At 34.0% G+C, this 144,179-nt stretch overlaps 3 protein-coding genes across 3 annotated transcripts; all 3 read left to right on the top strand.

The window, feature by feature from the left end:
* Positions 1 to 19,605: 19,605 nt before the first annotated feature.
* LOC132713494 (calmodulin-beta-like) lies at positions 19,606 to 36,648 on the top strand. The gene is made up of 6 exons (XM_060696122.1): positions 19,606 to 19,923; positions 21,570 to 21,609; positions 24,769 to 24,912; positions 25,196 to 25,290; positions 25,514 to 25,661; positions 36,179 to 36,648. Exons 1-6 carry the CDS (start codon positions 19,921 to 19,923, stop codon positions 36,205 to 36,207), a joined length of 459 nt encoding a protein of 152 aa, XP_060552105.1. The 5' UTR covers positions 19,606 to 19,920; the 3' UTR covers positions 36,208 to 36,648.
* A 6,481-nt stretch (positions 36,649 to 43,129) lies between these two features.
* LOC132713496 (calmodulin-beta-like) lies at positions 43,130 to 56,570 on the top strand. Its single transcript, XM_060696123.1, has 7 exons — positions 43,130 to 43,221; positions 44,671 to 44,718; positions 44,928 to 44,955; positions 54,717 to 54,860; positions 55,249 to 55,366; positions 55,739 to 55,866; positions 56,321 to 56,570. The coding sequence occupies exons 2-7, from the start codon at positions 44,716 to 44,718 to the stop codon at positions 56,347 to 56,349; spliced, it is 450 nt and encodes a 149-aa protein (XP_060552106.1). The 5' UTR covers positions 43,130 to 43,221; positions 44,671 to 44,715; the 3' UTR covers positions 56,350 to 56,570.
* Positions 56,571 to 62,031: 5,461 nt separating this feature from the next.
* LOC132713493 (uncharacterized) lies at positions 62,032 to 139,910 on the top strand (the record flags this gene model as incomplete). Its single annotated transcript, XM_060696121.1, is given in 5 exon segments — positions 62,032 to 62,991; positions 63,487 to 63,583; positions 85,780 to 85,832; positions 86,198 to 86,351; positions 139,683 to 139,910. Coding segments are annotated over 5 exon segments (1,435 nt in total), but the record flags the coding sequence as incomplete, so codon positions are not given.
* Positions 139,911 to 144,179: the final 4,269 nt, after the last annotated feature.

Here is a 144,179-nt window from a genome sequence, read left to right as displayed (position 1 = left end):
TAGATTTTCCCTATATGCATATAGTAAAAACTTAAAAAATCTTTTTTTAAAGAACCCAAAGAGCTAGAGCTAAGATATTTAGCATGAAACATCTTCTAATGAGTGTCTACCAAGTTTGTTCAAATAAAAGCCCTGGGGTCAAAATTGGCCCCGCCCGGGGGGGGGGTCATTGATTTTCTCTATATGCATATAGTAAAAACTTAAAAAATCTTCTTTTAAAGAACTCAATAAGCTAGAGCTAAGATATTTAGCATGAAACATGTTCTAATGGGTGTCTACCAAGTATGTTCAAATAAAAGCCCTGGGGTCAAAACTGGCCCTGCCCCAGGGGTGTCATTGTTTTTAACTATATGTGTATAGTAAAAACTTTAAAAATCTTCTTTTAAAAAACCCAATGAGCTAGAACTTAGATGTTTAGCATGAAACATCTTCTTATGGGTGTCTACCAAGTCTGTTCAAATAAACAAATAAAAGCCCTTGGGTAAAAATTGGCCAAGGGGTGGGGGGCTATATACAGGTGAGCGACCTCAGGGCCATCATGGCCCTCTTGTTTGTTTTTTTTTAATCCAGCCGAAAAAAAATATTCAAAATTCCGAACGGAAAAAAACAAGCATTGAAGAATAGTTATTCGGAAACACAGGTTAATTATATGCTGCGAGCCGGCTGCCCAAACCCCAACTCTTATTATTATTATTTTTAAAGAGAATTTACTGTTGAAGAGGGAGGAGGTAGGGAGAATCCAAATCTCTAGCCAACAGGCCCTGCTTTCCGAATATTCTTTTTATATTGTTAAGAATTGCTTAACAAATGGATGAAACTATAAAAATAATCAATTTTGACAAATCCTCAATCCACAATTATTGATCAGTCACCATTATAATATCCAGTCTTTGGAAATATTACCAATTCAACTAAACTTGAAAAAAGCATTTATAAAATATTCTGTTAATACATGTATATAACATGTATCAACCGTCTCCTCATGAACATACAATTTGAATCAGAGAAATTAGTTAGGCTCGAATGATTAAAAATCGCGCGTTAACTCAGGAAAAGCTCGTGCCCCGTGCATTATTCTTCCTTAATATAAACCAAACAACAAAATGATTATAAAGTAGAATAAAAAATACCAAAAGAAAAGCGTATCACCTTTTTATAAATTTTCAAACGTAGGTAAAATACTACGGAACGAACTTTTTGTAGCGCACTTCTTTCGGCATACCACATATTGCTTAATTTATATCCAACACTTCACTTTTCCTTATTGAATGATTTTGAATCATATGTATTCTTAATTTCTTAGTTGAAACACATATAATTATCATTATTTCATAAACAATGCATACCCCAGACGGAACAGCTATACATTTTCCCATAGCATTCAAAGGGGTTAGGAAAAAGTTATTTCAAAACATGAAACATGATCTGATATCATGAATTGTCCAACAACATTGACCTGGCACATCATTATCTTCCGTAAAGGTCATTTGAATAAACACTGATCAATACCTAACGCATATATCGATATATTTGCTAACTTAACTCGTCAGTGATGTGTGGTGTACGGACTACCGAACTGAAGGTCTCTGGTTCGATTCCTTACCACCACCATGCTATTTTTTTTAATTACTTGCAAGAATTAATTTGAAATCGTTTTACTTCACCTGGTTTTAGAATACACAATTGTATTTTTTATTTAAATACAACTTGTCTTTCAACGGTTCTCTTTGTGTAATTATGCAGTCGTATATGCTTTAGCGCATATAAAGGCAGTTATTTATTTAAAATACTACACAGATTTCACCCACGCACACACACACGCACAGACACATACACAACACAAAGGTTTGCAATAGTTTCAAGTGAATGGCAATTTTTAGATTAGAATAAGAAAGAAAAAAAAAAGAAATCCCTAAAAAAGGATTTGAACCTACCAGTTAACGTCTTCTTTCTGCAAGTGAAGCTCCTTTACCACTTACGCTAAGATACACCATTTTAACGAAATTGATATTTACATTCATATCGATTTACAAACATGTCACGTTTACGGAATATACCGACTTCAGGGCCATATGCAAGAGTGCCAGGTGAATGTTGTTGGACAATATATGACAATTGTTCTAGAACAACATATTATTATTCATAACAAAGATGTTTATACTAAATGAATTAGAACTTTATCAGCATTGTTTTAGCAAGATAGTTTATATGATACATTTTATTGTTTTTATACTAATGACGAATATGCCAATTATAGACCAATCCACTTTAAGCTACCTATCTCAATCTACAAATTTTGTAATGTCGTGTTAATGTTTGTTAAAATGTTCTTTGACATAATTTAAAAAGTGAAAAAGGAAGAAAAAAGAAGACCCAGATTTGTTTTCTTTATTCATCTATTAAAAAGGATACAAGAACAAGTTTAACTGAACATGAAAGGTTTGAGGCAAATAAAATAAAGCTTAAAATGAAATAATAACATAACATTTAATCGGATAAGACTGTACTTTTAAATGTAGACCATTGTAACAAAACTTTTACGTTCAATGCAAGGTTGAGGTCAAATTTTGATAAGGGTTCAATGATCCTTTCATGTATGAATTTACTCAGTAACAGTTTCTACTTTTATATAGACAGTGGACATACTAGCTAGACACGTCTATTACACAATCACAGAATGAGTTTTACAAATATTACTTTTGCTTATTAAAATACTGACACAAACCGGTACTGTAACATACAATGTATTCGGTAAATTTTTAAACACTAAATACATGTAATGATGACAACAAATGTATATGTAAACATGACATCATGAAAAATGGTTTCCTTTAAAAATGAATGCAAACTTAATTAAAGTTTACTATAGGAACAAAAACAGTTTATTTAAAAACTCTGTTTATCGTATTATCGTGACATAAAATAATATTTGAACTTCAGAGAAACAAAACAAACATGAGCCTGGTTTGAACCGGGTGATGTTCCCCGAATAGGTTAGTACACCTCTTGTTGTTACAGAGTAATGTCCCTGGAAAATGTTCAAAGTGCAATAATTCCAGAATAAGGCAAGTCAGAGTAACTGTTCTTTGCACTGGACTTCTAATAAATAAGATCTATCTACCTACAAAGTTTAAAATGTAAACAAGAGCACCGCCAGGCGGAGCATTATATGCCCGAAAGTGTTTTTTTTTAAATTAAGGTTGAAACATTTGTAAAACATGAGATTTAAATAAAGTATTACCTCCTTCAAAAAGCAATCGTCCTATGAAGTTTGAATATTGTGGGCCAAATGGAACTTAAGCTCCAGAAACTGTTTTCAGTTTTAAGGTAATAGTGACCTTGAACTTTGACCTTGTGATCCCAAAATTAATAGAGGTGTTGTACCCAATATGGACAATCACCCTATGAAGTTTAAACACTGTGGGCCAAATGGAACTTCAGTTGTGTTCCAGAAACTGTTTTCAGTTTTAAGGTTATTGTGACCTTGACCTTTGACCTTGTGAACCCAAAATCAATAGGGGTCTTCTCCCCAATATTGACAACCATCCTATAAAGTTTGAATATTGTGGCCCTAATGGAACTTAATTTATGCTCCGGAAACTGTTTTCAGTTTTAAAGTAATAATGACCTTGATCTTTGACCTTATGACCCCAAAATCAATAGGGGTCTTCTACCCAATATGGTCACTCATCCTATGAAGTTTGAGCACTGTGGGCCAAATGGAACTGAAGTTATGCTCCGGAAACTGTTTTAAGTTGTAAAGTAATAATGACCTTGACCTTATGACCCCAAAATCAATAGGGGTCTTCTACTCCATATGGACAATCATCCTATGAAGTTTGAGCACTGTGGGCCAAATGGAACTTAAGTTATGCTCCGGAAACAGTTTTCAGTTTTAAAATAATATTGACCTTGACCTTTGACCTTATGACCCCAAAATCAATAGGGGTCTTCTTTTCCAATATGGACAATCATCCTATGAAATGTGAGCACTGTGGGCCAAATGGAACTGAAGTTATGCTCCAGAAACTGTTTTCAGTTTTAAGGTAATAGTGACCTTGACCTTTGACCTTGTGACCCCAAACTCAATAGGGGTCTTTTACCCAATATGGACAATCCTCCTATGAAATTTGAACAATGTGGGCCAAATGGAACTTAAGTTATGCTCCGGAAACTGTTTTCAGTTTTAAGGTAATGGTGACCTTGACCTTTGACTTTGTGACCCAAAAATCAATTAGGGTCTTCTACCCAATATGGACAATCATCCTATGAAGTTTGAATATTGTGGGCCAAATGAAACTTAAGTTATGTTCCGGAAACCAAATTGCTAACGGACAGACGGACGGACGGACGACAAGGGGTGTAACATAATATGCCCGAAATTTTTTCGGGCATATAAAAAGACCAAAGGGCAATAACTCCAAAATAAGGCAAGGCAGAATAACGTTTCTTGTGCACTGCACATCTACCTACATTCATGTTGAAATATCTTATAATTATAGAGTTATGTCTCGGACAAGATTTTTCTAAAAGGGGAAATAATTTAATTTCAGAACCTATAACCAGAGTTATGTTTCTTTTGCAATGCACTTCTACCCAATAAGATCTATCGACCTGCAAAGTTTCATGTTGATATCTCTGATAATTTTAGAGTAATATCCCGAACAAAGTTCAAAGTGTAAAAAATAATTAAAGGGCAATAACTCAAAAATTTGTCAACGCAGAGTTACGGTTCTTATGCACTGTACATCTTCTTATTGAGAAATATCTACCTACAAAGTTTCATGATGATATCTCTTATAATGTAAGAGTTATGTTCCGGACAAAGTTCAAAGTGTAAAAATAAACAGAGGGCAATAACTCCAATCTAGGTATGGCAGAGTTACGGTTCTTGTGCACTGCTTACCCATTGAGATATATCTACCTACAACGTTTTATGTTGATATCTCTTACATATTTAGAGTTTTGTCCCGGACAAGATTTTTCTAAAAGCGGAGATAATTCTAAAACGGGGCAAAATAGAGTTATGGTTCTTTAACACTGCACTCCGCCTCGATGTCCTCTGTCTGAAGTTTAAACATAGGGTTTTCAAGTTATGCTCCGGACAAGACAACGGACGGACAGACAGAAGGACAGACGGACACGCCGGCGACTATATGCTCTCCCTTCGGGGAACATAAAAGAAACTAAAAACAAGAACCGGTTGAACCGGGTGATGCTCCCCGAGAAGGTTCTGGACACAGGAAGGTATAAAAAAATGAACAAAGGGCAAAAACTCCAAAATTAGGCAAGGCGGAGTTATGTTTTTTTGCACTGCACCTCTATTCAATGAGATCTATCTATCTATAAAGTTTCCTGATGATATCAGAGTTATGTCACGGGTAAAATTCAAAGTGCAAAAATGAACAAAGGGCAATAACTCCAAAATTAGACCAGGCTTTGTTTAGGTTCTTTAAGCATTTAAGCATTGACAAAAGTCAAAAAGTAAAAATAAACAAAAGGGCAATAACTTCAAAATAAGGCAAGGCAGAGTAATGATTCTTAAGCACTGCACTTCCACACAATGAGACTTATCTAACTACAAAGTTTCAAGTTGATATCTCTTATAATTTTAGAGTAATGTCCCAGACAAAGTTCAAAGTGTCAAAATGAACAAAGGGCAAAAACTCCAAAATTAGGCAAGGCGGAGTTATTTTTTTTTGCACTGCACCTCTATTCAATGAGATCTATCTATCTATAAAGTTTCCTGATGATATCAGAGTTATGTCACGGGTAAAATTCAAAGTGCAAAAATGAACAAAGGGCAATAACTCCAAAACTAGACCAGGCTTTGTTTAGGTTCTTTAAGCATTTAAGCATTGACAAAAGTCAAAAAGTAAAAAAAAACAAAAGGGCAATAACTTCAAAATAAGACAAGGCAGAGTAATGATTCTTAAGCACTGCACTTCCACCCAATGAGACCTATCTATCTACAAAGTTTCATGTTGATATCTCTTATAATTTTAGAGTAATGTCCCGGACAAAGTTCAAAGTGTCAAAATGAACAAAGGGCAATAACTCCAAAAGTAGGCAAGACAGTGTTACAGTTGTGCACTGCAAACCTACTTAATGAGATCTATCTACCTACAAAGTTTCATGTTGATACCTCTTATACTTTTAGAGTTATGTCCTGGACAAAGTTCAAAGTGTGAAAATAAACAAAGAGGGATAATTAAAAAATTAGGCAAGGCACAGTTACGGTTCTTGTGCACTGCACACCTACTCAATGAGATCTATTTACCTACAAAGTTTCATGTTGATACCTCTTGTTGTTTCAAAGTTATGTCCCGGACAAGAAAAGGGGACGGACGGACGGAAAGACGGACGGACGGACGGACAAGGCGGCGACTATATGCTCCCCCGAAATTTTTCGGGGAGCATAAAAACAACAACCAATTACATGTAAGTTATGTTAAAAATGTTAGTGATGAATTAAATTTAGTACATTTAACAGCTTTGATTCATTACATAATTATTTGCAAAAACAAGGTTACTCCAGATTTCGCTTCCATTTAATGGAGTGTAATAAAGCAATTTAATAATTAACTGAGATATACATTGCTTGACAAATACGGTCTCTATTTGTGTCATCAAGACCATGTTGATTTTAATTGACTGACCTCAAAATCAATAGAGGTCATCATCTGGCTACGGTCAATGTCCCTAACAAGTTACACAAACCTAGGCTTATTTCTTGTTTTGCCAGGCAAGATACTAGACTTTATGGTTTGCAAAACTGAAGAGCAACACAGAAATCAGTTTGCGAAACTTTTGTTTATTATCTACAGTATACAATATTAAAAAAATGGAGTCTCCAGTCTTCATTTTCTATTTCTATAAAAACACGACCAACATGCAGGCTTGTAGTCTATAAAAATGTGGAATTGAATCATCCAGCAAGACTAACAGTTAAGTGAACATTTCCGTTTACATGCCAAACACACACACTGGAAAAAATGCACGCCATAGTTTTTACTTTATATACATATAAGGAGAACCTATGACCCCCTGGCGGAGCCAATTTTGACCCCAGGGCTATAATTTGAACAATCTTGGTAGAGGTCTACCACACAAGTGAAGGTTTCATGCCAAATGTCTAATTTTTAGCCTTTGTATATTCAGAGGAGAAGACTTTAAAAGTTTTTACTATAAATACATACATGTATAAGGAAAACCTTTGACACCCTGGGGCCAATTCACTACAGGCAACATGAACTACTTTGGTAGAGGACCTACTGATGATATTATATACCAAATATCTAAGCTCTAACGTTCAGATAAGCTTTTTTAAAAAGGTTTTATTATATACATATAACGAAAACCTGTGTTTATGACCCCTGGGGCAAGGCTAATTTGACTCTAGGGCTGTAACTTGAACAATCTTGGTAGAGTTTCACTACACAATGTTTCATGACAAATATCTAACCTCTAGCCTTTGTTAATTCAGAGGAGAAAATTTCAAGTTCATACAACAGACCTATTAGGAAAACATATGACATCCAGGGCGGGGCCAATTTTGACCCCAGTGTGAAGGCCTACCAGATAATGCCTTATGCAAAATATATATGCTCTAGGTCTTATGGTATTCTTTGAACAACTTTGGAAGCCCTTCACCCATGGAACAATCCTGCCAAGTTTGTTGAAATTGGAAAAGATGTTTCTCACAAGAAAATGTTCACTATATAATATATAAAACACACACGTACACGGACGCACACACCCGCGGGCACGCACCCACACATAGGTAAAGCGCTATGTGCCACCGCAGCATCTACATGCATCAGACCGGTAGTCACTTTCACATTTTCAAGACAATAAAATAACAATTACATTGTTGATGTGTCCACATAATAAAAGCTTTTTAACATTTAAAATAAACTTTTATTTTGCATTAAGTGCAAGTTTTTTGAAAGAAAACAAAAAAGCACTCTTATTTAGACTTCATTATCTAATCAGAAATGACATAAAGCTGGGACAGAAAGATACCTTTATTTTCTGTCCCAGCATGAAGCAAAAGTATGGATTTTGCTGTGTTTTTTTTCCTGCAAGAACTTAAAGACTGGTACTGAGTTCGTTCATTGATAATGGTATTTTTCAGCTGTACGAATAAATTACGTTCCGGTTAGGTGTTTTTCTGCTTACATTTGTAAGTGCATGATTGAAGGGAAACCAGCTGCAATCGTGCCAATCGCAACTTTTCGACCTTTTTCGTCACTCTTCGGATTAATGATAATAGCCGATGTAGTTCCGATTGCAATTGTGACAATTCGGGCGATTCCGTCATACTGCAGAATCAATCGCAACTACTCGGCCCTTTCCGTCAGTCTTCGGATAATATTATAGATAATAGCCGAGGCAGTTCCGAATGCTGCGGAATCAGACGAAGTAATATTACGGAAATCTAAGCTATTTTAGTTACTTCGGTAATCCCAGTTTGTTTATATAAATAGGAATCGTATTTTTACTTGATTTATTGATTTAAACCGTAATAAATTATAAACGAAATTGTTCCGTTTCAATTCTTTTTCAAGACGCAAAAGTTAGTTTCTTTTATAATTGTTTTCTGTCTGTATTAGTTTTATACAATAGAGGATGTTGACTGTAGTAGTATTCCGTCTTCAAAGGGTGGTCCAAATCACACAGAATATTAGTGCATGATCGAGTTATATTTAGATCTACTGAACTTGGTGAGGTAATCTAAAAATAGTCCATGCATATCATTAACCTTACCACGTGATGATCTATAGATCACGCATCGTATCTGTGAACATGCTTATTAATTGGTACCACGTAACGAAGTGGAAATGAAATGTGCACACTTGTTTCCTTTCAGTATGATAGATAGATCTCCACGTTAGTATTTTTACGATTGATTATTTTCTTTATTAGATTTATACAATAGAGAATAGATTTCAAATCGTTTTGACAAAAATATTCGTTTTTACAAAAATAAAAACAACTAAATATGTTGGGATGAAGGCACAACTGTGCAAGCCTTTCCTTTTAAAAGGAAACTTTATTCCATTTCATCTGGAAAACTTGTTCCGGTTAGGTGGTTTCCTGCTTACATCTGTTGGTGCATGATTGAACGGGAAACCAGCTGCAATCGTGCCAATCGCAACTTTTCGGCCTTTTCCGTCAGTCTTCGGATTAATGATAATAGCTGATGTAGTTCCGATTGCAATCGTGACAATTCGGGCGATTCCGTCATACTGCGGAGTAATATAACGGAAATCTAAGCTATTTTAGTTACTTCGGTAATCCCAGTTTGTGTATATAAATAGGTTACCATATAAATAGGATTTCTATTTTTACTTGATTTATCGGTTTAAACCGTAATAAATTATAAAAGAAATTGTTCCGTTTCATTTGTTTTTCAAGACGCAAAAGTTAGTTTCTTTTATAATTGTTTTTTGTCTGTATTAGTTTTATACAATAGAGAATGGTGACTGTAGTATTATTCCGTCTTCAAAGGGTGCCGGTGGTCCTGCTTACCAAATCACGCATGATCGAGTTATATTTAGATCTACTGAACGCAATTCAACTTCTTGGTGAGGTAATCTAAAAATAGCCCATGCATATCATTAACCTTGCCCCGTGCTGATCTATGTATCATAGTTGATACATGCTTATTAATTGGTACCACCTGGAACATACGATTATAGTACATCCCAGGTACCACGTAACGAAGTATTTTAGTGCATTTACTTGTCTATAAAGCAAAGGAATGATTTCGCTGCGAAAAAGGGGAAATGAGATGTGCACACTTGTTTTCTTTCAGTATCACGTTAATATTTTTACGATTGATGATTTTCTTTATTAGTTTTATACAATAGAGAATAGATCTAAATCGTTTTGACAAAAAAATATTCGGTTTTCCAAAAAAAAACAAAAAACAACTAAATAAACCCTTTATGATAATTTTTTTATACAAATACCGTAATTCAAAAAAAAAAAAATGTGATAATAAATTGAACCCCCCCCCCCAAAAAAAAAAACAATTTTAAAGGGCTGGGATGAAGGCACAACTGTGCAAGCCTTTCCTTTTAAAAGGAAACTTTATTAATTGTATATATCGCCGTCCAGGAACGGCGATAACTAGGCGACACAAAATGAGGTGGGAGGGCGGGTTTATGTGTTCTTCACGGTTGCTAGCAAAGGAATGAACTGAGCGCCCGACAATAAAACGTGCATTCCTGAATTAAAATAACCACTTCGACCTCGCAAAGTAGTGTGATTATAACTCATAAGCGATATCAACAAGTATCTGTAATCCAATTTGTCAAATATAGAGTTATTTTCATCAAGCTAACGCTACGGGTAACTCATATATAAAAACAGCAAATTTAGATACAAAACAAATTACAGATGGACATTATTGACTAAGACAATGTCGAAGTGGACCTTTAAGCTTAAATATTAACCGGCGATGTCAGATACCAATTGAAGCATTCATTAACACATAGAAATTACAACACGCTCGCCAAAAATTAAACGTATTTATTTCAAAAGAGAAGATAAATCTACTTAATTTATTGGCGGCGGAAGTGACTAAATAATATAGTATTGCGATTTCAGACGCAAACAATTTTGGAAATTAAGGATTTCTTTGGTACCTTAGTAATTGAATTTCCTCCGCAGTGTATGATTACCATGCCTGGGAAGTAATCCACCCATGTCAATTGCCTTTCAATAGTAGGATAACTCCTCGTCCCATACCATGCCGCTCTTTGTCAACCATGTAATCAGACAGCCACGATTTTCCAAGCCAAAACTAGCCGAACTCCGAATAATTGCTCTCTGTTAAGCCCAAAACAGTATTAAAGAACCAACTATCCATATCACTGAAAATTAACAAGACCACAAAAACAAAATGTACTCTATACGTAATTTAACATCGAATATATTTTACATACGCATCCAAAGACCACCTTCCCTTTTCCTTGATAACGCAAATTGGCACTCCCATTGAATGCAAATACGTTGCTGCACCAATACGGAAGCTATGAGAAAGCAGCCTGCCCGAAGGCAAGCCTTAGTAGTGGAGCTTTTTTAAGAACAGAAAAACATTGGTATCTAGTTACAGGACATCCATAATAATGGCAAAATAAATCAGATGTGGGGTTGTTTTTTTATCTGTAAATAACCTTCCATTGCTTTAACTGGGCACAGCTGAATGTTTTTTAAAGATAACAACGATATCAACTGTGGTGGCCCGCATTTATTATTTTTGATGACCTCAATATAAAATTAACCACCGATGTTTCTTTACAATTTACTATTTTAACATCAGAACTTTGAAGGGGCATTCTCTTACAGTTATAAACATTCGAAGTATTTACGAGTTCACTGACGCAAAATAAACGAAAAATGCAACCAAGTATATTGCTCGAAAAAGGACAATTTCGTACCATGAAGAGCAACCTGAATTCAAAGCCAAATAAAGGTTGACAAGGATATCGATGGTGATTGGGAGGCGTGTATCAAAACGTGAACTCTGACGCCTAAATCCCTCCATAGTTTTACCTATATAAAAGGTTTTTGTTGGATCTGGCATGACAAAAATGACAGACCCGCAAGATAGTTATTGGCAGTTTTGAATGACATGTCCTTCCTATATAGAGAAAATAACCTGCTCGTCGATAGAAAAGTCTTGTCGAATGTTTAAGCGGAAACAAACACTGCAAAAGAGCGTAAGGCCGAATTTATGGAACGCCTGGACTGTCTTATGTGTAGAATGACTGATAAATGTCACCTGGTTAAATGTCATTCTGTTGAGTCCGCGATACAATCTGCTGGGCGGAAATCCGAATATGTTGGATGGAAATCCTAATGTGCTCAGTTATTGAAGTGTTTTGTTGTGTGCTGATAACATTTTATTCAGCCAAGTCAATGTTTTGTCGGGTGCATAAGTCGTTATGTTCAGTTCTTCAAACAAACAGGCGTATGGTATCACAATTATGTTGAGTTAAACAGATGTGTTGTAGGGTGTTATATTTATTATGTTCGGTTATAATAATATGCTGTTTGGTGCTCTTCTCATTATGTTTAACCATGAAAATATCATCGGGACCTTTAAAACGTTATTTCCATATATTAGAGTCACACATGGACACAGCAAACGAAATTTAAAATATGAAACGTAAAATATACAAGTAAGGCAAACCTACTCGAGTCACACTTGGCCACAGTATATAGAACTTTCTATATAAGTAAGGAAAACCCATTTGAGTCACGCATGACCACAGTAACTGGAACATTATATATAATGTGTGACTCAAATATATTTCCCTTACTTAAACGTTATGTTCGATATATTGTGGCCTTGTGTGACTCAATTACTTTTCGCTTACTTCTATAGAATGTTCTTTATACAATGGCCATGTGTTACTTTATAAGGCTACCCTTACTTTTATATAATGTTCCATATACTGTAGCAATGTATGACTCAAATAGGTATCCCTTTCTTAAATATTATGTTCCATTTATTGTGGGCATGTGTGACTCAAATGAGTTACCAAGACACATATTTTTAGTTGCATATACTGTGGCCATGTGTGACTTTAACAGGCAACCCTTACCCAGATTTTAAGTTTCATATACCTTGCCCATTGTGACTGTAACAGTATATAAATAACACATGGGTTTGTGGCTACGCCTCGGGTAACAGTATTTTCCTCGGGATGATATTTTTACTGTTACCCATAAACCCATGTGTTATTTATTTTATTACCCCGAACAAATACTGTGATGATCTGAATTTCTCAACTAAATCTAACTGTAACAAAAATAAACCAAGAGAAGCAATAACTAAACTGTCCTTACATTGCAAGTGTTAAGTGTACTGTAGGCCTACTTGAGAAGCTGTTTTTCTTTTATTCTTTAGGCAAGTGATGATATCTACCAGTCATAAACATAAAATAAGCTGTGTTTTGTTTAGAAAAAAAACCACAAACCCATTTATAAGGTTATGATCTGTGAAATCTGATCCGTCTTCATCCAGAATATTCTTCGCATGGTTTTTGACAAAGTGCATTTAGAAAATAACGATGATTGCTCCGCGCCCACAGGCGCGGAGCTATTTGTGTTTACTATTTTTTTTGTCCATGGGCCCGGATTTGAGCAATAAATCCTTTCGATTTACAGCTAAAAGTAAATCCGCATTTAAGAACTCCTTTCGATTTCTATATTGGTTTCCCCGTCGGTGATATTAATGAATGAGAACCGGAAAGCAGTTCTGCTGTTACATAACTTCGAAAGCTAAAAATAGCTATAAATGTTCTGATTTGTTATTTCCCTTTTTAGTAGTACATGAAATCATAATTTGTTACATTTTGAAATACATTTACACACAGCATATCAAGTATACTATTTGTGATTGAATTTGTCAATATAAAGAAGATTTCAGGCATAAGATTTTAACAATTTTGCTTTTGATAATTATTTTTAATTTATATTTATGAAATTAAATGTTTAATAATAACATGTTGATATATTGGTTGTTTTGAAATAATTAAACTTTAGTATATAAGGTTACATTTCATTAGCGACATTGGTACAGCATACCACTTTGTGAAAAAGAAAAAAGCTATTGGTATGACTAGTGATATGTTCGGGTGGAAAGCTGCTTTTTGTAGCCCTACGAGCGGATGGACCCTCATTAAGGTGATTTCGCTTTGTCAGCCATGTTTGCTTTCACAAAGGCTGTCCAAAGTGAAAGTAGGCCAAACTTCATATATATATTGCAGTTTGAACATAAGTGTAATGTTTTTTTATGAATGGTTTTAAAGCAATTCAACAAAAAATATATATTGATCTCCCAATAAATTAATTAATAATAGTTTTTTTTATATATTACCAATGTCAAATAACTTTCATATCTTTGTCTCGCACGAATATGATATTAGTGAATTTCCTCATACCTACCTAAAATTCAGGTAACAGTCTTCTATTATATTGATAAATACTGTATCACCATGTAACGCGTGTATAACAAACAAAAAAAATCCTGAATTTGGTCTTTTTGAAATTCATCCCATTTTTTCATTCCAGAGTGTGTTCTACTTTCAGTATTGAAAGAAACCATTTTTTTTTAATTTGACATAAAAAATATGCATGTAATATTACTATATTATAATATTAGTCCCTTTTGTTACTATTTGTATATTTGTTACAATTATAACAGACTTTGATATTTCTATCATCTATCTTCTGTTACTGACTACAGTAGTGACACAAACAGAACACAATACAGTCATGTCACATAACATTTACAAGTCTTGTAAGTCTTGTTTGTATTCAATGGAATTACTTTCCTTACCAGGTAGGCATCAGTGAAAGCATGTTTTATATTAAATATTTTTCCCCTCTTTTTAATTATGGACAGTGCATAAGATAAGTATAATTATGCAAAAAATGGTTTACAAAACATTCGGAAAAAATCTACAATAGTACTTAATCTGAATATGCGTAGGAATAATTTGGTAAAGTATCTGTAATGAGCACATTTTTTTGCGCGGAGCTTCTCAATTGCTGCATTGCAGCAACATTTGTACTTGTATCCTACAGCTGTCTTCTGTAACGTTTCACTGGTTAAAATTGTTAAATTATCATTTGTTGCATGCTTTAATCGTCTGCATGTTCCAGTTTGACACAAAATTATTCACATTACAATTACTTCCGTTGAAAACGGATGTTTCCTTTTGACAATTCAACAAAAAGATACTTTATACGCGAAAGGAACTCTAGGGTGCAGAGAACTAAATTTTATGAGAGTAATAGTTACTTCGGCGATGCCCTATCGTCGAAAATAAGAATGAATCGAGAAAAAAATGGCGGCCATTTTATTTCATTTTATTTAGAAAATAGACCACGTGACCAGATTTTATACTGTTAAAAATAATGTTACCTATGTAACAGTACAAAATTCTTAGTCACGTGGTACACTTGCATTAACAGTAAGGATAACTCCCAGAGGCCTATGTGAAATTAACATTACGAAAAAAGTGAGGGGTAATAAAATTGTATCTTCATGAATTAACTAAATAAAATACCCAAATGCCTTACGATCTGTCAAATTTATGGAAACGTTTTAAGCCCCCGATAACATTTAGAGGGAAGAAAATTGTTTTGGCAAAATAGTGGTCATTAGCCTCGACGGGACCTAAGGAAATTAGTCGCTCCCTCCGCGCCATCATTTTTGACACGAAGATATCCGAATGAACCCAACATAATTGTATGACCACTCAGCACATTGTCAAATGACCTCGGCACCGAACACGGTATCATCTGAACTGAACATAATGACGGTATCACGCAAGAGTTTGTGTTCACTACTGAACATAATGACCTCTTCACCGAACAGTTAATCATCTAAACTGAACATAATGACGGTATCACACAACAGTTTGTGTTCACTTCTGAACATATTGACCTCTGCACTGAACAGTATATCATCTGAACTGAACATAATGACGTATCACACAACAGTTTGTGTTCACTATTGAACATAATGACCTCTGCACCGAACAGTATATCATATGAACTGAACATAATGACGGTATCACACAACAGTTTGTGTTCACTTCTGAACATATTGACCTCTGCACTGAACAGTATATCATCTGAACTGATCATAATGACGTATCACACAACAGTTTGTGTTCACTACTGAACATAATGACCTCTGCACCGAACAGTATATCATATGAACTGAACATAATGACGGTATCATACAACAGTTTGTGTTCACTACTGAACATAATGACCTCTGCACCGAACAGTATATCATCTGAACTAAACATAATGACGTTATCACACAACAGTTTGTGTTCACTACTGAACATAATGACCTCTGCACCGAACAGTATATCATATGAACTGAACATAATGACGTTATCATACAACAGTTTGTGTTCACTACTGAACATAATGACCTCTGCACCGAACAGTATATCATCTGAACTGAACATAATGACGGTATTTTACTTTAAACAGCATCTCCACATTAACCACTTAGCCTTTTAATCCAAACTTCACAGAAATGTTTTGGTGGTCAACTTTATTGTTCAAAGAATTTAATTCCATGCAAAACTCTGGTTGTCATGGCAACTGAAAGAAAAAAAACTTTAAATATCTTCTTTAAAAAAAACAACACCAAAGAGCTATAGACCTTAGATATTTGGCATGGAACATCTTCTAGTGAGTGTCTACCAAGTTTGTTCAAATTAAAGCCCTTGGGTTAAAATTGGCCCTGCCTGGGGTCATCGATTTTCCTTATATGTATATAGTAAAAACTTAAAAAATCTTCTTTTAAAAAAACTAAAATAGCTAGAGCCTAGATATTAAGCGTGAAACATCTTCTTGTGAGTGTCTTCCAAGTTTGTTCAACTAAAAGCCCTGGGTCTCAACTAAAAGCCCTGGGGTCAAAATTTGCTCGCCCAGAGGGTCAAAATTTGCCCCGCCCAGAGGGTCATTGATTTTTCCTATATGTATATAGTAAAATTTAAAAACCCAAATAGCTAGAGCTAAGGCATAAAGCATGAAACATCAAGTGGGTATCTACCATTAGTTTGATCAAATAAAAGGATTGTGGTTAAAACTGCCCCCCTGAGGGTCATTAATTATCCTTATATGTATAAATCAATAACTTAAAAATCTTCTTTTAAAGAACCGAAAGAGCTAGAACTTAGCATTAAACATCTTCTAAAAGTGTTTTACCAAGATTTTTGCAAAATCGCTGCAGTACGTACTGCAGTACCAGTACCAGTAATGCAGCTCTGCTTCCATTGATGTCAGACATTTTGCAGTGTCTGACTTCCAAATTTTGGAACTAATAATGGAAGCCCTGAATCATGTGAGGACACATTAACAAACGTCCTTGCACTTCATTCTCTCTTGTCCCAACTTGGTACAGACTATAATGGCTTCCACTATATGACTAATACTCATGCAAAAAGAAATTAAGTCCAGTGACTTTGCTACAATCAATTATGGCACTGATTATCCATCTGTCTCAAATCCAGGTCTTCAAACAAATTAAAGTATTTTGTGGGTTTGATGCAATACTATTGATTTTTTTTTCAAAATTGCAGATGCATAATTATTGCACCAAACTCTTAATGTTTTCATGAATTTATAACAGTAAAACATAGATTTTAAGCAGGAGAAAATCATACAAAAACTTAACCTATTGCCTTTTTACAGAAAGGGCTCACTGGGTTTTTTCTCCATAACTTAAAAAGCTGGAAAATCTTAATATGACCTTTATTGTATCACCAAACAAAATATGAGCCGCGTCACGACAAAACCCAACATAGTGCGTTTGCCACCAGCATGGATCCGCGCAGTCTGATCAGGATCCATGCTGTTCGCTATAATGTAATAGAGTTGGTAAATCCTGACCAGACTGCGCGGAAGCGCAGGCTGTTCGGATCCATGCTGGTCGCAAATCCACTATGTTGGTTTTGTCGTGACACGGCTCATATATGTATGTTTACATGTTAATAGGAAGAATGAGACAAAGACATACAGTGTGTTACAGGACATATTTGAGAATGATCTCAATCAGCCTGATTTTCATGTGGACAAAATGGATGCAGTAACAGGTTAACATGCTACATTAAGTTTTAGTTAAAACTTCCATCTCCTCCAGAACCAAAAAATAATTTTGGCAGTTGAAATTGTAAAACAAAAGTAATAAAAAAATAATTAAAAAATGTACATTACAGGACTTCTGACATTTCCTATTTTTATTCATAAATTATTTAGTATACCAGTCAACTTTGATCTCTAGGAGATGGATTATTCTGAACTTATCTTGATAATTCAAACAATATGTATATAAGAGTGTTACAAAGCCTTATGTAAGTAAGTAATCTAACTGTTCAAGGCTTTTTGAAGATAAAAAGGGGGATAAAGAAATCGGCTCTATCCATTCATATGCCTGTCCGTCCGTCATACTTCCATGTCCGGTCCAATTAACAAAGTCATTCATCAAAGGAATTTGAAATTGCTTGGCACAAAAGTTTATTATGAAAAGAGGATGTGTCGTGTGCAACATCCTTACCCTTACCTCCAAGGTCAAGGTCACACATCCGGAGGTCAAATTTAACATGGTCTGTTTTAGGGTAAAATTTGTGTCGGGTCCATAACTTTTTCATCAATCAAGGGATTTTCAAATCACTTGGCACAAATGTTTACAATAGTAAGATGTGTCATGCTCACCAGCAGGACCGCTACCTCAAAGTTTATGGTTAAAATTGGAGGCCAAAGCTTAAATTTCTAAAAATTCATGTTATCTAGTTTAAAATATATTTCTCTTTATATATAAAATCATATAGGGACACATTAAAAAATGTCCCTGCACCTCATTCTCTCATGTCCCAACTTGGTACAGTAAAATGGCTTCCCCTATTATATGATTGACACTCATCATGATGCAACAGATATTAAGACACGTGACTTTGCTAAAATCAGATTGCACTGATAATACATAATTAGTCTGCCTCAATTACGGGTCTTCAAACATATTAAAGTTAGTATTTTGTGGGGTTGATGCCCTAATAATGAATTTTAAAAAAGTAGTTTCGTCATTGAAAAGTTCGAAGTCATATTTTGAGAATTTTCACTGTTAAATTATCAAATATATTTATCACGGATAAATCAGTAATCCACTGAAAAGCATAAAATAAATGCATTTATTTAAAAAAGGTATTTTTGTCTTATCAAATGAATTTAATTCAAACAACCATTTACGAGTCTATATTTCATAATTAAGTAACTGATGCAGACCAACAGTGGCTGTCTTGCAACTCTGTATTATTTTATGCATGTAAACAGATTAGCCAAAGAAAACAGTATATTAAAATGAAACTGTTTCACCAGGCTATGTATTCCTATTTATTATACGTTAATGTCAAATCAAAACATACTTGTAAAATAAATGCTTCTGATATTTACAGATTTCTCAGTCTGACATAATATTCAGTAACAAAAAATTACTCACTCAGGCACATATAAAAAAAGTAAACTTTAATCAAGAAAATAAAATGTGTGAAAGTGGTGTACTAAACCACCGAATTTATAATTCCGTGTTGTGATCCACACTATACGCTGAAAGTCTTTGGGATTATGATTTAAGCCACCAACAAGGCGGTAAGTCTTGTATCTTTTTAAGCAGTATGTCTATGTCTCCAAAACGTGTTTAAATATTTTTAAAAGAAAACAATATACGAGGAAATTTATGAATCAACACTACAATTACACAAATGGGCGTAGTTCAAAGGCTCATATGAAAAACTTATATAATCGTTATTAAAGTTGAAGTAGCGGAGTATTACACTGGACTTCGCTTAATACGATTTTACCCTTCTCTAAACTTTAATTCTGATATATAACGAATTATTCAAAATCTCCAAATAGAGATAGCGTTTAAACTTGCCTTGTTTAATAAGAAATATCGTATGCATAACATTAACAAATTTAAACCTGGTATACTGGTCAATATTTTTGGTGTATAATATATATAAGCTCTTTCAGTGGATAAAAAACTATTGAAACGACTGTTAAGTCAATAAATGTCATTTATTGTTATAAATAAGACATCGCTTTGAGAATCATCGAGTTTGCCGAAAGTTTTTCAAGTTGTATAGGCCACTTTATTGACATTTTGGACTTAATGTTATGTTGAATTTTCCCTGTTGCTAACCACGTTAATAACAATAAATGTGTATTGAAAAAGTTGAATAACTTTAGCTTGAATTTCAAAAAAACATTAACAGTTTGAAATTGTATAATGAAAATATTGAAAAAGTCTATGATTTAGACATTAAAGTGGCCCAATTTCAAGCGAGCTAAATAAGTGAAAGGTGATTTAAAGCAATGGTGAGTAAATTTTTCACATATTTTTAATCTTATTTAACTGAATGTGTTAATATTTTATGCGATTTATCTTTAACTTTCAAACTTGAGTAATGATGAAGAAAAGACATGTTCGTGTTGAAAGTGTATCATGTCATTTAGTTTTATATTGAATGCGACATTATAAGACTAATTCTTACATATATGACAAGCCCGCATAAATTTGGTTTTATCAGTAATATAAACCATGTATTTGTGTCACTTAATTAAAATAAAAAGAAGGAAAAGTACTTCATAAAAAGCTTAATAAACACGTTTTCATTATTTCATTATATTTATGTAGGGAAAAGCAATAAATGACATTCTTCCCGAGTTAAACACATTGAATAAAATAGTATTTCAACAATAAATAAGTTAAGATAAATCATAAAAAATTCTCTTCTGTTTAGTAAGTCTGTGTTGATTACATAATTGCTTGATATCTTAATTTCGGCCGGGTTGCACAGGTGCAAACCCGGGTTAGTATGGTGAATGTCGGTCGGGCGGCGGGCTTATGGCAGGCGGGCGGGGAAAACATTTCGTAACAGTTTTCTCAGTAACTACTTATCACAGCCTCTTGATGTTTGGCATACAGCATAGACATGTGGCCCCATACTGTGGGATTTGATTTCAGGTCTGTCGCTCACCACTTCCTGTTTACTGTTTTTTGTCATTAATGTTCATGGATAGCAAATTTTCGTAACAGTTTTCTCAGCAACTTCTTATCACAGCCTCTTGATATTTGGCATACAACATTGACATTTGGTCCCATACAGCGGGCTGTCGCTCATTTACTTCCTGTTGACTGACTTACTTAAATTTACCTCATTAATGGTCAGTGGTAAATTTTTTCGTAACATCACAGCATCATGATATTTGGTATAGAAATGCAACCCGACCTTTTCTGTGTTTGACCAATTTTTGTGTAGAATTTTAGTGATAAACATTTATTTATATACACAGATAAGACGCGGACTTAAAATACTTCCAATTTCATTTTTCTTTACTTGCTATTTTTATTTTTTTTTTATTTCATTATTTTTTTTAGCATTTCCTTACGGGTACTAAAAATGTTTGAAAAAAAGTTTACAATCAACAATGTACATTACTTCCGATCATATAAGAGGAAAAAGTTAAATGAGCCGCGTCACGACAAAACCAACATAGTGGGTTTGCGACCAGCATGGATCCAGACCAGCCTGCGCATCCGCGCAGTCTGATCAGGATCCATGCTGTTCGCTATCAGTTTATCTACTTGTTATAGGGTTTGTAAGCGAACAGCATGGATCCTGATCAGACTGCGCGGATGCGCAGGCTGGTCTGGATCCATGCTGGTCGCAAACCAATTATGTTGGTTTTGTCGTGACGCGGCTCAAATGTTATCCTCGCCAGTGTCAAAAAAACATTATCTGAAAAAAGAGAAAAAGACTGTATTCTAGTCACTGTATGATAAGTTTTTCTTTTTTAAATAAAAGATTTAAGTACGTCTTTTGTATTTAATATCTAATACAAATATGTAAGTGCTTAATTAATTCCTGGTATGTTTGAAAATACGGAATCATCATGCGTTACGACCATTATAGAAATTCATGTTGTCTTACATTAATCAATGGTGATGATATTTCTTGCAGACGGAACAGCAACGTGAGATTAGCGAAGACGAAATAGCAGGTAAATGAAACATTTCTCAAATTTTCAAAAAAAAGAAATGATAAACAGATGCAAAATACAAGAAACATCTGATTCTTAGATAATCGTCGAAGGACTGACAATGTCTGGCATACTTGGGCATTTACTGACAGACAAGAAGCGAAGGAGGTGAGGACTTAGGGTGGGGGTTGCTCTTAGTTGTCTAGCTTGTGGTCAAGTTGCCAAGAAAAACACCCGAATAATAACTCTTCTTGCAATGAAGGTGTAAAATCTTAACATTACCTTTTACAGTGTCGTGACTATTTAATAACCAGCTTCCCTAAAAAGCATTACAAAACGCAATATAACTATTTTAATTGTGAATGTGACTGTCAGCAGACTTGTAAATAGCTATAAATAGCTCGCTGCTATGGTAGATGTCGTTACTTATTTGAAATTATTACACTTTTCTCAAATTTACCCTGTTGCATTTAGTACATAATTTTTTATCTAGATTTTTGCAACTGCTTATCGTAAGATCAAGGGTTTTTAGATATCAAATTGCATAGAGTTTTTCAGCCGACAGTAAAGAAACTAAGGGGTTGAAGATAAGTCTTACTTTTACTCTTCTCTGTATGAAACGCACATAATACATGTGTATTGTTAGTACATGATGTATAGCAGCATAGTATAAACGACTGTAAGCTGTGTTACGTCGCATACTGTATACATGTATAATTCTCAATGAATAAAGCTCTTTGAAGAGTTTTTTTTTATTCATCGACACCTTGATACAACTGCACCAAATAAAGTTCCCAACTAAAAGCAAGTGTGTATGGTCAATTTCTACTCCAAACCGGAGTTAAATAGTTGATAAACACGCTGATACTGATATTATTTCCCTTATCGTCCAATATACATAAATCGACGAGACTATTGTTGGGTATAAAGAGTATATCAATAAAACTAACTATATTTGATACTATTAAACGTTCTTAAAATTGAATTTTACTGGTATTACTAGACTAAGTATTAAATTTATACTAGTATATACTTCTTTTCTCAACATTGTATGTAAAACAACCATCATATTTCAATATTTAGCTGGATGTGTAATACTTTTTTGATTTAAGCGTTGGTACTGTTTGTTTGCAGTCGTCGGTGAAAATAAAGCCTGTACAAATTTGTAGAAGCTTAGATTTAATCTTTTAATTTGAAAATGTCCAGCGCGTTGTTTACTATTGTAGATATAAATCAGCAAAGTAAACACAAACTGACCGTTATATTAAATGACAGGATATACCGGTAGTATTGTCCTAGGATGATAATTTGGTCTAAACATTACTTGGGAAAGTCCAGTAAAGGAAAAGTCTGCATATTATCCCAGATTGGAAGTGTCGCTAACTATATGTAAACCATCGTTGTGGCAAATCAACGCAACTGTACCTTTTAATGATTTGCACTCATAGGTTCGAACCCTACGCTATGCCATGTTATAATGATGATGTTGTTATTGTGTTTACTTTGTCTACTACTACTACTTTTTACATTGATAATGTTTTTCCTGAATTTTGACGTTTTGCAAAACTTGTAGGCTTGTGGTAATTATGATAACATAGCAATCCTCGACAAACATTTTTTTTAGATTTCTTAAATTATTTCTTTAAATTATATGCAGAGCATTAGTAGATGACTCATTTCTTTAATTTTTTTGTATCTTTTCCTAAAAAAAACTTTTATATATAGATGAAAGGATCTTAGTTGGAGATACAATACTATAAAAATTTAACATAAAATTTCATTCAATATGGATTTGTCGTAAAAATCAACTAAGCTATGTCAATCGCTTCATATTCGAATTACAAAGTCATAAACTTCGCAACTGTATTTATAGCGACATAAAAGGGTCTAAAGGTAATTGGATTTTTACTAATAAATTGTAAAAAAAAATATTCCAATCTTTTAAACCACTTAAATTTATTTATAGTAGTTTTTATTGACGAGTGCAGTGATTTGAGTAAAATATGACCTAAAGATTGATTAAAAGGCATTACATAGATTCCGTCAAAATAAAGATTCACGAAAAATATGTAATCTGTATTTTTTTCAATAACATTTATGGAAATGTAAAAGAATGGTTGTATTCTCAAAGCTTTTTTGACACATGTTACTTTATGATACGCTACTTGCATGCAAAATAGTGGTTTTAGATAAATCAGAACCCAACGAATAAATTTTCAACGATAAAATCATTTTCAAAAGTAAGTAACAAATCCCAATTGCCTTTTACCATTTACATGTCAGTCTAACACTATAGTATTGCAAATTTTCTAAGAGCTCCAATATAATTACATACATGTACATATTTGCAGAAAATGTTTATATACATTTGTATATATAAAATGCCTGCGTTCGTGGGTATGTCCGTCGCGGAATCATAAGTGTTGCTCCATAAATAATTTAATTAGGGTGAAATTTTACATGAACGTTGGCCAGCATATGTTATTGTGCACCTGGGGTTTCGCTTGTCGCTTTGGGGAGACATGCCAGAGTTATTACCCTTGACTTAGTCAACTCGAAAATTGTCAACTTGTATCACGTGTAATTTCAACAGTATTAGGGGCATGGTCATGAAACTTAAATATAGTTGTTCACCTGAGATTTAGCTTTCCTATTCCCGCAGTAATGCCAGAGTTAGTGTCCTTCACTTAGTACAAATTTGCAATTTTTACTACACTTGTGTCACATGTTGCCCAAACAAAGTATTTGAGCTAGGGTCATGAAACTTTATGTGAATATTAACCATATGAAGTTATATACATTGGTTTTCGCTTGTCCAACATTTTTGCCTCTCTCAATGGGCGATCGCGTAATTGCCCTTTAATTAGTCAAAGTTCGCAATTTTCACCTTGTCATGCATGTTGTTGACAATAAACGGTATTGTACAAAACGGATTTTATTTAAGTAAAAAAAAACAACATGTGACGTATACGTAGGAAGTCGGAAGGTGTACAGTATCATTTTGGCAACATATGGCAAGTTTAAGCTTAAACACTAAATATATGGAATTCCCGGAAACAGCCAGAACAACATCTGTCAGAAAAAGGCTATGCGCTAATTATGTAAAGCTCTTCTCAAACTGATGGTAGCAAGTAACAGGAACAAATGTAGAAATGTAATGTCTATGTATTATTTTTGTAGAATACAAAGAGGCATTTTGTCTGTTTGACAAAGATGGTGACGGGACAATATCCACGGATGAGCTTGGTACCGTGATGAGATCTATGGGTCAGAATCCAACAGAGGGTGAATTAAAAGAAATGATTGAGGAGGTGGACGCCGATGGTTAATTACATATTTTTCTGGACTTTTTCCAACAGAAAATAATTTGCATCATCTAATTCGATGTCATAAGCAGTCATACGTTTTCATTGTTAATAAAACATTCGCTTCTTTTACATATTTCAAAAACAGATTCTTCTATGTATGTGAAAAATCAGCATTTTATTAAATTGACTTTTTCAGACTTGTTAATTACAAAAAACTCTTGTATAAAATATTACTTAAGGCTGCATCTTCTGTGTATGTTATCATTTTCAGAAATTTATATGATACTAATTTCTTATAGGTAGCGGTTCAATAGATTTTGATGAATTTGTTAAATTGATGTCTTCAAAAATGGCGAGTTCTGATCAAGAACAAGACATGAAAGACGCATTTAAAGTGAGTAAAACATATATTATCCATAAACTTCGATCATTGACCACAAGGAATCGATGAAACAGCATTTAATGATTAGTCAATGTATTTGTCTAAAATAAGTGAATTTTATGTTGGATTCTTTCCAAAATTTCGAAGTCAAATAAATGAAAACCTACTTACATTCTATACATCAAAATTGGCTTATGTAAAGTAATGGATGTAACTTAGATCGTATATATTTTAGGTATTTGATAAAGATGGCAATGGTTATATTACGGCAGCAGAGTTAAGATTCGTGATGACAAATCTCGGTGAGAAAATGACAGACGAGGAGGTAGACGAGATGGTTAGAGAAGCAGACAAGGATGGTGACGGGCAAATAGATTATGATGGTAAGATAATAACGATGATCAAAAATAAACCCGACTCGGACTGTCAATTGAAGAACTTTCAGTCTATCACTTATTGTTATATATCACACTTTACCGGAAACCAATATCTATGTACTAAATCTATATCTGATAACGCAAACAGTTTTATCGGAACAGCGTATTTAAAAACCATGGTAACGTAAGCGTAAATTTGCGCTGATATGATGCGTAAATTTTACAATATGGCACATTTAGTTTTGCCGTTGCAATTGCATTTCAAAAGTCACTTGTTACAGAACGTCTAAAATTCGATCGATAAGAAAATCTAATAAAAAGTATGGCGAGTCACACTTTTAAAATTGGTCATGCATTATATCTATTCTAATATAATGACAATATATTGTTCTGAGTTGTATTATCTATTTATTTCGTATGTATGATACATATATTATCATTCAGCATAATATAAGACATATTATAGTTTATTGCTGGTGCGATTTCTCCAGCAATAAAGTTATAGTTGAAAGGACGGACGTTTTCGTCATTACAGGAGCTGTTTATCGTGATTCAGACTATTACAAGTTAATTGTTGATGCTGCACATCAAAGACGCCGCCAAATGTTGTGAACAGTCAATCAGCATTGAATATCGTTCTCTTTTACAGTTGAATATCCGAAGCCCAAATTAATTTTTTCTCCATGTTTTTGGTATGTGGTCATTGTTTTATAATGAAGTAGCATATTTTTATGAAAGAGTAGAACCTAATGCATAAATTCACAAAGTAATACCATGTCTGAAATTCTGAAATGTTTGTCTGTTGCGACAAAGATTGAAACGTCTGGTCGAAGCAAAATAAATTGGATAACTTGAAATGATTGGTATACTTAAAATAAATTCAAGACAATAAGCGCCGAGAATATGTCCATTTAAATATTTGCAACTACTGCGCATCTGAACTTGATTTGTGTGTTGCACTCAAAACTGATATCTGTTTCCTAAATAAAATTTCGCTAGGTTTGATGTTTTAAAATTTCTTTACATATGTAAAAGGGTGCTGCTTGAAATACCTTAAAACAGAAGGATTATCTAAAACATTACTTATTTTGGATTTAAAGATTCATTTGTACTCAAATTTGTATTAAACACTATCAAAATGTAGAGGAGTGAAATTAAAATAGAGTTATCTCCCTTGTCGGTATAATGAACAAATAAACTAACACTCAGCACTCTGATTATTTGACATTTTCTTCCGCTGTGTTCGTGTTCTGACTAAAAGACAATAGAAATGGAAGTAGTATTTCGCGCATACGCATGCTGCGTAGGGCAAAATGGAAAAAACGAAAGAATAGATTCTATCAGTATTCAATGACTTCACTAACCATTTAATATAATCTAAATGATTTACACTAAGTTTTGATAAATAACCGCTGCAATGGTGAATTTAAGCGGGAAGTATATGAAACGTGATTTGCTATTTATAATAGATATAAGAAAATATGTTGGACTAACTACATGTAATTCAATAATCCAAAAGTGCGTACAAAAGTCCTCTGTTTTAAGTATCATTTGGCGATATGTTCAGGGGGTTGAAGATTAAATTTCATTACCCGTGCATAACATAATATTACATAAGTGGTAGGCTGCGTAAAACAGATCGAGAAGTGACCGATTGTTACTTTTAATGCAATTATGATAATCGTATTTTAATAAGTTTTACATGTACCTGTCTTATCAATGTTTGAAGTGAATAATAGTGTGTGATGCATTTACCTCAATTTTGAAAATGTGTTCCGATCGACTGGATAAAATGTGCGTTATGTCGCTATCCATCTGGGAAATGTTCTTAACTTCTCAAGATTTTGTAACATTAATTAAACATGTATATATTGTTATATGACTGGCGTCACGATCAAATCAGATAAAGGTTAACATCAGACAAACTGAATACTAAAAAATATGTTCATGAACATCCATTATCACATGTTCTGGCCGTTTTTGTTTGTTTGTTTTTTTGTTTTGTTTTTGTTGCTGTTGTTTTCAGAATTATAATTTCTAATGTAATTTGATTTCACATGTTATATTATATCTCTTTAGTTTTTTTATGTGAAATATTCAAAGAAGAATAAATTAAATAGATGTTTTTTAATGATAATAAATATATTTCCACATTTCTTACAACAGTTATCTCAAGTATTTTAAGTCCAACGTGGTCGGAAAGTGAAGTCTGAATAAAATCAACTTTCTATGTATTTTTAAGGCCATCTTGGCTATAAAGTTAATGTTTTTTTTTTACTCTTTACCGTCAGCAAACTCAGAATGTCTATAAACTTCTACTATAGAGATCATCTTTTGCCCTACGCAGATTGCGCATGCGCGAGAAAATACTACAGCAACGGACCGCGTCGTAAAAAGTCATTCAGTTTGAGCAGCTCAAGGTAGCTCTGTAGGAGCACATTTGTCTCGGAGCACATTGTCTCAAGAGGTGTGACTGATGTGGTCGTAAATATTCATATTTGCGACAAATTGGAAATGAGACAGATGTTTTCGACACACAATAGAAAGGACACTCGAAGCACATTTGTCTCACATTTTTCCATAAAATTCTAAAAAGGTAATAACCATGCCCGTCCGTATACCGGCTTCTAGCCATTGTTCTGTGTTTCTGTATTTATTATAAAACCGTTTTTAGGTCGCTTTCGGTCAATCACAAACTTCCTGCCTCTGCATATCCCTGTTCTGCATGTCACAATGAAAATGTTTATCAGCGCAATAATCAGAACCCAAACACATATTCAGCGAGTCCATTTATCGCTATAAATTGTGACACGTTTCCTTCTTATAAATGCTTTACACGTTTCCTTCTTATAAATGCTTTAAGACAATAAGGTAATATCTACGGTGGCATAAAGGGACATATGATTTTCTTATTTATTACGTGCGCGCGTGATAGCTATTACGTGGCCAAGCGATACTATTACGTGCGCACGCGAAAACTTTTACGATCTAAAGGGATAGTTTTTGCGTGCGAGCGCGATAACTATTACGTACGCACGCGGATAGGTATTCTGCACTTTGGACCCTGGACGCATGAATAGTTTGACGCTCCGAGTGAGTGTCGAACCTACAGCGGTTACGAACAAACGGTTTTTTGAAATCACTTGGCTACGGAGGCCCCTAAATGATTTAAGGAAGAAAATGAGAAGATCATCCCACACGTATTTTGTTTTCATCAGAAATATATATAAGAAATATCGCCATTTTCGGATAATTGCTGCTTTCACATTCGCCATTGAAAAAGCACTTACAACGAGCATGAGTTCCTAAAAGAATCCGGGTAATGCCATAATTATGGAACATCGGGCCTCACAGAATCGGGAGAATAGCGAACTTCCGACGAGACACGAAGGGAGGCACGATATTGTAACGCGAGATCTCGCAATGTCAAAGCATCCCGTAACACGAAATTTCACGGTAGAATATCGTGCCTCGCTTCATGTCTTGCCGGAATTTCTCTTTTCGTGTCTCTCGGTAAAAAATATCGCGCATTGCTTCGTGTCTTTGCTTCTCAAAGACTATGGTAATGCAGGCGTCACACTGTCCCGAATTTGGCATCAGATGGACACACGAACAAGGAAATGTTCAAATTCGGATCTTATCGTAATAACATCGTGCCATTCGTGAGGGCATCTTTTGCCATCGTATGATCCCCGGCTGAATATTACAAGCTCCGGCAGCAACTTCGTGAGCGGTTCTAAAATCTTTGTTAAATAAATAAAACTAGGGGCAAAAGGGAAAATACCGTAGACGAGAAAACAACAAGGGATGCCGACAAAAGTGTCACCAAAAACAGTATGAAATAACAAAGACATGAATATGAAAAACAAAGAGCGCCGCCTTGGACCGGTCAGCAGCATAAACACTGCTGGGGAGTTTAAACCGGTTAATAGTGCACCAAAAATCACTCTTAGCCCACCATGTTGCTATAAACGAGACGGTGTATATAAACTGAATCCCCGCCAAGTAAATTTATAACAGTTGTTATGGTTTCAAAAGGTAAAATAAGTAAAACACCAAGATGATTATGTAGAATACCCATATGACCATAACAAAAGTACTCAATAATTTAAAGGAAGACAGAATAACAAAAAAATCACCTACAAGGGCCCGACGAATCAAGGCAGAAGACGAACATTAAGGCAATTCAGTCCCAAAAGGCATTAAGAACTGTCCATCATAGATTATCCTACTTGGTCCGTCAGATGTAATCAAAAGAGGAAAGGGCCAACTGTTAAAGTGTTGAACACTATGTATGCGGTTTATCTAAAAAAGTAGTCAAAACCTCTTTTGGTTAAACGTTAATAATTTTAGTAAAGGCAACAATGACCAAAGATCTTACAAAGTTTGTAAATAACATCTCCGTTAAAATCATTTTTGAATCACTACTGAATTTTGAGATTAAATCAAAGTTACGATTGTTAAATTTTGTAAAATATCTACGTAATTTATAATAGCGGTAGCCCTGTTTGAGTAGCTTGCTAGTAATGAAAATATTTAGCTTGTTAAAATCCTTCACGTTGCTAAAAGCTCTAGCGAATCTAATTTACCGAGTTACATATACCCCGTCAAATGTTGCATGCGGTACGTCTCCATCTAAATGTGGATAGTTTACTATTATACCATAATCAAAGTCGTCACTTTTATCATAGATTTTTGTGTGAATAGAATTGTTTTTGATAGTAATATGAAGAGCCAAAATAAAGTTTAAATGTAGTTTAATTAGCTCCCAATACTATCTGCAACTGAAATTTGACGCGGTTGGCCGTGGGTTTTATACCACCCGGAGGTGAAGGTCACTTGACGCCTTCGTAACCACGTACGAAGGCATCGTACTAAAATACAAAGTCGGGTACCTATCTTGTGACCTTCGCGTGTCCTGCTGGTAAACTACTTTGTACAAAATTGCATCTTTGAGATGACTTCATGTGTGTATCGGATGCGATCGCGTGACTTTCGGTAGAAACCGTGTGTGGCTCTGATGCGATCGCGTGACCTTCTGTAGGAATCGTACTTGTTTCGGCTGTTGAGAGACTGTCGACCAATTTCGGGGCTATTTTCGCACGAAATTAAAAATTTCATATTCGTATGCCCATCTGGTGTCAATTTCGGGACAGTGTGACCAGCGCGGGAGCGCGTAATGGCGGACAGGTTATTGGACACTATTTTTCACTCTGCATGGCCAAAGACGTCTAAATTTAAATTGTTATCTGTTATAAATTTCAGCATGGATATGCTTTTGAGATTTTCGTAGAAAAATTGCGAACAAATGGTGTATTTGATAAAGTGAATTTAAATTTTAGTATTGTATGTTTTCCACGTTACAGCAGTGTGAATTTAAAGTGATTTTACACGCTAGAATTTTCCCTTAGAAGATACATGACCCCTACTTTTCTCACCATTTTATATCAGTTTTAGCTTAACTATTTAAGATGAGATAAGTATTTGTTCTCTTATATGGGTCTAGCTCTATGTTTTGTAGCTCTATGAAAAATGTCAGTTTTATAAAGAATATAAAGGGAATACTATTTAGCGGCATATGGCCTCGAAGGATTTTTTTGACTCGCGTCGAAGTATGAGATGCGGAGCGAGATTCTTGCGAGATGCGAATCGAGTCGCGATATTGTTTCCATCAAATATCGCCCGATTACGGTGTTGCGTTTGGACAAGTAATATGTTTTGTCTCCCTGAACCGCTATGCACGATAGCACAATGGTGAAAGCGCGATGGTACGATGATGAAAGCACGATAGCTCGATGGTGAAATCACGATGATACGATGACGAAATGGTAAAAATAATATCTCGCTTTCATCATCATGCCATCGCAGTTTCATCATCGTACCATCGAATTTTCACAATCGTGACATCGTGTTTTCACCATCGTACCATTGTTGTTTCACCATCGTACATTCGTGAACGTGCTTCCGTATGTTTCAGTGTACGCCTTCAGGTTTCAGGTTTAGCCAATCAAATTTCTTGAATTAGAGATAATATTAGAATTAATAGAGTCACTGTAGGTTTTAGGTTAAAGATTTCATAAATAAGCATTAGCAAAACTATTGATAATTACACTTGACATGAGGTAAAACGGCGAAAACATTTATGCCGTGGGAAAATATGTGACAAATAATTCATAAACAAATGACACGAGACAAATGTGTTTTCTTGTCACTTTAAAAATATGAGACAAATGTGCTTACTTGTCCCTTAAAAAAAATTAAACGGAGCACATTTGTCACACAAATGAGTGTTTTTTGGGGTAGACATTTGAGGTCCAATTTGTGGCATCGGTCTTACGTAAGACCAATGTGCTGCTCCTACGTACTTAGCTCGCTACTTTACGACCGAAATTTGACAACATCTGAAATTTGAATGATTTTTGTATGCAAACATGAAGCTATGTAAGCTTTACTTCCGCAGTATTATTTTGTTAAAAAAGTGCGTAAGTATGACGTCAAAGCGCTACCTATATATTACATTTGCTTTAATAAATTTTATTAACATTGTACAAAAAGAATATACTTTTGCTTAGTAAGCAAGAGTGTAGTTGTGTGTATAGATGACCTGTGCGATGTGCACGTTCTTAGCGACCCTTTGAACTCGTTTATTGTGTATACAATAATTTGTGGTCCACCTCAGACTCCTGAGAGATGTCAATTATTTCTGAAGAGAAGTTTATACTGGAAACACTAGTTTTGTTAAATTCCCTGCGCTTTATTATGCGACTATCCCACACATTGTAGTTTTTTTATATATAATGTCATCAAAAGGTAAAATTTCACCACATTTGTAGAAACTAGATGATTCATACATGTCTTGTCCGAAGGAAAAAAAAACAACATAAAAGTTTTTGATATGATTATTTTGGCTATGCTGTGATTTTAATCCGTTGCAACGTTTTATTTTGTAAACATTGACATAATTTATACAGACACCCGTTAACTGATTGCAAGTACAATGTATATCCATTGGTTGCGGGTGGAACATTTGTTCTTTATCCCGCAATCGATTGCTGCACAATATATTATAGAAAATTATGTCTATAAAAAGAAACAACGAACATATATCAGCAATCCGGGTTAAATAACATTTACATAGTTCTACCTGCATAAAGCTATCCTACCCGCAACATGATTAAAGATGACAACCGTTAGGTCACATTCATTTCATGAAAACTGCAAAATTTACGTCTATGCTTATTTAGTAGCTGAGAACAAATGTGTTGATATTTTAGACCCGTTTAGTGTTGGAGTGTAACTTCTGTAATTGAAATACTGTTGAAAGTGGTATTAAACCCAATATTAAGAAACATAAGATATAACATAAAATTCATATTTCATTATTTTCATTCATTATCATCATTACTGGCATACCCTGGTCTGTTGTACATGTATATAATTTCAAACGTAGGCAGCTGACAGCATTTTTGCTTCAATAGAACATTTTTACGGAAAATATCTTAATACTAATGCTGTTGATGTTTTTTACAGATTTTTATTCGTGTCATGATGCTATTTATCGGTAATGTCGTGAACTTTTTACTCACCTTTTTATATTAAACAGTAATCACAAAATATCTTACGCGTTGACCCTATATTTTTATTGCATCGTCACGATTTCACCACATACTAAAAAATTAAAGCAAAATTCACCATGTTGAATTTTCCAATTGTTATTGCGATGACGATATTATTTTTTACAGTTTTGAACAAAATTAGCCATAGAACAACAGTTTATTAAGCAAGGTTAAAAGAAAGACATCAATGTAAAGGCATAGGTCTACTGAACATTATAAAATTAAAACGGAGAAAATCGAACGAGAATTGATAAAAACAGTCCAATTTATTGATAAAAAGACGAAGTTTCACCTCCGCCGATAGGGGTGCTTTGTAGGAGCACATTTGTCTCGGAGCACATTTGTCTTACGAAAGACCGATGCGGTCGCATTTGTCCCACATGAGACAAATGGGACCTCAAATGTCTATCGCATAAAACTCTTTTGTGTGACAAATGTGCTCCGATCAAGTTTTTTAAGGGACAAGCACATTTGTCTCATGTGTTTTTAAGGGTCAAGAAAGCACATTTGTCTCATGTCATTTTTTTTTGAATTATTAATTTTGTCACACATTTCCCCACGTCAGAAATTCTTTTATAGAATCGAGGTTCGCCGTTTTACCTCATGTCAAGTGTAATCATAAGTTTGCTTATGCTTTCTTTATGAAAACCTAAAGTGAACTGTTAATTATAATATCTCTAATTCAAGAAATTGATTGGCTTAACCTGAAGGCGTAGACTGAAACATACTAAATCCCGTTCACGATGGTACAATGGTGACAGCGCAATGGCACGATGGTACGTTGATGAAAACGCGATGGTGAAAACACAATGGTACGAACGTGAAAGAACGAGTGTTCGATGGTGAAACAACGAAGGTTGGATGATGAAAACGTGATGGTACTATGGTGAAAGACGATGTTACGATGGTGAAAATACGAAGGAACGATATGATGAAACTGCGATGGCATGATGATAAAAACGCGATATTATTTTCTCTATCGTGATTTCACCATCGTTCCATCGTGTTTTAATCATAGTACCATCGTACCATCTCATTTTCACCTTTGTGCCATTGTGCACAGCTAGCTGTTCAGGGAGACAAATATGTCCACTTATGTCCAAACGGAACACCGTAATCGGTTGATACTGAATGATACAATATCGTGACTCGTTTCGCATCTCGCCGAATTCTCGCGTCTCGCTTCGCATCTCGTTCGTCGACGCGAGACAAGAAATTGGTTCTAGGTCATATACCGCTAAGTAGTATTTCCTTTATAGTCTACATAAAATCACTTTAAGGCCCATTATGCCTGAAAAATACTTTTAATTGTATTCCTCAAAATTAAAGCTTTTTTATTTTTGATATAATTTTATAGCTCTAAAAAGTTACGCATTGGCTAATTACCTAAAACATTTTTTCATCTGCTGCTTTTTTGCAGTTTGTACAGTTGAAGTGATTTAGAATTTTGCATTGAAGGCATTGAAATCAAAATACTACATGCACGTTGTTTACATTTTGCTACTTTTATAACCTATTATTTCACATTTATAGCGAATTCCTTTGGGTTACAAGCATCCAACTTCCTCAGAAATCATTATTTGAATATTAATAAATTCATACTTGCCCTATCTAAAGAAGTAACAATGTATTCATTTCTTAAATCTCGTGGTACGGGGTACTTGACATTGCGAGATCTTGTGTTACAATATCGTGCCTCGCTTCGTGTCTCATCGGAATGTCTCGTCTCGCCCGATTCTGAGTGGCCCGATATTCCATAATTATGGCATTACCTGGATTATTTTAGGAACTCATGCATGTTGTAAGTGCTTTTTCAATGGCGGATCTGAAAGCCGCAATTCTTGGAAAATGACGATTTTTTTATACATATATTTCTGATGAAAACAAAACGTGTGTAATGGTCTTCTTATTTTCTTCCATAGATCATTTAAGGGCCTCCGTGGCCGAGTGATTTCAAAAAACCACTTGCCCCTAACCGCTGTAGGTTCGACACATACACGGGGCGTCGAACTATTCATGCGAGGATCCCGGTCAGGGTCCAAATGCGGAATACATATCCGCGTGCGCACGTAATAGTATCGCGTGGCCACGTAAGGGAAAGCTATCGTGTGCGCACGTAATAAATAAGAAAATTTTATGTCTCCTTTATGCCACCGTAGATACTACCTTGTTTTTGCTAAGAATATTTCTAGTGCCATAAATCATCTATAAAACTTTAAGCATTGAAAAAAACGTATCACAATTAATAACGATAAGAATAGACTTGCTGCATTTGTGTTTAGGTTCTGGATGATGCACTTGTAGAAATTTTCATTGTGACATGCAGAACAAGGATATTCTTTAATTTAATATATGACTCCTATGCAGAGGCAGGAAGTTTTTGACTGACCGGAAGTGACCTAAAAACGGTATTATAAATACAGAAAACACAGAACAATGGCTGGTAGCCGGTATACAGATGGGCATAATTATTACCTTTTAAGAATTTTATGGAAAAATGTGAGACAAATGTGCTTCGAGTGTCCTTTCTATTGTGTGTCGAACACATCTGTCTCATTTCCAATTTGTCGCAAATATGAATGTTTACGAACACATCGGTCACACTTCGTGAGAAAAATGTGCTCCGAGACAAATGTGCTCCTACAGCGCTTTGACGTCATACTCACGCTCTTTCTTTACAAAATAAATGCTGCGGAAGTAAAGCTTAAATATATCTATGTTTGCAAACCAAAAATTATTCAGATCCTAGGCGAGCTACCTTAAATCACTCAGTGTATATCAATAACTAATTTCAAATTAAATGGTTTGGGTAATAGCTAACTTACTTCATGTTCAATATTATAAAATACTAGTACATGTATTTGAAAATTATTCTCATGTTTTATTATTATACTGTTTTTGTTTCAGAATTTGTTGCAATGATGATGTCCAAGTGATTACAAATCTTCCTTTATATTCATACGGGTGACGTCATACATGTAGAACCGTAGTACTGATTCTACAAGTGTATGCCTGCATTCATTATCGTTTGAACTCTGTTATTTAGATTTAGTATTTAAAATCTTACGTTTATTCTCATGCTCTCTTCCATAAATTAATGATGTTGGATACATACTTTTAAAATTTTTGATTCAAAACAGTGGAATTATTCATCAATTTTTCATATTAATAACTTCTTTGTTAAGTTGTTTTTATTATTTACCTTATAACAGTTGGCCGTCAACACAATTAATGTATGTTCTCAGACAGTATGATTTGTTTAATGTATATAAGTAAACGTTTTATGTATTCATATGCAATGTTTATATACAATCTATTTTGTATGTTAAATATCGAGAAAAAAGAATGTTCTTGTTATATGTATGTCAACTTAAATAAGATAGTTTTATATGAAAATAAAAAATAATAATTCTTGTTTGTTTGTTGTTGTTTTTTTTTTTATTTATTTATTTGAAATGATCGTGTTAACAAACATTTTTCTTCTCCTGGCCAAAAAGACAAGTCTCTAAAACGTCGTCAGAAAACATTCATGATCAAATGACTAAAAGCACTGATAGTAAGTATGATTAGTGCTGTGCAATTGCTTTTTATGGATTAATCCATTTTATTGTGTATCTTGCGGGTTGAGGGCACGGTGACTGAAAGAAATAAAATTTCAGTCATATTTTTAGTTCATAAAACGCAAGTCATAATGACACAATTTTACGTGCAGAAAGCTTGCAAGAAAAATGCATTTTTTCAAATGCCTACGTCTTCGTTTATAGTATATATACCATCTGTAGCTCAAATGAGGGCAAAGTGCTCAGAGGTGAGCTTTTGTATGAGCATTCTTTCCTTCCGCCGTCGTCGTCGTCGTTATCATTGATAAGTTGACAACATGTGTTAAAAAACTTACTATAATGGATGTAGCATCTTTGACAAAACGAGATGAAATACCATCCAAACCTATGGCTTTATTTGCACTAAAGGAGTTTTTGTAAACCTTGCGTGAACAAAAATATTTTTTTAAAAATAACCCGCTTGTCAGCATAAAACTTAACCATGTAAACCATTAAGTAATTTTTCAAGAAGCTTAGCTGCAACAGTAGTGTAAAAAGAAATATGGTTTCAGCTATTCTCCTTTTTCTGCTTATCGCGATAATATCGTGCTGGTTTAATTTTGTTAATAAAGGGACTATACAGTTTACTGATACGTGAAAGTAAACTAACCATAGGTAATCTTACATCTGTAGTAGGGTCTTTTAAAATAGGAAATATAATAGATTTTCTCCATTGTGTTGGTATTAAACTTGTAATGGTAAGCGGAAAAAGGGATCGGCTAAGCTCCGCCTATGGCACAGACTAAAACAGTTGTTTGCCGCCGCTGTGGTCGTCGCCTCGTTCGATGGATTTAGGTAGTGCGCATTAAATTTTTTAATTTTGGCTTCAAACAAATAATGAGTGATTAATACAAGATTAAAATTTCTAAATGTTCAGAAGGAGATCCAGTCAAGTTTAGATAACAGATAAAGGATTTCTTCTAATATTGGTATGACAATATTGATGATGATTCCGTGCACGTGACATAATTTAATTGTAGAAATGCCTCGTAGTAGAAACACTTATTGCTTGAATCAGTTTTCACGACGAGTAATTAAAACATGGAATAATTTACCTTAGAACTTAGATCTAGTAGATTCTAAAAGTGTCCATGGATTTAAAATCAAGCTGGATCATCACTGGACCGGGGAAGTACCATGCCAAATTTAAGATGTTAACTGTAGCATTATGCTGTATGATATATACAGCAGTGTAAACTGAAAGCTGTATATGTGCATATAAATAAATGTAGTAGTGATGAGACCAACATGAAGTAATGGCGAAAGTTTGACAAAAGAAAAGGGGCTTAAAATGCCTAGCCCTTCCATCAGAGCCCAAAATAATCCTACAGGTATTATCCAGGCTATAACAGGTTACCTCACCCACTTGTGGTAGTGACGAAAGTGTGTCGCCACTTGATTACAGACAGACAAGTAGAAAAAGAAGTTTTAAATGATATATTTAAAATAAATATTGCAAAAAAAAAAATTCAAATTTTAATTATTTTTTTTTTTTATTTATTTTTTTTTAATTTTTTGGCTTACTGTTCTCGTATATGTAAGTCGAGTGAAGAAATTATACGGCCTTATATACTTGTTTATAAACATATTTAGTATTTTCTTCATTTACTTCATACAAGTATATATAAATTCGGTTTTTGCTACTACGTGTAGTAATAAAGGGAGACCACTGTGATAGATGTAGAGGAAATTATGTCACTAGTGCTTAACATCATATGTGTGTTATATTATAGGTGTTTTTTTTTATTTGTTCACATGCCCAAGGCAAATTGTTTATACGTCAGTAAAACTAAGTGAATTTACCTTTTTTATGTCTAAAAATCTTTCTTAATGAATTTATACGTCACAATAAACCATTGCTTGGCGCCAATCACTTTGTTTTAAAAGATGGTAAATCACTTGTTCGCACATTGCGGCTCTGGCTCACTACCCCGTACCTGCTTCATATAACATCAAAATAAATATAAATTTATATATCAACATGTGTCTGTTGTATATATAACAATGCATTTGGTGTAACACTGATACTTCTTAATAAAGTGTATGGTTATTTTGACAGTTTGCATATGCGGAAACCATGGAAACTGCCTGTTGACAAAAAAATCTAACACATCCACATAAATATTTTTATTTTTGATTTCACCATAAAACTTTATTTGATATTATCAAAAATGTAGAAAATCTTATGAAAGAAATTTTTCGATATCTTCAATCATTTACGGAATTCATGTTTATTTTTCTCATTTTTGAATATAATATATATTGTCTTTATAGCTTTTGGCATCCTTCGTGAATATTATGTACTTTTAAACATATAATACGCTAATGAATGGATGGACTACGGGAACGAATAAATGTAAAAAAACAGAAAATATATTATCAACCATAAAATCAGCAATCAAATGGATAGGCTAGGGTATTGTATAGATGTACAAGAGAGAATATATTATTCAAAGTATCAGAAGGACCGTGTCAGAGGGGATCGAATGGTTAAACAAGAATGAAAATAGGGAATCGTATAAGTAAAAATCGAAAATACCCTATTAAACATGAAATAGATGATCAAAATCGATAATATACTATTAAACATATAATAGGGGATCAAACTGATGAAACAGATGATCGTATAGATGTACAACAGAGAATATATACCATCAAACATATAATAGGGGATCAAATGGATGGACTAGGGGCTCATATAAATGTACAAAAGAGAGCATCATGTCAAACATATATGAGGGGAACAATTGATGGACTAGGGAATCATATAGATGTACAACAGAGAATATACTATTAAACATATCAGAGGGGATCAAATGGATTGACTAGGGGATCATATAGATGTACAAAAGAGAATATACTATCAAACATACCAGAGGGGATCAAATGGATTGACTAGGGGATTATATCAATGTACATTATTGATGACCGCCTCAACTTTTCTTTGAAGATCGGCATTCTCTAAATCTCAGTATTGGAAAATTTTGGAGTCTCTAAATGAAGTATCAGTACGCTTTGGGGTGCTCTATATGAGGTATCAGTACACATTTTCAGTTTGTTATTTTATTTCAAATAATAAACCGATCATACCTGAAAAAGAGCAAAACAAAACAGTACACAGTTGACAGAACTTTTTTCTTTTCTTTTTTTTTCTTCAAAAAACAAAATTTACATATCTCGATCATTTTTTTTCAAGACTTGAAAATGAAGTTATTATAAAGATGTTAACTCCAGTGCAAAGTAATCGCCATTCTGTATCCTGACCTGGACGACAAATCTAAAACAATGATTAAATTATTCATTTTTGCTTCAAACAATGCCTTGTTTTACAGGAGATTCTGACCAGAAAGCCACTCATTAAGTCACTGCACGTATGAACTTAATATTCTAAATACCATAATTACTAACAGATTGAAGTAGTGTACAAATCACTATATTTTCCTTAGTTTTAAAAAAATACGTGTACAAGATATACCTCTGAATTCTTATGTACAATATTTCCTAGATTATATTTTGAAATAGAGCTGGAAAGATGATTAATATTTCGCATTAAGAAAAATGCATTAACTTACCTCGTAAACTGATTATTTATATCCAGTTCCTTCAACACAGCTATTCCGGGCAGGCGCGCCTCGAATGTATTGAATTGCAAGGGACGTTCTGTCTCGATTAATTTCCTATGATTGACCCTTGTTGTCACCCCATGCGCTGATACCAGCCGGTAAAGTCCTCGTGTATATTCTATTACTTATACACAGAGAACATCATGTCAAACATAAAGGAGGGATCAAATAGATGTAGTAGAGGATCATACAGATTTACAAGAGAGAATCTATTATCAAACATATCAGAAGGGATCAAATGGATGTACTAGCGGATAATACAGATGTACAACAGAGAATTTATTATCAAACATATCAGAGGGGATCAAATGGATTGACTAGGGAATTATATAAATGTACATCAGAGAACATCATGCTAAACATAAAGGAGGGGATCAGTGGATCGTAAAGATGTAGAACAGAGAATACTATCACACATATATGAGGGGATCAAATGGGTGAACTAGGGGATCATACAGATGTACAACAGAGAACATCTTATAAAACATATAAACGGGGATCAAATCAATGTACAAGGGGTTCGTATATATGTATAACAGATACATATCAGAGGGGATCAAATAGATGGACTAGGGGATAATATAGATGTACAGCAGAGAATATACAAATCTGGAAATAAATTAAGCACATCCGGCATTTTGCCTCAATTTTGACATGAGCACAATTGAAATTTAAATTTACGAATCACCTGTAGTCAACCTTCAACAACTGGAACAAGCTTTGTACCAAAAATGGCAAAATTAACCTCAAAATCGCATTAGACGCCTAACTGGTATACGAGAAGGGTTGAGGCTGTCATCAGGGCACGTGGCAGTTACACACGTTCTTAAAAATTTGGCCGCATAATGTCATTTAAGGTTATGTTATCGTCAACATTTACAAAATATATCCACTGGTTAATGTTTTATAAACGCTCCAACCCCATACTTATAAACACTTACATTTTTGGTAAAAAAACAACACATTTGCTTCTACTTCAATAGTTTGGTTAAGAATAAACTAAACTCATAAATTTACTGGTTTATGAAAATTAACTAAACATTGCGCTCGGCTAACTATTTTCTAAATTTCGTATATTATCTTTAGGACTGCAATTATAAGTCCGTCCATCTAAGGGAACAGTGCCTTACAACAAGAACATTATCAAAGACAGAGGGATCAATGATGGCAGGGCATAGATTTCAAAGCTATCAGCATACAGGAGGGGAACAAATGGATGTACTAGGGGATTCATATAGATCTATTTGTTCATCTCTGATATGTTTGATAATGTATTCTCTGTTGTACATCTGTATGATCCCCTAAGTACACTCCTTTGATCCCCTCCTGTGTGCTTGATAGTATGTTCTCTATTGTACATCTATATGATCATCTAGTTCACCCTTTTCGGATATCCCCTCTTTGATCCCCGTTTATATGTTTTATAAGATGTTCTCTGTTGTACATCTGTATGATCCCCTAGTTCACCCATTTGATCCCCTCATATATGTGTGATAGTATTCTCTGTTGTACATCTTTACGATCCACTGATCCCCTCCTTTATGTTTGATAGTATATTCCTTGCTGTACATATATATGATAGCTTAGATTATCTATTTAGTTTCAACCTACATTTGTATGTTACATTATATAAATAACACATGGGTTTATGGGTAACAGTAAAAATATCATCCCGAGGAAAATACTGTTACCCGAGGCGTAACCAATGGTAACAGTATTTCTACAAGGGATGACATTTTTACTGTTACCCACAAACACATGTGTTATTTATTTCATTACCCCGAACAAAAATGCTATGATGATCTAGAATTATCAACTAAATCTGACTGTAACAAAAATAAACCAAGAGTAACAATAACTAAACTGTCCTTACCTTTTAATTTTACTTTAGGCCTACTTGAGAAGTTTTCTTTTTATTTTATTCTTAAAGCAAGTGATGATATCTACTAGTCATAAACATATAATAAGCTGTGTTTTATTTAGAAAGCAAAACACTAACCCATTTATACGGTTATGATCTATGAAATCTGATCCCGTTTGTGTCCAGGATATTCTTCACACATAACCTCAATGAAACTTCACAGGTATATTGGTATTGGCCAGTAGATAACCCCTATTGGTTCAAAGGTCAAAGTCACATTTGCCAGCTAGCTTTCGGAACATCGGTGGTTCGACTCAGGTGACTGTTCGTGTCTGAATTAATTCACAGAAGGGCACCTTAGGCCTTTCAGCACTAGTAAAGCTTGAAAGTCGCCTATTCACCAATAACATGTCGCTGCAACGTAAAATCCAATCAGACAAATAAAATGGAGTAAACACATTTAAAACTCTCGCTATGCAACACTTGTTAAAAAGTTGTTTTTTCCATCTTTATATCGTCGCCTTATTTCCAGAGGGACGTAACTCGATTTTTTGGCAAAATGTCATGTTTGGTATCGTTGGATTCGTAATTTCAAGCTATACAAGATGGGCCGACTTACACCCATGTAGAACTAATAATAAATACGCTATTTTCCGTTCCAAAAAGACGTAAGTCCGTTTACACACATTTAAACACATAATTTGATTTCCAAAAAGTCGTAACTCAACAACCAATGGGAATGGCCGATTTCACTCTAAGCGGTGCTAGGGTACAATTTTCACTTGCAAAAGTATCCATTTTTGAAAACTGCATCGTAAAGTTAACATGATTTTGATCAAGTTATGTGAATTATTTTTAATAGAAAATGTAAGTATAAACTAAAAGTACTGTTTTATTTCAGAATTTCTTACAGCGGTGTTTTAAAATGTTCTGATTTACACCTGTTCCAATGGTTTAGTGAATAGACCTATTTCGGATGCACACTGTATTTGGACAAAGTTTGGATTGTGCAGAAAACATCCCCTTGAACCATTCAGTGTGTTATGTTTAACTTTTTTGTCACCATTTACATTATGTATGCACAGATAAATAGTATGTAACATACATTCCAAGTAAATTTAAGCTTCATTTATATTTAAATTATTAATGAAGATCCAGTCAGTATCTCTTATTAAATTTTTGAGTTTAACAAAATCTGCATTTTTATAGCTCCAAACTTTTTTAATGGCTTATTTATATCAAATTCAACCTTTATATAAGCAAAAGTTCAATAAGGGTCACTTTTTTCATTTTCTGTTTCAAAAACTCCTGAATAAAAAACTTGAATATTGACTGACTATTGATGATTACACCTGACATGATGTGAAACGACGGTTCTAAAAAAATTCTTGTCGTAAGAAAATATTTGACAAATAATTCATAAATAATGTGCTTCTTAAAAAGCATGAGACAAATGTGTCCCTTAAAAAACTTGATCGGAGCACATTTGTCACACAAATGAGTTTTTTGGGGTAGACATTTGAGGTCCCATTTGTCTCATGTGTGAGACAATGTGCTCCAAGACAAACGTGCTCCTACAATGGTTGCGACAGCTGATAAGAATATTATGAAAATTACCTTCCATTACTCCTCAGGATATGTGTTATCAATCTGCGCATGCTTAACTGGAAGGCGAAGATGCGAAAAAGCTAAAAGGTGAACATACGAATATGCAAAAATACCACAATGCGAAAAAGCGAAAACACAACAATGCGAACAAAAAAGTCAAAATAAAACAATGCGAACACTAATGAGAAAAGCGATAATACGACCGATGAGATGCAAACAGACGACAGAGTTTACGTGTCATATTAATTGTCGCCCTTCTTCTGTCGTGTTTTTGCTTTTTCATCTCGAAAATCCGAAAAAGCGAAAACACGTTGTTGTCGCATTTTGGAGGCAAAGCAGCGAAAATACGACATGGCGTAAATCAACCACCATAGAAAATACACTGCTACGAATATTATACCAGCTTAATTCTCAAATCTTGGTGTATAAAAGTCATTAAATTTGTTAACGTATTAATTGTAAATTGTTACATAAATCTGGATTACTATAAGTCTTCTATATTGTTAAAGAGTGTATTATTTACGAAAATGTATTATTTGATCCTCGATAAGACATGCATGATTGTACTTAGGTCTTTGTGGTGGTAAATAATCATACTAAATAATCCATGGTTCTAAATACCATATTAAGGGATTTATTATTGACCTGGAGTTAATTCCTAAATCCGATCTTGTATTCTCAATTTAAAACACTCGTATATATTTTCAGAAAGTGGACACACATATTGGGATAAGGCAAATATAACCTACAAAAATGGTAAGTTATTATGTACACAAAAATTCAAAAAAAGGATAAGTTATTATGTACAAAAAAAATCAGAGAAAGTATTTATGTAAATATCTTTAGTTCCGTTTACATTTGTATAATGTAAAATACAGTGTTTCTTTTCTAAAGCCACAAAATGTTTGCATAAAGGATTATATATTTCTTGTATTACAGTTTATTTTCTGATTTTCTTCTTTCAGAGTTCACTTTCAGCCGAAAAAATTGCAGGTAAGTTTCTTTTCTTTCTTAAAAAAATAAAAGTAGAACTTACCCATCGCCGTTTCCGTACTTGGCCAGATATACTTGTTGATCAAATTTCAGTAACATAAATTCATGAGATATGACATTGTTATTGCTGTTGATATTTTTCTTGTTGTTTATTTTTTTTCCTCCGTCTCGAAAACATGCATGTTGCTATAGATGCTTTGAGAGCGTAATGAAACAAAAGATGTTGTAAATCAAAAGGATAACTACTTTTTGTGGTTTTCATCAAACTCTTTCAACTGTTTTCAAATTTGTTCAGATATTTAGACTCCAACTCATTTTGTAGTTTTTCTATGTCGCTGTGATAAAACCAACCTCCCTTTACGACAAGAAACGTATAGAAGTCTTTAAATCATCAAAGATAAATGTCATACTTGTGTTCCTTAACATTTTTTTAATTGTAAAATTTCTACTTTTTTATTTTTTGCACGTTGCGCCGTGTGAATCTTCCAATGAAATGTATTTGTATTGTTTATATTTATGGCAAATAAGTATAATTGTTTCACTTGCAAACATGTTTATTAGTTACCGTTTTACTATAAGATTACTTAATTTCTGTACAAATAGAGATATCTCCAGTTGAAATGTTTTATATATAAATGTCTATGAACGTTACCCTGTTGGTATTAACCCGTGTGCTTACCCTCTATTGTAACAGTGGCATAAGACTTGCAGTTTGTCCACAATTCACATTCATTTTGCATACAGAATTTAATAACCGATAAGCATGGAAACTTGTGCTCAGAAAATCGGTGTGCTCAATTGTTTTTGCTAATGGGCTGTAAGATATGGCGGCTGATTTGTGCCATTTGTGTTTTCGCCCCGCGACCCCGCCAAGCGAGAAGTCGAGAAATAACAAGTTAAAATAGCTGGGGCGCAGAGCAAAAACTAGCTTTTTAGCGAAGGGCGGAGCGGAGCGAGATTTAAGAACATCTAACAGAACATATATACTTTATAAAGATTTGTACATTGTACATCATCTATAATACAATAATATTTACAAGCATAACGTCAATATAATGGTGATAGCAATCATGACATTTTTAAAACTCTGAATCTTAATTTATCTAGTAACAAGAAAATGAAATAATAAATATGTATACTACGAATTAAAAAAGTAAAGACATACGAAAAGGAGAATGAGCAATTATGATGTTTAACAGTGTGTTTCTCAAAGCAAGTGCTTCTTTAAAAATTTGGATAACTGAATTAATTCATATTTACTATTTGAGTTCAATAATTGTAAAAATTTATAAACTGATGGGTTTCTGGTATATTTTATTTTCAAATACTTTTTTCTTAACTCTGCATAACAACGACATATACAAACAAAATGAAATTCATCTTCAATGTCTGAGGCATTACAGCATTAACAATACCTTGCTTCTCTAACAATTCTATTTCTAGAATATCTGCCAGTTTGTATTCTCAAAGACAAACTACTCATTCCTAATCTACAGAAATAAAATCTAAAACATCTTGGCAAGATATCCAAATAACGTTCATACTCAAAACTACATTTAACATTTTTGTACATATACAATACATTACTATTATAGTAAGTAGCATACCATTCCTATTTATAAGTCAATAACACGACTTCTAAATTCAAATAAAAATATTATTTGTCAATATTATTAACATTATCAAATACATATGAAAATCCATAATCATTCAAAAGTTTTTTTTTACATTTGAAACCCAATTTTTATGACCATTGTTGCTATCATCTAGAACTTGATTTTATACTGTCTTAAGGATTATGTTATCAGTTTCTACATTTTTTAACCAGTATTTTATTATCCTTACAAACCTATGAATATATAAGGGATATCTTCCCAGTTCACCGTATACAAGTGTTAGGTTGAACTCTTAATATCTTTTTACAAATTTTTAAATGTATTTTTTCTAGCATTTAGACTTAGTATATTTCACATGAATAATTTAATATCGATGAAAAAAAAATAAGTCAAATAACTGACATAATGTTCTGGGAGAAATGTCAAATTCTTTCAATTTACAAAGAAGTACATTCATTGCCTTTAAAGCTTTACCACTCAAATATGCCCGATTTAATGTAAAATTGCCCGTATAATTAAAAACTGTCCAAAGATAATTAAAATCATTAACAACTTCAATATTTTGGCCAATATTTTGGCCATTATAGTTCCATTGCTCAGTTGGTAAAACACGACCTTTTTTTACTAAATACCATTATTTTAGTTTTTGTTGTATTTACTTTAAGGCCACAGTTGTTACAATATAAATACAAAAAATCTAAAAGTATTTCCTCAGGGCTTTTGCCTAAAATTGCTATATCATCTGCAAAAAAGTAAAAGTATTAAAACAATATCATCTAATATTAAACCTGAGTTGGGATTGTTTTGAAGATACAATTCGATGTCTTCTAACAAAAATTGAAAAAGTAGAGGGGACATTTTCTCCCCTTGACAAAGACCAACAGCATATTGGAAATATTCAGAAAACTTGAACATAGTTTAACACAAGACTAAATTTTCTGGTACATATTACGAACAATTTTTAACAATTTACCCTGTATTCCAAAATTATGCATTTTAAACCATAAATCATTTCTATCAATAGAATCAAAACACTTCATCATATCAACAAATATAACATTTAATCTTTTATTTTCATTCAAATATTTTTCAACTAATGACATAAGTACAAATATAGCATCTACAGTAGACCTTCCTTTACGGAATCCGAATTGAGCATCCGAAATAGTGTTATGTTCGTTACAAAATTTCTCAGTTCGATTATTAATAACAGTAGTAAACAATTTTGACATACAACTAACAAGAGTAATACGTCTATAACTATTTACATCATCGTGACATCCATTTCTCGGGGAAATAACCCGAATCTAAAATACCATTTAATAAATCACAGATATGAGCCGATAAAATATCTATACTATTAATATTACTAGTACTCGTTTAACCATACGCTTTGTAACGCTTTAGTGATTTTTACAGCAGTTAAAATTTCACAAACTGTAATTGGCTGGTCTAATTCTGGAAAAAATTCATTTGACCTCATAAAATCGTTATTATGACAAAACTGATTAGTAGTGGGGCGGGAAATTGAGAAAATAGTGCAAATTGTGATACAAGCATGAAACTTTCAGGAAAACATCTTTAGACCATGTAGATTTCAAAAGTGAAGTGGGCCCAAAAATATCTCTGCTCATTCAAGATGGCCGCCATTTTCAAAATGGCCGCCATATAAATTTGAATACATTCTAGCTCATTCATTCCAATTTTTTGTACAGACCTTTAACTCACACCAAAAGCATGCATATAATCTCTCCTTTTCAAAAATTTAATTCTCACAAAATTTCTCTTTCATACTTCGTCCAAATCCAAGATGGCGTCCAATATGGCCGTCGATTTTGTGCAAAACTGTTATATCATTTTTATAGTATAATTTGTTGCACAAATTATGTTTATTATGATAAAAAAAGTGTTTAAACATATCAGAGATAATCAAATTATATGTTAATCTCAATAAAAGTAAACATTTTAAAAGTTTTTGTCTAAAAATATCTTTAAAAAAGATCAAGAAAAAATTCCATTTTTTTCATATTTTTCAAATTTGATTTTCTAAAGTAATGTACAAAGTTAAAAAAGTTACTTTATATCTTAAACTGTATTTGACATTCCATTAATATCATGTGTTTATTGTAAAGAATATAAGAAAAGCATTAAATCTGTAGGTTTTATATTTTGTGAAAGTGGGTGGGGTAATTTTATATGATAATTGTGAAAGAAAAAACAACAGAAAATCTACATAGCTAAGTTCATTCTATTTCTTTACCTTTTTACTTTTCTATGAATTCTTATGCAAATGTTCCAACTTAAAAAGTACTTTTTATTGGATGAAAGTATTTTTGTCTTCCTTCGGGCCATTTGGTGGGTGAGCAAGAAATGCACATACAAACATGTGTATACATTCAGTTTTTAAATTTGGTTGCATGATAATTCTTGTTTCAATATATTTGATATCATATATTAATTGTTAATCGTAAAGACATATAAGAAGACAATAAATCAACTAAACGTGCTTAAAATAGCAAACATGTACTTGAATGTTAGGTATAAAGGTAGTCCATAAATGCATATTTTTGACTCCTCCACAATTTTTTATTTACAATATAAACATGGCTTAAAAGCCAACAAAATGTATGTGATGTGAAAGGCCTGCATGCAACTTTTTGAAAAGTTAAGATACAAACTAAGTGTACTAGTATTTCCTAAAGTTATCATATCTTATTTTTTTCTTTCAATAAGAGGGTAATGATGACCCTGGATCACTCACCTAAGATCATTGTTGGAAAACAGGTAACAAGATCATTTTGAGTGTGTCAATTATGTCATAACACATGATTTGTGTCATAATTGAATCCGGTTGTTTTTAAAGAAACATGCTCAATATCTGCTTTCAATTTTTTATTTCACACGAGAGAACTTTAATAACCATATCTATATACGAGTCCATATAAACTTAGTGACCTTTTGTGTTTGGTAAATTTGGACCATGTTGTCCATGATATATCATTATTATAACATAATTATGGTGATACATGATTAATGTATATGCGTCGGATAGTGTAGGTTAAGAGAAAACAGATTTATTACAGTAGTCTTTGTAAATTAAGTGATACCATTGCAAAACCATTTTAGACTGCAGTAGCATCATACAAATTTATGCATGTCATATCAGTCTACATCCCAAATATCTTATTTCAAGTCAATGAAGTTTAACACTAGATGTTTTTAATGTGTTTTCCTATACAAGTCTGTGAACCCAGGTGGCTCTATGAGCATGATTCATTAAATGTGTTAATAAAGACCCAAGGTGGTGCTACATGCCAGCTTAGTACCTGTGCTCTATGCATTTTGATTTTTGAGAAGATTTTTTTATTGCATGTCCACTTAATGATACAAAAGTGTTTTATGTAACTTTAAAGAGGTCTTCTTTACTTGGCAAGGTTCTATTTTGACTATAGCTATATTATGACTAAAGCTCTAGGCATTACAGTTTTTTGTTTGTTGATTTTTTTAATAACATCAACAACAAAACAACTTCAATGCGATTCCCTACACAAGTCTTTAAAAACTGTGTTCCTCGTGATGGCCTTTAAATCATGTTCCTGCAGTCCAAAATGGCTTTCCCTGTCACTTAGTTTACATTGACTTATATATTAAAATTCTTCTCCGAAACTATGTGCACAGAGAAGAGATAATATTGTATATCATAACATTGTGATGCTACATAAAGATTATAAACTATTGGCATAGGGTCAAGATCACTTAGTTTACATGGACTTTTATTGGAATATAGTTATATGAGTCTTCTTGTAGTTCCGAGAGCCTAGTTATTGGACATGATTCTTTAAATCATGACTGGTGAAAAAAAGATACTCCTTATATGATATTAGCATTCTTCAGTATAAAAGAATTATAGACCTTTTCCAGCAGTGGGTCTTAGGCGCGTGATCTAGGGTCAACAATGCTCTCTTGTTTTATGGGAAAAATAAAGTAGGAATACATTTAGTTTATATTCCAAAGTACATGTATAAGCTATGTTTGTTATGTGGGTCAAGCGGTTTTATTGATACCTATTTTAGCACACCTAGTCATTAGATAATATGATGTATCAGTCGCCTAGATTTTTGTTTCTTTTGAAAATATCATGTCTACATAAGTTATTAGAAATGGACGGTACTTATTCAATTATACTTGGTTACAATGATGTGCAAGTAAATATAACTTTGAATCATTCTGTTACAAGCTTTTAGCAAGACTAAATTGTGCAGGAAGTAATTGTATTCATAAATAGACAACATTTCACTCATGATTTTATCTAACATATGGTTCGTTGATGAATATTCAGTCTTCTTTCTGTACAATTATCAAGTTATATTATGACTATTGAAATAACTTATATCATGCAAACACATTTAATAACTGAATGTATACATATGATTGTATCTGCATTTATTGATATTTTAGTACACCCTCTAGACCTAAAGGAAAACTAAAATACCTTAATACAATAAGATACTTTTACAGTGAATATTTGCATAAGAATTCTTAAAAAACGTTATTTTGTACTACAATTGTCTGATAAATTTACCCCACCCACTTTTAATAAGTATAAAACCTTCACATTTTTGTTTGTTTTTGTTACAATTATACAATAAAACATAGTGTTGATTGAATACCAAATACACTTTAAGAAACTATGTAACTTTTGGAATTTTGTACAAAGACCTAGAAAACCATGTTAGAGAAAAATGAAAAAAATGGCACTTTTTCTTTGATTTTTTTTAAAGATTTTTTTGTCAAAAAACTAAAAACATGACTAACAATGTGGTTCACCTAAAATTTGATTTTTTTCTAATATATTTCACAATTTTATATGGAAATACGCATACCGTGTGCAAAAATTATACTACAAAAGAGATATATCAGTTTTCATTAAAATTGGCAGCCATATTGGACGCCATCTTGGATTCTGAAGAAATATGCAAGAGAAATTGCTTAAAGATTTAAATTTTTGAAAAGGGGAAACTATATGCAAGTTTCAGGTCTTGTACAAAAAATTGGAATGAATGATCTATTATGGTACATCAAATTTATATGGCGGCCATTTTGAAAATGGCGGCCATCTTGAATGAGCAGAGATATTTTTGGGCCCACTTCATTTTTGAAATCTACATGGTCTAAAGATAATTTCCTGAAAGTTTCATGCTTGTATCACAATTTGCACTATTTTGACAGCAGAGACCTTATTTCCCGCCCCACTATAGCCTCCTCATTGCAACAAGCAAATAATTCGTTACTTATAATAGAAAAATATTCATTAAATTGTTCAACTGTTATACTTTTTCCAAAATTGTTCGATTTCTTTTTAAAATATTTCTAAAAATCTCTAGGTTTACCTTTCTTTAAATTTTCTATCTCAGACATTTTCTTTCTGTAATGCAAGCTTTTCTTTTTTCTAACAATACTTTTATAAAATGACTTATTTTCACACAACCTTATTCTAAAATAGTCTGTCTTTGAGATATTAACAACCTTAAAGATTCTAAGTACTTATTACGTGCATTCCTACATTCTATATCAAACCAATCAGCATGCTTAATACAACTTTCTTCTTCAAAACAATCAACATTTTAAAAATGACATTTTTTTTGAAAATAATGGTCACTAAAATTTCGTAATACATATGTAAAACTATTAAACTATTGCTTTATTGACTGACTGTCGACTGCTATTGTCTAAATCATTAACAATATTATTAAATAAAGGTAAATTAGCAATGATTCCTGATCTAAATTGTTGTTTACATACATCATTCCATTTGTATTTTATTTCAGTAAATATAATATCTTTATCAGATGTATTGTTGCACGATATTTTCAATTGTAAGGAGGTATGATCGCTCCATTCATTGAATGACAATATACTAAAATTATTGATCAGTGAAAAATTGCGTTCGTTACATAATAAATAGTCTATAACAGATGCCCCGTTATGCGAAATAAAAGTATGATGATTAGTGTCCCCGATACGACCATTAACTATTCGTGAACATGATGATTTACAAAGATGTAATAATCTTATACCATGGCTGTTATGTTTACAGTCTATCGAGGCCCTGAATGAACTATTATCGGGGTTTTAATCTATATCATCAAAAACATTATTCAAAGTATCATGTATAATAAAGTCATGTTTATTTCCTACTCTACTATTGAAATCTCCAAGAATGAACACAGCCTCTAAACTGTCGTATAAAAAATATCATTTTTTAATAAATCAAACAAATCAACATTAAAATTATTGTACGCAGGTGAGTCTGAACCCCATATAATTACACCACACACATAAATATCTCCTTTTATATTGAAAAAATTACCATCAAATTTAAGCCAAATAATTGTATCATGGTGATTTTTTATTGATTTTTTATTACTTGTAGACCTTCTTTTAAATGCTCTTAAAAATACAAAATAACGCCACCACTGCATCTTCGCGCACCCCTATTTTGAAATTTTCTATAAAAATTGAATGAAATATACCCATTTAAAGAAATATTACTACTAGAATTTGTCCAAGATTCATACAAAAACATATATCGTGACTTGAAATAATATCTACAAAGTCTTTATGATTCGTTTGGTCAGATGTTAACCCATGCACGTTCCATGACAAGATAGCTAGCTCACCTCCGGCGCACCCCTACTCCTGGACAGGCTTACCGTCAATGAACAGCGTATCATATGCAATCCGTGACCTTTTTCTCTTCTCCCTGTCGGCCTTCATTCTTGGCACTAGTCTCCTGCGCTTTTCGATCTCTTCCTGTGGAAATTGCTTGTACATTTTATAAGGTGTGTCATTCAAATTTTTCCACTGTCTTCCTATTAGCTTGCGCTTTTTGAAAAATGTAAATTTGGCAACTATAGTCCGGGTTTTCCCAGGTATGGGCTGATCTTGTGACCTGTGAACTTGCTCGAGGCGGATACTGTCAGCTGTCTCCTTGGCAACGTTTGAAGGCTTCCTGGAGGTGTTTCCATAGTTTACGCTCGGTCCCTTCCGTTGGCTCGTTACCACTAGAGTTGTCTTCCGGTACATTAGTAAAAAAGAGGTTGTTACTCATTGACTGAGATTTGACATTAAGACACCTCCTCTCTTATACTCTCCCGAGCCTTTTCATGTTCATCTACTTTACCCGCTAATATGGCTGAACTTATGTCGGAAACTTTTGCTTTTGAATTTATGTCAAATTCACGATTTATGAGTTATCATCATATAAAACGGAATAAGTCTGGTTAAGAAATATTTATATCTAAATCACCAGACGGGCCTCTTTGTTAAGATACCTTTCTATTGTTGATTTCTTCAACGTCATTACCACTGCTACATGTATTTCTATTCTTCGTTTTTTATTTCCCATACTATATAAACTTTACTTATTTATATCCATTTTCAGTCATAAATCAAATCCAAAATCACTAAAAAAACTACTTTAAATCCTTTTTTTCACAATTTTTTTAACAGTTTTCAAAAAAGTGCTACCATTTTGACGCATGCGCAATTAACAAAAAGAAGAAATAAAACGGCGGGGCTCGGAGCGAAAACACGCTAATTAGGGGGGGGGGGGCGAAGTTTAAAAAAAAAATAAAACTTCGTCCCGCGCCCCCGCTTATTAGCGTGTTTTCGTCCCGCTGCCCCGCAAAGTGAAATGTCGATAATTAATAAGTTGAAATGGCGGGGCGCGGAGCGAAAAGACACATTAGCGAGGGCGCGAGGCGAAGTTTAATAACAAATAAAATAAGCCACCATAGTAATGTTAAAATTAAGCTAAAAAACAACAAAACTCAAACCAATTTTCTTTTAAAAATACACCACATATTTTACATGATAATGTTTAGTAAAATAATATGATACTTGAATATAAGCAAAATGAAATGGCCCAATTAAGTAAAATTCGATTCTATAAAATAATTGAGTCTGTGAATTGATAACAATATAATTTATGCACGAAAAAGTTATTCTATCTGAATTTGCATTTGCAATTTGAATTATTTAGATAAGAAATAACTGGATGATTACAATTCTTTATTAAAACAACACATTTTCTTCCATTATTGCAAACATGTGAGTTATTAAGCCTTTGATACTAATTTTCAGAATATAAAGAGGCATTTTCTATGTTTGACCAGGATGGGGATGGAACTATTTCAGTTAAAGAGCTTGGTACAGCCATGCGAGCTTTGGGAGCTAACCCAACAGAAGCTGATCTCAAAGAAATGATAGAGCAGGTTGATGCTGACGGTAGGAAATATTGTTATATCGGGTTTTCGTGTTGTTTTTTTTTCGTTGTTGTTTTGTTGTTGTCGTCGTCGTCGTTGTTGTTGTTGTCGTTTCCATGAAGTATCTATAAATATATAACTATGTATTTTTGTTTCAAAGATTCGTAAAATTCCAAATTTTATGAAAATTTTGAAAATGAGAGACTTCTCGTTAACGGTTAGCTAAGTATGTTAAATGACAAATAATGAATCTCTCATGCCCATCATCATAGAAATTATTTAATTTTCAAAACTAAAGTGTTGTCATCAATGCGACCAGAAATATGTACTAAGATGAAGTCTTTATATATAAAAAGTCAATGAACATCAATAAAATATCATTGGTGGTCACTTTTATTGCTCTATTAAAGGAAGCGGATCAATAGATTTTCAAGAATTTTGTGAAATGATGGAAAAGAAAATGGCTGAAGAAACTGATCCAGAACAAGAAATGAGAGAAGCGTTTGCAGTGTTTGACAAGGACGGCAGGTAGGCCTACAGTGTACTTCGTCATACTATAAAAACACTAGAAAAATGTTGTCTTAATGTGAGGGAATACTACAATGTGCAGCCTATATCAAGACTAGTGAAATGAGAAATTTGAAGTAGAAATTTGCATGCATCACAATAAGGTTAAACGTACATCTACTTTTATAATTAAAACTTAACATACTCCTATTTTCTTTTGAAAAAAAAACTTGAAGAAAAAAAAAACAAAACGTTCCTTTGTATCGGATTCATTTTGTCTAAAATATTTACAGAGAATAGAATGTTACAAATTTAAAAGGTAGATTACGACGAAGGGAAACCTTTCTAAGACAGTTGTTGACATAATTTTGTGTAACTGATAATTTTCTTTAGTGGTACAATATCAGCCGACGAGCTTAGACAAGTCATGTTAAACATGGGAGAAAAGATGACACCAGAAGAAGTTAACGATATGATAAGAGAAGCAGACTCTGATGGTAACGGTGAGATAGATTATAACGGTGAGTCTAACAGCCAAAAGGTTATATGTAGAACTAATAATGTATAGCTGTTACATACATGATAGAGTAGATTTAATGTTTATTTAATCCATTCAATTTAAATTATTCATTCACAATACTACTTATCGTCTCTACATTCTTTCTGATTTCTACATGACAAACTTCCACGGAAAGAACAAGGCTTCATATTTCCTTCTCGTTTTCTACTAATACGTGTTTTATCATATAAAATCTTCCTTCCGTATCGTCGTTATAACTTTAAGATATATTAGTTATTTTCATTCTGTTGTAATATATAAAGTAAAACACTGTTTAAGCAACATGTTTGTTAGAAATCTAGCCACATCCGTTTCATCATGTTCTTGTTTGCCAAAATATCTCTGTTGCAGCTGTATGCAGTATATTTTTTAGATGTACTTGTTTCGTAACATCTGGCTCCTATTTCTTTCTTCAGAATTTTGTGCAATGATGTCAACAAAGTAGACTGTTTAAGCAGCCAGGTGTTCATCAATATTAGAAATTCATGGTTTTAAATCATTCAGTAAACAATGTTTTGTATTTATTACCAGCAGTGTTTGTTAATACGTAAGGAAACTGACATTGCGCTTACTTTTAGTATATATGTTATCAAACTATATAATTTGTAATGATAATAATTTTGTTGAGGAGAATTGTGAATGTAAGATGGAAATAAATATCAAACTAAATAAGCTTTATTCTTTTTCATTATATAATGTTTCTTATTTGGTATGAATTTCTATGCTTCGTCAAATATAATCATTCGGGTTAAAATATCGATGAATCTGTTCTTTCCGTGGAGGTGCATGCGTTTTATAACACACTTAAGAATATTAGAAATTCTAACAACGGATTGTTGTACCGACTTCTAAGAGAAGCAAGAAACCCAAGATCAGATCGAATTTTCTCGTAGTGTGTATTTTTGAACGCATGTCAGGCTACATGAAAACTAAAAGAGCTAAAAAAAAGAAGGAAAAAGTTATGCACCAAACAATAAATGGTGTCTTTCATTTTTTGGAATATCGATTAAAAACCTGTTTTTGTATTCTCTGATCGCAGATCAGGAAATACAATGCTGACATTCAATCTCAGGAACAGCGCTTCCCACCAATCCTAAAAGTAAAAGTAGTTCTCAAAACAGCTTGAACTAGCGATGTAAAAGAAAGAGATTTTAAGAAAGAGTTTTATTTTCTTACAAATATCCAGCGAATTATAACGCATTCAAAATTTAAAAGTAGCTTTGGCTTATAGAATTGTCAATAAATGCACTCTCATTAATTAAGCGGATGAATATCATTTTAATCAATGAAAATTGCTCAGCTATTTCCGTAAGGCTTCGGATTATTGTGATCGCCTAAATGAACATTTGTCATGTAGAATTTTTAAAAAATAAAGTAAGGATGTTGACTCTAGGACAGGGACGAATTTAGGCAGTCGACGATCGATAATCAATTTCTTCCATAAATAACGGTCTTATAAGTTAAGCCCCCGATAATTTAATCCACTTAAACAAAGCGCTATTTGAGCCACACTTCAACGCGTATTTCACAAAGAGTAGTGCAATATTATTTACATGTTGGACTGTTTGGGCGAGAAGATTTTGCTAAATTATTTACATCAGTGTTAAACAACAGGTTTACCGTGAAAAAAATATCTCGAAATTAATGATGATTACAATCCCTAATTTTCAATAATGTGGTTTGCATCACACTGATTTCTTATAACTTCCCCGTGGTCCAAGGGTTACACAAGCGACAGGTCTGGGGTTCAAGGCAACGCAATTTTTGTTGTTGTTTTTTTTTCTTTTTCTCTTTTTTTTAAAAATATTTTTAGCGATTTTAACATTCTTTCTCAAGGAATAAGCCACAATATGCAAGGATTTAGTGTGGCTGTCATAAAAAAATGTACATAAATGATTTATAATGCAAGTTAGAAACTCTGGTCATGCAACATTCCGTATGTATCAAACTCAAACTGTTATAGCAAAAAATCTTAACGCAGTCTCTGTAACTCGGTGCCCTTCAAGATGAATGATAGTATATCAAAATAAACTTATACAGGAAAATACATACAGATACTGTACAATTTAGATTGCAAAGATCAGAAAATACCACAGAGCTTACAGCCCTTTGATTAAAGATCCAGCGGGGCAAGTCCGGTATTAAAAATCTCAGCTTAATGTCCAGTGTTTTTTAGTAGGACAATCTCCCGCAATTGTGGTGCTGATGCTACAACATAACTACCATAATCGTTAAGTGCGGTGACAGACTGAAAAATGAAACTTCGGCCCTGGTATTTCGCTATTACCCGTAGTCCTCCGATTTTATAATTAACTGTTAACGTCCTACTGAAATGTTTTTGGATAAACAGTATTTACAAATCATTAATAAGCAGAATAGAAAAGCATAACACGCCTTAATTTCTTATTCGAGCAAAATCAATTATATCCGTTTTGATGATTCAGTAATTAATTGTTAATTATTTCTTAAGATTAAAAAAAAATCGAAAAAAAAATCTTTTCTTAGTCAAGTCATAAACCAAAAAGGCTTAAAGTAAGCAATTAAATAACCAATGCTGCACAGAGTGGCGTTTCCTTCTCTATTCAAAATACGATTCTATACTTCTATCCTTATCGCGTACAGCAATATCCCAATATATTGCATATTTGTAATTTATCAACCGATATCCTATGCATAATGTTGTTTGCATCCATTTGGTCTGTATACACAACCCACTGTCCTTTTTTATTATACGTTTGTTACAAACTTACTAAGTTTGCATGAACATTAGCTAGAGAACTTTTTTAAAGTATGTAAACTTCGCCATGTGTAACAAGATCACATTTTGTTTTAAGGCTTCAAAATTAGTTTGAACGATAACAGTAATGTTACCTAAAATCAGAATGACCTCTTTTATTAAATACTCTAACCTTTTCGCCTTGCCACATACTAGTACGTCATTATATTGATCATGCTTTATTATTTTGACATTGTTTCATAGGTGAAGTTTTATAAGTAAGAAAGGATTATACTAAAAATGTTTCATTTACATACATAACAAATATGTTATATATAATGCGATGTGTGAAGTTGGCGGCCTAGCGGCCCAGCGGTTTGGCGGTGTTAAGTTGGCGGCCTGGCGGCCCAAAGACCTGACGGCGTGAAGTTGGCGGCCTAAATTTTTAATTTGTGGTAACGTTATAAAAAGAATAAAAACGGCAATTAATAATGTTTTAAAGACAATCCTTGTTATTTTAAGTTATTTAAAGGAAATATTAAGAGAAAAATCACTTTGAGAAAACTTTTTATTAAATCATTTTTTTGTGAAGTTGGTGGTCTAGGCGGCCTGGCGTCCCGGCGACCTAGTAGCCTAGAATTCTGAATGTCAAAGAAATTAAAACGACTCTTAATTAAGTTTAAAGACATATCTTATCATCTAAATGTTACATAAGAGAAAAAATCAAAATCATAATTTTTTGTTTTCTAGGGCCTTGGAGCCGGAAATTTTACTGTCGTAGATATTTATAAAAGCAATAAGAACGGTCCTAATTGAAACTCTGAAGACTATTCTTGATATTAAAAGGTATATAAGACGAAGAACAAAATCACTTTGAGAAAACTGTTTATTTTATCATTTTTGTGAAGTTGGCGGCCCAGCGGCCTGACGGCCTAAACTTTTAATGTTGTAAAAGTTTGGAAAAGATTTGAAAAACGACTCTTAATTAACTTTTAAAGCCATATCTTATCATTTAACAGTTAACAGTTATATAAAAGAAAAAAATCACATTTAAAAAGTTTTTTTTTCTCTAGCGACATGTCAGCCGGAAATTTAAAGTTGTTAAAATGTTCTAAATATGATAAAAACGGGACATTATGAAGTTCTCAAGACTATTCTTGATATTTAAAAGGTATATAAAAAGAAAAGTACTTTCAGAGAACTTTTTTATTGTGAAGTTGGCGGCCTGGCGGCCAAAAATTTTAATGTTGTAGAAATTCTATAAAATATAAAAAATTCATTTAATGAAGTTCTTAAGACAATTCCCTTTGCTGATGTCCTGTGCCTTTTCAGCGACGAGCAAGTTTGATGTTAAATAAGGTAATTACATACGTGTGTGGACTTTATTTTAATCAAATAAAATCAAACATATCATGACGAAAGACAGTTATCTTTTTCTGTCTTTTCCTTTCTGCCAATTTGCCAAATATTTTACCGTCATTTGCTGAAAAACATTCATGTAAGCATCCTGAACATTCATGTAACTTGTGACTTGTTTATTGACTTGTTTTATGACAAAGAAATAAGAAGAGATGCAGCTTAACGATTGTTTGAATTTTCTGAATGTGATTGTTTTTCTTTTTGTACTTTTAGATGATAATATATGTCTTTAAAACTATATTAAGAGTCGTTTTAATTCTTTGACAATTTCAACAACATTAGATATTTTAGGTCTCTAAAGACCACTGGGCCGCCAGGCCGCCAACTTCACAAAAATGATGGAATAAAAAATCTCTCAATTTTAAATATCAATAATAGTCTTAAAAGTTTCAATAAGCGCCGTTTTTATTGTTTTTATAAATTTCTACGACAGTAATATTTCGGCTCTCAGGCCCCTGGAAAACAAAAAAAATATGAATGTGTTTTTTGTTTCACTTATGTAACTTTTTAATGATAAAATGCGTCTTTAAAACTTAATAAAGAGTCGTTTAAATTCTTTGACATTAAAAATTCTAGGCTAGACCTCGGTACCGCCAGGCCGCCATCTTCACAAAAATGATTAATTTAAAATAAAAAGTGTTCTCAAAGTGATTTGTTCTTTTTATATATCCTTTAAATAACATAAAATGACAAGGATTGGGTCGTCAGACCAAACAAATAATAGTAGCGAAATTTCAGACCCTTTCAAGTCTCTCGGGAAGAAAAGATAGTTCCCGATTGATCGAAGATTTCTAATATTGTGTAATTCTTTACAGATATACATGCTTATTAAGCTCCATGATTATTTAAATCAGTGTTAAACAATAGGTTTACCCGAAATCAATAAGGATTACAATCCATAATTTAGAATAACGTGGTTTCTTCATGCGGTTATCTTACAAGTTTGCTTATTTAAAAAGAAGAGAGGTCTTTTTTCAGCTGTGGAAGATTTGTTGAATTCGAAATTATTTGGAGATATTTTTGCATAAAAGGCACAATGAATGTTTATAAATTAAAATTATTTAACAAATTAGAGTTAATTAATTACATTCAGATATGCAAAAATGAATGCCGCCAGCAATCAGTCTGAACACTATGGAGAGGTCTAATAACCTCTCCAATAACTTCCCCGTGGTCAAGAGGTTACACGCTCGTTTAGGAAGCGAGAGTTCTGGAGTTCAAATCCCAGTTAAGGCAACTCATGTTTTTTGTATTTTTTAATTTTTATTCTTTTTAAATTGTGTAAGCCAAATTGACTTATATGTCAGTGTTGCAATTAGCCTTATAGCCAATTATTACAGTTATAACACTGGAAACAGCATTGGTAGCACTATACAAAAACAAACTGGTTTATAATCTCACAACCTTCACCTTTCTGACATTCTGAGACCCAAACAACTTCACAAATTCAGAGCCTTCTGTTCTTTGATGTTTTTTATAACGTTATCACAAATTAAAAATTTAGGCCGCTAGGCCGCCAACTTCACGCAACAAGGCCGTCAGGCCGCTGGGCCTCCAGGCAGCCAACTTCACGCCGTCAGGCCGCCAACTTCACGCCGTCAGGCCGCCAACTTCACGCCGCCAGGCCGCGGGCCGCTAGGCCGCGGGCCGCTAGGCCGCCAACTTTACACATCTTATATAATGATACGATGTCGGTGTGTCATGGCTGGCATAGAACAAATATCAACTATTTTATGTTAAATGTATTGTATTGTTAAAGAGCTGTGCAGTTTAAAACACTAAGAACAAAACATCATCATTCTCATTAATAGTGTGTAATTTGCCTTTACCCAAAACGAAATCAAAAGTCAAAAGGATAGAGATAACAATTACGTATTGAAAATTAAATAAAAATCAAGTTACGGTTATTAAGTCTAATAACTGAAATGGCGGTACCGAGGTGGTTAATGTTGTATTAAATAGTCATTTTATCCATACTTTATTCCAGCGTTCATATTCAAGTATTTATTTGGTAAGATCAGATTTGGAGAGACGCCATATTCGTTTGAAATGCGTCGAGAGGACAGTGGTTTACACAGTAGTGGTTGGGGTAGTCAGAGGACATTGAAAACTTCTAAAAAGGGACAAAAAGTAGCTTCATCAGATAAAAGAGGAAAAAAGACAGTGACAAAGGTGACAGCAGATACGTCAAAGAAGTTATCGAAAAAAGCTCCGAGGAAAGGCTTATCTACTAACTCAGACAAAAAGGCTTTATTAAGTTTGTCTTTGCCTAAACATTCTAAAAATGTATCAAAAAAGCCAAAATGTGAAGTAATTTTAATAAAAGAAAAAAACTATGTATTCACTGAAGTATCAGAAGATGAAGTAAACCATAGATCAATAGAAATGACAAGAAATGATTCTATAGAATCAGCTAAACACGATGACTTTGCTATAAAAACAAATGATTCTGATATAATATATGCAGAAACTACAAATGAACAAAATGACAACAATATAACAAAAGATCTAGAAGACGAATTAAATGTATCGACAGATAAAGTGCTACAAGAAACTTTTGTTAGCGACAGTGATAAAATTGCACCAGACAAAGAGAGTCGACAGTCAGGTAATGCTATTAATAATGACGATAAACTAAAGAGAAATGAGTCTAATGAATTAGAAGTGTTAAACAGTTTGATTGCTAAATCATGCAAAAGCGACTGTTCAGGCGGGAAGCAAAGTTTATTTCCTTCAAATGAGAAATCTAAACTAATGCTAAAAGAAAACACGCAAAATGTAGCAACTATGCAGAGTGATGAATCAAATGTTGTATTAGGCGATACGCATAAGAGTCTGTCTGAAAATGGATCAGAAGAAGTTAAAGATGGTAAAGACACTGGTATAGGAGCTCTCTTCGAATTAATAGATTCGGATGGAGATGGTTTTATAACATTGGATAAACTTCGTCGGGTAATGCGAATTTCTTTTCTACTTTAATATATACAGATTTATAGAGATTATACCTTGACAAACCAATAAAATATTGTTACGGTTTGTTTGAATATAAGTTATATAACTACATGTATACATTAGTGTTTGCCCATCAAAGCAAGTAAAGTCAATGCTTATATAGGAATTCCGCTGAGGCAAAAAAAATCTAAAAAAAAAAATCTTAAACAAATCACAACCATAATCACAACCTTTAAAACATTTCGTTTATTGCTTACACATATGAAGTATCACCAATACATACGAATAAAGATTTATTAATACGTACGGCGCCAGCCCACGTATAAAGTTATTGATCTAAGAGTAAAATACCCTTTTATCAAAAACATAACATTATGTTGTAAGGAATTCAAGTGGAAGTGGTCAGATGTCAGATAAAATTATTACTGTAATAATAAGATAGAAAGGAATCCTCGTTCTTCATTTTTAAATTATTATTGTGTTCATTTACGCCAGGTTTCAGTGCAACTTGGTTTGAACTTTACAGAGGAGGAGATGAAAGAAATGATAGCCGAGGCAAATCCATCAGATTCCGGTCAAGTTAACTTTAAAGGTAAGATATTTTCCGTGTAAAAAGCAAAAGAAACCCCAAAAAACAAATGTTTAATGCAAGAAAAAATGTTCTTCTAGAGAAAAAATATCGCTTTAACAATGCGATTTGTGACGTTTACTAGTATCTATTTTTTCCTTCTGCTTGATTCCTCATTGTCATTGCTTTAAATTGATGTTTTTTTTTATCAAATCATTCTACTGAATTATCATTTATCAGTTTTATTTACTAACAAAGCGAGTAATTTTAATCAGACTAACAGCCAACGAATGTACTGTCCAAAAATATTGACCTGGCACTTCATTAATTTTCGCAAAGGTCAGTTGATAACAGTGGTATCTAACTAATATATCGATATATGGTTTCTGTTGATTTCACACGTCAATAAGTAGTGGTGTACTGGTATAAATGCTGGGCTACCAATCTGAAAGTTTCTGGTTCCATACCCTACCAACTCCACGTTATGGTTAAGCTTTTTTATTTTATTTAGGAATTTTCTTGCAAGAATTAATTTGAAATCACTTTACTACATCTGGTTTTAGGAAACCTTTTAAGTAGCGGTTTTATATGTAAAAATTACAGCACGTTTATAATATAGAATAAAAATGCTACACAGATAGAATACACATACGAAAAAGAAATCAAAACCTTTTGCACTAATTTTGAAAGAAATGTCAATTTTAAAATTAAAACAAGAAAAGAAATAAAAGTGGCTGAAGCAGGATTCGTACCTACGTAATTACCTCTATATTCTTGAAGTGAAAGACCTTCACAGAAAACGCTGAGAGGAACTCTTAATTTAGATCATTTTACAACTGGTTATTTTAGACGCCGCGTGCACGCGGCGGCTAGTACATATTTATTCGTCCATTAAGCAATTTGGAAAATTTTAGTCTTGCTTTTGTTCATTTTTTTTTTATGTTTCAAGAAAATTACACTAGTTTCAGATTCTCTAATTAAAATAGCTTTTCTGATGTACAACATGTCACCAAGCTTTAAATAATAATAAGAAAATAAACGTTTAACTTAAGTGATAGTGTCATGTTTCAATATCATATTCTGTTTATTTGTATCTTTTTATTTACCTTATAAACAACGTGTCAATGAGCTAGTCTTTATTCTAATGACGGGAAACAAATTTTGACAGGGAACCAGGGGTATGATTAAAATACGCAACGATTTTTTGGCGCAACGGGCGGGTAAAACGGACATTTTTTTTTCAAAACAGGCACAATGTAGCTTATTCATGAAAATAATTACCATTTAAGAATAGGAATAGGTTGGTTTGAAGAATTCTATTCTGGCAAAATGGCCGCGAAATGGACATATCTATGAAGAGAACAATGTATGGTTATAAATAACAATTTTCGGACTTAGATAAATTATATTTATCAACATAAACGTTTTTGTTAATTTCATTAGGATTTTTTTATTTTAATGTTTTGGAAGGTTTAACATGCCTACGAAATGGACTATATTCGGGACCTCAGCGCAACGTAAATAATTTTGTATAAAGAGCACATTCATGTATAAATTACAATTGTCAGACTAAAATTTATTGAACATTATATCATACTGGAAGTGTTTTTTTTTAATTCAATAGGAATATTTTTTTTATGTTTTGAAGGATTATATATGCAGGCAAAATGGACATATTCTCGGCGCAACGGAGATATTTTTTCTTGACCACATCATTAATTTTGGCGGCGTTTTTTGATGTGCAGCATCAATATTTAACCTGTATACATTCATATCGGTTTACAAGTAGATCGTATCGTTTAGATAGGGTCAAATGCAAGAGTTCCAGGTCAATATTGTTGGACAAAAGCTCAACTTACCTTTCCTTTTATTGTAAGGATAGGTAGTTATTATATCTAAAGCGGTCTAGTAAGTCACTTACCCAATCTTCTAAATAACGCTCCGCTATTAGATCTGACCGTAACCAAATACGAAGTCATTACTCGAGATCTTTCAAACAGTCATCGACGAGCTTTGTAGGAGCACATTTGTCTCGGAGCACATATGTCTTATGTAAGACAAATGCGGTCGCATTTGTCCCACATGAGACAAATTGGACCTCAAATGTCTACCCAAAAAAACACATTTGTGTGACAAATATGCTCCGGTCAAGTTTTTAAGGGACAAGAAAGCACATTTGTCTCATGTTTTGTTAAGGGAAAAGATAGCACATTTGTCTCATGTCATCTTTTATTAATTATTTGTCACATATTTCCCCAAGAGAAATGCAGTCACCAATAGGTTTGCTAATGCTTTTTTAATGAAATCTTAAACCTAAAAACTACGATGGAACTATAAATTCTAATACCTGTAATTCAAGAAATAAAGAAACAACGATAGAACGATGGTGAAACAACGATGGCACGATCGTGAAACAACGAAGGCACGATGACGAAAACGTGATGTTGAAACACGATGTTACGATGGTGAAAAAACGATGGTACGATGATGATACTGAGTTGGCATGATGATGAAAACGCGATATTATTTTCAACATCGTGTCATCATCGTGATTTCACCATTGTGTTATCGTGTTTTCATCATCGTACCGTCGCGCTGTCATCACGAATTTGAACGATACAATATCGTGACTCGTTTCGCATCCCGCCGAAATCTCGCGTCGACGCGAAACAAGAAAATCCTTTGAGGTCATTTACCGCTTAATAGTATTCCCTTTACATTCTAAATAAAACTGACATTTTTAAGAGCTACAAAACATAGCTAAACAAATCATTATCTCATGATAAACTGATATAAAATAATGAAAAAAGTAGGGATCATGTATTTTCTAAGAAAACTTTTTAGCGTCACATTTTCTACTTAAAAATCATTTAAAATCACACTGATATGACGTGGAAGAACCACTTATACTAAAATTGAAATTGACTTTATCAAATACAACCTTTGCTCGCATTTGTTTCTACCAAAATGTCAAAAACATATCCATAATGAAATCTAAACAGAAAACAGCTTAAATTTAGACGTCTATGAAAAGATAGTGTCCAATAACCTGTCCGCCATTACGCGACAAGATCAGATGGCTTCCGCGCTTGTTCTTATACCATAGTCAGGCCTTCTTGAAACGATGCCTGATATTTTACCGAGAGACACAAAAAGCGAAATTCCGGCAAAACATGGAGCGAGGCACGATATTCTACCGTGAAATCTCTTGGTACGGGATACTTAGATATTGCAAGATCTCGTGTTACAATATCGTGCCTCGCTTTATGTCTCGTCGGCATGTCGCGTTTCGCCCGGTTCTGCGAGACCTGATTTTCCATAATTTTGGCATTACCCGGAATCTTTTAGGACCCATGAACATTGTAAATGCTTTTTCAATGGCGGATCTGAAAGCAGCAATTCGCGGAAAATGGCGATATTTTTTCTTTATATATTTCTGATGAAAACAAAATAAGTGTGTGATGGTCGTCACATTTTTTTTCCTTAGATCATTTAGGGGCCTCCGTGGCCTAGTGATTTCATAATAAAACACTTTCCCCTAACCGCTGTAGCTTCGACACTCACTCGGGGCGTCGAACTATTCATGCAAGGAAGCCCGTCCCGTCTACAATTGTATGTATGGAAGAATGTGAGACAAGTGTGCTTCGAGTGTTCTTTCTATTGTGTGTCGAACACATCTGTCTCATTTCCAATTTGTCGCACATATAAATGTTTACGAGCACATCGGTCACGCCTCGTGAGACAAATGTGCTCCTGAACAATTGTGCTTCTACAGAGATTTCATTATTTTAAAAGCGAGTCTGTTTCTATTTTAAACGCCGGAAAACCAATATCTATCGGGAAGGTAATCATCATGATTTCAAGATATTACGCTGGAACAATTTACAGATATTTACCCCTTGTTATGTACATATAAGCCGTGTCACGACAAAACCAACATAATGGATTTGCGACCAGCATAGATCCAGACCAGCCTGCGCATCCGCGCAGTCTGATCAGGATCCATGCTGATCGCTTACCAACCCTATTACATATAGAGAAACTGATAGCGAACAGCATGGATCCTGATCAGACTGTCGGGATGCGCAGGCTGGTCTGGATCCATGCTGGTCGCAAACGCACTATGTTGGTTTTGTCGTGACACGGCTCATTAATGTACTTAGTAATTGCGCCAATATTAGCGTCACGTTAGCGTGAGACGCCCTTTATATGTTATTTTATTGACGTCATTATATTATACGAGTAGACTTCCGGTAATCAGAACTTAAACAACGTTAAATAAGAACCAGACAATCTTTTGATTATTAACTGTTTACACCCCTCAGACAGTTCACCTCTCATTTTAAGAAATTTGATTAAGACAAATTAACAAGGTCCATGTCACAAAGAAATTTTTAAAGTAGAAAATAAATTTCTTCGATATTTATTCGTTTGAGTGAAAATTGGAATATATTTTCACGAAACATGATAAAATGCCACATATTTTCACGAGCCCGGACGGCAAGTGCAAATATGTGGCATTTAATCATATTGAGTGAAAATATATAAAATATTTCACGGAAAACGAAACAAATAACCTTTTTATTTAATTTCATTATCAAACAAAAATGGTTACGAATCCCCTTGCTAGCTACGCAACTGCAATTGTACAGCGCGCAGCAATATATTATTTATAGATGCGTGACGCGGTTCAATACATATAAAAATATTTGCGTATTTGTGTTTATTTGATTTCATTATATATTTTCTAAGCGAGATGCAGAGTTTTTATGGAATTAAATGTGAAATTTAATTGGTTTGTGGCAAAAAAATAGCGGTCTTGTTTTGACTGTTTTTGCACGCGCTGTATTGGCACTACATTGTGACGTCACGTAAACAGCTATTTAAACGTTTGTACAGCGTAAATGACTGAATATAGGGGCCTCCGTGGCTGAGTGGTTAAGGTCGCTGACTTGAGATCACAGGTACCTCACCGCTGTAGGTTCGATCCTCACTCGGGTCGAAATCTTTCATGTGAGGAAGCTATCCAGCTGGCTTACGGAAGGTCGGTGGTTCTACCCAGGTGTCCGCTCGTGCCTGAAATAATGCCCGGAGGGGCACCTGGGGTCTTCCTCCACCAATAAAAGCTGGGGGGAAAATCGACGAAAAAATCTCGGCGGGACGCTCTAGGATGGCCCGACTTGAGTGTACGGTCGCCCATATGGCTTTCCGGCGGCGACCTTAAATAAACGCATTAAAAAATGACTGAATTAAAGATATTGGTGTTTGGATTTATTTTCTAAGTTCTATCATTCTACAAAGTTCTCAATACGATTTTTTTATTAATCAGATTTTTTCAAACAAATTTGCGAAATAAGTCCCTTAAAATAAATAAATATGAGTTTTGACTCCGCCCACTTTCATAAATTTTATATTTCATATTTATTTCTTACAAATATGAAATATATTTGACTGATATAGCACCATATTTCATGGGTAAAATTAAATAAAAAGCTCTATTCTTATGAAAGATACAGATTGATGATCAATCAATCAATCAATCAATCAAACAATCAAACAATCAATCAATATAGCGTTACAGCGTTAAAGTTCTTTAAACTAACAGAGTTGTATTTAATGCATCCTTTATGTAAAAAACAATTATTCAATCATTCGTTCAGAAATACCACTTAAATCAATTTATCAATTATGAGATAACTTTTGAATAAAAAATCAACCAGTTCACATGTTTTATCAACAAAAGTTAATAAAAATAGTTAAAATAAACATATAAAAGTTTTAATTGATTCCATGCAAATTACTAATTCACTATAATTATACAAACTGCCAACAAAGCAAAAGGAGCTGAGTACTTTTTTATGAAACTGTAACAAGATACCAAAATAAAAAAAGTTATTGAGAAATTAAAATGATAGCTTTTCTGAGGCATAATGGCCTTTAATTGGCTGAGGGATGAAGTGTCTTACTGATTTTGACGGGTGAAGTGTCTTCAAAATTTTCAAAGATTACGTGTCTAGGTGTGAAATGTCTTGTTCCCACTGGAACAAACAAGGTGTCGTCCGTGAACATAATTATCGGTTGTTAGTATGTTTGAACTGGAATGACTTAATTAAAAGTAAATATAAAGTGATTTTGGACTCGTGATTCCTGTTTTTAGAATATTTTGAGCAGGTTAAAAGTGACAGCTTCGGAAAAAATCCGTGAAAATGTCTGTTTTTTTGTTCAAAATATCTCAAGTTTTTACTAAATGGCAGGATTTCGTGTTATTAATATAGACGTTCATCCATTGGGGTCACGCAAGCCAAATATCTACCCCGTGAGTCTTTTCTTGAAAAGTAGTTCCCGAATGGTCGAAGATTTCTAATTTTGACAGTAAGCTCCATGATTATTTACATCTGTGTTTAACGTCGAAATAGTAATAGAAAGAGCACCGAAACACGAGGTTATCTGATTTGTACGAGGGGGCGTAGCCCCCCGAGTATTAATCAGATTACCGAGTGTTTTGGTGTTCTTTCTCTTTTGTATCATAGTCAAACATAAAAACACGTTCCCTGTTGTTACAATATGAAACCCCGGCAAAAATGAACCAATGAACGAGCATCTAAATATGACATTTCTGTCGATTTCACTTTCACTGCCGTCACAATATGTAAACCCCAGCTAAAATGAGCCAATCAATGGGCATGCTCTGGAGTGCGGGTAACTAATACCCGCACTCCAGTTAACGCACTGTGCATGTATATCGTCGGCGGTCTTCTAAAACCTCGTAAGTGCAATTTCGCCAAAATTTGCTTTTTCGGCTTATTATAATCAATTTTAATTCCCGCTTATTTTGCAAAAGTACCCTTGGTTATAGCCAATCAGAAACGTTATTTATTCACACGTGATAAAATCACGTATATTAATTGGATCAAATTTTGTTCTTCTAAAACCACGTAACTGCACAGAATTTTGCAAACCGGAGGAAGTAGAAAACTCCAAGAAACGTCTACACAAAGGCAAGTATGTTATATATTAGTCCATGTTTTTTCATATTACGTTATAAGATTACTATATATATGCAATTAAAATGAGAAAATCGACTTTAATTTTGCAAATAAAGAAACAGACTGCTTTCAAAACGTATTTTACTCTTACTAAAATAAACAACGGAATTTTCCCCTTCCAACTGTTATATTTGATAGAATAAAATACTGTTTTTAAAATTAGAAATTTTGCAAACTTACTCTAAATGTTAGTTTTAATATGATTAATGCATATCCGGCATTTAAGAATTTTTTTGTATAGACTATATTTTATTTGCTTTTGTCAGTTACGAGATTTTAGAACTTAACATGAGTCGGAATGACATCAAAATTATTCTATGATATTGGTAGTTTGCGCTCAAGGTTATTTGGGTAGATAGTTTATTACGTAAATTTAACTATTTTGAATGACGTCATTTTATATTTTAAACACTACACTTATACCGTACATAGCACAAACATAATTATACACAGTGTCTTTAAATATAGGAATATAAATGTATATTTCTTGTTTTAAAGCTGGTAAGTCTTTTAAAAATTTCTCATTTCATCAGACATATAATTTTATATAATTTGAAGTTGCGCAACCAAGAAATTTATGAAATCAGAACCGAATTGATTAAGATTGTTTTTGTCCTTGGACATTAAGGCGAAATTATTCTAAATATTATAAACATAATAAAAGTATTTTATATAATAGTAGATAACAAAATATTTTCCATTATTTTCAGCTATCTTAACTTGTCATGTCAGGAGATAGTGACACAGAATCAACAGAAGAAACGCAACTTCTTGAATACAAATGTCATATATGCCAATATAAGCCGGATACAAACGTCCTTATACGTTGCAACAGATTATTGAAGTTGGACCTTATTTGATTACTCTACCAAACGGACGATATTTTGTAAGGTGCCTTTTTGATGATTGCTCAAGATACTTTCACTTAACATGCATTCATCCAACGTTCCCAGACGAGGCAATTAGCTACTCACATCTTAACGAGTTACAAGAAAACGGCATTCACTGCAACCTTTGTGAACCTGGTCGCACTACAGCTAATCATTAAACATGGCTACTAAGCGTAGATACATGGTGCAGCTAGCTCTTGAAAAAATAATACAGAGAAAGCTGGTTAAGACAGACTGCAATGATGAAAGCTTAGAGGAAACAAATGAGTCCCTAATGATTCTGAAAAAGATCACTTAAACTCCAGTGGGAGAAACGACAAAACTATTTCTAATAGGACAGCTGAATATAACTCCCATGGTGAAGCTGATCAAAATTCAAGCCACATTACTTTACAAATTCAAGGAACAGAAATAAAAGTAATTGACAATGCTAATGGCCCACAAAAAGTAATAACGGAAAACATAGATGAAGAAACTAATCAAGATGATGTCATAAATAAGAAATTTGGTTTTGACATTAATAACAATGAAGATTCTGATAGCCACACAAGTACTTTAGATGAAATGGAAGAAGAATTTTATGACTACGATGATGATGTTACTGACAAAGACTGGGAACCACCACAGAAAAGAAACCAACAGTATGACAGTGATCAGAATATTGATGACAGTGAAGAACAAAATCTGTATCAGACTACTTCACAGGTGAACAATGAAAATACAAAAATTGTCGAGGAAGGTGAAACTGTCGTATTTGAAAATATAGATCACGAAGAGATTGTTGATACAGATTTAAACTCAAATATACGTAAAGAAAGATCGAAAAAAGGAGAAGCCAAGGTAATTTCTTGGGAAAAAAATGTTCAAAAGAACCTTAGAATGAACGGGAAAAATTACAAAGGCTATGCAAGAAATGAACACAGGAAACATGTGTTTTGCAAGGAAAGAAATGAACGAATAATGTCTGAAAGAACATGTTCTAAACGATGTGAAAAATCACTCCGTTGTACCACTATAAGTGAAAATCAAAGACAAGAGATATTCAATAGTTTCTGGAAAAATATGAATTGGCAAGAAAAAAAGATGTATGTAGTAGGTTTGGTGGATGTGTGTATCCCCAAGAGGCGTACAGGAGAAGCTGGTGGACGCAGAAAACATACTTTTAAATACAACCTAAAGTTTGGAGAGACACGGGTTCCAGTCTGCAAGAACATGTTTATATCAACTCTGGGTATTGGCGAATATATGGTATATGATTGGGTGAATCGGGTAAATATAACCGGGATACCAGATAAAAGCCGTGATGAAATTCCAAGGAAAAAAGATTCGCCAGCTAGAGCACACGTAGAGACGTTTTTAGCTAATTTACCAAAGATGCCATCACATTATTGTCGGTCTAGTTCTATGAAACAATATATCGAACCAGTCTTCAATACGGTGATGGATCTATATAGAGTTTACCAACAGGATTGTCGCTAACAATGATAAAAATATCGTAGGTATTAAAACGTTCAAGGAAGTATTCAATTGTTTGAATCTTTCAATTTTTAAGCCGCGTAAAGATCAATGCGACACTTGTTGTTCTTATGAAACTAAAAATCTCTCAGAAGAGGAATACAGATTGCACATTGAAAGAAAAGATGAAGCTAGGAAAGAGAAAGAGAAGGATAAAGAAATAGCATTAGTAGACAATAAACTTAAAGTCATCACAATTGATACGCAGGCAGTCTTGCTCTGCCCACGTCTGGAGGCCAGTGCCCTATACTATAAAACGAAGTTGGCATGCCATAACTACACAGTTTACGATGTAGCAACTAAACACGTCACGTGCTATTTTTGGCACGAGGGAGAGTATGGGCTAACAGCCGACGCTTTTGCAAGCTGTATGTATGACTATCTAAGCAACTTGTTAAAACCTGGTTTAGAACAAATTGTAGTTTACAGTGACGGATGTGGGTACCAAAACCGAAATGTTACACTAGCTAATACATTGCTGTTATTTGCAATCAAACATAAAATCGTTATTACGCAGAAATTTCTTGAAAAGGGCCACACCCAGATGGAGGTGGACAGCGTCCACAGTATGATCGAACGAAGGTTGCGTAAAAGAAATATATATATTCCTCAAAATTATGTAGAATCTATTGGAGAAGCTAGAGTGTCGCAACCATACGAAGTGAAATATCTGGCTTTCGACTTCTTTAAATCATACAGTTCTCTGAACTATTATAGTTCGATCAGACCTGGAAGCAGTAAGGGTGACCCAGTCGTAACAGATCTTAGGGTGATTAAGTACTCTCCATCAGAACAGATACAATATAAACTAAGTTATAACGAAGAGTTCATTGATATGCCACGTCGCGCAACGCGAACCGCTATACCAAATGTTGAGAGCGTAGGCAAAGCAGCCACTGGACCATCGTCTATCAAAGCTACAAAGTATACGCATCTACAACAATTGAAGACCGTGATACCAAAAGATTATCATAGTTTTTATGACAATCTCAAGCACGATAACTGACATACGATTCAAATATATATTGAAGCACGTATGCTTAATTGCAATAAGTTGTTTTATATTGAGTAAAGTAACTGAAATACAAAATCATAATTGATTGTGATGAACACTAGATAATACAAATGTTAAAAGCATTATTTAGTGACATGAACTTTGCATAATATGTAAGTTTAATTGTTGTTGTTTTTTTATTGTTAAAGTTAAATTTATTAAATGATAATCGTACCAAAGTATGTATGTAAATGGTCCAACTGTTGTTCGCACCCAGCTAACTAGGAGTATTAGAGACATCAGATGACATTTACCTTGACATCATTGTTCAAGTTTCATTTTGTTTAATATGTTTAAATGGTCCAATGATCATTGCGTCTTTAACAGTTTTTTTTTCATTTTCTTCAAGGTAAATGATAATCATAATGTATTATATGTTGAAATATTCCAAAGAACGTTGCATCTTTGACATTTTTTATTGTTCATGTTACATTTTCTTTTATATTAAGGAAAAAATAATTAGTATTCGTATCGCATTAAATGTTTGAAAGGTTTAACTGTTGTTTGATTTAATAAAAGAACTAAAATTGATTGTCTTTAAATATTAATGCCAAGGTAGAACAGTATAGATCTAGTATACAGTAACAGTTGTGTTGTTGAGTACCGACGAAGAGAAATTTAAATCCGTGATAAAATGTGATATAATAAGCAACTATAATGTTAAAATAACAATGGAATGCCACTTAATACTTAGTTGATATACCTTCTAAAAACACGTATATCACGATTATTAAAAATTAAAAAGCCGTATATCTCGTAACTGCATTCACATCAGTTATAAAACCTCGTAAGTGTCACACAGTGTTTTTTTATTGAAAATTCTGATGCTCAGTTAATTCATCAAATATATCATAGACAAAGGAGTTTGTAATGTTGATTTTGCGATCATATAGCCCGTTTTAAATGAAACACAGTATTTTTTTCGGTTTTTGGAAAGTTGATATTTTGCAGTTACGAGGTTTTAGAAGACCGCCGACGATATGTATACGATTTAACCCTGACACATTTTCAACAGAAAGGTCTCCAAACTATGATACAAATAAGAGTTACAAACCATAATTTAGAGTAATATATGGTTTTCTTCAGGCCGTTTACACATAACTTTACCGTGGCCGAGGGGTTTGCACGCTCGCTTATGAATCGAGAGGTCCCGAGTTTAAATCCCAGTTGCGGCAACTCATTTTTTAAAAAAATTTTAAGTCAAATAAACATTGAATTGACTATCAGTGTTGCAATTAGTCTTATAGCCAATTAACTACAATTAAAACACTATACAAAAACAAATTGGTTTATAATCTCACAACCTTCACCTTTCTGACATTCTGAGACCCAAACAAATACAGCGCCTTCTGTGCTTTGATTTCTCTAATGTTCTCCATACAAAGAAATGTGTTAAGTCGAGAAACTTAACATAATAATTACCGTATATAACCCGTAAAGCAGGAATGTTGAAATAATGAAATAATTGTACATAAATAACTCTGAACTACGGAATTCCATAAACGACAGCCTACTGTTTAATGTCAACTGCCTACTGTCAACTGCTTACTGTCAACTGCTTAATGCTTACAGGCGACAGTCAGTCAGTCAGTTTAAGTTTATTTATACTCGGCGCCGGTTAAACCATCTGTCCGAGAATATAGCATCCGTGCCGGTCCACTAGGGTAGTCACATCGGGGACGTCTTTTTCAAGCTGAATCTTCCTGAAGCCTATTCTTCGTTCGTTGGTGGTAGAGGAGTACGACAATACTGGCCAGGCATCAAGTTCCATACTGGACGATAACAAAAACGGCTCTCGTTAGCGCCAACCCTCCAGAGTTAGTCACGACAGGTCAACCAATCACCTCTGGTACTTAAGATGACTTGACCTTGACCTGCCGTGTGCCTTCTCCGCGACGTGCACGCCTCTGGAGGGATTTGGAGAAGAATACAGGCGACAGGCTTAATGCTTACTATTAATCGATAAATGCCAACAATCACACCTGCCAAATACCCGATAAATTGCCTGAAAGTAAATGTCGGCTTTTTACGACCGTCTTCCTATGTGTTTATATGTTACAATGGGGACCTTTTGAAACAGTACTGGTAAAAAAATTACTTTGTAACATAGATGAAGGCTTTGACTGATTAAACCTTGGAACTCGTTACATTTATACATGTATAATTCTCGTGTAACTAAGCAGAAAGATTGATAGATATCTTTGCAGGCATCGGGACCTCTTCAAAATTATGAACTTGTAAACTTTATAAAAATGCTATCTAACCAAATATAAACAGTGTTTTTTTCCTGTCATTAAATCTTGGCTACCAAATATAACTGCTTTGTTAATTAAAACGTACAGGTATATTATTGTTAACGAACAAGCTTGTAAAAGACAGTCATTTACATACATCTACCATATAACATGTATATTATAATAATTATCATACCCTTTAGCTATAGGGTTATAGGGTTTAATGGTAGTTTTGACCGGAGCCCTTTAATGCCATGAAAGTCGTTATCTGTACATTCAAATTACAACGGTCAATTTTATGTTAGCATTTATAAAATAATGCTTAAAACTTTTGTAAAACATAATCTAGAACAACATAGATATATTTATATCTAGGACTTTAAAAATAGATATTCATGCATAATATATATTTCACGGGGGAGGAAGTGTTACACGAAGGATGGAGTTCTTATGATAACTTGTTTGGAGTTCTTATGAGTTCCTGGAAAACGTTACGGATTTCTGTGGAAAACTTTTCTATATACTTTGAGAACTCACGTAAAAAATGGTCAGTTTTACCTTTAAATAGGGAGTTTGAGGTGCTTAATTAAACTTTGATAATTAAGCTTGCCCTACATATTAAATGATATTTTAGAAAAACCTTTTAGTCCATTTTTCATCGCCTTTTTAAAAAAAATCTGGTAGTTTTGAATAAAATTTCCAAATTACTTGCTCATTCGTACATATTGACCTTTTCATTTGTGATCTTCTTCGTTGTTATACTTAAATACATAATTGTAATGCAGAGTTGCAAACATAAAGCCCATGCTAATAAATTTATACCCGATTTTTCAAATGTCCCGGAGTTCTTGTGATAACTCAAAATATGTCCTGGAGTTCTTATGATAACTTTTGTTACTGCCAGTGTGTTTTCTTGTGCTTTATTATGGCACGTTTAAGCGTAGTTTATTAGTCAATAAATGTGTAAATCATTATGAAGCATAGTACGCGTATCATTTGCACTCACATTTGGTTATATAACGTTGGTTTTGAGCGTATTTCAGTTCAAGAGATATTTTTCTTACCCCGTTTCGTGTGTTTTTTTTGTGTTTGTTTGTGTTTTTTCTTTTCTTTTTTTTTTTCATTTTATTGGAATGACTGAAAACATACTTGATGTAGAGCATTTACTTTACAGGATAAAAATTCGCTTTGCATTTAATATTTAAGCATGATTTCTTCATTTATACATTATTCCTGGCAGTTTTAGAGAACATTAAGTAATTATGCTATCGGTCTGCCGAAACAAGTTACGTGTAAATATTTTGCAGCAAAAAAGAAAGTAGTATGCACTACCTTTTTCTAAATTTAAAGAGGTGGATGTCATCTTTAGGTATTCAATGGATATCTTAATTTCTAAAAGGAATCAATTTTGTCATAGAAACGTATAAAGTTCTATGAAAATGATATGACAATAGAAAGTAAGTCTTTAATAATATATGTGAGTCACCGTAAGGTTCATGCCGTTTCTTTCTCTATTAAATCTAATGAAGCATCACGTGACGTAAAGAAATCTCCATATTGCAGAAAATTACTGCATACATTTTTCTCATCAAAGTTGGGAGTCCTTCGGGCTATATAACCCTATATAACACTACTCCTATATAATCCTAGTTGTGGAAACTTTTTCTGTAATTGATAACAAAAATATATTGTCGAACTTCTTTCTCTCAAACCCGTAGGGCACGTGCAAATCTGTTGAAGAGATCGATAGTAATCGGTTGATTTTTTTATGTATAAAAAGATCATACATTTCGGGTGCATGGGTGTGAAAGGTATCCCAGATATTTATTTGTTGTTTATGGTATAAAATGATACAAATTACTTAGCCGCTTCTTGAGGAAAGCCCAACTATATATTGTCTGCTTAAGAAAGGCGATTGCTTAAAACATGTAACTGAGAAAAAAGTGTAAGCTTTTAACATTTTTTGCTCGGAGGTTTAAGCCATGTTACTGCTGAATACAGGTGACCGCTGGTTCAGGTTTTCCTGAAGATAACCTATAATTCACCTGTTTATCCTTTGTAGACTGCACACCAAAGCAGTTTCATGTTCAATCTATTCTTAAAAGATTTGGGTTTTTTTGAAAAAAAATGACAGTTACCTAAAATTTACGTGCACACCAAGCTATATACATGTACCGCATATTAACTTTACTTTGTCATCATAATAACGATATGCATGTCTATTATGCGACTTATATTTTTCTCCGTAGTTGCTGTCAATTCAGTGTTAACATTCAAAAGAAACTTATGACATAAAACTATATACACACAGAAACATTTAGTGCATTCGTTCGGTTTTATAATGTAAATATGAATTCGCACAAATTTTATTAGAAAAATATCTTTTTAACTAAAACACGCTCAAAATCAACATTATATTACCTATTTTTGTGTTAATTAAGGCTGAGAGTATAAAGTTTCATGATGATTAAAACACTTATTAAATAATAAAATACGCTTAAACGTACCGTAATTAAGCACAAGACTGGCAGTAACAAAAATTATCATAAGAACTCCAGGACATATTTTGAGTTATAACATGAACTCCGTGACATTTGAAAAATCGGGTATAAATTTATTAGCCTGGGCTTTATGTTCATTATCATTAGGTAATTAAGTATAGCGACGAAGGAGATCACAAATGAAAAGGTCAATATGTACGAATGAGCAAGTAATTTGGAAATTTTATTCAAAACAACCAGATTTTTTTTAAAAAGGTGATGGAAAATGGACTAAAAGGTTTTTTTCTGAAACATAATATAATACGTTGAGCAAGCTTAATTATCAAAGTTTAATTAAGCACCTCAAACTCCCCATTTAAAGGTAAAAATGGCCATTTTTTACGTGAGTTCTCAAAGTATATAGAAAAGTTTTCCACAGAAATCCGTAACGTTTTCCAGGAACAAGTTATCATAAGAACTCCATCTTTCGTGTAACACTTCCTCCCCCGTGATATTTGTCGATTTTCAGAACAAGTATTGTAGTATAGGTATTAAAGCTACATTAAATAAATATATAAAAATATTTTACTGTCGGCCTAAAAACCAAGCATTATACAGTTTCATTAACCTTTTTAACAGTATTGTTGTAAATCTCACAAAACGTTGTTCAGAAATTACGATTTTAAACACAGGGGATTCTGTCATTTTTTTCCTTTCCCACTAAATATGTAATATAACAAGGGATACAACTCAAAATTGCTCAATTCATGAAAAAGTAAATAGAACGCAGTATACAACAGTTTTTTTTCTTTTGATTGTTGGACATTGATGAAAGAATCGATAATTAAAAAAAAAAATGACTCACTTTGTAACATGTACAAGATATAATTAAAATTAACCTTTCATGTTTCATTTTTACACACGTTCGTAAAATTTCGGTTTGTAAAATTACATGTGTAAAACGACATCTAATGCAAACGTATGCTCATATAAGAAAGTTTAATCATGTTATCGGTTAAATATCAATCATCCACCACCATCAATGATGCAATCATTAACTTCTGGTACAAATTATTGTTACAATTTTTGTTTGTTTTGATAATTTATTTTTTCGGCTTCCATTTTGATGTTGCTCGTACGTCAATGCGTAAATCCAACTTCTGTTAGTGACTGTCAATTTCATTGGCTAATGAATAATAACAATCCGGATAATAACGGCGTATAGCCGCGACGAATAGCGGTTTTTTTTATCAGCCAATGAAAATACTCAGAAATAAACACACCTGCAAAATGGACGACAACTTGACAGCCAATGTAAATATTGAAATGTTAGCTATTTCCTGCAATGTTACAGGTTTTAATGAAGTGTTTGTATTAGAACTTGGGTAATGACTCGTTCATATATTAACTTCTACAATAACTTTGATGGAATAGAGGATATTTTATACAGTTTACACGTGTGAATGCATTTTACGAACCCGTGCTGGTAGTGCGAGGCCACGACTTGTATCCCTTGTTTATATTATATATATAGATTTAATAAAATAATGTCAGATTCCCCTGTGATTTTAAACGGAAAACCCCACGGTAACACTAAAGTTCGTGTACGAATTTTAACATGCAGATGATGACTATAATCAGTTTGTGTATGTGCTACGTCACAGTGTTATAGAAAACTGTTGCTATCATAGGCACTCGGTTCCACAACCTTCTATGATTTTAATTTCTTTAAAAAAAAATTCATATCATGTATATAAAATACTACAAGGTTTCGCAGCCGCCATGTTTTAACGCAACGGAAGTGCGTTGACTGGTGTACAATTAAAAAAAAATACTCTCCCGAGTCACATATTAAAGCATATTGTCGATGCGGGTACCACGGCGAAATAGTCAATAATTGTGGTACCCGTATTAGCCAATAGTCTCTATTCATCGAATCGGGAACAAGTGTTTTTTAATGAAAATTGTACACCAGTCAACGCACTTCCGTTGCGTTAAAACATGGCGGCTGCGAAACCTAAAATCATAAAAGGTTGTGGAACCGAGTGCCTATGGTTGCTATACAGAACACAGCAAATACGAGATTTTCATGTGCAAACACACTTGAACCGTTCTAGGTTCACGGTGCACTCGGCATGGCGTTCAGGAAAGAGTAATCATCTCATAAAAATATCAAATTTGTATGAAAACATCCGTTACAATGCGGAGATATACCGTTATATTAGGACTGCTATGTAGGAGCACACTTGTAACGGAGCACATTTGTCTCACGAAGTGTGACCGATGTGCTCGTACACAATTATATTTGCGACAAATTGGAATTAAGACGGATGCGTTCGACACACAATAGAAAGGACACTCGAAGCACATTTGACTAACATTCTTCCATAAATTCTACTTACAAAGAAAACTGTGTCTGCTTAAAGTGACATTATGCTCATATTTTCATAGTCAAGTTGAGCTGAATTGACTTTATATTTCAAAAGATTGACTGTTAAAATGGTGTTTGACCAACAGTTGATATTGGAAAATGTTCAGGATAAAATTATAAATCTGCCTAAAATATAAAAAGACTGCCCCACTCTTTTTATAAACTGAGCGTTATATAGGTAAATTCTTATAGATATTTACAGAAATTGTATTTGGATCTGTGCATTATTTATTGTTTATGGGAAGTAAGTTATTAAATTAAAAGGAATTATTGCAAAATGAAAACTTATTTTGATTTTCACCTGTTCACTCACTATATACCATTTGATGGGCATAATGTCACTTTAATAAATTGTAATTGTCTGAAAAGGCGGAGATAAAAATTGTTCTGGGCTTTCTGTATTTTCTGTAATATCATTTTTATGTCACTTCCAGTCAATCAAAAACTTCCTGCCTCTGCATTGGTGTAATATATTAACTTAAAGAATATCTCTGTTCTGCATGTCCATTCTTATCGTTATTAATTGTTACACGTTTCTAAACGATATGATGAACTGCGGTATCCTTAATTTGAATCTATGTTCCCCAAAGTGCGTTAATTTGACCCCAACGTACGGTGTAACAGGGCATAAAAACGACATACATTTTTGGACGAAGTGCTACTGTTATCAGTTTGACATTCAGTAAAATTAACAGGGAAGAACTGAATATCAGAAGAATTTTCATTGGTCATTTTAAAATCACAAACTGAAATTGTTAAATCTCATTGGTATTTCTAAAATAAAACGTAAAGAACAGCTCCAACTATTCAAAAATAAAATATAAAGGATAGTTCTTACCATTCTAAAATAAAATTTTAAGGATAACTCTAAGATAAAATTTAAGGGATAGTTTTGCTACTATAAAATGCAATGTAAAGGATAGTACTAAAATAAAATGTACAGGAATGAGGATAGTTCTGAAACATTTTAGTCAATGTGTAAATGATTACAAAATTTATAAAGTCAAACGTAAAACAAGTAAAAGGGACATCTTGAATAGAAGTTGTCTTACTTTGAAAAATCATCAATATCAATATGCTATCATTTAACTTCAATATTTACAAAATGGGTATTAGCTACAAGAAGAAATATTCATTATGTCACTGTTATGCAAGAATTGCTACAGTAACATTTTTTTATAATTAAAACTTAGAAATAACATAACTTTGCATGTTAACCAGTATTATTTCGGCCGAGTATCTTTTCGAAAGATATTGCTTGTTTCCAATACTGACATCTTGATTTTTCCAAATTTGAGCTGCAAGAATTTAAAATTTCAATTTTATATCCTAAAGTATGCTTAAAAGAAAATTAAAACAAGCAAAAAATTTTCGAGTTAGCAAGACACGAATTGAATACTGCATGTTTTACTTATTTAAGGAAACACTGAATAAATCCACAAGGAAACCCACAGGTGCATAATTACACATACTGTAAAGTTTCATCAAGGGAGTCATGTACCATCTTACCGCGAACACTTTTTCAACCGATATTTTAAACAAAACGAGTCATGTAAAGCAATCAGAATAGATTTGAATTAAATTTCTTTTGCAAAAAAGATGTCCTTAGGTCTAGCTTTAATATTCCAAATGCCTTGATACAAGTCTTCCCTTTCTCGTCAGTATTTCGCGTTGAATGCGATTTTGATTCTGGATACTTCGTACACCCGGCGTTGAAATGTTACAGAAATTGAGAAATTGTCGATTAAACTGAAAGTTTCACACAGCTGGAAGTTATTTTACTGTAGAACCTGTTTCATAGGCAAATCTAAGAGATGACGATGATTCTCGTTTGTCATTTGTAGGTATGAAGAATCAACTAGCAATCATTATTTAGTCAGAAAGAATATTACCGTTCATGCCATGTAGGAGCACATTTGTCTCGGAGCACATTTTTCTTACGTAAGACCGATGCGGTCGCATTTGTCCCACATGAGACAACTGGGACCTCAAATGTCTACCCCAAAAAAACTCATTTGTGTGACAAATGTGCTCCGATCAAGTTTTTAAGGGACATGAAAGCACATTTGTTTCATGTTTTTTTAAGGGACAGAAAAACACATTTGTCTCATGTCATTTCTTTTCAATAATTTGTAACATTATTTCCAACGACAGATTTTTTTAGAGGTTCGCCGTTTTACCTTATGATAATGTCAAGTGCACTCATCAACAATAGGTTTGCTTATGCATTCTTTATGAAATCTTAAATCTAAATAATACAGTGGAACTATGGCACGATGGTACGATGATGAAAACGGGATGGTACGATGGTAAAAACACGATAGTACGATGATGAAAAACACGTTGATATGATTGGCGAAAATACAATGGTACAATGATGAAACTGCGATGACATGATGGTGAAATTCCACCATCGTGTTATCGCATCATCGTGATTTCACAATCGTGCCATCGTTGTTTCATCATCGTGTCATCGCGCTTTCACCATTGTACCATCGTGTATCGTAGTTAAGGGAGACAAAAAAATGTTACTTGTGTACAAACGGAACACTACAACCGGGCAATATTTGAACGATACAATATCGTGACTTGTTTCGTATCTCGCAGGAATCTACCGTCTCGCTTCGCATCTCGTACGTTGACGAGAGACAAGAAAATCCTTTGAGGCCATATACCGCTAAATAGTTTTCCCTTTATATTCTTTGTAAAACTGACATTTTTCAAAGAGCTACAAAACATAGCTTATCCCATTTTAGAGAACAAATTCTTCTCATTTTAAAGAGTTATGATAAAACGTATATAAAATGATGAGAAAAGTAAGAGTCATGTTTCTTCTAAGAAAAATTCCTAATTGTAAAATCACTTTTAAAATCACACGGCTGTGACGAAAATGAATCACCAATACTCAAACTGAAATTCACTTTATCAAATACAATATATGCTCGCATTTTTTCTACCAGAATGTCAAAAAACATATCCATGATGAAATTTAAACAGAAGACAGCTTAAATTTAGACGTCTATGGCCATGCAGAGTGAAAATTCAGTGTCCAATAACCTGTCCGACATTACGCGACAAGGCCAGATGGTTCCTGCGCTGGTTCCTATACACCAGGCCGACACAAAGAGATATACAAATTTTATCGAAAGACACGAAAAGCAAAATTCCGACAATGAAGCGAAGCATGATATTCTACCTTGAAAACTCGTCAACATTGCGAGATCTCGCGTTACAATATCGTGCCCCGCTTCGTGTCTCGTCAGAATATCGCGTGTTGCCCGTTTCTGCGAGGCCCGATAATCCATAATTATTGTTCTTTTAGGAACTCATGCACCTTGTAAGTGCTTTTTCAACGGCGATCTGAAAGCATCAATTTTCGGAAAATGGCGATTTATATTATTTTATATATTTCTGATGAAAACAAAGTACGTGTGTGATGGTCTTCAGATCATTTAGGGGCCTCCGTGGCCGAGTGATTTCAAAAGATCACTTGCCCCTAACCGCTGTAGGTTCGACACTCTATCGGGGCGTCGAAGTATTTATGCGAGGAGTTTTCTGTTAAGTAGAATTTTATGTTAAAATGTGAGACAAATGTGCTTCGAGTGTCCTTTCTATTGTGTGTCGAACACATCTGTCCCATTTCCAATTTGTCACAAATATGAATGTTTACGAGCACATCGGTCACACTTCGTGAGACAAATGTGCTCCGAGACAAATGTGCTCCTACAATGCCATCTAATGAATGTCTAAGACAGAGGTCTTTTAATATGCATTATTTGCAGGGGCTAAACTAAACAGGTGATGCTTTGCAAAGTCATGGACATTTATGTATGGGGAGGCTCTTTGGAATAGTATTGAGTGCTAAATTTACTTTTTAATTCTTTATAGAATCCATTTATTCAATTAATTGCTATAATAATTTATTTGTAAAACATGTATCTGTAGCCCAACAGTCGTCCTTATAAAGACAGACATCTGTGTTATATCAGTTTGCAAAATCAGTCTGTCTTGCAGTCAAAATATAGAGATTAGTCAGGGGTCAAAATGCCTTGAGAACGAAATGACTAGATCTCCAAAATAACTTCGAAATTAACGGGGAAAGATTTATGTTTCAGGAACGAATTTACATCAATAAATAACACTTATAACTATATCAATTCAATAAGAGATATTACTTTAAAACTTACCGTAACATGTTATTTGATGACGAAAGATTTCAGCTTTTACAATATAATTATAGCTTATTTCTATTTCAACATTTACTAAGCAATTACAAACTACAACAAGGAAAGCATTGATGCAAAGCATCAAAGGGCGTCCAAGCAAGAAATGCAGCAAGTGACGATGAACTAGTAGACATCTGATGACAAGATATCTTCTTATGGTTAATTAGATTTTACCAGAATTGTATACAAGAAAAGCATTGATGCAATATAGAATATATAGTGGTGAGAATATATGGTGGTGATGAAACGTCAGTGCAGTGGGCGTTACTCTGTATAGTAAGAAATTTAATATTTGTATATATATGTATGTTTGTTCTCATTTACTTTTTTATTTCCCGTTCTAGAGATTAATACACTGCTTCAAGAAACAAAGGTTGCAATGGACGCTGAACAAAAGGTTTTCTTTTTTAATTTTAGTACAGAAATACTTAAGATTAAATGTAAGCAACACATTTAAAAGAAAATCAAAGAAATTAATATTATCGTAAAAGTTCATTGTAATTGGCTTTGTTCTTTAGGATAATGACACAACTATACATGCATATTCATCGTGTATTTTGTACACCATCGTTTTGTTGAAATGTTATTAACTTGTGCACGCCATTACATTCTGCAGTTAGTGATGATTCGCTTTTAACATTTGAAAGTATAAATGTAAACCTAGAACGTATATAATTATATTCATATACATGTATGTATACTATTTAGCTTTTTCTTTGTTCTCTTTAAACTCTTTATATAACCTAGTTAACGAAATTTCAGCTTTTAACGGACATAAAGGAGGCATTTAATCTGTGTGACAAGGGACAATACGGAATGCTACATACATTTAGGTTAACCAAAGCATTAAGATTAGCAAACATGTACCCAACCGATAAAGATGTAAGATTCATTTTGAAAAACTTAGGATATCCAAGTAAGTTATTATATATTCTACTTACTTCTACTTGCACAAGACATATACATGTACCATAAAGATAATCAAAGTGCTGCAGCACTGAATGCGACGGACATGCAACCGGAGAGACACCAAGGCTTCTTTTAGAAAAACAAAACAAAATAAAAACAAAACACAAAATATATAACAGAGAAAATTTGTTCCATACAAGTTCGAGATTTGTAGAGCAATATATTTTGTGTCCCAAATTGATATAATTCAGATTTTCTACTTTCAAGCACTTAAATACAGAATGAAATTTATGCCTAAAAACTCTGGTCAAACTTGTAAATCAGTGTCCTTATCGATTTATTCTAAGAAATGATATGTAAATAGAAAAAAAAACTATCAACGAAATATTTCTAGAATAAATCCAGGCAAATAAACTTCAAACATAATACATTGTACATTTGAGAATGCTATTTAGAATTGCTTCGTGTTATATCATAGTGGGCATACAGACAATAAAATATAAGTCATTTGTATTTTTATTTCTCTTGGATATGTCTCATTAAAAAAAAATTGGTTAAAATCATCAGCAATTAATAGTGTATTTCTTAGATTTTTTTATTTACAAGGTAAAGATGTAGACGCCAGAGCACATCGTTTTTATTTTAATTTAAATGTCACTTAAGCACTACAGTGTTTAGTTGTCCTTTTCAACTTCACACTAAATTCCATTTTCAACTTGTTTGCTTCTTACAATTGTATAGCATTTCTAAAACTATTGCATTACAATCCGCTGGTTGTACTTCCTAATCGCCTGTCCAAAAATCAGAACAGGTAAAGCAGAATCTATTTTTAGAATATCGAAGGTTAACTCATATCATGACCTAGTAAAATATGTAAACAAACCACAAGAATCGGAAGTAGAACTGATATTATAACTTCCTTACCATGATTTCAAGACGACATGGCGGTAAAGTGTCTTACATGCATTTTCAAAAATAGATATTTATACTAGCCATTGAACTGTATCTAATATATTAATAACTGCTGAATATTCAGCTAAACCCGCGGTATGAGTCACGAAAATAGTTCTTCTTTTATTAATGCGCGAGTTATCCTAGAGTCACGAAAAACTTTTGATTTGTTAATAATAATGTTTTGTATAATGTAGAAATATTTATTTCCTACAAATAATGTCTTGGAACTCAGAGGTTACACTTAATTGTAGTATAATTTGCTGTCCTACTTTTTCGACAGCGGTAAATCGTTTCAGCAGTAATTTGCATATTGCGCAATAATACTACGGGACTACAACGTTTTTATCAATAATATACGTTAATATTTTAACTTGGATAACTTAATTTGAAATTGAAAAGGCTAAATATGGAAGACATTAAGATATCCAGACAAAGTATGGGAGTTTTGAAGGATCAAATTCATGTACTATTTCTTGGGCTGTTAATTGGTTTAGGACACATTGCGCGAGTGTAGCCAACGAAATCCCATGTGTAGATGACTTAGCTCTGAACGCGCCTGAGGGCGCGTCCGTCGCAAAAATGTTTAAAACTTATGAAATTTCTACTGGCATTAGGGGTGCAAGATGAGTCGCATGCAAATGCCTTGGATATAGTAGATACAACTTAATATATTAATAATTCATCCTCTAAATTGATATGAAAGGGACATGTTTAAATCTGATCTTGTGATTTATGTTAGTATGTTTGTAAAACTGTTTATATATGTATGACGATGTATAATTGTTCAAGTCAAAAATAATCTGTTCTGTTCTGCTATACAATGGCATGCTTAGTATGACGTAAATTCGCCGTTATGGATGAAATTGTAATTTCATTCGCTGTTGTAAGAATAATTAATGGGTGTAATGACATAAATTTAAAAAAGATGTGTAAAGTTGGCGGCCTTGCGGCCTGGCTGCGTGTAGTTGGCGGCCTTGCGCCGTGAAGTTGGCGGCACAACGGCCTGAAGTTGATGGCCTGGCGGCCCAACGGCCTGAAATTGGCGGTCTAGCGGCCCAACAGAATGAACTTTAAAAATAATACAAGTTTGGCAAAGAAATTAAAACGACTTTTAATTAATATTTTAAGACATATCTTACCATTTAAAAGTTACATAAAAGAAAAGAAAACACGTTTAGACAGTGTTTTTTTTCTGTACCGACCTGGCAGACTGAAATTTTACAGTTGTAGAAATGTTCTAAATATGATAAAAACGTGACATTATGAAGTTATTAAGACTATTCTTGATATTTAAAAGGTTTGAAAAAAAGAAAAAAATCACTTTCAAAATATGGAACAGAATTAATGCATTTATTCTATCTTGCTTGATGACATTAGAACTGGCATTATGCTTGATTCCATCTTGTTTGATGACATCGGAACTTGCATTATGCTTGATTCCATCTTGCTTGATGACATTGGAACTTGCATTATGCTTGATTCCATCTTGCTTGATGACATTGGAACTTACATTATGCTTGACTCCATCTTGCTTTATGATATTTAAACTTTGCATTATGCTGCATTCCATTTTTCATTATTTCATTCAAACTTTGTAGTGACTAATTCTTTCATTGAGTGATAACTATTAAACTTACACAAGCCATTTATCGTACTGTTTTGGAATATTAAAATGTTAACGTCATATACCTTCTTCATGCTCTATACAAACTATTTACGGTTTAGTTCTTATTTGTTTTACTGTTATGTAGAAGTCATTTAAAATTGACTATTTTCAAATCCTACTTCCTTTCGTACATCTAAAATTACACGATTTTGTTAAAGTGTGGCTTATATGATTAATCGCTTGCATGGCGTAATTACATTTAGCTTTTGCTTATTTCCATTATTCAGCGTTTATGCTAAATAAAGCTGGGTGATCATCTTACAATATATACAATGTCTAGCGATTGTGAACTGTTAAGGGGCGAGAACTCTGTTATCGAGATCAACGGGATTTTTCCACATTTCGCCTATCATCGGAATTTTCCGGAGATCATACAACGGTATTCTTTTGCGTATATATAAATACGTACCAAACACTAAATATATAAATTGTCCAGGAAAGAATATAAATATAAGTAGAAAAAGGTTATGCAATATAGTTTTATATATGTATACAGTCTAATAGAAAAAATATATTCGTGGGGGCAGTTATACAGTGGCGGATTCAGGCCCTGGCTTAAGGGCTGCACTGTAGGAGCAGATCTGTCTCGGAGCACATTTGTCTTACGTAACACCGATGCGGTCGCATTTGTCCCACGTAAGACAAATGGGACCTCAAATGTCTACCCCAAAAAACTCATTTGTGTGACAAATGTGCTCCGATCAAGTTTTTTAAGGGACAAGAAAGCACATTTGTCTCATGATTTTTAAGGGACAAGAAAGCACATTTGTCTCATGCAGATTTTTTTTGAGGTTCGCCGTTGTACCTTAATCACGCCCGTTTAACTCACAACGAGTGAAAAATGTCCATCGGTAAAAATGTTGTGAGCAACTTCCGTTCCTCGTTGTGAGCACCCATCTATGACGTGTGACACGATAAACAAGGTGAGTTTTTCATAATTTTTGAAGATTACAGACATTTATGTAAAAATATCGGAATGCAGTTAGCTAGCGAAGTGTTTTCCGAGTATGCACATGTAAAGATACTGCCTGTTGGTGGACAATTTGATGGAAATACCGTGCGACGCAATCATTCGGGGTAGCAGGAAAAATGGAGACAACTTCTCTTTGGACCTATTTTAACATTGAAAACGTCAATATTGGTGACGTTTTGTGCATTCTAACCTAACCTAAAACAGATGCCCACAAGTCTTCATCGTAAATTATTATCTGAAAGTCTTCATAGAAACTTTTGCTTTAATCCTCGTTGTGAGCACCATAAACTCGTTGTGAGCAAGACAAGCGCAGTGCGTGTATGGTTTTAATATGTAATTCAGATGGTGAAAATATAATTTTCAATCTACCAATGCAATTAAAACGTTGTTGCACAGCTGCATTTCTTTGCAAGACGTTGTGCATACCACAAAGGGAGGCATATTAGTTTTGAACTGTCCGTCTGTCAGTCCGTCAATCCGTCCGAAATCTTTAACATTGGCCATAACTTCCTTATTAGTAAACGGATTTGATTCATATTTGAACACAACATCACTTAGCACAAGACCTTCCTACGGACCTGTATTTTTTTACCTTGACCCCTGAATGGCCTTTACCTTGAAGGTCAAATTGTCCAAAAACATTTAAGATTGGCCATAATGTCCTGGCATAATGTTATGCACAACACCTATTTGGACAAGGCCTTCCAACTATCCTATATTCTTTTGACCTTGACCCCTGAATGACCTTCACCTTGAAAGTCAAATTGTCCAAAAACTTAAAAATTGGTCATAACTTCCTTATTAGTACACGGATTCTACTCATATTTTGACACAACACCCCTTTAGGCAAGACCTTCAAACTGATTTCTTTTACCTCGTACCCTGAATGACCTAGAACATCCAAAAACTTTAACATTGGTCATAACTTCTTTATTAGTAAGTGGAATTAATTCATATTTGGACACAATGCCTCTTTGGACAAGACCTTCCAACTGACCTATATTTATTTCACCTTGACCTTGAATGACCTTCACATTGAAGATCTAATTGTCCAAAAACAAATAATCTATCTGGTCCATAAATCAAAGGACAAAGCACCACTTTGGGGGCATTGTCAACTTACCGTGACAGTTCTTGTTTTACATACCTTGGTCAACCGCCTCCGTGGTCGAGGGGTTAGAGTCGATGACTTCTAATCCAGTTACCTCTCTGGCGTGGGTTCGATCCCCGGGAGATGCTTTGGTAGTTTAGCGCGGAGGAAGGTAGTCTAGTACTGGTGTAACTCTCCAGGAACGATGGTTAGGAAACTACCCGCCTATATGACTGAAATACTGTTGAGAAAGGCGTAAAATTAAACAAACAAACAAACAAACAAACAAACATACCTTGGTCAGTCTTCAGCTCAGGATAAACACATGTATGTGTGTATCACACAGATTGTGAAATTGTTGAAATATTCATAAATTCCCCGTGATGTTCACTCGAGCCACACGAGAGTATACGAAATAAAATACCTGATTTACCCCCACTGATTAGTTCTTCTGTTAATCTGATGACTTGTGAATGTGAAGAATAATTTTCAAAAAAAGAAAAAGAAAAACTATTGCAAAGAAAAACTATTATAAAAACGTTTTGATTGCTTTTGGTAGATTGAAAATTGTATTCTCGCCATTTGAATTACATATTATTTTCCAATAATGCATAATAAAGAGTGTTCTGGACGAAGGTTGCTGGTTCGAACCCGAGAGGCCATTGTACGTCGCAAATCAGTCTTATACAAGAAGAAAATACAACAACATTTTTTGTAATAACTTTTTTATTTCTTTTGGCGAATAATTTCCATCATGACTGGGTATAAAAGCAATTTAGGAACTCTAAATACACATCATATTTGCTCCGACAACGGTCGCAAATAGAAAAAACGTTATGTTAAATTTCAGCTGAGAGAAGTAGTCAAATATGAAATTTTGCAAAATTAACACAATTAAAATGCACCGACAACGGTTACACGTGTTATGTATGTCCGATAATTACACAAACATTTTTGATGTCCTTTGAATCCTATCATAGTTTTGCAAGAGCACCGACAACGGTAGCATCAAGCAATTCACTAATGTCTATTCGATTAGCAATTGACTGTTATTTAGGTACTCCGTCGCCCAGCATAAAACATGTGTCCAATTCATGACGAAGCGTTGTGATAGCTGACTCCTGAAATGTAAAACAAGCACAGCAGAAAAAAGGGTTGCGGAGGGCGGGAAATTAAAAACCTAGATTAAGATTGTAACAAAAATTTTACAATATGATCAGCAGCTACCTTTCTCATAGAGTTCCAGAACGAAAAGGAAGCAGCGGGCTCGCGCAGCTCCTTATATATAGTGTTCAAAATATAGCTCTCAGACTGAGCATGCGTATTGATACGCAGTACAACTGATCGATAGATTAAGACATGTGTCATTCATGTAAAATAAAAGAGTTTAATCTTGAATGATTAAACTTTGATATTATTTTCCAATGAATGCATAATAAAGAGTGTTCTGGACGAAGGTTGCTGGTTCGAACCCGAGAGGCCATTGTACATCGCAAATCAGTCTTATACAAGAAGAAAATACAACATTTTTTGTAATAACTTTTTTATTTCTTTTGGCGAATAATTTCCACCATGACTGGGTATAAAAGCAATTTAGGAACTTTAAATACACATCATATTTGCTCCGACAACGGTCGCAAATAGAAAAAACGTTATGTTAAATTTCAGCCAAAAAGGGACTCGAAGAATGAGAGTACCTTCCGCCAAAGCGGTTTAACATAACGACTAAACCCAGCCACGTTGAAAACTCTAGAAGTTAATATTAGAAACCTGATTTATATATAAATTGTTTAGGAATAACTAACAACCAATACTGATAAAAGTGACAAATCTGTCTTTACGTCACTAAATCACATCGGGAAGATAGGCTGAATGAATAAATGGCCTCGGAAATATTATTTAGCATCAGGTCATACATAAGAGCATTCAAGCAGACAATGACAATAAATTTAAGATCTAGGTAGGTGCTGACTTTAATATCAGTGGTCTAAATAGTGAGGTCAAATTAAGAATATAACAATGAATTAGGACCGAATCTGGTGGTCTTAAAAGTGGATAAGCGGGGTGGTCTTAATTCTGGATCATGTAACCATTGATATAAAGAACAGAAAATTCCATTCTTTTATATACCGGTATTTTAGGTAGTGACCCCGCCATTTATTACATAGGTGACTATAGAGCTGTTTTATACGTTTTCTTGCTCGGTCAGCGTGATATAACGCCATGATCGCCATGGTAAATTATGTGACCAAATTAGTTTTGTATATGGAAACTTACTTCTGATAATATCTATGATTATTTTGAGATCCGCAATAATAGCCGCAGATGTTATAAGGCCTATATCCTTGCCTCCACAATGAATACGAATACAGGTTTGGGTTCATTCTGCTTAAAGGAAGTTAAGTAGGCTATACTTTGTTTGAGATCCTCGATTTTCATACCACCCATATGTTCCCAGCAATAGTGTTCCTAACACCGTCTGATATGCACCGCTTAAAATGAAGGAACCAGTATAAAGAAGGAACCAATTATCAATACCTTAAAGAGGCTGTATGTGAGAAGTTAGCAGTGAACAGTGAGCTAAGCAAAAAGGCATTTCAATTTATATAGGGAAGGTAATGATCTGCTGTAATGCTCAGCTGTTTTGGGCATCTAGCAGGGCATTCCTAAATATAGTGTAAAAATGCTCTGCTGCAATACTCAGCTGGCTAGGCAATCTAGCAGTGCATTACTAAATATAGTGTTAAAATGCTCTGCTGGAATGCTCAGCTGGCTAGCTAAGCTGGCTAGGCAATCTAGCAGGGCATTACTAAATATAGTGAGAAAATGCTCTGCTGGAATGCTAAGCTGGCTAGGCAATCTAGCAGGGCATTACTAAATATAGTGTAAAAATGCTCTGCTGGAATGCTAAGCTGGCTAGGCAATCTAGCAGGACATTACTAAATATAGTGTACAAATGCTATTCTGGAATGCTAAGCTGGCTAGGCAATCTAGCAGGACATTACTAAATATAGTGTAAAAATGCTCTGCTGGAGTGCTCAGCTGGCTATGCAATCTAGCAGGGCATTCCTAAATATAGTGAAAATATGCTCTGCTGGAATGCTAAGCTGGCTAGGCAATCTAGCAGAGCATTACTAAATATAGTGTAAAAATGCTCTGCTGGAATGCTAAGCTGGGTAGGCAATCTAGCAGGACATTCCAAAATATAGTGTAAAAATGCTCTGCTGGAATGCTAAGCTGGCTAGGCAATCTAGCAGAGCATTACTAAATATAGTGAACAAATGCTTTTCTGGAATGCTAAGCTGGCTGGGCAATCTAGCAGGGCATTACTAAATATAGTGTAAAAATGCTCTGCTCGAATGCTAAACTGGCTAGGCAATCTAGCAGGGCATTTCTAAATATAGTGTAAAAATGTTCTGGTGGAATGCTAAGCTGCTAGGCAATCTAGCAGAGCATTACGAAATATAGTGTAAAAATGCTCTGCTGGAATGCTAAGCTGGCTAGGCAATCTAGCAGGGCATTACTAAATAAAGTGTTAAAATGCTCTGCAGGAATGCTCAGCTGGCTAGGCACTATAGCAGAGCATTCCTTAATATAGTGAAAAAATGCTCTGCTGGAATGCTCAGCTGGCTAGGCAATCTAGCAGAGCATTACTAGATATAGTGTAAAAATGCTCTGCTGGAATGCTCAGCTGGCTAGGCACTATAGCAGAGCATTCCTTAATATAGTGAAAAAATGCTCTGGTGGAATGCTCAGCTGGCTAGGCAATCTAGCAGGGCATTACTAAATATGGTGTAAAAATGCTCTGGTGGAATGCTAAGCTGGCTAGGCAATCTAGCAGGGCATTCCGAAATATAGTTAAAAAATGCTCTGGTGGAATGCTCAGTTGGCAGACTGATTCTGAGTTCCAGGATTTATTGTTGCCAAAGTTTTATTGACATTTTCGACTTCTAGGCAATTCTGAGGCACTCGCAGACTTTCAGGAATTTTCGGTGCCAATAGAAATAATGATATTTTTGACTTCTAAGGACCTTTAAGAGACTATTTCATTGTCCTGCGACTTTTTGAAGGACACTAGCAGACTTTCAGGAATTTTGGTGCCAATGCTGATATTGACAATTAAGACTTCTAGGGACCCTCAAGAATCCATTTTGGTCGTCTGCGACTGATTCTTGGACACTCACAGACTTTCAGGAATGGTTGGTGCCAATGGAAATAATCATATTTTTGACTTCTAGGGACCTTTAAGAGTCCATTTCATTGGCCTGCAGCGTATTGTTGGACACTCGCAGACTTTCAGGAAAGTTTCGTGCCAATAGAGATGATGGCAATTTTTACTTCTATGGACCCGCCAGAGTCCATTTTTATGGTCTGCGACTGATTCTGGGACATTCGCAGACTTTCAGGAATCTCTGGTGCCAATGGAGATAATGACATTTTTGACTTCTAGCGACCCACCAGAGTTTATTTCGCTGGTCTGCGACTGATTTTGGGACACTTGCAGACTTTCAGGAATTTTGATGCCAATGGAGATAATGACATTTCTGACTTTTAGGGAACCGCCAGAGTACATTTCTTGGGTCTGCGACTGATTCCTTGAGACTCGCAGACTTTCAGGATGTTTAGTGCCATTGCAGATCATGACTATTTTACTTTTAAGGACCCCTTAGTCATAAGCAGAGCATTTCACCCTAAAATGTCATTATCTGCATTAGCACCAAAAATTCCTGAAAGTCTGCAAGTGCCCAATAATCAGTCGCAGACCAACGAAATAGACTCTGGATAGTCAAAAATGTCATAAATTGTAATTATCTCTATTGGCACCAACAATTCCTGAAAGTCTGTGACTGTCCAAGATTAAGTCGCAGACCAAAAAAATGGATCCTGGATGGTCCCTAGAAGTAAAAAATGTCATTATCTGCCTTGACATCAAAAATTCCTGAAAGTCTGTGAGTGCCTCAGAATCAGTCGTAGACCAAAAAAATGGATTCAGAAAGGTCCCAATAAGTCAGAAATATCATTTTCTGCATTGACACCAAAATTCCTGAAATTCTGCGAGTGACTCAGAATCAGTCGCAGACCAACGAAATAGACTAAGGAGGGTCCTTTTGAAGTAAAAATGTCATTATCTCCATTGGCACCAAAAATTCCTGAAAGTCTGCGATCGTCCCAGAATCAGTCGGAGACCAAAGAAATAGACACTTGAGGGTCCCGTAGAAGTCAAAAATGTCATTATCTGCATTGGCACTAAATATTTCAGAAAGTCTACGAGTGCCAAATAATCAGTTGCAGACCAACGAAATTTATACTTTATTTAAGAATGCCCTGCTAGTTTGCCTAGACAGCTCAGCATTCCGGCAGAACATTTTTACACTAATTTTCAGAATGCTTTGCTGGATTGCCTAGCCAGCTGAGCATTTTTAACACTATATTTAGGAATGCCCTGCTAGATTGCTTAGCTAGCTGAGCATACCAGCAGAGCATTTTTCGCACTCTATTTTGGAACGCTCTGCTAGATTGCTTAGCCAGCTGAGCTTGCCAGCAGAACACTTTTACACTATATTTAGGAATGCTCTGCTGGATTGCCTAGCCAGCTGAGCATTTTTAACACTATATTTAGGAATGTCCTTCTAGATTGCCTAGCCAGCTGAGCAATTCAGCAGAGCATTTTTACACTATATTTTGGAATGTCCCGCTAGATTGCTTAGCCAGCTAAGCATAACAGCTAAGCATTTTTACACTATATTTAGGAATGCCCTGCTAGATTGCCTAGCCAGCTGAGCATACCAGCAGATCATGTTTACACTATATTTTGGAATGCCCCGCTAGATGGCTAACCAAGCTGAGCATAACAGCAGAGCATTTTTACACTTTATTTTGGAATGTCCCGATAGATTGCTTAGCCTGCTGAGCATAACAGCAGAGCATTTTTACACTATATTTTGGAATGTCCCGCTAGATTGCTTAGCCAGCTGAGCATAACAGCAGAGCATTTTTACACTATATTTTGGAATGTCCCGCTAGATTGCTTAGCCAGCTGAGCATAACAGCAGAGCATTTTTACACTATATTTTGGAATGCCCCGCTAGATTGCTTAGCCAGCTGAGCATAACAGCAGAGCTTTTTACACTATATTTTGGAATGCCCCGCTAGATTGCTTAGCCAGCTGAGTATAACAGCAGAGTATTTTTTACACTATATTTAGGAATGCCCTGCTAGATTGCCTAGCCAGCTGAGCATACCAGCAGAGCATTTTTACGCTAATTTTGGAACGCCCCGCTAGATTGCCTAGCCAGCTGAGCATACCAGCAGAGCATTTTTACACTATATTTAGTAATGGCCTCCTAGATTGCTTACCCAGCTGAGCATACCAGCAAAGCATTTCTACACTTTATTTTGGAATGCTCTGCTAGATTGCTTACCTAGCTGAGCATACCAGCAGATCATTGATTTCCCTATATAAATCGTAATGCCTTTTTGCTTAGCTCACTGTTAACTGCTAACTTCTCACATACAAAGAGACTTGGAAATTTGGAGCTTAATCGTCAATATTAAGGTAAAGGTATCCGCCAGCGGTCTACCTATACTGTGATAGCAAATGTTACATTTAAGTTGCCAAAAGCGGATCGCCGACCAATAACAACATTATAATTGACATTGCGTTTGTTAGACTTATAGCAAATATCACCTCACCAATTATGACATAAATAATACATAAATATGTATACCATCGAATCGATCTGGTATTATTATTATCATTATCTTTGTCAAATTACCATTATCATTCTTAAATCATATTATCATTTCATCATTATATTTATCAAACTATCATTATCACACAGCGACGACTATCATCATTTCGTCGTTATCATCATATCATCATTATCTTAACAAATTATCATTATTATTCTGAAATCATTTTTATAACAACACAAACATTATGATGTTATCATCATCATTATCTTTATAGTATTATCATTATAATTCTGAACTCATTGTCATAACAACACAAACATTCTGATGATATCACCATCATTTCATCATTATCTTTTATCAAATAATCATTAATCTGAAATAATTATCGTAACAACACAAACATTCTGATGTTCTAATCAACATTCATCATTGTCTTTATCATTTCATCACACAACTTTATCTTTATCCTTTGGCATTTATTACTTCTACATTATCTTTATTAGTTCATCATTATCTTTATCATTTCATCTCACAACTTTATCTTTATCATTTGGTATTTATTATTTCTACATTATCTTTATTAGTTCATCATTATCTTTATCATTTCATCACACAACTTTATCTTTATCATTTGGCATTTGGCAGATCCTTCACAATATCTTTGTAATTTAGAAAAATAAGTAACTGCTATCACTTGACTAATTAAGCTCCGCGACTCAACTGTTATAAGACACATTAGATAACACGAAAAATAATTTCACACAAAGACATCTTAAAATGCAAAACAGAGAGGAACTAGCGAGAAGAATTCAATATTATGAACTACTTATTTATGCCATTTTAAAGAACTACAGGCCACAAAGGCGATTAAATGATCCGACATCGGCTTCAGGAAAACCCATAGAGATACTTTGCATAATATTGTCTGAAATTAACGAATATATATATGACTTATAGGTATCAGACCTCCACCTACCATGTGTTTAGACATCCAACTCTATACATTCCTAAAGCTAAATACTTTTCGAGAATGGGGGGGGGGGGGGGGGGTAATCGAAAGACCAACCGATTGAATTGGTTTCGTGGCTAACATCATCATTTTGTCAGTCTAAAGCTCGAGTCGTAGGCGGCTCAACCAATATGCCTGGTTGCTGCCTGTCGTATGTTTACCATATATTGTAGCAGATAGGATGCTTTAGAATATGTACAGCGATAATTAAAGTATGGAATATATGAAAAGATATAGGATCAGCTCTCCATTTTCAAAATGTATTTTTTGTTTTCCTGCAGAATCTGGTTTAATTTTAGGAAAAAGATGTTGTAGTTCTATATAACTATTACACCGTATTGTCTCTTTAATAGAGTGAGAAACTTGGGTAGACAAAATAATGTTAGATTGAAAGTTTACTTCACCTGAAGTTGGGGGAAAGTCATGAGTTTGAACAACTTCTTGACGTTGATTCGGATTCGAGCCAGTTGTCCTCTGTGCTATCGTCTTTTCTCATTTACAGCACTGGCCAGTCTCTCAGTTTCGTCCGCACGTCGTTTGGGCATTTTGATCAAGAAAAACAACAAAATGTCTTATTATAAACAACCTAAAAAGCTTGCCATGTTTATATATGTTTATAGACCTACTATTGATAATTTGGAATAGTTATAACTGCATTTGGTTAATAGGATAAATTAGGATAGATAGTTATAACAGTACTGCATTTGGGATACATAGACCCACGTGGTTATTTTCTTTTTTCGTTTATTTAAAATTCAATCAAAAGCAAGATTTACAAAAATATACATATAAAGAGCAATTCAATGGTTAACGTTTCTTATTATTTAACTATTTATAATTTGAAATAATTGTAACTGCATTGTCCCTTTCGGATAAATAGGGCCACGTGGTTATTTTCTATTTTCGTTTATTTAAAATTCAATCAAAAGCGAGATTTATAAAGATTTAAATATAAAGAGCACTTCGATAGTTAAGGTTTAAAATTATAATTAAAATTTTACAATTTACATCCAAAATTAAAAACCTAGATTAAGATTTTAACAAAAATTTTAAAATATGATCAGCAGCTACCTTTCTCATAGAGTTCCAGAACGAAAAGGAAGCAGCGGGCTCGCGCAGCTCCTTATAGGTCCGATATTCGATAATTATGGCATTAACCGCATTCATTTAGGAACTCATGCACGTTGTAAGTGCTTTTCAATAGCAGATCTTAAAGCATCACTTCTCTGTAAATGGCGATATTTTTATTTGTTTCTGATGAAAACAAAATACGTGTGGGATGGTCATCTCATTTTCTTCCTTAGATCATTTAGGGTTCTCCGTGGCCGGGTGATTTCAAAAAACTTCTTGCCCCTAACCGCTGTAGGTTTGACACTCACTCGGAGCGTCGAACTTTTCATGCGAGGAAGCCCGTCCAGGGTCCAAATGCAGAATACCTAACCGCGTGCGCACGTAATAGTTATCGCGTGCGCACTTAATAACTATTCCTTATAACTATTCCTTTCGAACGCAATAGCTATCGCGTTCGCACGTAAAAGTATCGAGTGGCCACGTAAAAGCTTTCGCGTGCTCACATAATAAATAAGAAAATCCTAAGTCCCTTTTATGCCACCGTAGATATTACCTTCTTGTTGCTTAGAATAATTCATAAATCATTTATAAAACGTTGAGCATCGGAAAGAAACGTGTCACACTCGATAACGATAAAAATCTCGCTGCATATGTGTTTGGGTTCTGGATACTGCACTGGTAGAATTTTCATTGTGACACGCAGAACAGGGATATTCTATAAGTTAATATGGGACTCTTATGCAGAGGTAGGAAGTTTTTGATTGACCGGAAGTGACCTAAAAACGGTATTATAAATACAGACAACACAGAACAATGACTGGTTGCCAGGAGACGGACGGGCATAACTATTTCCTTTTTAGAATTTTATGGAATAATGTGAGACAAATGTGCTTTGAGTGTCCTTTCTATTGTGTGTCGAACACATCTGTCTCATTTCCCATTTTTCGCAAGTATGAATGTTTACGAGCACATCGGTCACACCTCGTGAGACAAATGTGCTCCGAGACAAATGTGCTCCTACACTGCACCCCCACCCCCCTGCTCAGCCCAAGGATACGTTCATGAGCTGGGATGGAATATATACGTGTCAGTTTCATGCAATAGTGGCCATAGTGTACTGCCTTATCAAAACATATAATGCTGTAATGCAGTTGTTTAGCACCTGCCTAGGTGCTGCAAAGGTCTTTATCTAATGACATGAACATTAAAAGGGTAAATTTTATTGGCCTATTAACTTTACAAAAGTCTCAGAGTCACTTATAGTGGCAAATAGGTGTGTTACACAGTACAAAATATAATGAGGAGAGGAGGAAGTTGTTTATTATTGTGTCATGTGCATAGCCAATAACAAATAATGAGCATATGTGCGTATGATTATAGTACACGACCCAATGGGCCTATAAGTCACCAATTTACTGTGTCACAGACACCCCTCACACACCATCACATTCATATACATTTGTGCTTAAAAATATGCTATGCGCATCTTGCAGTAATATACATGTATTTTTATTACAGAAATTTATTGAAATCTATTAAATTCTTACTTAATGTGTCTTATTGAAATAAAAACACATACTCACAATGTATGGGCATCTGCGTTCCTTATTACGGTCAAGTAAAGTTGTGCCTTTCTTTAAAAAAACTGACATATTCTTTTAATAACACTATATATTCAGAGTTCCCACTTATATGTGTATAGGATTGGAAGCAAAATATTTGTGTGAAGCCAAATAATATTTATTTTATATTTCAAAAAGACTGTGAAGCAACAATCAGTATCTTCAAATATCAAGTTTGAGCATAAAATATATTTAAATTCAATTTCACTATTACACATACGTCTACGGCACACGCTCAAAAAGTTGATTAAGCAATGTACAAGAAAAGCATTGATGCAAAGCATCAAAGGGCGTCCAAGCAAGAAATGCAGAAAGTGAAGATGAACTAGTAGACATATGATGACAAGATATTCTCATAAACTTTTCAATGGTTAATTGGTTTTTACCAGAATGAACGGATGAAAGACTGATCATTATGAACTTTGATTGGCATGCTAGAGATTAGAATATTACTTGTTATTTCTTTATGATCGTGATTATTAATCGCAACGGATATACATGTATACAATCATTTATAATCCATATGTGTAACGCATGATCAACACCACACTTGTGGAATTGTCCCTTATTATGTTATCGCTATTAGCGAAGAACCCCTCTTAAGGTATCTGTTCACACTTAGTAAAAATATGACACTGGTTATATTACCATGTTGATCATGTTGAGCATAATTGTTTATCATACAATAATTGTAATATCCGATATCTATTTTAATATAAAAAATACAGATTTTATGAATATTGTTTTCCTCTCTTTTTTGTGTTTTATGTGCTATTTTAATACTGAGTTTTTACGTTTACTACATTTTTTTTATTAAAATTGTAAAATAAATTTTAAGAATTCAATTGTCATATTGACCGTCGATTATAAGTCAAAACTTAACTGGAAAAAGTCAGTAAATTATGGTTAATCTTTCAATATATTTTTTTTTATTCTTAAATCATGTACATGTACATTGGTATTTTTCTTTATCATACTTTAAATTATCAATCAATTGAATAATTCATAAAATCTAATTTGTAACTTTGAATAATTCCTCGGCATCTTTAATAAATACAAATAACAAATTGAATAACATGTTTCAAAGTTGATAGTGTCATATTAATACCATAAAAATGTACCTTTTTTCTCAATTATTGTACATATTTATTGTTTTTATCTCATATAGATAAAATGAAACATGCTATTGTTGTTGTTGTTGGTTTTTTTCGAATTGTATCTTTATGTATAATAATAATCAATAAATTTGAGAGTTGATCTATGTTTATTTATTATTGTAACCAAACTAAGTGACAAACATTCATTTTGGAAAAAAAGCTTATTTATCTGTAAAATATTTGTTCTGTTCTGTAACGATATCAAACATCTACCCCAAAACCGGGAGAGACCGTGATACTCTTGGGGGCCGGCCACTAGAAAAAACCCCCCGGGTAAAAATTTTCCGGAGAAAACCCGGAAATTTAAACCGGTGGATTTATCCCCTTCTTAAATGGGATTTTCGGAATTTTTAAAGGGTCATAAAACCCCCCCTCTTCCCTATTAAAAAACATCCCTAAAACCCCACTGGTTACTAAAAAAAAAATGTTTAGAATAAATAAAAAGGGGTTTAAAGGGCACGGGCGGGTTGGGGGACGTATGGAAGGATCAAGAAAACTAATTTTTTTTCTTTTCGGGGAAAGATATTTTAAAATGAGGGGAAAGGGGGTTTGGGGCCGGTTGAAAAAAATATAAAGTCCAAAAAATTTAAAAAGGAAAAATGAACAGTGGGTTAAATAAAAATTATTTTTAAAATGAACACAATTTTGTTTCAAAAATAAATTTTTTTTTACATGGACGGGGTGGGTTTTCGATTTAAATCTTTTTTGGCCCTTTTTTTATTAGACAACAAGTAAAAATTAGGGGTTTAACCAGAGGAAAACTGCAAAGTTTTTGACTATTTTAAAACTTTGGCTTTAAAAAACGGAAAAAAAGGTTTATAAAAAAAAAATAAATTGTGTTTATATATAAAATTTTTCTTTCGTTCAATTAAAATTCAAAGGGCCCAATATTTTTTTGCATCACATTATATGAATGTGCCCAAATGTCATTAAAAACTTAAAAAGGGCCTTTTGTTTTCCCCGGGAAAAATTCTAAAGCAAAATTTTCTTTCACTTTATAACGTTTTTTAAAAGTTTAAAATTAAAATTCCTTCAATTTTTTTAATTTCCCCCTCTCTAGAACAGTATTGGGAAAATATAACCGGAATAATTAAAACTAATTTAATGTAGAATTTTGGGTTTTATTTGACAAAAAGACTTTCGGGCCTCACATTCTCTACAACTGTTTTTTATTTTTGAGGGGTGATTCTTAAAAAAGATTTATTTTTCCAGAAAAACCATTTTTTTAAAAAAATTTTTTGAAACATTTTTTTAAAAAATGAAAATTTGGGAAAAATTTTAAGCTAAAAACTAAAAACTCCCGCGGGCGGATGTGCCCTTTTTGGGGCCTTTTTGAACAGATGTAGTTTAGGAGAAATGGCCAGGACAAAAATGAAGTATGAAAAATAACAAAGGGCAATAACTAAAAAAATAATAAGTTTCAGAGCAGCAGTTTCTGAACACTGCACTTCTTTATCAATAAGATCTTCAATCAATACTATTATGGTTCCAAAGTCCATAAGCTTTCATACTTGAGGAAGAAAATGACCAGGACAAAAAAAAGAAAGAAAATCAACAAAGGGCAATAACTCAAAAAATAAGAAAATGCAGAGTACTAGTTCTTGTGCACTGGGAATTCTTCTTAATGAGATCTATCATCCTATGAAGTTTCAAATTTCCCATAGCTTTTATACTTAAGGAGAAATGGCCCAGACAAAATTAAAGTATGAAAATAAACAAAGGGCAATAACTCAAAAAATAAGAAATGCAGAGTAACAGTTTTCTTGGTGCACTGCACTTTCTTCCTTAAAATGAGACCTATCATCCTATGAAGTTTTTCAAGTCCATGGCTTTTATTCATTAGGAAAAATGGCCCGGACAAAAATAAAAATATGAAAATTAACAAAGGGCAATAACTCAAAAATTAGGAAGTACAGAGTACTGGTTCTTGTGCCACTGCACTTCTTTTTAATGAGAATCTATCATCCTATGAAGTTATCAAGTCCATAGCTTTTTTAGTTGAAGAGAAATGGCCCGGACAAAATTAAAAGTATGAAAATTAATCAAAGCGGCAATAACTCAAAATAAAGAACTGCAGTAGTACCGGTCCTTGTGCACTGCACTTCGGGGTTATTAAAAAAGCATGCATACCAAAGTTTTGAAGTCAATCAGCCTTATAGTGACTGAGTTATGCTCCGGAACAAGCCTTTAGGGGACGCCGACAACGACACAGACGCCCCCGAAAAAAAGAACCCTTTTTTATTTTCACCTTTTTCAACGACACAAAAAAATTTTAGGGTTTTTTTGAAAAAACATTTTTTTCACTTGATTTTTTTTGGGCTGTTAAAATTTTAAAATAAAATTTTTCAACTTTTTTTCCAGAAATTTCTTTTTTGGAAAAAAGCAAAATTTTAAGTAAAAGTTTTAAAAAAGTAGATAATTAAAAAAGAGGGCCATGATGGCTCTGAGGTTGCTCACCGAAATATACCCCCCCCCCCATTTTTGCAAGGGCCATTTTAAAAACCCAAGGGCTTTTATTTGAACAAATTGGGAAGCCCCCAAAAGAAGAAAATTTCATCCCCAAAACATAAAGCTCTAGTTTAATTGGGGTTTTTTTTAAAAAGATTTTTTTTAAGTTTTTATTAACAACATACTGTTAAAAAACAAATGACAACCCTGGGAGCAGGGCCAAAGTTTTTGCCCCCAAGGGCTTTTAATTTGAACAAACTTGTAGACACTCACTAAAGAAGCACTGTTTCAACTTATAATAATAAACTCTAGCTCATTTGGGTTCTTTAAAAAAGATTTTTGAAGTTTTTACTATATGCATATAGGGAAAATCAATGATCCCCTGGGGCAAGGCCAATTTTGACCCCGGGGCTTTTTATTTGAACAAACTTGGTAGACACTCATTAGAGATGTTCATGCTAAATATTCTTAGCTCTAGCTCTTTGGGTTCCCTTTAAAAGAAGAATTTTAAAATTTTTTTTACTAATAATTGCATATTAAAGAAAATTAAAATGACCCCCGCTGGGGCAGGAACCAAATTTTGACGACCCGGGCCTTTTATTTGAACAAACTTGGTAAAACCACTCATTAGATGAATGTTTAAATGTTTTAAATTTTAAAGTTTAAAGCTTTTTTGGGTTTTTTAAAAGAAAAATTTTTTAAAGTTTTTAATTTTGGCACTTTGGGGAAAATAAAATGACCCCGGGGGGGGGCAATTTTGAACCCAGGGCTTTTTTTTTAAAAAATTTGGTAGAAAACTCACTAAAGGATTTTAACCAAATATCAAAACCCTTAGTTTTTTGGGGGTTTTTTAAAAGGGTGATTTTTAAAATTTTTTTTTCTTTCGGTTTTCCCAAAAGGGCAACCAGAGTTCAGAAGGGAAATTTAAAATTTCTTTTTTTTGCAAAATTTTTTAAAGTACACCCAAAGGGAACATTCTTGGGGGAAAAGGGTTTGGAAAGGAAAAAATTGGGGGCGTAGTGGTTTATGAGGAGATGTCATTTAAAAAAAAAGTTTCCCGGCCCCAGACAAAAAGGGGATAAAAAAAGTTTTAAACCTGTTCTTTGTAATTTTTAAACAAAAAATAAGGAATGGAGTTTGGTTTTTTTTACACTTTTGGGAAATTCGGGGTCTTTAAAATTGTGAATTCATTTGATATTTTGGGAAAAAGCATTTTTTAATTAAAAGGAAATATAAAAAAAAAACATAAAGGAAAGGTAAGTTTTTTTTTCTTGAAATTGCCCCCCCTTTAAAAAGTCCCCTACCCCTTTTGGTAAAGTTTCCCAAAAAAACCCCTTCAATACATATCTTGTTATTTTCATATTTTGACAAGAGTTTTGAAGGGGACAAATTCTTCCTAAGTACGGACTATGTTTTTTTTCCTTTAAATTCAACTAAAATTTTAAAAAAACCCCTTTTTAAAAAAAACTTTTTCCCCTCCCATGAGAAAACCCTTTTTCCCCCAAAATTTACAAGTCTGGGTATGAATAAACCCACAGATATTTACCCCAGAATTTTTACTTGAGTCCATACCGCAGAGGGTTAAGACCGAAAACAAATTTTCTCTCCCTTTTCCCGGGACCCAAAAAATTATAAAAAAATGTTTTTATGTTCTATTTTTAAAACCCCCATATGATGAACCTTCTTTTTTCCCTTTTTTAATTTAAAACGGGAAAAATTTTAAATTTTCCCATTGCTTAAAAAATGGGGTCCCCTTTATCCCCTTTAGAGGAATTAAAAGGGGGGATTTAATAACAACAATTTATTTTCTCAGGATTTTTTTAAATTTCCTCAGGTTTATTATTTTATCTTTAAACACCAGGCAAGGTTTTTAAAAAAATGGTTAAAAAGGGGGAAAACAGGCACTATATTAAAACTTTTTAACCCATATTTTTAAAAGGCTAAATTAAAAACTTTATTTTTAAAGGAAAAAAAGGCCCCTAAGGGAGAGAAAAATATCTTTGAAAAAACAAACAAGAACTTTTTGGGTTTTAAAAAAAAAAACCAGTTTCCTTTTATTTTTTCCCTTGGGGGTTGGTTTTTAGGAAAAAATGTTTTAGAAAAAATTTTTACTTTCTTTCAAAATTCCCCCCAAAAAAATCCCTTTAAAAAAATTTTCCCGAGAAAGTTTCCAAATTTTAAAACTTTTAAAAAAAAATTGTCATCTGTTTTTTTTTTTTTTATTTAAAAAAGCGACCCCCTTTTGTAAACAAAAAATTTTAATTTTTTTTTTTAATTTTTTTCAAACCAAATTTTTCAACGAAAAAAACTTTTTTTAAATTTTTTTTGACTTTTTTTAAACTTTTTTTAAAGGGAAATTTGTATAAAAAGCCCAAAAACCCTGCGTTTTCCCTTTTATTTTCACAATTTGTCCGACGTTTTAAACCTAAAATTTTAAAAAATTAAAAATAAAAATTGACAGTTTTTCCGGGGTTAAAAAAAGGTAACCCTTTTCCCTAAAAATTTTAAAAACCGAAAATTTTGGAAATAAAATTTTTAAATTTAAAATGTTTGGGGGTTAAAAAAGCCGGAAAATTTCCCCGTTTTTAACTTTTTTTCCTTTTCAACCCCAAAATGTTCTTTTTGGAAAAAAACCTTTGGGGTTTATTTTTTATTTAAACAGGGGAATTTCAATTCAAAAAGGCCCTTTTAAAATATCAAAAAAGGGCCCAAAGTTTTTTAATTTGGGGGCCCTTTTTACGTTTAGGATCGAAAACATCGGGGAAAACCTGGGGGGGAATTCCCCCAAAATTGTAAAATGCTTATCTTTCTTTTTTTGTTTGGCCCGGTGAAAACGGGCCCCCCCCCTTAAAAAAAAAAGGGGAAAAATAAAAATTAAAAAAAAGGGTGAAATAATTTGCAAAAAAAATGCTTATTTTAATTTTGTCCCCTTTCTTACACTTTAAAAATGCGGGAGCACAAATTTTTTGGGGTGTCTTTTCAAAAACAAAATTTGGATTTTCCCAAAAAATTTAAATACTATTATAAAAAATTTTAAAAATTTAAAACAATTTCTTTTAAATTTAAACTATTTATTTAATACAAAAAATTCCTTTTTTTGTGTATTTTTTTACACATTTTGCAGAAGTTTTTTTGTTCCCAACCGGTTTTTTCTGCCCTGGGGGTGAAACCATTTTTTTGGGGGCCTTTTTTGTTTCCCAAGAAATTTTTTTGGACGTGAGAGGCTGTAAAAGGACCAATTGAAAAATAAAAGGGAAAAGTTAAAAACCCCAAACCCCTAAAAAGATTTTAATTTTATCCCCAATTCCTTTTGGGGAAAGGGTTCCTTTTTAAAACCCATTTTTTTTTGGAAAAAAACGAGGGGGCCAAATTTTTAAGTATTTTTGGGCAATTTTTTGAGATTCCCCCATTTGGTTTTGGGAAAAAAACAGAAAAATTTTTTAAAAAACCGAGAAAAATTTTTTGGGAAAAGGGCAAATGGTTAAATTTCAAAAAATTTTGTGTTGCCCAAGTTTGAAATTTTAAAAATTTTTGAAGATTTTTTTATAGTTTTAAATTAAAAAGGGCCAATTTTGAACTTTTTTTAAAAAAGGGGAGCTTTTTCAATTTGGAAAAGCCCATTTTTTAAAAACAAAAAAAATTTGTCCCTTTTTGGGGAAAAATGGGTTAAAAAAAATTTTTTGCATTTAAATTGGAAAAAAATTATTTTAACCCAAATGTAAAAAGGGTTATCAAAAATTGTTAACCATTTTCAAAAAGCAAAAAAATTTTTAAAATTAAAAAATACTTTAAAAAATTGAAAAATGGAATTGGTTTTTTCCCCAAATTCTGGGGGGGGTTTTACCCAATTGGTTTAAAAAATTTGGAATGAAAAAAATTTTGTCAGTTTTTTTGGCATAACGGGAATTTTTTTGGCCCTTTTTTTTTTAAAAATTTCGAAAAAAAAAAAACCCATTTTTTGGGGCATTTTTTTGACCACTGGGAATGGGGGTTCTGTTAAAATTCTGCCCCAATTGGTTTTACACGTGTAAAAATGTTTTTTTTATTTTAAATTTTTTTTTGGGGGAAAACGGGTTTTGTTTTTTTGAAATTTTTTTTACTTTTAAAAATTAATTATATAAAGTCCCTTTGTTTTTTGGGTAAAAAATCCTTTTTTAAGTTTTTTTTTTTAATCTTTAAACGGTACTTTTTTCAAAAGCTACATTTTCCCACCCTTTTCCAAGGTAAATTAAAAAAAAATTAAAATAATCTTTTATTTCCCCCTTTAAAAATTTTTTTTCAAATTTTAAAAAAGTTTTTTTCATTTTTTTCAAAAAATTTTTTTAAAAAATACCCCCTTCTTGTTTGTGTTTTAAAATTTTTTTAAAACCAGAGCCATATAAAAATTTTTTTAAGGGGTTTTTAATGGTTTTGGGAAATATAACAAGGGGATTTTTATGGGGTCAAATTTTAAAAAGGGGTAAAACCAAAATTATTTTTTCCCCAAAAATAATAAATTAGGGTTGGAACAGAAAACCTGTAATGACTTTAAAATTTTAAAATTGAAAAATTTAAATTAATGATAAAAAAATTTTATTAATATTTTTTTTTTCCCATTTTTAACTCCCATTTTACCAACAAAAAATTTTTAAAAATGTTCCCCCTTATCATTTTTAATTAAATGATATCTTTTTTGTAAATGGTAGATTTTTTGAAAAAATTTTTTGGGAAAAAACCCCATTTTAAGGTTTTCAAAAAATTTTTTTAAAAAATTTCATATAAAAATTAAAATAAAAACCTGAAAAAATATTTCCCTTTGTTTTTTGGGGGAGAACGGGGGTAAAAATTTAAATTTTTCCAACATTTTTCTTGCTTTTTTTTAAAATTTTCGGCAAAAATTTTTGGTTTTTGTGTGTCTCCCTTTTTCAAGGGGTTTCTGGGGGTTTAAAATTCCCTTTAATTTCCCTTGAAGATTTTTCCCCAGGTTTTAAAAATTTAAATAAAAGGGTGGCAGTAAATTTTTTTTAATTTCAAGAAAAAACCCTTTGTTGGCTTTTATAAATGGGAAAAACAAATTGGGGTTTTTAAATTTCAGAAAAGGGGAAAAATTTTTTAAAACATTTGAAAAAAGGGAATTTAACCCCAAAAACATTTAAAAAAGTGTAAATTCCCAATTTAAAGGGGGTTTTCCATTTGAAGGATTTTCCCCATATGGGACAAAATTATGTTTTTTTTTCCAGAAAATTTTTAACCTTTTGGGTTTAAATTTGTTTAAAAATAAGCCCTTTTTTACGAGAACCCCCTTTAAAAAAGGGAAATAAAAAATTTTTTTTGGGCCCCCATTTTCTTTTTTTTTTTTCCAGAAAAATTATTCAAATTGAAAAAGATGCCCCAAAAATGAAATGGCAAAGATTTTAAAATAGATATTATGGGGGAAACAACCAATATTCAATTCATTTAAAAGCTTTTTTAGCCAAAAATAAAGGAAGGGGAAAAATTATTTTTAAAAATTTTATTTTAATTTTAAAATTGCCGTTTTAACATTTTTTCCATTTTCAGGTTTGGAAAACATTTTTAAACCCAAGTTTTAAATTTTTTCTTTAAAATTTCAATAAAAAAAATATGCCCAAACTCGGGTTTAACCCCCCAAAATTTAATTTTAAACCCTTTAAAAGCGGGGAAAATCCCCGGGAAAAAAAATTTTTTAAAAAGAAAAATCAGGGCTACAAAAAAATTGTAAAAAAACTTAAACAATATTTCCTATTTTTCCGGAGAGATAACTCGACCATAGAAAACCCCGGGACCTTGATAAATAAAAAATTGTTTTTGTTTTGTTTTTCAAAAAAAAGGGGACTTTGATAAATTTATAGGAACGGGGAACAAAAAATGTGTTGATTTTTTAAAAAATTTGGTAATTTTTTTAAAATGTTTTTAAAAAAACCCCAAAACTTTTTGGGGAAAAAAACGTTTTCAAAACGTTTTTTTTTAAACAAAATTAAAGTGGTAGTTTAGAAATGTTTGACCAAGGCCTGACTTGGGAAAATTTTTTAAAAAAATTTGTTTTAAATTTTTACAAAAAATAGAAAAAACCCATATAAAGATGTAAAAATAAATTATTGATGCTGATTTTCCAGTCATTTTTTACTTAAAAAATTTGTAAGTGTCGACTTTAATCTACTGTTTGTGGGTTAAAAAGACCATGTTTTGCATACCTCATTACAAGGACCTTAAAGAAGTACCAGATTCCCATTTTCATACATTAGTTTTTGTGGTTTGTAATGGTAAAAATCTTTGAACTGAAACTTTGTTTTAGGTGGTTCAATATTTAAAATATACTGGTAAGATAATTAAAAATATTGAAAAAATATGTGATTTCTAGTGTCGGAGTTATCTCCCCAACGCAGTATTCAAGCAATTTTCAACATTTTTTTTTTTTTCAAGATTTTAAAAAAACTTACACTAAATGTGTTACAAAAACATGTTTACAGCACTAAATGATTGTATGACTACTGTTAATGTGTTTTTAAAAAGGCAAGTTAAAGGTGTCACTTCTTAGTTACGGAATTCTATTTTGGGGTGCAAAATGATAAATGCATCCAATCTTTACAGACATTTTACCTTCCCCACTTTAAAATATTTAGCAAATATGGAAACTTGTCTACATCTGCCCAGCTGGTATCACTTTACAAAAACAATTATTCTACAATCATTCACATGAAAAAAAAATTGATAACAAATATAAGATTTTATTATAAGACCCCTGTGTAAGTCTGATGAATATTTAGTGGTACATCAGTCATCATATAAATAAATGTTTTAAATCACCTTGGACTGAGGTAAATGGTAAAACCTTTTTAGCCAATACTTTATAAAAAAATTAACTTGCTTAGAAAAAAATTTTACCACTATTTTTAAACAAGTGACTATATTGATATAGTGAAGTTGGACAATCCCCCCCCCCCCCCCCCCCCCCCCCCCCCTTTATATTGTGTCACTTTTAAAACAAACAGTTTCTTATTGTTTTTCTGAAAACATCTGACAATAAATCAAGTGTGGCATTTCTGCAAGTTTTGAAGTTAATACAACATGTGACTTTATAATGGCAATTTAGTCAGGCATGACATCCGTGCACAAGAATTAAGAAATGTGTTTGAATTTTAGGTTTTGATTGAAAATTGGTTGTTTCGGGATTAATAATATTTATAAAGGCAAAAAAAATATTCTGAATATTTTATAGTAATTCTATAATGGTATAACAAATTACATAGATGTTCAAGTTCTTTGGATACTTTGACCACACGGATGTAATCAGATAGATTAATCTGAGCAGTTTATTGCTTGTCGACATTCAAACAGGAAACCAGGTGTGGACTGAGGGGAATACTGGGACGTCCCATCTCACCAAGGTCAAACACCACTATTTTTGGTTAGGTCAGTGACCACCACACTCCTCCCGTCCTATTTGAAAAGGGCTGGGCTGCCAGATAAGACCTTTCTAGTATCTAATCCAGCACCATACGAGCCTATTGAATGATTTCCTGGATCCTTACCAGTACTGGTATCTGTACCCTGCTCTAGTACATGTACCAAATAGGTGATTATCATAAAAACCATCACCTGAGCAGCTCAGCTATGACTTGATCAGCTGAGCAGCCCCCACTAGGACTTACTCAATTTTACCTGAGCAGCCGACTATGCAGAATTCTCGACTCACTCAATCACCTAAAGCAGCCATGATGCAGAATTTTTACGACTCACTTCATTAACCTGAGCAGCCCCACTAGAATTTATTAGAATGATTGTCACCAGTAAGCACCCTGAGAAGAATTAACCACATTAGTCTCTAAACAATCACCAACAAACATAAAACCTCCTTCAGGTCTAATTGATTCACTGAAGACTTATCTCTTCCTACTTGCCAAAAACACTAAATCTAACCCCACTATCATGCACTGGTTTCAACACTCAGATGCAAGGATATGCAGCTTATATCTAGAGACTACTGCAACACCTATCACATCTACCAGCTTAACAGCATGAGCATCTGAGGATTATACCCATCCCTCAATATAAGACCTTATCTGGACAATAACGATCCAAACTCAGATTTATAATTCAATAACCAAACAAGAAGTAACCTTCACCCACAAGCTGTGAAAACCACATTAAATAACCCACAATGAATCATAAATCTCCAGTCTTAATATTCTTTACCTCCCAAAAAGACAACACATTTCCTTTGATAACTGTTATAATCTGTGGGGTCATTAATTCCAAGAGCTCAACCTAACAGATAACATCATGACAATTACTACTTCAGTTCTTGCAAGATGCTCATTCTATTTCTGCCATAAAGAAACCCCCAACCACGGCAATCCAATATTGTACTAACATTTGTAATGATCACTATTAACAGATGCCTGCATCCAAATAGATCCCATACAAAAACTGTCATATAAATTGTTGTCGGCCTAACAAGCACCCTACCAAATGACATTATAGGTCATCTAGCTTAGAAGAGACGGGAACTGCGTGCTTGGTGACCCCCTACATAGCAGTGAACTTAACTGCCCAGATGCAAACTTGCTTGTCTATATGGGAGGTAACCGTCTCTTAATGGTGACTATATTGTTACCAAACATCTCAGTTTCTGGACTCAGATTTCTGAAAATAACACCAGAATGGACTCTAGGGCCTTTTGAAACATAATCACCAAATAAGCTCGCAAATCCCATTATTACTAAGATGATTCCTAGATAATGAGCTTACACTCTTGGATTCGTTCCAAGTTCCTAATTACCAAGACTGATTGTAACACACTCAATGACAGATGCGATTTTAACCTGAAACCCGTAGATTTTTTGGTTCCTTCCCTGGCAGGCCTTCCCAAGACCCTTAGTGACCCAAGTGATCTTTTACTTGCCAATAGCACCACATCTACATCGTCAATAAAGGATCCCCAATTCATGGGCATCATATACTAATTGACACCTACCGCAAGGCAAATTTACCCCAAATTTCGATTTCCCACATGGTACCAGAGACATTACATCATTTTACCATGATTACGATTTGTTCTGGCCCAAATCGATTTTCCACATGGTACTAGACATACATCATTTTTTTACCATGATTACGATTTGATCTGTGCTGCAGCAACTTACACCAGGATAGATCCTTCAACCATCCCGCCAAAATTACCTTGTGGCTCCCAAAAAACCAATAAACCACCTTATATGAGTGATCAGTCTATGGTATGCAATCAGCTAAACTACAGATAAATTAAATTACCCCATGGTAGTTCTTCTCTGATTAACCACCAGATAAATTTTTAATTACCCAATGGCGGTTCCTATCTGCAGCTACCCTCACCCCCACCAGTACTAACTGGTAAGAGGCAGGCTTTTATTCCCCAAGACTTAATTCCAACTACAAGGAATTTCCCTCAAGTTGATTTCCTACATGGCAGTCCCTGGATCCAAACACCATGTTTACAACCTGATTTTCCCCAGATCGATATCCTACATTTTATTCTATCCAATTCCCTTCCCCCCTTTGAGATTAGAAGAACCAACATATTAGAATAAACATGATATCGACCCAACCTTGTAGCCCTTAAAACACCTAAAAAGCATTTTAATAAACTTTTAGGGCTAACCCTTTGACCTTAGCCTAATCAAACTGTGAAAGCCTTCTCAAACTTATCTTCAAGTTCCTCAATAGCCTCTATCACAGTTTTCCCAAGTCACAGAAGAGTTATCTTCATCAGAATGAACTTCATAACTATCAGTATGACTGAAGAAACCCTCTTTCCTTCACACCTTTCACTGCGTTTTGCTCCTACCAAAATGGCCTCATGGCTCTGTTGGTACTTACGGACCAATAATTTGGCTTGTTCGACCGTGGATGGATCATGCATGTAAAACATGGAACCCAGCTTGTTGGTCTAATAAACCATGGCAAAACCTACTTATAACCTGACTTGTTATAAATTGGGGTCACATTACCCCTGAAAGGCTTTATCGGGCTAAGGCAAATGTAACCTGTCTGCAAAATCATCAAGAGATTCGCCCGGGTTTGAAAAGCTTGATAAAATTGCCCTTGAGCTGCCTCTGGTGAGATTTGGTCACCAAACCGAGCCTCCAGTTTATCGTATAAAGAAGCATACGATTGCACTTCACCACTATTATGTAAAATTACAATAATAATCTAAAGCTTTGCCCTCTAACGTCAAGCACAACGCACACAGTTTATCCTCATTTGACCACTGGCACATCTCAGCATATCTGGAAAACTTAAAAATGAAAGCTTTCCCCCACTGCCTTGCCATCAAATTTTAAAATTTGTGGGCATTTATCTAACGATAGTATTGACCCTGGCTGTTCAGGATAAACTGGTTCCCATCCCCCATGAGATAATGGCTCAAACTCATTATCCCCCAATGAGGTGGTCCCCTGTTTTTCCATAGAGACCGCTCAGACCCAAAATCAGCAGGAATAGCCTGGGGAACCCTAGGTGTGGTAAACATATGCCATTATACCCCATGCTATCCACCCATCACAGGTCGTCCTTCTCTACGCCCAAATACTGAAGTGCTTTCACCCCAGCTGACCCTCTGGCCACATCCAGGCTTTACTGCCCCAGGCTTTGGTTCCGAAAAGTCTAAAAATGACTGATCAAGGACCTAAATGACTTATCCAAGGACCCTTCCCCTTTAAAAAGCTTCAGTATGATGCTCTAAAGCCTCCTTTTTCCTAGGGGAATTCTTCCAAAACCTCATTTGGTGAAAATCTATCATATCTAATTCCTCACCCGTAAACTTTTTTACGACATATTGCAGACAATATGTCGCCTGTGATATCACCGCCAGCCCCCTTATAGATAGGAGAATAGCAGCAACCTTCTTACTAACCCCCGGATTTTAACCAACTCGTCCTCAGAAGCAAAATTAATCGCAACCTTAGATTTATTGGTGTGGGGGCCTTTTGTCCTGACCTATCCATCGCCATTGCCATATTAATAATTACTTATCACAATATTTTTATTACAAATAATTAAAAATATCAGGCAATTACAGGTCATGCAAAGTACCACTTTACCGTACTGTAAACCAATTTCCGAAATAAAATTTATTTTATTCGCACACACCTGCACAATACTACAATATTGTGCCTTACAGTAACTATAATAAGCAATATTAAAAGAATATCGCTCTTTGAATTATGCAATATAAAAAATATCACACCTCTTTCTGCCTGAAAATAATGCAATATATGAAAATATCACTCTTAAAAAATTCCTCTGCAATTTTCTTTCAAAATTGCTAGGTTTTGGAACAACAATAGAAGAAAAAAATATGATACCGGTATCAAATATCCTAATTAGAAACCACAATGGTACAAAAACCTAAGTGGGGTCCGAAGACTGGTAGCGTCTTAAAAAAATACAGGCCGCAGCTAGAATTGAATCACGCTGCCACCATTATAGTAAATCTATAATGGTATAACAAACTTACATAGATGTTCAAGTTCTTTGGATACTTTGACACACGGATGTAATCAGATAGATTAATCTGAGCAGTTTATTGCTTGTCCATTCAACAGGAAACCAGGATGTGGACTGAGGGAATACTGGGACGTCCCATCTCACCAAGGTCAAACACCACTATATTTTGGTTAGGTCAGTGACCACCACATATTCAAGAATGTGCCCCATTTGGTAGAGAAGTAACGGCCGTGACAAGACCAAAAAATTGTAGGCGTATATGCCGGTTTTCCTGTAAAGGCAGACATCTGTGTAATATCAATTTGTAAAATCTGTCGGTTTTGCAGTCTAAGTATGATCGAAATGTCTTGGGTACGAAAGACTCGAGATCTCCAAATTACTTCGAAATTATTTACGAAAAGTTTTTGTCCTCGGAAACAAATGGGCATCAATAAATAAACATAATATTATTAGTCATCAAATTCATAACATATTTTTGCTTTATAAACATACCTTATGAGCTTAACAGGCTGATAATTATGCTCGTGAAGTAGGTCGAAAAATATACCGGAAGTTGTCGGATTCATTTAACCTAATTATCGGCTAATTCAGAGACGAATAGATTATCTACATCTCTGGCTAATTCTATTTCAATATCCACTTTGCAATTATAAACTACAAAATTTATCCGATAAATAATGTCTTTTTCAAAAATTCTGGAATATAATACAAAAAAATGTGATGATAAGGCGGATGAGTAAGTTAAATATTGCAAGCCGTCAAGCACTATGACCCAATTAATTTACTATCCCATTCATAGAATTATGTGACCTTTCAAATTATATCCGCTACGTTTCTAATACCGTAATTCAAGCTCAATTGCACATTATTTTCAAAAAATAAATTTCTTGTCTCCACTTCTGTTCGCAATAAATGGAAGTTTTCAGAAATTCAGAGCACTATTTTTCACTCGCGGCGGTTATGCGTCGGTCATGGTCGGGTGATCACTATGAATTCAGCTTACGTTGATATGTTAGAATACAATATAGCATTTAGAGTGGCGATGAAACGTCACAGCAGTGGGCGTTACCCTGTATGGTTGGAAATTTCGGGTTTGTAAGTGCACTAGTTGGGACTACGTCCCAACTAAAAAACCGAAGAGACGGAAAAGGTTATTTCATTTGAAAATGTTTGCATTGCGAAATTCTCTAGTTCACTATTCATTGTACATATCGCGACATTTCATTTTTAATTAATAATAATCAAGCATCCTCATACCGATCGGAATGATCGGCGTTTACTATGACCGACTAAAAGGCTCGAGAAGTTGCTGTCGCCCTTTCACAAAATCTGATTTCATTCCATAAAGGGTGCCGCGCTTCGGCGCGGACGCCAATAAGTAATAGAAAGAGCATCGAAACACGAGGCTATCTGATTTGTACGAGGGGGCGTAGCCCCGAGTATTAATCAGATTGCCGAGTGTTTTGATGTTCTTTCTCTTTTGTATCATAGTCAAACATAAAAACACGTTCCCTGTTGTCAAAATATGAAACCCCGGCAAAAAGGAACCAATGAACGAACATCTGAATATGATATTTCTGTCGCTTTCCCTTCTTCTGCCGTCACAATATGTAAACCCCAGCAAAAATGAGCCAATCAATGGGCATGCTCTGGAGTGCGGGTAACTAATACCTGCACTCCAGTTAACGCACTGTGCATGTATATGTATATACGATTTAACTCTTACACATTTTCAACAGAAAGGTCCCCAAACTATCATACAAGAGGTTACTTAGTGTCGTATGAGTTAAAAGAGACATCTATTACACGTATGTCACATGCTGGTCGAAACTTCAAAAACACGCATATTTCGCCTGTCGCATCGTTTTCTATTGAATTTCTCAAAATCTTCCATTTACACGTCAGCCCCCAACTAACACTGTTCGGTATACGCCCCTATATAAAGGGGACGTAACTTTGTTTTCTCCAAGTGCCAAAATAGCGGAACCATCCGGAAACTAACGGGATGTACCGACAAAGCGACACCTGCTGTCATAATATGAAAACAAAATATTGCAACTTGATATTTCCATAGACGATATTTCCATAGACGTACATTATAAGAAATGGTCCCTAATCCTACCTTAAAATTGAGTTTTCATGCTAAAGAGGTGATTTTTCTAGCAGAATAAAAATGCCTGACACATAAAAATGTTCCTGTTATATAGTGGTAGCCAACCAATTTTTTTGCAAAATTACTTCAAAGAGGATTACCCCCCATTTCATTGAAATTTTCTGCTGATCACAGGACTGACATACACTTTTTATAAATGCAAATATCCAAGTCAAAATTATCATAGAGACTCATGAAATATTTCATTTTCTTCAGAAAACAATGTAGTGTTACTTTTTAAATTAGTTTTTATACTTAAAAATACCCCATTCTCATCCAATCACCTCATGTATAAAGTGATTCATACGGTTTTCCCTGCACTTTTTTTCAGCCAATCGCTGGCCATGTTACAATGTGATTCCCTGACCTTAGTGCGTACTGTAACATGCGACTATAATATTGCTATCGTTGTCATCTTCGTTGCCCGATGCGCACTGATCATGTCTTACATTATATTTGTAATCAGTGAATATATTGAAGCATATGAATGCTAAGACATGCCAAATTCGCCAAGTATTGATCAAAATCAATTATTTATTGTGAAATAGTGTTGACAATGTAAGTGGCAGATTTATAGCAAATTACTTACAGGAACTTACCATTTTACATCCAGTTAAATCACGAACAAGCAAAGAATGTTAACATAATACGCTGTCCTTTAAAAAAAGATGCAATTAAACATATAGCATATTAAAATATTGTGAGTTTGGAATGGTTCAGAAAGGAAACACAAGAAGTTTGCAAGTACAGTGATAGCGCATTCAGTAATCATAATGCATGATTGTATTCAGCAAAAACGTAGGTTTTCCATTGTCATAAAGAAGTATGGAAGCAAGCATAATGTAAGTCAAAATATCATCAAGCAAGATGGAATAAATGCACTAATTTCAAATAACTTTTTATTTTATCATTTTTGTGAATTGACAGCCTAGCGGCCAAAAATGTTAATGTTGCAAAAATGTTTTAAATATGGTAAAAACAGGTCTTTATGAAGTTCTTAAGACTATTCTTGATATTTAAAAGGTATATAAAAAGAAAAAAATCACTTTCAAAGAATTTCATTTTTTCATTTTTGTGAAGTTGGCGGCCAAAAATTTTAATGTTACAGAAAGTTTATTTGAACAATAAAACGGCATTTAATGAATTATAAAATAGAGAAAATAGGAATATAAAGAAAGCTCAACACGTCCTAAATGTTGCAGGGTCGGTTTGATTGAGCCTGTTAATGTCAAGTGCAAACTACCGTCCACGTCCCCTAGCACCGGCTTAAGCATAATTCAACGGGGCACGGACAAAAGCCCTCCTGTCAAAAAAATGACAAGACGGACAAAAGCCCTCCCGTGAAAATGACAGGGCGGACAAAAGCCCTCCCGTGAAAATGACTGGGCGGACAAAAGCCCTCCCGTGAAAATAACAAGGCGGACAAAAGCCCCCCGTAACAAAAAGATATATGTATGTTGAATACCTGTGTTTTTCATTGCACTGTCCGCCTTGTCATTTTCACGGGAGGGCTTTTGTCCGCTTTGTCATTTTCACGGGAGGGCTTTTGTCCGCCTTGTTGCTTTTTGATTGGAGTGCTTTTGTCCGGGAGGGCTTTTATCCTACACTCGAATTCAACATTTAAACATGAAATGGTAAAATTTAGAAACATCGGCTGCAGATGTGTTCATATGACGGTCATCATGGAACCTTCAATGTGACACAGTAGTGCCATTCCATGAAAAGCGGCATATGGCCTAAGTAATAAAAAGCTTGTGCCCTGAACGAGAAAAAAATGGGCGGAACTAAACAAAATGGAAATTTGAAAGGGGTTCCGAGGTTATGAAACCTGCATATCACAGAGAAGACGTCAAAAGACAAGTTAAAAAGCAGGCAGCATATCCTAAAGGTGATTCAACATTATTCAAGTAGGAATATTGGAACCACCCAACTAGAAAATGCCAAATACTTAAAACTAAAAATACCACAAACATAACAATAATGTCGTGCTGAACGATCTTAAAGGATTAGGAAATATAAAATCTCTGATTGAATGTACGGGGTGACTTTTTACAGCCTCCATACGGCACAAACAACGCTGATGTGGCGATAAAATAGAGAAAATAGGAATTCCGAAAGAAAGCCCAACACGCCACAATTGAAAATGTTGCAGGCTCGGTTTGATTGAGTCTGTTCATGGACGGTACTGTCAAGTGCAAACTAACGTCCACGTCCCCTAGCACCGGCTTAAGCAGAATTCAACATTTCAACATGAAATGGTAAAATTAAGAATTTAGAAACATCCGCAGATGTGTTCATACGGCGGTTATCATGGAACCTTCAATGTGACTCACTAGTGCCATTCCATGAAAAGCGGCGTATGGTCCCCAGGTAAAAGAATGCTTGTGCCCTAAACGAGAAAATAATGGGCGGAACTAAACAAAGTGGAATTTTGAAAAGAGATCCGAGGTTATGAAGCCTGCATCACTGCGGTATACCGTACCCCGGATATTGCTCGATATTATGAGGACTTTCATCCCATTTCGCGACTTTGAACGAGGAAGGAGGTAAGTTCAGTGACGATATTTAGTCATTTGGAATTGGTTTCATATAAATTTTATAGAAAAACAAATACTTAGATCATTATTCTAGTGTCTGAAACCCCAAAAATGTTGAGAAATAGCTTTAAAATGTAATTAGGAGGTAAAATTTGTCTCTTTGCTCACGTGATAAATGAGCTCGGATCAGTCAAATTTGATGTTTTTGTGCATATACTTCCTTAAAAGGAAAACTTGAATCGAGTGAAATGTGACAATAATGATAATGTTTATGATGTAAATGTTCAATCAACAATAGAACCCAAGATGACAGTGCATTTTGAGAATAAATACACATGTCAGTGTACCGAGTATTGCGTTGGAGTTGCCCGCCGGTGTCACGAGTATTGTTTTTTAGTGTAACGAGTATTGGTTATCAATATAGAGTAAATGCAAGTAGTAAACACAGAGTATATACCACATTTAAGTTTGAATATTTCTTATTGTGTATTCTTATTTACACTATATGTGCAGAATATGCAGAGTTCGGAGGTACTTTACTGGAAACATCTGCGAGTAAGCCAGATTTTCATTCCTGCTCATGAAAAATTTCAGTCGAACGAACTCAGCAATTTTCTGTTTTAACAAAGTTCTCGTTGCTATCGAAGGATCAACCTTTCCAGAATTTATTAATAATTATTGCAAATCTTACTTTAAATTGTAAAAAATGCATCCAAAGTTCATTAATGCTGCCTCAAGATTGTCAATATTAGATGGTATTGAGCAAGTGTGCCAATATCTAATATCAACCGACTTCCTACTATGCTAAAAATCAATATAAAGGCACCTTTCGGTCATTTTGTACCTACACCCTAGCAACGGCAGACCGTATGCACGTGAAATGTGTTACATCATTAGCAGTGAGTTACCGTATGACTGCCGAGCGGGTACAGCTAAAAAAATCGAATAATGGATTTTGATAAGATTATGATAAACGGCAGCAGATACAATAAGAAGGTTATGTTCCTTATAACCTTTTACCTCTTAAAGGCGTGTTTTAGGGCTGTCTTGTGCTGTCCTGTTTTTGTTTAGGGTCCGCCTGGGCTCCTTGCCACTGGTTCGTGTTGCTGGGTCGTAGGGGGTTGCGTTCATTGAACGCCGCCTTTCCTTGTTAATCTTGTTTAGCATATTTGAAGGCTTTACACCCCACCCCTTTTGAGGCCTCAAATAGTGTAAAACATGCGCTATTTAGAAATTTTGAATTTGAGAAATGTTGTTTAAAAGAGTGATCTTTTTTTTGGCGCCACCTCCCCTTATTAAAAAGGTACATCAAGGGGGTGCCACAGGGGGGGTGCCCCCTTCGGTTTGGGGGGTTTGAAAAGGGACAGTAGCCCCTCTTACCGCCGAGAAGATTTGGGACTTGTGTGTGTGTAGGGGGGGGGGGGGGGCTAAAATGGCCTCAGGTCAATTTAAATTACTGTGTAATCAACGCCGAAAACTTTAACTTTATCTCAATCAATTGAGAAGTTGCTGTACCTCGAAATCAGTTTTGATTGGGAAAAAACAACGCAAAAAAAAGAGATTTTTGGCAATTTTGAGACGTCCCCCCTTTGTCATGGTAACTGGAAATTTAAAATTGAGCATGGTGTTCCACAGGCTATAGTCAAGCCAACATTTGTGCTAGCAGGTTGAACTTGTAACAAGAGGCTTAAATCAATGAAAACAGGCTTTTTTCGCAATATGCTCATGCAGTAAAAGGTTAAGACGATACCGCATGCTTGGTATAAGCCCTCTTGCCAATATTTTACTAAGTGTGTCAATATGTTTCTTAAAGCAAACTTACCCTGTAGTAACCTATTATTAATATCATCTTAACATGTTTTTTCTTCTCCTTCTTTTGAGAGATGGGTCTCTCTAGAGACATGCATTTAAAGATTTTTATCGTCAATTTTGATGGTTCTACCCTGCCCCGACCCTGCTTTCGACCCTGCACACACCTTATTTCATCCATAGTGTGATTTTCAATCAAATGGGAAATTAAATCTCTGTATATGCCCGTAGGAAAAGAACAGTAATAACACTGAAAATGCATTGTTGAATCTGAATACTTGAATAAATATCATATAAACAGTACATTATCAGCAGAATGTAACGGAATCGATAAACAGACGTGAAAATTTGACAAAAATATCGATTTTCCATACTAATGTGCTCATTTTGTTTTGCAATACACTGTACACTAAAGTTGGGCTATTTTGCAATACTCTGTACACTTAAAATCAATACTCGGTACACTTTCTTGTATCTTTTTTGGCCTGTATCTTTTTGTACTTTCACACTTATTGCCTGAAATTTGGACAAAGCACACTTGGATTGTAAATAAAAGAATTGCTCGATTCAATTTTTTTTATATTGGTAATATAATAATTTCTAACGATTCTACAGTATCGCAGTCAAAATTTCCTAGTGAGCAGCAGATTGTTTAGAGGTAGTTTAATCAATTTTACAAATAACTGTAATACTTTTACGTCTCTTAGAGTTACAAAAATACCTCTAGATATATAAAATCCGTTGAAATAAATGAAATAGCCATTAGTTTGAAAAATATCGTCGTTGAACTTACCTTCGTTCTCCGTTCAAAGTCGCGAAATGGGATGAAAGTCCTCATAATATCGAGCAATATCCGGGGTACGGTATACCGCAGTGTGCATATCACAGATAAGACGTCAACAGACAAGTTAAAAAGCAGGCAACATATCCTAAGGATGATTCAACATTATTCAAGGAGGAATATTGGAACCACCCAACTAGAAAATGCCAAATACTTAAAACTAAAAATACCACAAACACAACAATGTCGTGCTCAACGATCTTAAGGATCGGAAATATAACATCTCTGATTGAATGTACGGGGTGACTTTTTACAGCCTCCACTCGGCACAAACAACGCTGATGTGGCGATAATAATAGAAATTAAGAATCCCGAAAGAAAGCCCAACACGTCAAAATTGAAAATGTTGCAGGCTCGGTTTGATTGAGCCTGTTCATGGACGGTACTGTCAAGTGCAAACTACCGTCCACGCCCCCTAGCACCGGCTTAAGCAGAATTCAACATTTAAACATGAAGTGGTGAAATGGTTAAATTTAGAATTTAGAAACATCGGCTGCAGATGTGTTCATACGACAGTTATCAATTAACAGTAGTGCCATTCCATGAAAAGTGGCGTATGGTCCCCAAGTAATAAAATGCTTGTGCATTTTAAACAGTAAACAATGGGCGGAACTAAACAAAATGGAATTTTGAAAGGTGATTCGAGGTTATGAAGCCTGCATATCACAGATAAGACGTCAAAAGACAAGTTGAAAAGCAGGCAACATATCCTAAGGATGATTCAACATTATTCAAGTAGGAATATTGGAACCACCCAACTAGAAAATGCCAAATACTTAAAACTAAAAATACCACAAACACAACAATAATTTCGCGCTGAACGATTTTGAAGGATCGGGAATTTTACATCTCTGATTGCATATACGAGGCGAATTTTTACAGCCTCCACACGGCACAAACAACGCTGATGTGGCGATAAAATAGTGAAAATAAAAATCACTAAAGAAAGCCCAACACGTCACAATTAAAATGTCGGAGGCTCGGTTTGATTGAGCCTGTCCATGGACGTACCGTGCAAACTAACGTCCATGCCCCCTAGCACCGGCTTAAGCAGAAATCAACATTTAAAACTGTTAAATGATAAGATATGTCTTTAAAAGTTAATAAAGAGCCGTTTTTCAATTCTTTTCCAAAATTTTACAACATTGAAATTCTGGGCCGCCAGGCCGCAAGCAAATGATTTTTTTTTCAAAGTGATTTGTTCTTTTTATATATCCTTTAAAAAATAAGAATTGTCTTTAGAACTTCATTAAATGCCGTTTAAATTACATTTCTGCAATATTAAAATTTTTGGCCACCAGGCCGCTGGGCCGCAAACTTCACAAAAATGATAAAATAAAAAGTTTTTTGAACGTGATTTTCTTTCTTTTTATATACCTTTTAAATATTAAGAATAGTCTTAAGAACTTCATAAAGTCCCGTTTTTATCATATTTATAACATTTCTACAACATAAAAATATTTTGCTGCCAGGTCGCTAGAGAAAATAACTTAATGAATGTGTTTTTTCCTTTTATTTAACTGATAAATGATAAGGTATGTCTTTAAAAGTTAAAGCAGCACGCCTCCAGATTAATGCTAATTTTCATGAAAATTTTAAAAATGTAATAAAAAATAAAATATTGTAAAATGAACCAAAAAAAATAAAGTTCACATTGCAAAAAGCTTTACAACCCATGTAAATTACCAAAAAATGTCAAAATATGCATAAATAGCCCTTACTGCGTTAGTAACGCAGTAGAAACATGATAAAATATAACGCAAAATCGGTCATAAATTACACATAACATGGAAATTATTAATTTTATTTTGAACCTTTCACTTTTTTTAAAATTTCAGTACCTTATTTTCCTGAACTATTTTGGTTCATCTTGAGGCATGCAGCTTTAATTATGAGTCGTTTTCAATTCTTTTTACAAACTTTTACAACATTGAGATTCTGGGCCGCTGAGCCGCCAACTTCATAAAAAATGATAAAATATTTTTTTCTCAAAGTGATTTGTTCTTTTTATATATCCTTTAATATAAATAATAAGAATTGTCTTTAGAACTTCATTAAATGCCGTTTTATTGTTTGAATAACATTTCTGCAAAATTAAAATTTTTGGCCGCCAGTCCGCTTGGTACGGTGTCCTTATCGTGCCATTTAGAATGTCGTCCGTCGCGTCTAAGGGTAGACACACGACAATGCGAAGTGACATCGCGACAATGCGAAGCGACGCTCGACAACGCGAAGCGATATGCGACAATGCGAAGCGACGCTCGACAGTGTCAAACGATATGTCGCACTGTCGCCTAGAAATGTCGCGGTAAAAAAGGGCGACATTTAAGAAATGTCGCTTCGCGTTGTCGAGTGTCGCTTCGCATTGTCGAGCGTCGCTTCGCGTTGTCGCGATGTCACTTCGCGTTGTCGCGATGTCACTTCGCGTTGTCGCATTGTCACTTCGCATTGTCGAGTGTCGAGGTTGGTAGAAGTGCATACCACGACACTCGACAATGCGAAACGACAACGCGACAATGCGATACGACGCTCGACAATGCGAAGTGACACTCGACATCGCGAAGCGACATTTTTAAAATGTCGAGTAAATGTCGCGTTATTTTTATGATTTTTACACCGCGACGCTCAACATTGCGAAGCGACACTCGACAATGCGAAGCGACACTCGACAACGCGAAGCGATACTCGACAACGCGAAGCGACACTCGACAATGCGAAGCGACATTTGGAATAATATCGTATCGCATTGTCGTGCGTCTACCGGTGCTTGGTCAGAATTTACTAACTCACCGGCAAACGGTGCGATCATGGAAGGGGTCGCACTAAACTGCTGACGAATTAGCTGACGATATAGAATATATAGGAAACTGCTGACCAGTTAAACAAAGAAGGATTATCGAAAACTGCTGACCAGTTACACAAAGAAGGGAAACATTGAAGGTGTCAAATTGCCGTTGGTGATATTACAAGCGAGGTCGAGAAATACTTGATAAAATGTTTTTTCAAGATGTCAATATTACAAATGATACATATTAATTATAAAAAATTCAATTGATATATACTGTATATTTCTCAATTTATTTTGATATAATATTTTATTTAAGTACCTTAATGAATTTTCTTCAACGTGTTATATATTGGTTAAAATTTTAAAAATGTAGTCAAAATATGATGTACGAAAAATCATAATTTGTTTCAAGTATGTATAAAACTTTAATACACTTGTTACTATATATAGTAACAAAATTGCCTATGATTTCAACTTTATCCTGTCACTTGTCTCAATTTCGGCCCGATAACAAGGTGCCGTATATTTTTACTGATCTACGGCACTTGATCACGTGGTATGCATGTTTGCCGGACTACTTTTCAAGAAAAAATATAAAAACTGTCGTTAAATCTTCTGTGTGTAGAATAACGAATTTTGGAAACGTTGATAAAACTTTGTTTGTTTATTTTATTTCACTCTATAATTTTTCAAGCGAAATAAAAATTATTTAAAGTGAAATAAATGTAAAACTTAACTGTTTGCGACATTTTAGAATAGCGTACTTGATTTGATTGTTTTGCACGTGCTGTTTGGCGCTACATTGTGACGTCACGTAAACAATACTTTAAACGTCTGTACAGCGTTAACGACTGAATAAAAGATATTGGTATTCGAATTCATTTTCTTAGTTAGACCATTTTCTTTCATTCTAGATAGTTTTCACAACAAAATTCGACAAAAAATTGTTTTAATTTATCACATTTTTCAAACAAAATGGCGCCCTCAATGTGAAAATACACGGGGAGATAATAAGAACGGCGAGTGCATTGGTGTAGAAAAATTAGGGCCTTCTTTGTTTATATAGAAACATTTCCGATAGTGTGATTAAAGGTTGTTTGCCTAATAAAATTCTTTAAAAAAACGGTGACAGGATAAATAGAATAATAGATTGGTGCCGTGGATGGAGAAAGTTTATCTGGCTCTGCTCCGGAATTTATTGGGTTCGCCTTCGGCTCACCCAATAAATTCCTCCGCCTCGCCAGATAAACTTTCTCAATCCACGGCACCAACCTATTATTCTCTATGATTATGAGTGTCACGTGACCTATTATGAGTTTGCGGCCCGGGGCCGAGAACTAGTTATCAGCCCGCAGAACATGTACACGTGCACAAACTGAAACAATGACGTCATATTTTACGTCATCAAACAGTTAACTGTAAAATTGAAAGTAGGTTGTCAGCACGAATCGCTTTATTTTTATTGTGAGAGCTTAAGCGTATTTAGTACAAACACATTTTTGTTACTATTGAAATTTGAAGAAATAATACGACAAATTTATTCCGAAAAAAATGAAAAATAAAAACTTGCTTCTAGATTCTACTGCTTTGAACACACAAACAGTAAACATCTCTGTACAGAACAGTAGAAAGAGTAGACAAGAATTTCAACGAAAGAACTTTGTTTGTTTTTTTTTTTTCTTTTTTTTTTTTAAATGCTACTATTAGATCATCCAAGTGTATTAAAGACATTAATACACGTCAGAGTAGGGCCGGAAGGTGATAATCGGCCCTAAATGAATAATGGCCCTCGGGCTAAAGCCCTCGGGTCCATTATTCATTTTGCGGGCCGATTATCACCTTCCGGCCCTCACCTGCCTGTATTAACCTCTTAATGCATCATAGGTTAAAATATATACATGTACATATACGTAATGTATATTTTTAACAAAATATAATTATTATGTCGTATTTAGTGCAAATATGAAATAAAGTGATTTATCACACACCCGTGCCGATTTTGCGACTCCGTAAATATGGTATTGCACGGCCGTGCATATATTTTGACGTGACGTCATTAGCGTTATACAAACATAGTGTAATGACGCGCTAAATGTTAGCGTTTATACTATAGGCGCGTCAATGAAAAATGACTCTTATTTCTCTTTAAACGGTCTTTATTTTGGGTATGTGATAAATAGAATATTAAATTCGTGTAAGTTCATTACTGAATTTATTGCACTCGTTGAATAAAATAATATTATGCTCGCCAGAGGCTCGCATAATATTATTTTATTCAACTCGTGCAATAAATTCAGTATTGAACTTACACTCATTCAATATCCTCTATTTCTGTTTCCTTATTTGTTGTTCGTATAATTGTATAAGTAATATTGAACAAAAATTAATAATGTGCTAATTGTTATAGTTAATAAGCTTTTATTACATTATAAACAACATGTTTCCACAGATATCCATTAAACTGATAATTTATCGAGATCGACATGCCCCAAGGTCATATTAAAATCGATTTCACACGCGACGTGTCATTCTTGATTTATCTATGACAAAATACAATAAACAGTCAAAAATATGTTATTAAAATGCTGACCATATTGTAGAATCTGCTGAAAAGTTAGATATTAAAACAAATTATCATCCTAGGACAGTAACAGAGATAGTGATGACGTAAACAATCAAAACAAACGAAAGAAACAACGTACTGTCCTAGGATGATAATTTGGTCTTAACGGTACATGGGAAAGTCCAAAAACGGGGTTATCTGGATTATTATCCGATATCGTAAAAGTAAACACTTACAAATACTATATAGCATTATTCTTACAGTATCGTTTGCGTATTACCGTTATGGTTCTGTCGGTAGATCGAAATTATTTGTAACTTTTAGAGTTTTGTTCTCATAGGTTCGAACCCCAAGTAGTGCCATTTTATAACCACAGGTTTTTCTTCTTGCTCTGTTTTTTTATCATTATAATTATTCATTTATTTTCGTTTTCCTTTTTGTTTTCTTCTTATGATATATATTTTATAGTATATATTTATTTTTTATTTCTATTTTTTTTCTTTTTGTATTTTTTGATCACAGTGAAATAAAATATTCGATCTAAATATTCTGAGGTAAAAAAAAATGTACCAGTAGTCGAACTTCTGTCTGTACGGATAAACTCATTACTGACACGGTTGCTCTACCTGCTGCGCTAACAAGACATATGATAACATGTAGTTTTATTTTCATTTTTATAGATTGTGGCATTGATCTGCCTAACCTATTTTTCGCATTGTTATTGGTCTTTGTTATGTAAACAAAGGCTCAAGTTATCATCCTAGGACAGTAGTGACATATTTGTATACGATACACCAACAGTAAGTAAAATAAATAGTGAAATGAGTACTAATGGAACTTTTCAACAATCATTTACTGGACAATTATTGCAGTCACCTCCGTATCAGTATAATCAACAATATCTTGGTCCACTACCGCCATGTACACCAATGATGAATCAAGGTACAAACCAAACTCCACCATGGGCTATAGCTATGATGGAAACTATGAACTCCCGTCTTGATAAGATCGACTCCCGACTTGATAAAATTGACAATATTGAAAAAGTAGTAAACTCAATGTGCTTGAAACTCAATGATCTAGATATTAAGGTAAAAAGTATAGAGTCGCGAGTTTGCGATGTAGAAAACAACAGTACATTTATCAGTGAAAAGTATGATAAGCAAACAACAGAATTAGCGTCAACTAAAGATAGTGTAAAGACCATGCAAAATCATGTGACACGTTAAATTCTACAATCAAAACATTAAGTAAAACCCAGGAAGAACTTAGAACACGCATCTTGGACAACGAATTTAGAAATATGAAGGACAATCTAATATTTTATGGCTTACCGGAAGTACATACCACATCACCGGAAGCATCCATGTTATTAACAAGTTCCTCTACAAGTGACACTGACCAAAATATTAATGTTTCGCCACAAACATATGATACAGCAACAGACCCTAATTCATGTGCCTCTATTGTAAAAGAATTTATTAAAAATACATTAAAAATCAGTACTGAGATAGAGTTTGATAGAGCCCATCGCCTTGGTACACTAACCAAACCCGAAAATCCAAGACCGATTGTTGTGAAATTTCACAAGTATAGTCACAGAGAAATAGTAAGGAATACAGCTTTCCATATGAAGGATGTCCTTAAGCAACATAGATATGGTGTTGGAGTACAAATACCCAAAGAGTGGCGAGATGCCATGAATGCTATGAGGCCAGAAAAGCATTAAATAGAGCAAGAAATGTATTTTTCAGAAATAGAACGAACGAGAATAAAAGCATTTTCATAAATAAAAGAAAGGTATATAAGAATATAAAACTTAGATGTAAACGTTTATTCAAAAAGACAGAGGGGAAACGAGTGTCAAAATTAGCAAAATGTAACCCAAAGTCTTTTTGGAGAAATGTGAGAACACAATACAGGCAACCTACTATAGAAAATAGAAACATAAGTATTGATGATATGTATATACATTTTAATAGTTTGTACGGTTCTACACCACTGTATGATCATGAAAATAATGATGTACATAATGATTACATATATGATAATGATTTAGATGTTGAATTTACATCGATGGAGATAAAAAATGCAATATTTTCGCAAAACAATTCCAAATGCCCAGGTACTGACCATCTGATTGCAGAAGTATTTAAAAATTCAATTGATATAATTTGTCCATTTCTCACACGCTTTTATAATAAAATATTTAATGATGGCGTATTTCCTGAATGCTCGGGAGAAGGTATTATAGTACCAATTTTTAAAGGTGGAGCTCATGAAGCAAAAAACTTTCGCGGAATTACCTTAAATAATATTTTGTCCAAAATATACTCAAAATTATTTAATTTTATCCATGAAATATGGTGCTATATCAGTCAAATATATTTCATCTTTTTTAAAAAATAAATATGAAATAAAAATATGAAAGTGGGCGGAGTTAAAACTCATATTTATTTTAAGGGACTTCTTTCGCCATTTTGTTTGAAAATCTGATAAATAAAAAAACAACTTTTTGTTGAATTTTGCTTTGAAAACTATCTAGAATGATAGAAAATGGTCTAACTAAGAAAATTAATCAGAACACCAATATCTTAAATTCAGTTATTAACGCTATACAGACGTTTAAACAGTTGTTTACGTGACGTCACAATGTAGCGCCAAATATATCGCGTGCAAAACAAGACGCAATAATATATTACTGCGCGCTGTACAATTGCAGTTGCGTAGCAAGCAATAGGGTTTGTAACCATTTTTCTTTGGTAATGAAATTAAATAAAAAGGTGTATTTTTTCGTTTTTTCGTGAAATATGGTATATATTTTCACTCAACATGATAAAATGCCACATATTTTCACTCGCCGTCCCGGCTCTTGAAAATATGTGGCATTTTATCATGTACAATATCCTCTTATTATTAGTTGATAGACTTATTAAATGGGCTGATAAACATGAAAAATTTATTGATAATCAATATGGTTTTCAAAGGAATAAGTCAACTATTGACTGTATTTTTGTTCTACATGCTATAATAACAAAGACTTTGTCGAGTAAGAAGAAACTCTATGTAGCATTTCTAGATTGGGAGAAAATGTTTGACCGTATTGATAGGGTTTTATTATGGAGAAAGTTACTGAATGAAAATATAAGTACAAAATAAGTGCAATCAAGTGCAATCAAGTCAATGTATGGTATTGTTAAATCTTTTGTTAAATATAAAAACATGCATTCTGATCTAATTAATTCTAAGATTGGAGTAAAACAAGGAGATCCAGCAAGTAGCATATTGTGTTTATTTTTTCTCAATGATATATTAAATAATATAAATAGGAACATTCCTGGTATTGTTAACATTGATGATATACAGGTATTTTTGTTGTTATTTGCAGACGACGCTGTAGTTTTCACACATGATCCAAATTCATTACAATCTATCTTGAATGATATAGAACATTATTGCAATATGTGGAATCTGAAATTAAATGTATCTAAAACAAAAGTAATGATTTTTGAAAATGGTAGACATACATCTTATGATTTCTTTTTGTATAACACTAGAATTGAAATTGTAGAATCTTTTAAATATTTAGGTGTGTATCTTTTTAAAAATGGGAACTGGAACAGAACTCAAAAATATATTGCGCAACATGCGTCATATTCACTACACAATCTATTTATTGTATGTAACCAGTTGGAACTTCCAGTTTCCCAAATGATAAGTTTATTTGATAGTATTGTTTTACCAACATTAAATTATGCTGCAGAAGTGTGGGGCATCATGCTGGTCCGAACATAGAAATTATACATACAAAGTTTTGTAGAAGATTGTTATGTGTGAAACAATCAACCAATGTAGATGTGTTATATGGTGAACTTGGTCGTACACCAATGTCCATTCATAGAAAACTAATATTGATCAAATACTGGTTAAAACTTCTTAAACTTAATGAAAGAACTATATTGTATAAAATTTTTATTATGTTAAAAACAGATGCCGACAATGGTGTAACTTATAGTGGTAAAAACTGGGCATATACTGTTAAGACTATTTTAGAGCAGACTGGCTTGTTTTATATGTGGGAAAATCAGTTTACTATACATATAGAATTTAGTATTGTATTATTAAACAACGAATTTTAGACATATTCTATCAAAGTTGGTATTCCTCAATTAATAACTCGTCTAGATTAGATACATATTGTTTATTTAAACATTCATTCGAATTTGAAAACTATTTGGATTTTATCGTTGAACCGAAATTTAGGGTAGCTTTATCCAAATTTCGTTCATCTTCTCATAGTTTGGCTATTGAACGTGGACGGCATAGAAATATACCAAGAAATGAAAGATTGTGTAGTAATTGTAATGCCGGTCTTATAGAAAATGAGTATCATTTTGTATTAATATGTTCTAAATTCCAGGACTTAAGATCAAAATATATAAAGAGATATTATTATACGTGGCCTACTAAACAGAAATTTGTTAATCTCATATGTGCAAAATCAAAAGCAATAATTAATAATTTAGCAAAATATATATACTATGCAAACTTGCGAAATAACTAGTCATCTTTAATGCAGATACATATATATATTATATCATTGTGCTCTTCTGTAAACCATGTCTTTGTCAACGGCGTCAAATTAAATTCATGTTTACCAACTATTTAATTTCTTCCGATTTCAAAAGCCATCATGGTACCTGTCTGACGTATACTTAATACATGTTATTGCTTCATACATTTCATATTTAAAATTATTATTTAAAAATAAAGATTTCACTGGTTCCCATACTGTGTGTAAGATGTCTGCCTTTTTCAAAAAATGTTGTAACGCAATCTACGATATTTCAGCCATGCTACTTTTGGTCACTTCTGGAGCGTTTCTTATACAATATCCTGTCATCACCGCTTCTTTATCTTGTTTGACATTTATTCATTTAAACACAAGTTGCCTTTAACATTTCATGGTTAATTTTGTTTTAAAGGTAAAGATTATAATCTCAGTTGGCGCCATATTAGCGTTGCTATGAAGTTAAATATCATTACGTTGCTCCGTCCGTTAATTTGACGTCATTTTTGCAACACAAAATGTACGCACCTTCATTGCCTATAATCTACGGAATGCCGTTAGGGCCATTGCCTATGAATGTGTTGATCTGAAACGCGATAGTCGATAGTACGATGGTGAAAACGCGAAATCACGAAACTACGATGGTGAAAACGCGAAAGTACGATGATGAAAAACGCGAAAGTACGATGATGAAAACGCGACAGTACGATACTACGATGATGAAAACGCGATAAACTATCGTGTTTTCACCATCGTATTGTCGCGTTTTCACCATCGTAGTTTCGTCATTTCGCGTTTTCATCATCGTACTGTCGTGTTTTCATCATCGTACTATCGCGTTTTCACCATCGTACTATCGCGTTTTCATCATCGTACTGTCGTGTTTTCATCATCGTACTATCGCGTTTTCAACATCGTACCGTCGTGTTTTCATCATCGTACTATCGCATTTTCATCATCGTACTATCGCGTTTTCATCATCGTACTATCGTGTTTTCACCATCGTAGTTTCGTGATTTCGTGTTTTCACCATCGTACTATCGACTATCGAGTTTCAGATTAACACATTCATTGGCGATGGCCCTAACGGCATTCCGGAATGCCGTTAGGGCCATCGCCTATGAATGGTTTGATCTGAAACGCGATACTCGACAGTACGATGATGAAAACGCGAAATCACGAAACTACGATGGTGAAAACGCGACAGTACGATGGTGAAAACACGATAGTTTGTCGCGTTTTCATCATCGTAGTATCGTACTGTCGCGTTTTCATCATCGTACTATCGCGTTTTCATCATCGTACTTTCGCGTTTTCACCATCGTAGTTTCGTGAGTCGTGAGTCTATTCAACTCCGTGGAAATATGTAGCAGATAAATACTTAAGTAAAGTATCAAATCATCATATTGATATGTCTGCTTAAAATAATTTTATAGCCTTGTCTACGAACTTTCCGGACAGCCCTCGTATATAGGGAAACTGCTGACCAGTTAGATATATAGAGAAAAATATATTTTGCCGTGAAATTGTAATTCATTTTTATTATGTATGCAAATTCAATTTATTTTATAAAATTATGTCGACATTTAATTAAGTAAAAACACTGCTGACCAATTTAATGTTATTTCAAATTGATTTAAGCCGTAAAACTCTTCTTATTCTATATGGTTAGCAAATTTAACGCTCTTTACATTCAGGCGAGAAAATGCTGACCAGTTAAACATATACACATGTAGTAGAATCTGCTGACCAGTTAGATATATAGGGAAACTGCTGACCAGTTAGAAATATAGAAAAAAATATATTTTGTCGTGAAATTTTAATTCATTTTATAATGTACGAAATTCAATATATTGTATAAAATTTTGTCGACATTTAATTAAGTTAAAACACTGCTGACTTATTTAATATTAATTCAAATTGCAATTATTGCTTTTGAAAATACATTTTTTTCCGTTACAAGATTTTTCTATTGAAATATCACTAACAAGAGATTTTGATAAAACTCATAACATCATAATTCTTTATAAAACATTAATTCAAATTTTTGCATATCTTTAGAGGTATAAAAAGCTGTTTAATATATCCTTTTAAAATCACGGATTTATATTACATGTAGTAATGTAAATCCGTGTTAAAATGTATGATATTATGGTACTTTAAATGTATATATTAATTTAGTTTATAAACATAGTCATATAAATGCAAAAATTAAAAATATAATTAAAAGAATAAAAGTAATTTCCCATCTTTTTATTACCCCCTACGGCGTGTTTATATAACTTCACACCTTCAATGTTTCCCTTCTTTGTGTAACTGGTCAGCATTTTCCGATAATCCTTCTTTATTTAACTGGTCAGCAGTTTCCTATATATCTATATCGTCAGCTAATTCGTCAGCAGTTTAGTGCGACCCCTTCCATGATCGCACCGTTTGTCGGTGAGTTAGTAAATTCTGACCAAGCACCGGTAGACGCACGGACAATGCGATACGATATTATTCCAAATGTCGCTTCGCATTGTCGAGTGTCGCTTCGCGTTGTCGAGTATCGCTTCGCGTTGTCGAGTGTCGCTTCGCATTGTCGAGTGTCGCTTCGCAATGTTGAGCGTCGCGGTGTAAAAATCATAAAAATAACGCGACATTTACTCGACATTTTAAAAATGTCGCTTCGCGATGTCGAGTGTCACTTCGCATTGTCGAGCGTCGTATCGCATTGTCGCGTTGTCGTTTCGCATTGTCGAGTGTCGTGGTATGCACTTCTACCAACCTCGACACTCGACAATGCGAAGTGACAATGCGACAACGCGAAGTGACATCGTGACAACCGAAGTGACATCGCGACAACGCGAAGCGACGCTCGACAATGCGAAGCGACACTCGACAACGCGAAGCGACATTTCTTAAATGTCGCCCTTTTTTACCGCGACATTTCTAGGCGACAGTGCGACATATCGTTTGACACTGTCGAGCGTCGCTTCGCATTGTCGCATATCGCTTCGCGTTGTCGAGCGTCGCTTCGCATTGTCGCGATGTCACTTCGCATTGTCGTGTGTCTACCCTTAGACGCGACGGACGACATTCTAAATGGCACGATAAGGACACCGTAGCTTGGCCACAAACTTCACAAAAATGATAAAATAAAAAGTGATTTTTGTGCCCCCACTATAGGGGCAATTTAGATTTACCATTGACCGTCCGCCCTTCCGTCCATCCGTCTGTTCCCTTTTTGCGTCGCACGTAGCTCAAAAAGTAATTGACCTAGAGTCATGAAACCTTACAGGAATGTTGATTAGCATGTGAAGTTGTGCACCTTGGTATTTTCATGTGAATATATTTAGTATTTTAAGAGTTATTGCCCTTGACTTAGTAAAAATTTGCAACTTTTAACTTGTTTCACACGTAACTAAAATATATTTGACCTAGAGTCATGAAACCTTACAATAATGTTGCTCAGCATGTGTAGTTGTGCACCTTGGGGTTTTCTTGTGGATCTATTCAGTATTTGTAGTACTTGCTCTTTACTTAATAAAAGATTTTTAGTTTTCAACTTTGGCACATGTAGCCAAAAAAGTATTTGACCTAGAGACATAAGATTGACAAATCGGTGGAATGTGGGGCACCCTTGTCCTATGGACACATTTCTAGTTTTCTTTTTATATACCATTTAGATATCAAGAATAGTCTAAATAACTTCTTAATACACTTGTTACTATATATAGTAACAAAATTGCCTATGATTTCAACTGATTATGAGTGTCACGTGATCTATTATGAGTTTGCGGCCCGGGGCCGAGAACTAGTTATCAGCCCGCAGAACAAGTGCACGTTCACAAACTGAAACAATGACGTCATATTTTACGTCATCAAACAGTTAACTGTAAATGTGAAAGTAGGTTGTCAGCACGAATCGCTTTATTTTAATTATGAGAGCTTTTAAAAGCGTATTTAGTACAAACACATTTTTGTTACTATTGAAATCTGAAGAAGTAATACGACAAATTCATTCCGAAAAAAAAAATGAAAATAAAACTTGCTTCTAGATTCTACTGCTTTGAACACACAAACAGTAGACTCTAAACATCGCTGTACAGAACAGTAGAAGAGTACTGTAGACAAGAATTAACGAAAGAACTTCAAAGTATTTGTTGGGTTTTTTTTTGTGTTTTTTTTTTTAAATGCTACTATTAGATCTACCAAGTGTATTATAAGAGGTTAATACACGGCAGGAGAGGGCCGGAAGGTGATAATCGGCCCGCAAAATGAATAATGGACCCGAGGGCTTTATTCATTATTCATTCAGGGCCGATTATCACCTTCCGGCCCTACTCTGACGTGTATTAATGTAAAAAAAACAACAACAACAAATAGAAATCTACGTTCTTTGGTTGAAATTCTTGTGTTCTGTACGGAGATGTTTACTGTTTGCGTGTTCAAAGAAGCAAGTTTTATTTTCATTTTTTTTTCGGATTGAATTTGTCGTATTATTTCTTCAAATTTCAACAGTAACAAAAATGTGTTTGTACTAAATACGATGTGCTGTCAACCTACTTTCACTTTTACAGTTAACTGTTTCATGACGTAAAATATGACGTCATTGTTTCAGTTTGTGCACGTGCACATGTTCTGCGGGCTGATAACTAGTTCTAGGCCCCGGGCCGCAAACTCATAATAGGTCACGTGCCACTCATAATCAGTTGAAATCATAGGCAATTTTGTTACTATATATAGTAACAAGTGTATTAAAAGACATTAATACACGTCAGAGTAGGGCCGGAAGGTGATAATCGGCCCTGAATGAATAATGGCCCTCGGGCTAAAGCCCTCGGGTCCATTATTCATTTTGCGGGCCGATTATCACCTTCCGGCCCTCTCCTGCCGTGCATTAACCTCTTAATAATGTCACGTTTTTGTCACATTTAGATACAACTGTAAAATTTCCGGCTGCCAGGTCGATACAGAAAAAAAAACTGTCTAAAACTTGTTTTTTCTTTTATGTAACTTTTAAATGGTAAGATATGTCTTAAAAAAATACATAAAAGTCGTTTTAATTTCATTGCCAAACTTGTATTACTTTTAAAGTTCAGGCCGCTAGGCCGCCAACTTAACGCCGCCATACCGTTGATCCGCCATGCCGCCAACTTCACACCGCCAGGCTGTTGGGCCGACAACTTCACGCCGCCAGGGCGTTGGGCCGCCAGGCCGCCAACTTCACGCAGCCAGGCCGCTGGGCCGCCAGGCCGCAAACTTCATACATCTAAGGAAAAAATGTTTTATTAGGGAAGGAAAAAATGTTTTATTAGGATAAGAATTTAAATTATGATGGAATATGGTAGAATATGCAAAACAAAAATAGCTGACATATGTTTCCGGTTCGGATCGCAATATCCATTCCTTGGGAACCCGCCCATGGACTCAGATATCATTATTATTGAAACATGTTGTGTAACAAAAACGTGTTTTTCTTCTTAATAGTTTTGTTTTTAATCTTTTTACAAGAAGCTAAAAGATGCTTAAACCGATAGCCAACAATCTAATTAGACTTTATGGTCTTTCCCTAAACTGGTGGTATGGACATCATAATTTTTATAGAATTTATATAATTTATCTTGATCAATAAAAACAGTCAGAACGTTAGGAATTTTACATTATTTCAAATCTTATATATTGTGCTAGTTTGTTTTCCATACCGAAAAAATAAATATTTCGATGCTGTTATGTCCTCCAACTTTTGAGAGTATCTTAATTCTCACTTGTAAAAACAAATATCATAACATTTAACAGAAATAAATCATCGTGTATACGCTCTAAAAGTACATGTAGTCAGCAGTGTTATGATCAATATCTTGAGAAATCGTTCATTCTATTTCTTAAAAATGTAAATAAGAAAATTTTACACAATACATTTCAGTTAAGATATCATACAGGCAATTCAAAAAAATAGCAATAGAAGTTAGCAGAACTGATAACGAACGACTCGTAGCTGCCTTTCAGTACTTTGATACGGACAATACTGGTTTTCTCAGTGAGGAAAAACTACGACAAATACTTCTTCCAGCAATATCTTATGACTTCACAAAAAAGGACATGAATGGGCTTATTTCTGATTTCAGTTCGGATGGAAAAATAGATTTAGAAGGTAATTTATAAGCTCTGTTAATAACAATACAATACTATTGTGTTCAAAAGTAGAGTAATCATTAGCTATTAGCAGGATTGTTTTGTATAGCGTATTTTAGTTTTCCATAGATAGAAAATAAATACCTTCAAAACCTCATTTCGGTGCTGTTATGTCCTTCGAATATTATTTGAATACAACATTAGTCGGTGCCAAATGGTATTAGAAACGCTGCTTTTATTATCTCTCATGAAATGATTCTTGACAAAATGCCTCTACAATCTCACCTTTTCACTATTGTGAGTGATCTCCATTTTGCAAATTATTTTACTTAGCCATTATATTGAATGTTGTTTTCTACAGAAACGTAACTGTCTCTGAAAATCTGAAATCTTTACATGCAAGATAATGAATTAAGAGTTAACTGTTACCTGTGATAAAGTAGATATTTATCAAGAATCGTGTTACTAAAAAAATAAAGAAACAGTGGAGTTTTTAACTGTTAGACTTTTTCGGCCGTATATAGATCTTTTTACAATACGATTTTCCATAGCAACCGATGTTGCATTTCGCGCATGCGCATTCAGCGTAGGGCAAAAGCGCAATAACGATAGACTACATTTAGCGTACTTGTAGGCTATTAAAGACGTGATTATAAGTTATGTCACCCAGAAAACAGAATTTTTGTGATGAATTAAAGCGGTAAACTTGTTCTTCAAACGTGAATTGATATTTATAACAGATATACAATGTTAGCGGGACTAATAATTCAAAGACCAAAAGTCCTGCTCAAGGTATCATACAATGACTTTTTCATCAGTAATTTAAATTAAAACAGCAGGGTGTTAAAGATACAATTTTATTACCCATGTATTACATAATATTACACAATCGGTATTCCTTTGAAAAAGGATTGGCAAGGCGGTAAGTGTCAAACGGATTGACACGTGATCGAGTGACCGCTTAATTGTTATTTGCCAGCTATAGTTTTCAGTATCATTCAACCGGGACGTTTTAGTACCATGACATATTTAATCACATAAAAGTATGAAATTATCGTTATTTAAGGTACTTTTTAAGTTTATACCATAAATTCGCCGTAGGGAACGTGTTACAGTATCGCGTTTTTCGGTTACAGTATAGAATTTTCAAGATGGAGGATTATTTATGGGAAGAGAGGTAGGTGATTTTTATTCAGGTCCATACTACTAGTAGTGTAGTTTCTAAAAGATGTTTTTGTGCTTTGCTTGTAAGGAACAGAATCCGGTATCTAGTCATATATTTCTTCAGACCCTGCACCGCAGATTTATCGCTATATTGTCTCATAAATTTGAAGATTTGACAGTTTGAAAATTTGAATCGAGAGACCAACGCATTTTTCTGCAATTTCGACATTATTTATGCATGCCTAGAAAAAGTAAATCTACAAAACGTTAGTCCTTTATGTTTAGAAACGTTTAAAAAAGTAAATGATCAGTTAAACCTATTTTCCTGTTGGTAAAATGCGTTTGAAAAAATAAACAATGTTACAGTATAGAGCGAGGTAATTTGTGCAGGGTTACAGCATAGACCTAGCGATTTGTATCCGATTTCGTTACAGTTTATACCCAGATTTCGGTTACAGTTTAGACTTCGATATTTTCTATATAATTATACTAGGTAAAATGTATAAATGTTACATAGACTTTTAAATCTCTGTGAGCTTATTGGCACGTTGGCTATTCGTCCGTCTGTCGTACGCATGTGTGTGTAATCTCATCCGCTCAACTAAATGTGATGAAATTTACATGACTTTCTACCAATTAAGTTGTTCAAATGGTTTCGGTTGCAATCGGAGATACGAAAACCCAAAACATAGATTTTGAAAAAAGGCAATGTTTAAAGACCCTTCTCATCTCGAACCAAAAGCATTCAAATCAAATCATGATCATGGCGTCATTTCGAATGCTTCTTTGTTGAAGTTACGATTATTTTGTCATTATTAAATTAAAAGTCGTTTTTTTTTTATTTCAGACATCCTGTATAGCAGTTTTCATGTTTCTGAAAAAGAAAATAATATTGAAAGTTATAGAGTATAAATTAAGGTCAGACAATTACAATATCTTCTCTAGTGATGGAGGTACATAATAGTGGCAGAGTCGGGATAAGGCCGTCTTTCATTTACTGCTGTAGTTGAAATCCAATCATGACTTTGGATTCTTTGTATGTGAGGAATCTATCAAGCTAATTTACGGAAGGTCGGTGGTTCTAGTCAGGCTAAAATGTCTGAAATGTTTCACAAAGGGTATCTGGGGTCTTTCTTTACACTAAAGCAGGAATGTTTTCACATGACCTCAGTGTCGTTGAAACTTTAAATCCAAGAAAGCCAAACGTAACAAAATAGAGTTAAACAGAATCCCTAAAGAAATTCGAACACAACAAAATTGAAAATGTTCATAAACCCTTTTAAATACTTACAAAATACATTATGGTAGATGGAAATTCCAACTTAAAATAGAATTTAAGGTTGCAGTATTAAGTATAAAGTTGCACTTAAATACTGTTTTTAATCATTCTTAGGGTATTGCCTGATTGTTAATTGTGTCTTTTGACAGCTTATCTATGGTATACAGGCTTCATAACCGCCGATCCCCTCTCAAAATTTCATTTTGTTTAGTTTCACTCATTGTATTCTCGTTTATGGCACACGCAATTTTTAACCTGGGGGGTAATATGCCGCTTTTCATAGAATGGCAATAACGTGTCACATTGAAGGTTCCATGATAACCGCCATATGAACACATCCACAGATGTTAAAAAATCTGAAGTGTACCAGTTCATGTTTAATGTGAATTCTGCTGAAGCCGGTGCTAGGAGGCGTGAACGGTAGCTTGCAGTTACCACTACCGTCCATGAACAGGTTTAGTCAAACTGAGCCTGCAACATTTTCATGTTTTCCGTGTTGGACTTCTGTTAAGGATTCTTTTTTCTCTATTTTATTACTAATAGGCATTATTATAATGTGTAATGAAATCAAGCAATAATCTTTCTTCTCTCATTACAATTCGATAAAAGTTACTGTTGTTGTCGTGAAAACAGTCCTTACTTAGGACATTACTTATTCTGCAAAAAGTCTCAACCTGAAACTTAAAGTAAGAAAAATAGCAAACTATCACTTTTCTGCTGAAGAAAAAAAGTAATACCCCGGTCACATATTCACGGAATACGCCCACGGAAGAGACACGGATTAATTCCGGCATCGTCCGTAGCTACCCGTACTGGTCAGTAGCTCTCCGTATTGTAACCGTAATCAATCGTTGTAGTCCTTGTATATCCGTAGCGATCCTTGACAATTTTTGAACATGCACAAAAATTTGCTACGGAAAAATCAACCGTAGCGTATCCCTACTAGTCCGTATTAATCCGTACTGATACGTACTGGTCCGTACGAAAACCGTACTAGTCCGTACTGATTCGTAGTTCATCAACTTGTCAAGGATTTCCACGGTTTGGTACGGAGAACTACGTATTTGTACGGTTACCCTACGTATAAGCTACGGTTTTAATACGGATTAATACGGCATTGTCACGGAAAGCCACGATCGTAATACGTTGTACTACGGAGAGGCAAGGATTAGCACGGTCTTATACGATTTATTGCGTTGCAACACGGAATGGTACGGCCCATCACTGTTCAGTACGGATAAATTAAGTATCATGTACTTTTTCAAGGGTATAAATACTACCTTCTTGTTAAAAACAGACATATTTGCGGGAACATTTAATAAATGATAATTGCCATTTACTGGCTGCAACTTTATATTGAAATGGCTCTGATTGCGGAGGCAGTGGTCGAGCTGCTTGATGATATGCATAGAAGTAAATTTATATTAATATCGTACTACAATTCATAAGTAATAGAATAACATTTAATGTAACATATCTTACAAACATTGGATCGTGAAATTGGAGTAAATATGTACATAAAACGAAGTGTCTCATAAGCCTCGGACGCTTGCTCTTGAGTGATAATAAGATTAATTAACACGTTTTTTACATATTTTTTAAACATAAACATCACGATAATTAGTGTAATTGTAAGATGAACATCAAATCTTAAAATGAAAAGAGAAGCAGTATTGATCAACATTTTTCATTAATGATTACTAGTCCATATCTAATCAGGTAAGAGAAGACAGACGAGATGGTGGACTAGAGATGGGCTTTTACGAAGACCGCTTCATGTTTAGTATGAGGCTATCATGGCCGAACTTGTTGAGGATCCAGCGTCCTTTAAGAAATTCACTTTTA

This window comes from Ruditapes philippinarum, unplaced genomic scaffold, assembly GCF_026571515.1.
Source record: "Ruditapes philippinarum isolate M1 unplaced genomic scaffold, ASM2657151v2 ctg4519_1_1_1_1, whole genome shotgun sequence".
NCBI lineage: Eukaryota > Metazoa > Mollusca > Bivalvia > Venerida > Veneridae > Ruditapes > Ruditapes philippinarum.
This window is presented reverse-complemented; position numbering and strand designations above follow the sequence as displayed.

Bases quoted from the DNA above. Each gene is read 5' to 3' on its own strand.
- LOC132713494 (XM_060696122.1), top strand. The intron at 25,291-25,513 runs GTGAGTAAAACA...TATATATTTTAG, and splicing joins ACATGAAAGACGCATTTAAA to GTATTTGATAAAGATGGCAA. The intron at 25,662-36,178 runs GTAAGATAATAA...TTTTTGTTTCAG, and splicing joins CGGGCAAATAGATTATGATG to AATTTGTTGCAATGATGATG.
- LOC132713496 (XM_060696123.1), top strand. The intron at 44,956-54,716 runs GTAAGTTTCTTT...ACTAATTTTCAG, and splicing joins TTCAGCCGAAAAAATTGCAG to AATATAAAGAGGCATTTTCT. The intron at 55,867-56,320 runs GTGAGTCTAACA...TTCTTTCTTCAG, and splicing joins CGGTGAGATAGATTATAACG to AATTTTGTGCAATGATGTCA.